Raw genomic sequence first — 138267 nt, forward strand, 5'->3', positions numbered from 1 at the left:
CAATGTCTCTTTTACAAAAGAGCAGCACATTGTACATGGTAGGTGCTACCCAAGCTTTGCTTCAACAATCAAAAAGGCCAACACAAAACATGCTTCCTTGGAGCCAACAGTGGGAAAAAGGGAAAATCAAGCAAACAAACATGAAAAATCTTCCATTTCCAAAGCAGCAAGTCATTCCAGTAATTGCTACAGTGAATAAAAAATGAAATCTAAATATTTTCTTCTTCCTTTAATGTGTGTCTGTGGGCACACACTCTGCATTTAGGTTTGTGTGTGTTACATCAGAAATCTCCATTTTAAATTAACTCTCCAAAACAATTTTGTACTGCAAAACTAAAATACAGAATACTCTCCCCCAACACTCCTACAGGGATTTTCAGTGTGAATCCCTAGATTCTCCCTAGCAGTCTAAATCACCATTCAGTTATAATTAGGTTCGGTGAAATACTACACAACAGGAAGTTTATGTGGAACCTAAAGAACAGATTGCTTACCTGAGGCAGCAAATCATCTGAATTTTTGATGTGTACTAGGTTGACAGCTTTTTTCACACACAATTCCCACTACTGATAGGCTGAGGCACAATCTCTGCATCAAACACACGGTTCAAGAAGCTGAGTTCAGGGAAAGCTGGGAATTCTCCTGTAAACATTTCTTTTGGTTTCAGAGAGGCATTTTAGAGCCACACACACTCATTCATTAGTAGATCATAACAAATGTTTGCAGAATTTTGCCTTAACTGTCAAGAAACAACAAAATAGATTTAGTAATTGCCTGTCTGGAACTGCAAGGCAGCGGAAGCTGCCATGTGGTGTTGGCTCTCATGGCAGGTTTTCCAAAGGACCAGCAGCTGCCAAAGCCAGCATCTCTGTCAGCAGAATGCTCTTCAGCATTCCTCACAGGGAACTCCGCTGCAGCTGGATGAGGGACACTGGCTCGAGATCTTCGGGGACATGCTATGCATGGCCAGCTGGCAGTCACTGACAGTGCTCCTAAACGTACAAGCCAAACATGTGGATCATGTGTAGCTAAGAGATCCATTTTCCCCTTCTCCCAGCAGTGATGCTGCATTTCAGGTCAGCTCTTAAAGAGAACTTCAGGCTTGGCCAAGAGCATGACAAGCGAGGCTACTGCTACTGGCTCCAGGATATTTTGTTCAACTTTAAGAATAAATGTGCTGTTAGGGCCCTCCCTTTAGACAACCAAATAGCTCTCCTATGAATGTCAACATTCATGAAAAGGGGAAAAGAGAAAAAACAAACATTAAAAGGACAGCTACAGATTAAAAGGTAACACTGGATAAAAATTCAAAGCAGCAATGTTCAGGAAGCAAGGAGGAAAGAGAAGGGAAAGGATCCTGTAGCAATCAAGCTCCTTATGTCACTATAAGGGCAGCTCCACCTCAGACACAGCTAAGTTTCAGCCACTACACCTTTGACACCATTTTGGCTCATCACAGTAACTGTATTTTAAAAATTCCCCTTGCTTTGGTCCATGCAAAGAAGGTGAACTCACTCCTAAAATACTGTTCACTCACAGTATCCACCACCTATTTTTCACCATCCTGTCTGCCCCAAACTTGTCCTTGGTTCACAGAAGAGAAGGCTGATGGCATCAAAATCATTGTCATGAGGTCTGGCCTGGCCCTTGGGTGTGCTGTGCAGCCATGTTCTACAAACACTTGGGAAGGAGCAAATCCTGCCTGGAAACATGCTACAGAAGCCTTCTTAATTAAGTGAAAGATCACCTCAGCAGAAGCAAAGTCTCTAGCAAGAAGAAATAGGACAGAAAATGTTTACATTTCAATTTGTGACATTCTTTTGCAGTGTGTCACATTCCTGAGGGAGCAAAATTACTTCTGGCAGGGGTCCAGGCTATAGGAGCTTTATGTGAAGCCTTGTAAACCAACCCACTTAGGGCAACAGATATGAAACAGGAGCACAGGTGCTTTGATGATTAGATGATTAACACCAGGTGAGGAACCATCAGACAACCATTCTGCAAGCCACAGAAGGAAGAGTTTCCTCAGCCCAAGCAGAGACTTCACATTATAATAACATGGGCAGATGGAGATGCACACACTCGTGTGACTGCACAGGGTGTGGGGGAAGCCTGCTCTGCTGCCAGCTCATCTTAACACAGCTAGAAAGCATGTGAGCAGCCAGCAGTAAAATCTGGATTTCACTACACAATCTAACAAGTTTGCAAATGGCTTTGGCAGTCAGGTTTTCAACCACACTGATGCTCCACGGATTTGCAGTTGTGTGGGCATTATTAACCTGATGTATTTCCCCAAGTTACAAATGCTTTTGCAACCAAGTTATGTTTCAGTTCCTGGAAGAGTTACTGAAGAAATCCTCCTGAGGGCTAACACAAGAAAAATTAAGCAGGTTTTGGAAAAATTCAGGATGGATTCACCAAGGGCAAATTGTGCTTGACAGAGCTGATCCCCTTCTGTGGCAAAGGAACTGCTCAGCCCAAGAGGGGCAGGCAGTGGACATTGTTACCTGGATTCTCCAGGGATTTTCATACTGTTTCCCACAGCCTCAGGAAAAGGACACGTTATGGTCTAGGCTAGTGATCCTGGCAGTGGGTGGGGAGCTGGCTGTCAGGAATCACCAGGAGGTGCTGGCAAACAGCTTCTCTTCAGGCTGGTGACCTGTCACAATTGGGGTCCAACAGGGATCGATATTGGGCCCAAAAATGTTTAATAACCTCACAAGTGATCTATGTGATGGGACTAAGTGCACCCTGGTGAAGTTTGCCAGGTGGGGAAACAGGCACTTCAGAAGGGAGACTTACCCTGCAGGAAGAGCTGGACAGGCTGGAAGAGTGGGTCTTATGGGTTACCTGAGCTAACATGAACCCTATGAACTTCAACAAGGACAAGTGTAGGGTCACAGAAGCTGCTTGAAAGACCAAGGTAAGAGCTAGACAGAGGATGTTTTTAAATAATCATTTCACTTTGACTAGACCCTTCATAAAGACTTTGATAGAATTATGATTGCTCGGCACAATTCCTTTTTGGATTCCTCTCCTGGATGAGCTGATTCATACACAGTGAGTGAGGCAACTTTATGTTCCAGAGAAAGGGGAACATTTTGAAATGCCCTTTGTGGAACTCACCTCTTTCCATTCACCTCTATGCTGAGCTCCTTTCAGCTTGAAGGTGAATTTTTACAAAAACTAACTGGAATGTAGCATCATCTACCTCTCCACATATATAATATGAAAAATTTCTCACGTAAGGTGCTGATTTGTGTTCTTACCTAGGGCCAAAAACACTGGCAAATCTCAACAAATTAAGTGAATGAGACAACTGGACAACATGACACAGTCAGACTGCACAATAAATAGTGCAAGGGAAGCCAGGAGGTCTTGAATTACAAGGTGTTTCCCTTGATTGCACTTGTTTTCTGCTCAGTTCCATAACCTTGTCAAGCAAAAGAAGGTTATCGTATCTCTAGGAGCCTCTGATACCATGTCCATATTCAAAAAACAAGTTCTCAAAACTGCATTATCCCTATCTGCTATAAACGATCAAGTCACTGGTCACCCAAGAGACATGTAAATAATGTCTCTCTCACAAGACAGTAATAAAAAGAGAAAGAAAAAAGATAAAGTGATTTGGGGGTGAAGAAGGTAAGTGTTCTTGAGGTAAATAAAGCAGCCCTCCCTAGTAGTACACCCTGTGTGTTGGACACATAAATCCCTTAGGCAAATGTTTCTGTTGAATCCTGTGCTGAGAAAATGCTGATTTCTAAAGCAACCATCAACATGCCAGGGCTACACATCACTAGACAAGGAGTTTATGTCCAAAGTCCTGGGACCAAAAGGCCCAAGACAAGTAGCCTGAGCTGCTGGGAGCACAAAGCAGTCATGGTAAGGACTTATCACAGCAAACAGAATTGCTGAATGCTTATAGCCATACAGGGATTTGAAACAAACAAAACAAAATTTAAACTCTGCTGGGAAAAAAATGCAGCTGTGCATGAAAAAAGCAGGTTACAGAAAGGGGATGAATGCAGAATAATTATCATATGAATGGACAACCTTGCAGGGCTCACATAATTCCTGCCTAAATCTAACCTTGTTTGCTAGTGTTATATGAATCCCTGAGAAAAGCAAAGCAGGTAGCTGTGCTTCAGGGAATTATTTCCATTATGGGACTGGGTAACATGAGCAGATTGTGCTGATGGGAAGACTGGCAGTGCTCTAGAAACACTACCATTGAGGAAATGCCTCCTGATAACCACTCACCCTCCTGCTATCTGTAGCATCAGCATGATAATCTTTTCATAGCAGAACTGGGAACACTGCCTTTGTGTCATTACACCAAAAGCCAGATTTAGGAGGAGCCAGGCAGTGTCACCTCTGTTTCAGAGTATGCAGAACCTGTTAAAGACATTGAGGGGACAAACAGACTTGACCTTACTTTATAATTTCATTTAGTGTAAATTAACATTTTTCTCCTGAATGCATCAACTTGACCCAGACAAATTATTTTAATTACCAGGTCAGAGGTCACTGTACTTTGAGACATTATTATTCCTTGCTAAGAACAAACTTTTAAAAAGCCTTGTCACATACTAGGACTGTACTGAACACTGCAGAATCTAAAGACAGATTTGAACATAGGAAACCCACAACTGTGGGGACTATGCCCTGTGACCTTTATCCAGTAGTAGGCTACACATAGGAGATACAAGGAAATACAAGGAAAGTTCTGCTGCACTCCCCACGACTCAAATCCAGGGTATTTTTAAACCCACAAATGTTTGACAAGAGAAAATTTATTTCCTTGACAAGTGCCAAAGGAGCTGTGGAGAAAGTGACTCCATTTACAGTGCATAGCCAAGAACTCTCTTGCTTTATCCTCTAACCCTGTCCAGCTTCCAAAAGGCTACTGCAGGCTTGCTCAGCACATCAAATTTGGCTTACTCACCTCAAGGAGACAGAGAATTGTTACACATCAAATGCTCAGCACACTCCAATTTCAGTGGACTTGGCCTGAAAACTCAGCAATCTTAGAGGTGGAACCAAAATCAAGTTCCTTTACTGAAGCTTTGAGTTCCACCCCTGCCAAGACTTCAAGGAAAGAACAGGAACTTTGAGGGGGTTTTAATGGGATATCCTAGTGTAGCTGTTCTTTAGGACAGTGCAGAAATATCCAATCTGGCTTTATAGAGAGTTGAGAAGGCAAAACAGACCATACAAAACTCCTTGTTACTGAATACCAGGCTGCATCTGTGACCAAGTTAACTTGTTTGGAGACAATAACTTGTTTGGGAATCTGGCTATTGTACTGAAGTTACAGTCAGAGCCCTACCTGAGAAAATTTTTGACTATGGAGGTCATCGGAGTACAACAAGGAAGATGAAATTAATTTCCTAGAACCCACTTGAGCAAATTAGCAATTAAATCTGCTCCCAGTCCAATGATTTATCCTTCAAGTCACGTTCTCATAGCCAGCAAGATCTTTCCAGCACCTCATTAAAACAAAACCAATCGCCCTTTTCCTAACATCTCATTAAGAAGCAAAGTTCCCTGCAGAGCCCACTGGGCTGGCCAACACAAAACACTAGGAATTAAGCCCAAGAAGTGATGTTCAGATTGAGGTCTGAATGTCAGCCACAGGATGTGGTGTTCTGCCTTTTTGTTTGTTTGTTTACCCAAAGCAGCAGTGGAAATTCTGTTATCATGTCCACAGCAATACAAGACTTTCCATGATGGTTATTATCAATTTTATCAGAAGCTGACATGAACTGGGTGGACCAATATGTGTATCTGCAAGAGATGTGTATAGGCCAAAATTTCAGACACAAATGGTCATTTTCATCCTCGCTCTCTCACAGGAGAGGCTGGTGTGAGGCGTCCCACTCCACCAATTATCCAATGCCCAGAAGTTGTGATAGATTCATCATTGTCAAACATAACACCTTCATCAGTCAACGCTCCACTCACTGGACAGGTCACTTGAAATTGAATGGGACTTTCCTCCAGAAGGGATTTTCCAAAAGACGGAATCCAGAAGTTTAGTTTACCTCGAATTCCAACCCAGTGGCTGTGCTCCAGTTTGCAGCAAACACTATTCAGAGCCATCTACCATGGGAGCTTATTATCATGTATGTGTAAGTCTGTTCTTCATTGTCTTTTCAGTATATCCAATAAAGCATTTATTTGTATCAGCCACTTTTTGTCAGCATTTTCTTTCCCAGCGTTGAGTTGGCCTTTTCTTCTCTGCTGGCTCATTCATTCATTTATTTGCTACTTTGCCCAGCCAGGAGAATGTTATTCTCTGAATGAATATTTGGAGAATGAACACTCTTAATATTCAGAGCCCTTGTTATGCTGCCCTCTTGAAGCTGCTTAAATGCTGAGTAACATTTCCCTGAATTTACCTCTGAAGTCAGCTGCACTGAGAAGGCAGCACAGGACAGATTCTTTCTCCACTTCAGCTGTACCAATATTCACAAGCACTCGATGTTTGCCCCAAGTAATGTCTTGTCTATCAGTGGTTGTTACAAATTCAGACTTCCATCCAGATGATGGTTCTTTTTTCCCCCCACACAGGTAGTTTTAGAAGGACTTCAGTTGTAAGGAAAGAGGCTGCTCAATAGCATTCAAGTAACAACAGAAACAAACCCTCAAAACAGTTTCCAAGGAGCAGCTGAAATTCTTCCTTTGTTGCCCTTCTCTTGCAGGCTAAGACCAGCAAGGAAAACAAAGATATGATAAACTACTAATGGCACAGGGCTGCTTATGTGGCAAAGTGTTTGTGCTTCTGTCAGCTAATTCTGGCTGGAAAAACAAAAAGATCCTTTCTCTCTTGGGTTAACAACAGCATCAGTTCTTTAATTAGAACTATAATGGATTATATATCAGTTTTTTTCCCTAGTCTGGTAAACTTCCGGCTAAAAATCCTATATAAAGGAAAACCCCTTTCAGCTGGAGCATGTCCTGGATGCTTATTCAGCAAGACATCCCAATTCTTAAAAAAAAAAAAGCCTCTCAAATATAGGCTGGAAATCATGCAGTCAGCATAGTAAGAAAGCACACAGCAATTTTCCTTTCAAGAAACTAGGCTTCTCATTTCTAAAAAGGGGGCACAAAGACTTTAAGTAATCTAGTCCTTTGAAGAAAAAGATGAGCATTGGTGCAGATTTCCAGCCAGATTTTCCACAGAAACCAAGTTTAAGCCATCCCACTGCATAAGCACATCCATTTTTTTGTAGTGAGTCTTGAGCTGTGGGGTCTGTTTGAACCAAGCTGACCACATCAGGGGTCACAGAGGGGAAGTTCCACCTGCATACCAGAAAACAGACAACCTTCCAGTGTCCTCAGCGTCAGACTATAGAGTATTCAATCTTTATTCAATATTCTATTCCTTAACATTGAGACAAAAACCCAAAGAAATTAGAGAACTTCACAAAAGAGGCCAATGCCACCTTTCACCATACATGCATGATTTCTCGGAAACACCTGAATGCTTTGTGTGTGTGCATGTGTTTCCTTTTTCTTTTGTGCTTATCTCTTTTTTTTTTTTTGTGTATGTGTGTGTATTTGTCCTTTTTCTGAGGAAGGGGAGGTTAAGTCAAGTTAGTTATCCTCTGCTTTTTTGTGTGTCCACCATGAAAATGAAATTTGGTATAACACATCATACCACAGATCATCATCGTATCTGTTGGACAAGCAGCAAAATTTGGAACCTTTTCCTGATTTGTGTTTCCCATAAACTGTAATCTAATGCAATCTGTTTGTGCTGTACTTGGCTCCATGCAGCACGTTATTCAAAATCTATTCCTGTTTCTACATTGTTTGGCATGTACCTGAAAACATTTAAAAGAAGAATTTAACTGCCTTAACCATACTGTCTGTTTACCATAACACATTTTTTTGTTTTTAAAACCCAGATATGCCCAAACCCTCTGAACTCACTCTTTCTGTTAAAGCAGCAGCAATGTATTAACTAGCTGTGTTTACTTACTTTGCCTGTATACAACTGCTGTCCTGAAAATCTTCTGTCTTCAATTTATAGCTCCTTCATATAGGTATACTGCCAACATGGCTAATCAATTTGCCTCTGCTTCTATCTACACAGAATTAATTTTCCTTCCTCAAATTATGCTGTTCTGAAAAATGCATGATTTTGCTGTTATGCTGGAGGGAATAAAATACACAGTATTACTGACAAGTGAAAAAGGCTCTTTTTAAAGTCATACTATATAGCAAGACAGTGATTGCCTCAGTTTTGGGACACTGGAATACTTTGGCCTACTATTTTGAAGAGTCAGAACCTTGAATAATAACCAGCCTCTGAACTTACTTCCACCACTTCAATGCAGAATGCTGTTAAATTAGCACTTTTACACCAGTCCTGGCAGAACAAAAGCTTCAGTTCTGGCAAGGATTGCTGGGACAGGAATATTGCCCAAGCCCTCGAATGGCCACTTAAGGCTGATGGTATTTATTCACCATCCAAGGCTCCCATAGAGCTTAAAATTAAAATTTTCTATCAGAACAGTTATGACTGTTTACAGTAGCACTAAACCACTGAGCTACTTAGAATCTGATATTGTCACTCCAACCTCAAGCCTGGTTGCCTAGTCAGAGAGCAGAGTAGCTCACATTGTTGTCAGAACATTGCTGCAGCAGGGCAAACACACCCCCCAAAAAACTGATATGGTCTCAATGTCCAGATGTGCTGAAAAACAAGGAGGCAGGGAAAAGAAACCCTTCTTTTTACCATAGTGAAAAGAAACTCTCCAGAAAGGAGCCCACAGTTCTGCCAGATTTTCCAAACAGATACTGAAGAACAGAAGGACACTGAAAACTTAAAATGTCGACAGCCCTTATGTCATAAGGGCAGCAACCACAAGGAATTATGCTGTGGGAGGCCAAGTAAAATCAGTCACATAGACACAAAAATACCCAGACCCACTGTAATCAGTGTACATTAGGTATATTTTTATTTACAGAGTAGAGATGCCTAATCAATTATAAGGTTAGACACCCAATAATTCAGCTTTTTTGTGTAAAAGTATATAAATATATACATGAAATTCTATGAAGTAAACATTATTAACTGTGATACAGTTAACATTCACTACTGTCCTTATGCTAACAGGTATCTCTTAAAGCTTAAATGCTGATTTCAAGATACCCTCTATAAAATAACTGCAATTGTACTAGAAGGGCAAAAATTCTGTGCCATGAACAAGCTTTCAAAAGAGACTAGTAAAATGTCTTTGTAATAAAGTTTGCCAGGATAAAAATACTGCCTCATCCCTCCCTCTTCCCCACCCTGTAAGAAACAAGTACCCCAAAACAGTTGCAGAATTGCAGGAAGTAGTACAGGATTACTTTTTTCTTCTTTACTTTTCTTTTTAAATTAAAATATTTTTATTTCTGTATTTTATGACATATTAAGGAAGCTGCAAAAAAATGCAGTTTTATTAAATATTGTTATACAAAAATCTCACATGTGCATCCATGGGGCTGAAGACAATAGTGGTATTGTATGAGCTATCCCTTTTCCTCAGAATTATATATACCTTATTTGGAATGATGGAGAGACTTTATAGAAAAGACACTGGACAGCAACTGAAGAAAGGGATTAGAAAACTATTGGCAGGACAAATAAAATGCTCCAGAGTCTCTCAACCTCCTTGCTTCCTTATTTTAAATGCAACTTCTGGTTCAGTATTTTATTTGTCTCTCTGTTGTTCTTCGTGCTGGAGACGGTTCAGGACATAAAGGACAACTTGATAGCAGAAAATGTACTGATCCTGTAAGGAAAAGGAAATTACAGAACATGTGAAAAATGCCTGCACCACCTAAGTGCTCTCACTTGCACTTCACAGTTGCATAGCCCTTTCAATACTAATTATACTATTAAGCAATAAAACCACCACCACCATCAAATCCCAATGAAAACAAAAGACCCCTAACAACAAAAGACCCCTAACAAACAAAAAGGCCACAGTGGAAAAATACACAACCTAAACTTAAAGCAAATACAGGCACTCCTCTGTCACTAAAGATATATTTCATATGGGACATTTATCCTTCTTTCACACCAAAATCATACCTAAAGGAGACTAGGCACTTTAGGTAAGTAGAAATGAAGACAGCAAATGAATGTCAAAGACTTGCATCAATGCCAACTAATACAGAACTCAGAGGACAGTGGAACCTCTTACCTTAATCTCAGTGATAGAGGTGTGGGGGCTGATACATGTTTTGGGGTGTGAGGTGGGGATGGGGCTAATAGTTTACTGGTTTGATTTAATGTTTATTTTTTTACTATGAATTCACAATTCTTCCCCATTCAAAGAAAAAGTGCAGATTTTAACAAGACCTTGTCATGACCATCTCTGAAGTTAATTAGCTCTAGATCCAGATTACTCCTAAAAGATTGAACCTCTGGCTGAATATCTTCCCAAAGGAGATCTCAAGACATCTTTGATAGTATCAGTTATTCACAGCAGCTAGTTAGGCCTTCTCTTCAGTTTGTAATGCAACTTTAAACCAAAAAAGCTTACCTGATCTCCTCTACAAAATCATGCTTTTGAAGATGAAAACTCACAGGTTTTTTTTAAACACAGATCAAAACAACGCAGTATGTTAAAAATGGCTTGTGTTTATAAATGTTAAATACATCCTGCAACTAATTTGATTTAATTCTTGTGACACTAATGTCACATTACAGTGCACAAAGACAATTGGTGTTGTGCATCATGAAGTTCTCTGGCACTTCAGATGGTTCAGTGAATGCCTGGGGATCCAGACTCACCTCTGTCTGAACCATTCCGTGTCTCTGCAGACGCATCGTGCGCACCAGGTCCGAGATGTCAAACTACCAAAACAAACAGCAAGTTAAAAATTCAAAAAAGACAGATATGCAGAACAAAGAAGCATCCCCAGCATCAAAACAGGGAATAGAACTAGCTACATTAGTAGTGAAACAAATAATTCACTATAGCCTATGTTTGTCTGGTAGGTAACCAGCATGTCTCTGGGCAATCTGGATGTGGCCCTACATCACACTCCCCCTTCTCTTGTTTTCTTTCTGTACACAGGCCCTCTTGCTTACTCTTACTGGGAGCTAAGCAAGCAGAAAAGAGCCCCTTGGTCCAACCTAACAAAACACCTTTTATTATATATTTATATAGGTCTATAGAGTCCTAGATATTCAGAGGGTGCTTAGAAGCTCCACTGAGCCAAGCATGATGCAGCTCCCCCTCTCTAGAAATTCACTGGAAGATTTGCTACCTGGGGCTGCTGGAGGACAAACATAAGGAAGCTAGCACCCTCCTGTGGATCACCCTAGGAATCATATCCCTGGTTGTGCTGGAAAAGTTAATTTACACACCCCTTCCACCAATTGCCAAACCCATCATGGCAACACCACTTTTCCCATGACATGTGCCAGAAGTCCACTATGGTAGAACATGTCCTTGAAACATACTTCAAGTGGCACCTGGTTGCTGAGGTTCTCTGAGCTAAACCACTGAATATTAGAGCTCTCCCCACCTGGGACCACCAGCAAAGAAACATGGTATTGCCAACAGCATGCTCTAAAAGTTTTCACGGATTCAGTGGAACACAATTCCAGCAGGTGAGAAGCACATCCCCTGGATACTGACCTCGAGGTCTCTGCTGATCAGCCCCAGGACCACATCTATGCAGATGAGGGTGCCCGACCTGCCAATGCCTGCACTGCAGTGGGTGATGATGGGCCCCGACTTGTGGACGTGCCGCATGTAGGAGATGAAGGTGAGCAGATCATCTGGCTGGGAGGGGGTGTCGTGGTCAGGCCAGGCAATGAAGTTCAGGTGGGAAATGTGCCTCACTTCACCTGTCTGAGGGTCAAAAACAGCACCACTGTTTGGCATGTGGCAAGAATAAAAAGAAGGAAATTGAGTTCCCAAAGGAAAGTCTCAGAACAGAGGGATTTGCCCAGTGAAGGTGCTCTGTAATTCAATACAACAAGGGCTAAACTGGAAATAACTAGTAAGTAATTTAAAAGTGTAAGGCTCACTGTGCAGACTGAGCTGATCACACAGAGGAGTCAACCAGCCAGGCTGAATTATTAGTGAATTTCATATCCCTACATATGTTTCTGTGGCCAATGCGAGCCAGAATGTAGAATCTCATTAATGTAATGTAATCACAGCCTGACTCAAATGCTCTCTCCTATAAAAGTCACAGAGCAGCACAAGCTGCAATGAGAAACAACTGCCCAGTAATGATCACTGGGCAAAGAGGAGAAGCTCTGGGTTGCCTCTTGATGTAATGCAAGTGAAAGCAGTCAAGCCAGAAGTATAAGGATAAATATGGCTGCACTCAGAAAAAAACTCTAAGCATGCAGAATTAGATTCACTCACCTGAATCTCTTGGAGCTCCAGCACTCTGATGATGAAGCCCTTCAGCTGCTGAAGTCTCACAAGAGCAAGGCGTAGTCTGTCATTGATCATGGTGGTTTTATTGAGCACATCTGGCCAGTAACGCTGACACTTTATCTTTTCTCCCTCGACCTCCTGAGTCATCATGGCAATCACAGTACAGTTTTGTTCCCAAACCATTTGCCAGAAATCTGCTACAGTAGTCGGAAGAGGTCCTTGGCATGCAATGTAAACAAACTCCTCATTCCCCACGGGCATGCGAATGAAGCTGGCATTGATGTATCCACCTTCAACCCCGAGGGGGACTCTGGTGGTGTCATCTGTCATCCCCACACAACAGAGAGACCTCATGTTAGGTGTGCACATCATCAGCAATAGGTGTGACATTCATGAAATACAGTGTTGAACTGTACACACTGCACTTATCTCCATAGATACTTCCACAGCTTGCTTTAAAAGAAATAAATCACTTAAATACTTAATTTAGGGCACTAATCAGTACTTTCAATAAAGGAAAGTATGTCTGCAGGAGAAATATAAATCAGCAGACAGGTGGGATAAGCGATTTGAATTGTAGGAACTCTGAAAAACAGAGGTTGAGTTTTTTTCACATAGAGCTAACCTCTGTCAGTTCTTACTTCTCAACACCTAACAAGCAGAATTTTATGGCAGGAAATTTACTGACAACAGTACACGTTTGTTTTCCTAATTCTGCATGGGTAAAGCTGAAAAAAACTTGTCTGGCTCCACTTGTATACATCATTTAAGACACAGGATCTGCTGAAACAACTGAAAGTCTGTGAACATCCATGTCTACCTACCACAGTACAGTAGTATATGGCTCTCTGATCTTAACCTGCTTTATAAATGCTTGCTTTATTTTCATCCTTACTAGGATTAGGGATCAAACCATCCCACCTCTGATCCAATCTATCTGACCATACAAATGGTGACAGAATATCAACTGTGAATTTCAAATGAGTTAGGACTTACAAGGAAGTATGTTTTTATATCTGTTCTTTCTCCTGTTCTCCTTTGCTTGTCCAATCAAACATTGATCCAGAGGTTTTAACTCCTGAAGGTTCTGTAAAGAAGAAATTACCTGTGCATTAGGAAAGCACTCATTGGTAATTAGAGTAAGAGTGGTTATGTTATCAAGTCATTAACAAACAGAATAATTACAAATCAAATCCTAATATGGATATGCAAAATAATGTGGTCACAGGAAGGAATCTTTTATACAGCCAAGAAAATGAAATGAACAAGAAATGAAATGAAAAAAGAACCCCAAACCAAACCCTACATACTATCAGTAAATATTTCATCTCATTCTCTCAAAAAAGAGATCATGTAACATGGCTGACTTAAGACTTTGAAAAGACACATTTCACATTCAGCAGCTGGATTTCACAATCTTTGTCTATGCCTGTTTACATCATATTCAATTGGTAATTTACCAGAAGCAAGAATGATGTAAAAGTACTTATGAACTGAATTCAAACTGATCTCATCTCTCAGCAGCTTGTGGGAGAAGGGAGCAAAGTCTTTGGTGTTTTTTTCACTTCTTTTGAGCTTCCAATTAAAGAGCTGTGGTATTGCAGGCAGTGATGATCCAGCCATTCTATTTTTGTTTCATACTGGGAAAAAGGACTTTAAAGGACAAATAGTTACTCACTTCAATCTCTTTAGAAGGGACTCCCTGTTCCAGCAATCCACGCAACATCCTAATCGCTGCCTTCAATTTGGCTCCTGAATATTTGCCTCCAGGGAGCACATTCACAGCAGGCAGTGCAGAGATCTCTTCATCTCTCACTAGGGGGAAATCTAGCAAAAGATATAAATATAAATAAAGAGCTAAAACCAGGGAAACATAAACTGTAGCTCACAGTTGGATTTGCATGTTGCTGTTCACCACTACACTACCTGTTTTCTCTTGCTCCTACACACCAGAGAGAACACACAGCTCTCCTCAGTTTGACAGGCAAAACCAAATTAACTAGCAAAACCAGTAAGACAAAATCAGCTCTGATGAAGCCAGTAACTAAAGGGAGTATTGTCCTGAACTTCCAATAAATACATTGAAACTAACATCAAGTACATTTAAAATGTAAGTTCTTCACACAATTACCTACAAAAATGGGTGGACACACAGAGGGATGAATTCAGAACTCTCCTCATTACAGCCTGTGACTTGTTTTTAGCACTAATACCCAACATGTAAACAGCATATCTTACAATTATCACTTGGAAGGACATTTTTTTTCCAATACAGCTTGCCTACCCATCAGGCCTTCAGTGTTTTTCTGAAGCACAACAGAATTCATAAACCAAGAATCTCTCTGGTATTGCAATTAGAAGTGTCTTAAATCTACTGACTTAGTCTGAAGTATCACATAGATTATCCTTTTTTCTTTTAATGAATGCAAAGGACTGCTGTAATATGAACTTCAGGAACTGACATTTCTAATGCTATCTCAAAAAAGTGAAGACTAAATTCTGCCAAACATATCAACATGCACAGTTCCACTCTGCCCCATTGAGCAGCACTGGAAGAATGACAGTCAAGATACAAGTAGTGCCTAATCTGAGCATGGGGTAGCTGGTATGTAAAGCACACAATATATCAACCTAATCACAGTCAAACATATATTTATTGCTACAGCTTTTGTGAGACAGATACAGAGGAAGGAAACATTTCAGCTGGTCCCAGCTCTTCTACAACTACAGACACGATGTTGCCAATACTTGTTCCTATTAGCTCTCATACACTTATGACACAAAGATGTAGAGATCCTTCCCAGTGCACTGCTGAGCTGTTAGATTCCTCCTTGTACCTGCCATGACACCCTCAAGACATATCCAGGACTTCTCAAAATTCACTTCTGTCTATTCAATATGATTCTGAAGTTTTCCACTGTTGATGTTAAATGTCCTTGCCTTTATTTACACGCTCCTGGCTGACTGATTCAATCGGCAGTTCATCGCTTCCCCACGTGATTTCCTCATCTCCCTGGCTCAAGGAAGGCTGTGGAGGGGATCTATAAGAGGACAAGGTATGGAAGTAAGAAAGAACACCTAGAACGAACACACTTGCACCCTAGTTAAAAAAAAACACCCCACCAGAAAGTAATTTATGGCTACAATTATTTCTGGACTGGACCCCCAGTGATCTCAAAAACCTAACTTTTTTATTTTTTTGCCCCCCCTTTTTTTCTTTTTTACATCCCCAAAGGGGATCTGAAAAAGGGAACATTGGGAAAAGAGCCACAAATATACAAATCCAGTAATAACTACCATGCAATTATTTTCCAAAGGCTAAGCAATTAAATAGCATCCAATAGCAGATTTGTACCATTGATACAATTCACTACACTTGAGTATCTATTTTCAATTGCAAGTTTTCTAGCTTTGTTGAAGATACTGTTGAATGTATTAAGTATTTTAGTTCATAATGTCACTGCTTGTGCCAAATCAAAACCCCAAATTTCCCACAAGCTTAACAACATAAACTCATATATATTTTCAGTGACATTTCACTTAAACTAAAATTTATTATTAAAAATTATTTCACTAAGAGAAACCACCTTGAGAATATCCAAAGTTCAAAGCGGCTCAAAGGGACATCTAGCTAGCAACTTGGTCAGGCATATGCTTTGTGCTCCATGGAAAAAATAGTAAGCCCCAGGCATCCAAATGGGAGCTGATGGAGCAGAGGAACCCTACACTAGAGCTGCAGTGGTTTAAAACCAGAAGATGCAACACTAATGAAGCTTGTAATGATTTGAGCTAAAAACAGCATTGTTTGAATGTTTTTTTCACATCCAAGTACCAAGTTGTTAGCACAATGCAAATTATTATTTGGAGACATCTGAACACAGTCCAGTTACTTGCTACAACCATGTATCAAAGGAACAAATAAATCACATAAAGCTGATTAGTATTCAGGCAAATTACAACTTTTAAAGTAAGGAATAGACAAAGAGAAATTCAACAAGACATTGCACAGATATTTTATTTGGTTTTGGCAGTGGTTTCTTGGGTTATTTTTGTTGATTTTCCCTCATTCCAGCATATACTTCAGACTTCCAGACTTTACAGGTTTGCTTTCAAGCAACACTAGAAAGAGTTGCACTCAACTAGAAAAGAATTCTTACCTTTCTGGCACAGCTTTTACTTCACAATAGTCTTCACAACCATTTACATGTGTTGGCTAGAAGAAGTATTTCAAAACACATTAAAACACATAGTTGCAACATACTGCAAATTTTAAACAATTAACAATTACAAGGACTATTTCTGAAGGGTGCTAAGTTCAAAGCAGCACATAATGGAAGACTTTCCTCTTTTAGACATCTCATTAACCCAAAATAACAGAGGACAAGAACACTGAGCACTTGGAAAGATACTCTACTGTAACAAGGCCAAAAAGCTATACTAAAATGAGTCACAGCAGCAGTAGAGTCACCTAAGCTTTCCTCAGTTGGCTTTTTTTTTGTTTTTAATACTTAGAAACCCTTTGAGGTAAGCCTGATAGTGAAAACTTCTGCCTCAGAACTGTGAAGCCACAGTTCCTGTACTGAGGATATGTAACATAACAAGGCACTACCTCTGACACACACTCTATTCACACCTTCCTCAGCACACCAGGAAGACTCAGCACAGAGGAAGGCATTTCCATCCTTCTTCCAAGAAAAACTCTACCAAAAAATTTATACTTTTTAGGTTGACTTAATTTTCCACACTGCGACGATTTTACTTGTGGCTCTCCCTAGTGTAATTGACACAGAGCCAGATTCCTGATTTGATTTTCAGCTCTATTAACTGGACAGAAAGCTGCAAGAGCCAGGATGTGCTGAAGAGACAGAGTTCTGCTGATTTGAAACAAGAGACAAGACCCAGGCATCCAGTGACAGACGTAAAAAGGGACACACAATAACATAGAGCAAATCACATATAGAAGTTATTCAAGCCAATGAACTTATCCCACCAAAATGCAGCAGGAGAAGAAATTTCAAATCCACATTTTGGACAGTAAAATCTACACAACATTCATTTTCACTGTGACTGCTTCCCTTCTTTGAGCAGGAATCACTGAAATATTTTAGATTAAAAAGCTGAAGGAGCATTAACAAGGTAGTTTATTACCACCCTTTCTGAAAAAAAAGCTGATGGACTTCATATGATGTGTAAAATAACTATATGCTCTGTTCTCTTATACAGATAATTTATGACAATAATATGCTATTTAAAAATCAATGTTTATATACCATTTAAAACTACTACCTACAGTGATGTTCTTATTTAAAGGACATGTAAGGTTATTTCCACCAGTTCTATCCCAATAAGGAAAGAAATTAAAAGAGCACATGCCATCTTCTTGCCATCCTACCTCTGAAAAATCTTCAGGTAAAGATGACCCATCGCAGTCTGTGTCCTCAGACTTATCTTCTGCCATCTTTCCATTCATCTCTACTGAACAGGAAAATCAGGGGATACAGCATAAACACACCAGAAAATGCCCAGGAGCCACCCTCTCACAGATGTGAATCCTGTTCCACCTGTCTGGCACTAGACAGGGAATACCAGAGTATCCAAGATACACTTTTTAAGGCCCTTTGCTACCAGCATGCTGGGAAAGAGCTCTTACTGTATAGATAACCAGACTTTAGGTTTCTTTATTTTATAACTGGAACAGCTGCCATGATATATGAGGTTTGCACAAAGTACCTGTGTCACAGCATAACTGGTGGACGAGCTGCAGCTACTAAGTTATCACATTCCCTATGCCAGTGGTTTTTCTGGAATTCAGTTAGATTTAGACCAGCAGTAGCTCCAAACCAGGATTCTACTCACTCTTTGTACTAATAAAATGTAATTAGGACATGCCAGATAAAACCTGACTTGTGTGTCTGCTATGAAAGCACTCTGCTGCCATGTCCTATGGATTCAAATAATCTTCAGCAAAGGACAGCCTACAAGAAACTTTAGCTGAGACCCTGGCACAGCCAGAAACTCAGTGATCCCTGACGTCTAATGCAGTGACCAATGATAATAACCCATTGACCTTGAACTCATGACCTGAAATAATTATAATTTTGGAAGGTGTATCTTGAGTTTTAGAAGCAATCTCTACAGAGGTAGCAAGCATCTTGAATTTTTGGAGCATGCATACCTAGTGTGACACCACAAAGGAACTACAAATCCTACTCATCACTACATTTGAGTTAATAACAAGTGAAACTGAGGAGACGGAATGCAGGAGAAGAAAGAAGTACAGTCAGAAGGAGACACTGAAAAAAAAGTCATTCTTTCTTAAAGAGACAAAGCAGGTTGGTAAATTGTTTGATTTTGAGAGATCGCAACACATTTCCAAGTTGTGCAATGTGAAATCAATGAAATGCTTCAGCATGCCAACATGACTGCAGCTGCAGGACCAGGTACCTAAACAATAGGAATTTCACTCAAGAGACAACTTTAGAATACGGATAATTTTCCCAGATTACTTAAAAACAAAATTCAGATTTTTCAAACCAGAACCTCTCTTATTACACTTCATCTCAAATTCATGGTAATCAGCAACTATTTGTCTGTGTTCAGCTTGGGAAACTTCCAGTTTAGACATCAAATCAATGTCAATCAACTCTCTTGTTGACAAATCAACTGCTTACTTGGCACCTTGTTTCAAAGCGTTTTGCTGTCAGTGACATTCTTCTTCAATGGCTTGCATTACCTGGCAGATGATTTTCTGATACAGCCTTCTTGAGATGTAGAAGGCTCTGAGCCTCTGAAGTTGCATTATTCTGATTTAAGAGATTCTGGGCTTCCTCATCTACAACATCCAACAGATACTGGACAACTTCATTGTGGTCATCCTCGTCATAATACTCATCATCTGGAACCTCTGCTCCTGAAGGCAAACAGTGCAAAATGACAAGTTTTCCCAGTATGGAATGGTTTGGGAGAACCAATTTAAAGGGGCAGACACATGACATTATTTCTAGATGTTACCATTTTTTCCTTTATTTCTCTCTAACACAAAATCCAATTCCTATTAATCTACTTTCAACATTAGCTAACTCCTGTAAAGCAAAGCACAAGACTTGGAAATGATCTCCTAAAAGTGACTGCCAGCCTAACATTTACTTTTTTCAGCATATTCAACCATGACATGATTCTCCTGCACTGATACAATAAAGACAGAATAATGCAGTCCCTATCTCACCTCCTCTTACCTGATTTGTCAATGTGTTTAGGAAAATCTGACATTTGATTGCTAAATCCAAGGGAAGGTGCATCTTCTGCTCCTGAGAAGTTCATTAGTGCTTTTGTGTGATGGATATTGTTTTCTGTATTTCCCTGAGAAGGTCCTAGGATGCCATTGCCATTGACCTGAGAAAACAAAGAACAGTAAAAATTACCTCTTAAAGAGCCTAGCAGTCTGTTGAGGCAGCAAACAACCACTAACAAGTTCTCATCTCTCCTCAGCAACAAATAAAAATCTCTATTCATATTTGAGATACTGGGTGATGAGTGGGAAGTTTTACATGACAAGAGCAAGTAGAAAAAAGTTAAAGCAATTATGAAATAAAAACATGCTGATGAAGCAGCAGCTTCTACAAGAGAACACATAGTAGTATTTAACATTGTTATAACCCTTATAAAATGTAATCACGCTTCAGTACTTTTGGTCCCACAACACAGGATTCCTAAGGAAAAACTAAGGGAAAAAAAGAAAGAAAGCCACTTAGCAAATATAATATTTTAGTTAAGTTTTGGTTATATCTGGAGGAAAAGTATAAAAGGGGAGAGTGATTTTTACAATAAAGAATTCTCCTTCAGATGCATAAAGGAGGTCTGTGTCTCTTTGCTCCCCATTGCTACATGAATTTATCTGCAGAAACTGTGGATGGAATGGAGGGTTCTGGATGATAGCCTTGCCTCCTTCTTATAAGACAATTTGTCTTTCAACAAAGCAGTGCCAAAAAAAAAAGCAGATCAATAAAAGAACTTGCATATTTATTATGGTCACCACTTATTCATGTCAACTGATAATAGTGGGTTTGTTTACTTTGATCAACAGATTGTTTAATTCATTTATTTAGTTTTAAAAGTGTTTGAAGTAGATTTTTTTATCTGGTTAATGATAACAGGAACAAGAGAGGAGCATTTACCTTGGGCCCATAAGCATCAGTTGACTTTTCTGTTTTATCACAGGCATCACCACAGGAACAACCTAAATAAAAATGGGGGAAAAACAACAACTTTTTCTCTGAAATTAAATTAGCCCCTATAGATTATTTTTATAACAGAAGCAAAGTATTTAATACTATGTTACAACAGGAGTAGCCTTGTTTTCTGTGCATTGCCAAACTTCATCTGAATAACTATACTTCATATAATGGCTTTTTGAATGTTTTGTTTGATGAAAGCATGAATGCTAATACAAGTAACCAACTCAAAGCAAAGAGAAATGTTGGCAGATAGTTTAACAACTTACAGTGGAAACGTGCACCTTTGAGAACGGTGCTGATTCCCTTTTCCTCAAAATGCACAGGATACAATCCCACAAACACCTCTCATTGACTACTATTTAAAAATTTTTAAGTATTATCTGACATCTGGGTCCTTCTTCAAAGCAACCCTTCTGCTCTATATTAGAGAGGATTTCTAAACTACACAAGAAATTACGTAATAAAGACACTATTGCCAAATCTCTTGTCATGGAGCTTTTAGAGGAAAGATCAAGCAAACTCCTGTTGGAGCTGGTCACAGTAAGACTAGGATAGTAACTTACAGCCCATATCAGTTCCTTTTTTTTTATAAACAGGTGCATTTCACTTGCTATGAGTAAGCACACAAATCTTACCATTAGGTTTCATTGGCCATGGACTTGAGTTCTCAGGGCTTTTGGATTTTGGGAACACTGCATGACCATCTCTGTGAAAATATATATTTACAGGAATATTTATTAAAAAAAAAATCTGACAGGCATGTAGTTCCCTGGATCCTCCTTCCAGCCCTTCTTGCAGATGGGTGTCACACTGGTCAACCTGCAGTCACCAGTGAGCCAGGACTGATGACAGATCATGGAGAGTGGCTTGGTGACCTCTCCATCCATTCTCACAGACCTGTGAGTGTCCAAGTGCCACAGCAGGATCTGACTAATTCCTCCTGGATTGCATGGGGTCTATTTGAACACTTGTAGTCCATAGCTGGACACAGCCTTGTGTTCCTAAGAAGCACAAAGCACAGCAGGTACCACACACCCTTGTGCTCCACTGTAGCACAAAAGCTGTGAATTTACTGACCCTTTCTGTGGAGTCAGTCCTCAGCAACACGTGGTGAATTTCCTGTCATACCAGGAACAGGCTTTACCCATATACTCATACAATCATGCAAGAAAAACAAAAAGTACAGGGAAGCATTTGCTTCCAGAACACACCTGGTTGCTTTGAGCACCACTGTTGGAAGGCATGTTTCCAGCATTCTTTTGGCTTCTTTCAGAGTCATTCCTTGTGTGCTTACTCCATTAATGTAATGGATAATATCTAGTACATGGAGACTCTCCTCTCTGGCAGCAACCGATTTGGGGAGGATGTCACTAATATACACAACTTGATAAAGGCTGTCATGGCCCCCTGATAACGACAAACCTTGGCAGGGAAAGAAGGGGAAAACAATAAAAAATTAAGGTTTCTTCATAATTGAAGGGGAAGATTTTTCTTTAGGGCAAAAAGCAGACTAATTCCATGTTACCTAGCTCCTCCTTATGGCACATGAGTGTAATGTCAGGCAGCAAATGAGGCAGCACTGGCATCTTTGGTAACTCCAGAACACGACCTAGCACTAATCTGACAGTCCTGGGGGCAGCTCGGAGAAAGCTGACTGCATCAGTGTGGCTCATGTTAGTGACATCGATGTCATTGACCTGCAACAACAAAAGAACACAGGCTAGGTCCCAAGTAAGGCAGCATTACTGAGGAAACACTTGCTGCTGTTCTCAACTGCTATTGAATCATGGCTTTTATAAGGTGTGTGCTTTTGTCCTTTAATCCTATTTGACTTGGCTTACAGCTCACTTTTTTTTGGGTTCAAAGTTGTCTTTTCCATGCCATCCCTGCACATGAAAACATTAATTCTCTCACTTTTATCAGCCGGTCCCCAGGCCGCAGTCTCCCGTCGCTTTTGGCAGGATCCTGAACGATGTCGTGGATGTAGCAGCCAACACTGTCATTACCTTTGGTCACTGTAAAACCCAGACTGCCCTTTTCTGACTTTGTCAGAGTCACTCGGAGCTCCACTTCCTAGGGGGACAGAACAGCACTTCACAAAACAGGCAATCAGGTGAAATACAAACATTTTACTGAATTTAAGACAGCTGGAAGCAGACAGCTGATTTACCTACTGATTTAACAAGACATATTTCTTATCAGGCTTAGCTTAGCTGCTTCTAATAAGCATCTCTAGCTGCTTCTAATAAGCATCTCTAATGAGTTCAGATGGAATCAAATAATGTTTTGCATGGAAATAACATGGGGCCAAAGTCTATGAATCAAACAAAATTTTGAAGGCTCACATCAAAACTCACACGTTACTTTACCCTTATCTAGCCGCCACATGTAAGAAAGGCTCTGTATTTTTAAATATCTCAACACATCCATAATTATTCAGAACAAAATAAGTGAATGTATTTTCCTACAGTGAGACACAATACCATAGAACTTATCTCGAAACTGAACATATGCATGTGTTTTGCTCATTTTAATTTGCATGAATTTTGATTTGAAAGATATGGATCTGCCTCATTTGCATTAAAAAAGAAACATAGTGCATCAAGAAGAATGGAGAAAAACTTCTGAAGAAGGGATAAGAAAAATACAGTTTCTTGTCAAAATGGAGTGTTGGCTACAACAGCTTTATAACCTGGAAGATCCTCACAACTGAGATGTATCAAGATTCAATTTCATTTTTTTCAATCTTTGAACAGATTATGTGAGGATATGGAAGTCTCTTCTGATATACAAGATATTTCTGTGGTATCAAGAAGCTTTTTCAGAAGAGCCTCAAAAACAGACTCCATCTTGCAGCAGAGCAGGAAGTTTTTTGGATTCATAGTTAGAAATGCACTTAAGAACAGGGTCTTCTGATGTTCTTGATGCCTCAATTTGTCTTCTGACCTCTGAACAACAACCCTCTAAAACTAAAAGAGCAGAAGCAAGATATCTGCCATTTAAGCTTCCTCTGAGAACATGGTTGAAAGGTAGGTAAATATTCCAGGATGAAATGACCCACAAAATGGACACATCCACATCCACCTGTGTACACATGGACGCCTCCACATACACAGAGGGAAATGTATCAGCTCTTCAAGAGCCCACACAGAAAATACCTGCAGATACCTGATATAAGCAGCTGCCATTAATGGATTACAAATGGCAATGTGCTATTTATAAGGCACACACCCAGATTAGTGCAAGTACAACCTACAACTATCCCACTTGTAAATTAATGTGCCTAATTTCTATCCACTCTCAAAATCACAGCTAAAACAACCACAGCAGGACATTTATGCTCCAGAAAGACAGAAATAGTGTATTACTGGCTCATATTCTTCAGCATTTTTTTCCAGCTGGGTGAGTAATGAATCTATTTCTCCCAGGTGTGAAGTCAGCTCAGAGACAGGAGTAGAATAACAGTCATTTATTAACATGGACGTGGTAACATCAGGTACAGTTCTACAGGTTGGGATCACTGGCAAATCCAAAGGCACATCACTACAGATAAAGCAGAAAAAAAAAAAAAAAAAAAAAAAAAAAAAAAGAGAATAAGTACAATGTGGCTGTCATCCATAAATTAATATATGAACCAAGGCTGACTTTATGCAGATTGAAAAAGCAAACCAAAAGAAGCATTTCTATGAATAGGTGCAAAAAACTTCTCTCATAAACATTTCTGCAGGATGATGAGGATCACTATCAGCAGCATACCTGTCCTCAAGCTCTGCCTTGCAGGGAGCCTCTTGCTCAGGATACAGGATGGTGCGAACAGCGTCCACCTGACCAGGGTGTGCCTCATACTGACTCTGTGCCCGTGCCTCAGCTTCACCTGAGCTGTGGTACAGCCCAGAACTCCAGCCAAGGCCCACTTGGGCTGCTGACTCCATCATCTCCTCATCACCACTTCTGCTGCTGTCACTGTAGCTGTCTCTTCTGGAGGGAGATTTTAGCCTTTTCTTGCTCAGATCAGTAGTTTCATTTTCATCTGAGCTGTCACCTTGCTCTCTGTTTGATGGACCAGAAACTTCTCTGCTGACCTCTGGAAAAACTTGTTGGGGCGAATGGATGGGGGTCTACAAGAGCAAAAGCATTTAATTCATCATAATCCAGTTCTGATGATAAAAGAAAATTTCAAAGACTGCATAAAATTACCTAAAACAAGGAGTCAGTGGCTACTAACTGAATAGTTTCAAAAAGTTCAATGCAACTTGGCCAAGACAAAGTGTGCAAAACTTTCAAACTTAGGGTGCTAAAAACCTTTAAATCCATCTAAGGAAAACAAAAATACTTGAGCTTCAGAAAGTCTACTGTGAGATGCTTTTAAACCATGCCCAGCAGTCCTCTATGCAACTACCAAGAAAGCCCTTGCAAACAGAAGCTGAGACTCACAGAGCTACTGAAGTCAAACCAATCTCACAGAGAAGGGAAACAGGGAAGCTGTCAAACAAAAAGCAACAATAGCAGACTACAAAAACTAGGATAATTTATGCCAAATGGTGACTGTTAACCAAGTCATTAACTCCCATGAGAATGAATAACTTTTTTTGCCAATTGTCAAATATGCCCAAGAAATATCCAGCAGACAGAAAAGGTTTAAAAGCTTCATTTATGCTTTCATGGCCAGATTCTTGTGTATATAAACACATCAATCTGTAATAGTGTAAAGAATTTTTTTTATTTTGCTCTTCCTTTTAATAAATGCACTGTTTTATTAAAGTTCCTGTTAAAGTTCTATAAAGTTCTACTAAAGTTCCTGTTATGCTACATTACAAATAGGTCTGTTACAGGAGTAGTTATTTGTATTATTAGTTTGCTCAGTAGCTTCTCTCTCACTCCAATCCTAACTTCACTTAAATTTGTATTTGTACGTTTAAACTTCTATCACCAGACTTGAATAATTTTATTGCTTGAAAATAATGTTAAAGTAACTCCAAATCACAGAATCAGAGTATCCTGAGATGGAAGAGATCCACAAGGATCATCCAAGTCCAATTCCTTGCCCTGCACAGGACAGCCTCAGGAATCACACCTTGTATCTGAGAGCCTTGTCCAAACACTTCTTGAACCCTGGCAGGCCTTAGTGCTGTGATGAATTCCCTGGGGAACTTAAATTGAAGACCTGTCTCCATTACAGTGTCCTGTATTATGGAAAGCCTAATTTTCAGGCAATTTGTCCTCTACACTCTCTTTTGCTGAAACGCATTTCGCTTCTACTTCTTCAAGTATCCTAAACAAGTATCCACAGAAGTGGCCTCTTGTTCTTTCAATTTATTTACTAGAGCATTTTGAAAATATTCTTTGGAACACCTCTGATTTCCAGGAGGCAAATATGACAACTTTTTCTCTGTTTTCTACATACATCAACACCAAATTGGTGTTTTGCAGAATACCCTTCACAAAAATACCCAATTTCTATCCAATATCAAATCCAAAGCATTGGGCTGCAAAAAAATCTCTGCCCCAGAAACACTGTATTAAATCTATTTCTCAAGTCTTAGGTCACAAAGTGGAAGGAAAAAGCTTTTGAAGCCATACATTCCTTTAAAATTCACACAAAACAGTGCACTCCTAAGGGATTCATTCCAAGAATCACATTTCTGTGAGCACTCTCCCCATTATTCCATCTACATCTTGCATTTAACCAACTCACCCATCCACCAGACTGAATAAATGAACCTTAAATAGCAAGTAATGTTTAAACAAATGCCATGCCAGACCCCTTACCAGCAATGAAGGATCGATGTCCGGCAGTATTCCAGAGGGCGGCCGGCACAGGAGAAGAGAGACCTCTGGAGACGTTCCCCTCAGAGCAGAGATGACTTCCTATGGCCACAGAGGGATTCCCTGTCAGATGCAGCCTTGCAGGACTACCCCACTATGAGTTTCACCACTATAGGTACAAACCTGCTGGGACAAACCCTTCAGTGATGCCCCATTCACTTTCAAAATGACGTCCCCGATCTCTATTTGCCCGCTCTCTGCAGCTGGCTGCCCAGGGAAGAGCTTCTTCACCCTCACAATAGTTGATCCCAGCTGCTCTGGGGTCAGGTTATCTTCACGGCAGAAACTGAACCCAAGGCCTGAGCTGTTCTTCAGGAGTTTCACTTCAAATGTGTTCTCTGTAAAAGAAACATTAACTTATTATTTTCTATGGCCATGGAAAGAGTGTGTGGTGCTCTTATTCCAGACATTACAATGTGCAATTTCCCCCTCACATGGTTCTTTCAACTGAGTTGTACAGAAGTGCTACCCAAAAGATCCCTCCAGGTTAAAGAAGACAAAAAGCTGATCATGACTTCTCAGTCTGCTTGCTTGGCCTGACGACATCAATATGCAGAAAGGCAGAGTGTCTCCAAAGGATTATTTCCTAGGAAGGCTATTAAGGAGCCTTTTAAAGCAGAGAGTGACACAACCTTTCCAGCCACTGATCAGGCACTAGTGAGAGCAGCAACTGGACCTCCTGGCAGACAGGACAGAAACCATAAAAGGAGACCCAAAGGTATCTGCAGGGGTCACCTAGGTATGCTTCCCTACACTTGCACAAGTCACCAGCAAGAGAGGCTGAATTATGTCAACCTCTAGTCAAGGCACAAATCCTTCTCTCCTCATCTAGCTCTTGATGTCTTCTCTCTTCTAAGACAGGAACTGCAGGACTAACAGAAGTACTTATTTATATAAACTATCTAAATTCCCCTTGGCACCCCTTAGCAGCATCAGCAGCACCCCCTTTACTCCAGCCTTGCTACAGCCTTGGCATCCAAGGCTGGTGAAACTGGGAAACAACAGGAAATAGTGAGAGTGAACAGTTAATAGCAGTTAAACAAAGTAACCATGATGTGAAATGAAGACTTAAAAAGAAACACAACAGCACAAAAAGAAAGACTGTGTTACCTGCAAGGGCTTGGTCTAGATTTTTACCCACTCCATTCCCAATTTAAGAAGTGAAGAAAATACTATGAAACTATGGGATGCTTTGACAGTTAAGGCAATTGTTTTGTGTGATCTGACCTGCAGTGACAAAGCTGTAATCTTTGGCATTTGAAGAATCTGTTGCTGGCTTCTCCTGTGGCTCACACTGCCCCACCTGATTTGGGAGTGTGCACTGTGGTGTCACTGGAGCATGAGCCTTGGCCCCTGAAAGCTGACCTTTTTCCAACAGCAGGTGTACCACCTGAAGAGAGGAAACATTCTCCAGTTAACTGGCAACAGTCACAGAGATAGCACAGTCTAGAGTATGTCTTTCCTTCTAACTTCTCAGGGCCCCAAGTTTTACGGCAGCAAGGGTTACAGACACTCCCCTCCCTATGTATATCCTCCAATTGTTATTTAACAGCCCTTAAAAAATAAGGAATAATCTCCAAAAAACACTAATAGACTTGCAAGATACTTGCAATAGAGTAAGAAAGGGTTTTCTTCCTAAAGCGTTCTGAGGGTGTTAAGAGATGTCAAAGAAGTATCACTTGCACTTGCATTTGTTCAGAGAATTAAGTAAAAAACTTTTATAAAATGAACACAAATAATAGTCCTCAGCAGTTCTGAATGTGTACACTCACTGGCTATTTTCAGGTGTGCCAGGAAGCCAAGGAGTCTAAGAAAGCAAACTTAAAGTAACCACGACACACTGGTGAAAATTCCAGTCTTGAGGTTCTTTTACCTCTTTTCACTCATAGAGAACTGGTTTACCACAGACAGGAGTAGAACCAGCAGCCACTCACCTGGCCTGTGTTTCTCAGTGTTTCAACAGCTTGCTTATGGGTAGCTCCTTCCAAACTAATCCCATTGACAGAGAGCACTCGGTCACCTACATTAATAATTTAAGAAAAAGTAGGCAGAGTATCACCTACAAAACACCTATGATGCACAGAAACCTTCAAGTCTGAGCTAACAAGGACAGTTGTTTAAGGAAATTCTCCCTCCCCACCGTGTTTTAAGTTAAGAAGAAAACTTTGCAAACAAACTGTATGGCTCAAATCAAAGGTATTTTCCAATCTAACGATTCTGTGGGATAATCCCATGTCAAAACTAGTGTTAACCATCAGAGTGACAGCCTGCCAGAAAGCTCAGACTCTTTATTTAAAACAAATCATAGTCCACAGGGGGAATGCTCACTTTAGTGAAGAATGTGGCCTGGCTACTAACAAGAAGAGCCATAACAATTACAGCATTTTCTGTATTGAGTTGCCAGGCATGCCAAGCAAGGCGGCCACAAATAACACAAAGCCCTCTCTCTCTGTGCCTGGAACAGAGAAGCATTCTCCATTAATATAGGCTGCTTTAGAGAACAAAAATCCCACAGGCTATCTCCTATTTTTCCCCTCCACAGCCTCAGCATTGCTACTTCTGCAGTTGTTCTACATTAGCTTTTTAATCTTCACCTGCAGAATTAGCTACCAAGGCAATATTAAAATGACAACTGCAACAGCTTGGAAAAACAACTCTTCTTCCCAGTGAAAAAGGTACAAGGACAGGAGGCAAACAGAGTGCTAGTTTCCAGGCCACAGGATATTGTCAAGTCCCCCACAGTCAGTCCTCTGCCCTTTTTTCACATAGAAGTCCCCACTGAAAGAATAGAAATCCTACCTTTTTCTATTCTGCCATCTGCTTCAGCTGCTCCCTTGGGAATAATCGCTTTCACATAAATACCACCATGCCTTATGCTAGTATTTACACCACCCTAAACAGAAAACAAAAATATGATTGTTAGTCTTTTTGCAGTTAGAATACTTAGTAATTAAACACAGTGTCACACAAGGAAAACTGTTCTTAGGAAGCATTTGGGCTACTGGCATGTAGAAAAACTAGAGAAACTATCAAAACCAAAACGTTACATCAAGCACGTTCAGTGCAGTCATGCAATTTGCTACAAATGAAGTTGGGGTGGGAAGGTTGTAAAAACACAATGCATCACAATGCAAATGCACAAAACACATATAAATGTCCTTCAGCAGAAACATGTCTGCATTTTGCTGGACTTTACATGCTTGCATGCACACCAAAGCTCAGACATGTGCAAGAGCACAGCATGCCAAAGCAGGAGATGCACAACCATGCAGTGCCCTACTCCAACACAACTCTTCTGATATAATAGGAAATTAAGGAGTGCTGCTTTCTCTCAGCTCAGACAAGTTTGAAGGTCTAAGCTGCTCAAGCTGAACAGACATTGTTTTTGGAGGGCCTTGGCCTTTCTGCTGATTGCAGCAGGGGTAGGACTAGATGATCTTTAATTGTCCCTTCCATCCTAAACCATTGTGTGATTCTGGCTCGCTGTGCTCCACAGACTTGGAGGGAAGAGAAGACCAACAGTGTGCTAATGTTCACTCCCAAAGCACCCAGCACTGCAAGTGAAAACTTAACCCACAGGTAACTGCACACCTCTCCTCATTGCCACTGTACAGCCAAACAATGCAGGGGCAGAATGGAGGCTGGAAAAGCAAAGGGCAGTGAAGACCCAACCCCTTAAGGGAAATCTCTGCATTGGCTGGCATCTTCTAACACCTCTACAAAGCCAGCAGATCTGGTGCTACTCAGTAACCAACCAGCTCTACCTTTGTTCTCCAACTTCTCAAGCACTGGAACATTACTTTGAATAGACCGGGATGCCAAAATAACAGAATTTCCTTCTGCTCCTCTTACAATCCTAGCTATATATATGGAAACGATGCTAGGCCTGCAAATCATCCCTCCACTGAAAATAGCTGAATATTAAAATGTATTTTTTAACACAAGAACAGATGCAGTGGAAAATGCATGCATGTCAGTTGTAAATTATTCTCCTCTTCCCTGAGGTGCCACTCTGCAGTATGACAGGCCCTAAAGATAAAACTACCTTCAAAATCTTACAGCCTGAAGAGAAATCAGTCTTAAAAAATATATTTTTGCCTCATATTGCAAGAAAGCAGTGTCATCCAGGTCTCATTTGGGTTTAAGTAGTTTCTTGCTTTCTGCCTTTTCTCCAGCAGAGGGAGAACAGACAAGGTGAATGTGAGTGAGCGTGCACAGATACTCTTAATTAACACTACCACTTCCACTGCCTGTTGTGCCAGTCTGGGAGGGTCTCACTTCCTTCCTTGCAAATTTGCCACAAGATTAGGTAGCAAGGGACAAAGACCATCTTGTCTTTTGTACTCACAAAGCAGCATCTGTGATAAGAGTCTATTAGGACTTTGGGGCTCCACCATAAAACAAAAAACAAGAATTACTTAAAGGGCAGATGACAAGAAAATTAATATAAATTAATAGTATTACTTTTCAGCTTTGGTAAGATTAATCACACATCAATAAATCTATATAATTAAAGTGATTCCAGAAAATATTTTGCTTCCTTGTAATTTAGCAGTTTAATGGGTTGCTGGGAGTAGAGAAAAAGAGAAAACATCTAAAAACCTTGTCAAACAGTACCGTGACACTTATTCCCAAGCCGTTATCTTTTTTTGCTAGTTCAACCTCAAAGATATCTCCAGGTTTAAGCGTTGCAGAAACCTTTTTAGAATTCACTTTGTTTGCTGTATTCGATGAGGAAGAATCCTTTATTTACAAAAAAAGAAAAAAAAAAAGAAAAAAAAAAAAAAGAAGAGGGAGAGAGACAGAAAAAGAAACAAACAAAACAAAAGAGACAATGATTTGCCTTTAGAACAGATGTTTACAGCTAAAGGTTAGGGTTTTGAGTCAGACACAGCCAGGAGGAGTCCACCTGGCAAAGTCCAAATTAGTAGGACTCAAGGCTCACTGCTTCAACTCCTCCATTCCTGCCATTGAACAGGTTTTGCACAGAAATATGCTTGGCCTTTAGCAGCCAAGTCTTTACTGCCCAACTGAGCTGGTTACAGAACACTGGAACTGCAGTACTTCAGCATTAGAGTCTGTTGGATTAATTAGCAGGAGATGCCACAATTTAATTGAATAACCTCCATCAGCTGAACAGAGGAATCACTGCAAGCTGGAAATAAATTTGTAATACTTTTGGAAAGGTGAAGCAGCAAGCTGTGTCTGCTCAAGAGCATGACTCACTGCTGAATTTTAATGCACAAGAGCAGTTTTTCAAGGATTAGATCAATCCCAGAAGACAATGAGTTCTGCTACTACCCAGTCCAGATGTATCACTCCTACTTTCCTCTGTTAAAAACTTTGTTTACCTGCCAAGTGAATAAACTTACCTCTGGGGGTGGCCACTAGATTATGAACATATTGGACACACAGAATTGAAAGGTTTCCTACAGCCTCAGCAAGTGTACTATAGGTTCATCCCAAGGCACAATCTGCCTCTAGGAAGACACATCTTGTGACATTGGAAAGCTGTTTCAAGTTACAGAAGTGATTTTTTCCATTCATTTTGAACAAAATCACCATGCTATCAGAAATCAGCTACTAGCATAGCTGCAGACTAGGCCAGGCTGCTCTTCCCTCACATCCTGACACCCAGAGACAGCTATTTCAACACCACTATCACACTGATGGGAAATATTCGTATGAAATCCACTATGCCTTTTTAGCTGGCTGCTGCTCCTGACTGCCGGAGTAAGTAGCTTCATCCATGTCAGAGTCCCCTCGGTCAGAATACTCCACAGGCTCCACCACCCCGGGCCTTTTGTTTTTGGCTCGGGTGCTGTCCAGTGAGGATCTGCTGCTGTCGATGGCTGTGGAGGCCCCAGGCTGGCCCTGGCTGTGGTGCTGGGCGTGCTGCTGGGCTCTGCCGCTCGCGCGCTTGCCCAAGGAGCCGGCCGGCTGGCCCCGGGCCAGGCTGGCGCTCTCGGTCCTGGAATCCTGGGAGCTCAGGCTGCCGTCCCGCCTGCCCCCCGACAGCCCAGAGAGGCTCCCCGAAACAGGCCTCTGGGGGCCCCGGCAGCGGCCGTGCTCCTCTGAAGAGGACTCTGCCTCGTGGTCCTGCACGGAGGAGGGCCTCCTCAAGTAACCCCTGGCTCCATTGCTGATGTGAGCAGTGTTAGACGATGCTGAAAACAAGGAGACAAGGCAGCCATCAGCAGGTGGCAACACCTTATCTGCAGCACGACACCCTTTTCTCAGCTTACAGCCCAGAAGGGTTCACTTGCCTGGGAATTCTGCAGAAAGCTCTCTGCCCATACTGTGCCTCCCCAAAGGTTACCCCAACACCTCTCCATTCTGTCTCTGAACACACAGCCAAGCCAGCTGGGGCTGCTTGCAGCACAAACTGCAATCCCTACCTTTGGACAGCTTGTCCTTGGGCTGGGAGATGACAAGTGTCACATCCTCAGGAGTGTTCTCCAGGATTTCCAAGGCTGCCTGGTGGCTGACACCTTCCAAGCTCGTGCTGTTTATGGATATGAGGCGGTGCCCTGCACACAAGGGGTTGTTCAGATACAGTCTAACACCAACGTTTTTACCCACCAGTGACAATGACCCACTGTACACAATGCATGGATTAAAAATTACTCAACTTCAAGTAATGCTGAAATGGGGAACTCTAATTAAAAAAAAAAAAAAAAAAACATACCCAAAATCACACAAACTGCTTATATTTCCCCTTTTTAAACCTGCCAAATCTTTACATATTATGATTTCTACCTTCTCTTTTGCTGTTGAAAAAAAAAAGAAAAAGCAGAAATCAGAAGTTAAATGAGCAATATGCAGTTCAGTTCAAGAGGTGAACTAAATTGAAAAGGAAATGAAAATACATTTTTTCTTCCTCCCCCACTACAGTTACAGTTATAGTATATGGTTCCATTTATTTTTTTTTTTTTCAAATTAAAGTAGGGATACTGAATTTTAAAAACTTTAAATTCAAATGCATCTGCAAGACAGACAATGGAAAATAAAGACCTTCTCTTTATATGTAACTTCAATTTTCTGCTACTTCAAGCTTTATAATTTTTACATTGATTTGTATGATTGTTGTTTTTGTATAGTTTAACAAAGAAGAATCACTAGTTTTCAGAAATTATCTGGAAGGTAACTGAAGGTCACTGTTGTAAAGAACTGTGATACCCAGAGCCATAGATGGAATTTTGCACTATTCACCTGGTTTTAGAGTTCCTTCCAAATCAGCTGGCCCTCCAGGAATAACTGAATGAATAAAAATTCCCAGATCAAGTTTCCCTGTCTTCTCTCCACCAACTATTTGAAAGCCTAGAAAAAAAAAAGGCCCAAAGCAGGAAAAATGTCAGTGATCACCATGCAACTTAACACAAGCTTATTTTAATCAATTTGTTTAGACTTTGTCTGTCTGTTCAGGACACTCCAGCGAACAAATAGGTGACATGAAATGTACATTTGCTGAGCAGATAAAATTTGTTTTCCATCACATAAAAACTTCTGGTTTTCTCCATTGTTCGATGTTTCACATAGAAGTTTGACTCTGATCTTAAGATCTGAGTTTGCAATCTCCCTGTTCTATTTGGAGGCTTCTAATCTAGTTCTGTTCATTCTGCCATGTAAACCTGGGACAAATGTTCCAGACGGAAAAAATACCAATGAAGTAGAAGATATCAGGTCTTCTCTATTCTAGCTAAAATAAAAATACCATAAATTGCATGGGGAAGAAAGAGGAGAAATAGTACATTTCTTTGTATTTCTTTTTCCTTTTGGCTCAACTTGTACTGTGCAGTGTAAACACTAAGTATTACTTACTTGTAGGCTTTTTTTTTCCTCTCAAATTTACATTACAGTCCAATTTTGAATGACAGAACAATGTTCTTAAGGACACTTTAGAGAGTTTTCCTAAAGCACAACAATGACATCTAATTCTTCATCACTCGTACAGGGAAAAAATTATGTGGGTTTATGAAAAAACTCAGTGCTAGAGGAAGGAATGTAATGCAAATATCTCATCTGCCAGGCTCTTTAAACATCAAATCAGTGCTTCATCTGATATTACAGGAGTTAGGCAAACACTCAACAATTAGCACATAATGCTTGTACTGTGACTTTTTTTTTTTTTTTTTTTTAAGCATTAATTTAAAGCATTTCCCACAGCTCAAAGCTGTGTGGTTCCACAGAGACAAAATTCTATACTGAGAAGAGAGAAACTTTAAAGGCATGATTAGTTCACAATATAAACATTATCCTACATTTACAATATGGAAAAGCTCAAAACCAGACTTGCTTAATATCCCAGAAAGCGTATTTAAAATGCCTCCAAAATTCAGCTACTGCCTGTACTTCTTTACTTAGTGCTACAATAAATGCTTAAGTACAGATCAGAAAACTTTATTTCATTTTTGGCTTCTAGAAATACATGTCAACAGCAATTTTAAAGCCACTTACCTAAGCCAAACTTGTCATCTTTTTTCAAGTTCACCAAAGTGATCTCTCTCTCTGGTGTGGCAACTCTGTTCTGTGTTGTTTGAAGAGAGTCAACTGTAAAGCCAACATTTCATGATCAAACACTATCTCAACTCTTTAGGTTTACTTTAAAGTTCTTTTCCATTAAAAGATTTTACTTCTCTGATAACTTGAAAAGCTGTTTTGATCTAGTGGGTCCAACTTTCATCTTCTAAGCCATGGCCAAAGACAGAAAAATCTCCACAAACCTTCTAACCCACTTCCATCTTCAGCAGTTAAAAATCCTTTACTCCAGCTAAGAAAAGCAGCTAGCACAGTCTTATGGAAGAACAACATAATTGAGTCCTATAATCTTCAACTTCATTAGTCTCAGTTGAGGAAAATATTTAAATCTCTGTTTGTGTGCTCTTCTCATAGGTAGGGAGGATGCAAACACATTGGTAAAATTGAAACGGAGGGTCATTATATAAAATTATGAAAGATTAGTCAATGAGTTCTCTTAATGGTGTCTCTTCATTAAAAACCAACCAAAATCAGAAACACCTACTAAAACTTCTCTTATTTAAATTTACTTCCTCATTTCCAACTCCACAGGCTGCTGACTCCACCTCTTCTAAAATTTGAGCATCCTTACAATAGAACTCTGATTCCTGAGGCTTCCCATCAGGCTGAAGTAGATCCAGGCATTTAAGAGACCCAAGGAAAATAATTCGGTGAAAAAACAAAAAAAAACAAAAAAAAACCAAACCAAAAACAAACACTAACAAAAAACCCCCACCCACAAGCAAATAAAACAAAATACAAACAAATAAGCCCAATCTCCTGAAACTTTAGGAAACATCAGCATGCTTGCAAGTCTGAACTCATGGACTTGCTGCCTAGAGAAGACATTCATTTGGTCCAGGAGCGCCTGGGATACTTTTGCCCTAAGTGGAAGAGGCAACCCACAGCTGCAGAAACCTAATGAGCTCCACACATGGTACAAGGAGAGAACAAGTGATGCAGGGGAGTGCAGCAGACTGCACATCACCCAGAAAAGGAGTTTTTTCTCCCACAAAACCACATCAAGCCTAAAGAGTGAAAGAACTAAAAAAGAAAATACAGAACCAGTAACTTCATAACTAAGGAAAATGAGCTTTCAAGAGCATGATCTGGTAGGTCATTCAAGCCCTTCAAGCACCAAGCACCCTTCAAGTCCCAAATTAAACACTATTCATATTTGAAAAATATTACACACAGATGTCTAAATCTCCCCCAAGAAGCAATCCAAAATAAATACTAGGAGTTGCATTTAGGGAAAAGTCCTATCTAGCTAACTGGTAGAGGCACTTAAGAATACCAAAGATATAGGACAAGTGGAACAGTGAAGCATTTGCAAGTGACAAACTGATTTTGAATTAATTACTTATCAACTTACCACTCTCTTTTAATGCTGCTGATGACAGAAGATTTTCTGAAGTATTCATGCTAACACCTGTGACATGCATGGAAGTATTAGACACTATTATCTATTTTTTTTGAATACAGGAGCTGCCAAGAATTACCAAACTACTTTTAAAAATGAATAAACATTAAACTAGCTTTGTATTAGCAAATCCAAATCACTCATGTACTCTAATTGTAGTTTAAGGTTCAGATAGATGATAGCTCATGCAAAGGCAATGAATTCAAGGAAGGACAGAGGTTTGGCCTTAATGACCATGGTTAACTTCAGATAAAAGTAATGGATCATAAGCAATGAAAAAGACTAAATTTTCTAACCATACTGGGTATTGAATATGCTGAACCCAAGAAATCAACACAAGAGGACTCTTGTAAGATTTTTGTAAAGGAACAAATAAACTGAACTACTTCTATTGAAAATCATTTGCATATAGAATCATATTTCCTTTGAAATTATCACAGCCAGGAAAATATGGCCCTACTTTAAAGAGGGTAAAATAATAAATGCACCAATATATGAAAGTAAATGAAGGAAGACAATTCAAGCTTTTTAAGAAAGCAGCCCTTGCCTTTTCCAAACCTAAAACCCCCAGTTTCATCTGATGTGTTTCACCATGCAAAGAACCTATGTCCCTCAGCACAGGCAGTGTGATCCAGCAGCACTTTCTGACATGTAGCTAAACTCTCACCAGAACTGCTGCCCAGAAGATTATGGGTAAGCACATGATCATATTAATTGTAAAACTAAAGGCACAGGGTAAATGGCTGCAAGCAGTCACTTCAGAACCTGCATGCCTCATCTCACTCTTCAGCATTTCTGCTCTTAGAACTGAAAATGCATTCTCAAGTCAGTCCTGGTTTCAAGTGCACTGGGGGCAGACGTGGGATATCACACTCTGCTTTGTTTGCTTTTTTTGGTTTGTTTATGATGACTCCCCCATCCCCAGAAACTTAACCATCTTCCACTTTTTCTGATATCCTGTAACTACAGTAAAGCCAACCACCAGCTAAGGCTGCAAATATTTCAGTCATTGTAGTTTCTATTGTTATTTGGAACCTTCTAGAACCAGAAACTGGTAACCTGCTGATAATAAAAATTCATGTTTAATAACCCAGTGTTAGTTTAAGTCTATTTAGCTGCTCTGAATGTTTTTGTTTTTACTGTGAATTCTCTCTTTTAGATAATAGTAAGACTACTTGTGTGTACTCCAATCTTTGCCAAGAAAATGGAGTAAGAACATCTGGCTTACCTCACTACAAAAGTGTTTTTGTGAAACACCCAGTATACTACAAAAAAAATTAACTAAATTTTATTATACCTGAACAAAAAAAACTCCAAAAAATAAAGGAAAAAAACCCCAAAGTGTGGAGTTACTACTTAGAGGTACTGGTCAATACCCAGTTCTTCAAAAAAGAACTCCCTACATCCTTTCCACAGAAAACACTAGAAAATTTCAGCCTTCACAAACAGATTATGATGACTAGCAAATTATTAAAAGATCCATACAACCAAATGGCACCCTGAAGTGACAACCTGGAAGCTGTTTTCTGCTACAGCTTTTGCTTTACCCCCCTGTGTACAGACTGGTGCTGACCAAAGGAGGATTTTTTTTGGATTCACTGCAATAATGGCCTGGATTGCTTTAACACATGATACTCTGCTCCCATGTTCAAATCAGAATATTACCATCAGTTAATAAATATATCAAAGCATTACACCCAAAGCAATTTTAGAGGTTAGTTAGTAAACACAGTAATATTATTTTTTGCATGCTGACCTACAACATAGGCTTGACCGGTATCTTCAATGGATGATGAGTCTGATTCATTTTTCTTTCTTTCAGGGCTTCTACTTAAACCTGCATGAGATTTTGAACTTAAAGGGGAGAAGGAGAGAAGGGGAACCAGACAGAGGGAAGAGGAAGTTGGGAGAGGGAAGGATCAATGTAATAAAATAATGGCATGAATAATAAATCAAAACTGATGCAAAATGTACATTGACTGTACACAAAGATACTGCAGGGTGGTCAGAGAGACTCTTACTTGCTCAGTTTTAATGCTCCCGTTGCTGATCCAGTATCAAATTTTGGCATTTGCTGAAAGACCCTTCCCATTATATCTTCAATTTTTTTGGGGGAAGAGTCCAAAGCAGTAATAACATTTTTCTTCGGGGGGTAAACAGAGATGTGACTCTGACTCAGATCATGAAACGACTTGCTCATAACTCTGGGTCTTTCCTCCCACGGACTCTTCTCGTTCTTGTCCCTTGCAGAGCCAGGAAGTGGCTGGAAGAGTGAGAGCTCAGAGCAGGACAGTCTCTTAAGGATCTCTGCTTGGACAGACAGGGGTCGAACAGCGAGTCTGTTCAGAGTGCTGCTGGCCAGGCTGCCAGTGCTGATGGCTCGGCCCATGTTGAAGCCTTTGACAGAGTCTGCATGAAGGTTCAGGCTCCTAAATGAAGCTCTTTCTGTGGAAATTAAATAAAAACAAACCAACAAAACCCAAACAACTGAAGTTATTCAGTAGAGCTAGTATGACCAGCTTGTGTAAAGCATGCTTTTTAAACAACCAACACAAAATGTATTTTCTCAAGATGCTTAGCAATATATACCATCATCAGAGATATATAAACACCCACCATGGAGTTTGCTCAGGAAGCAAAGTTTGGAGTTCATGACACTACAGTAACCCAAAGTCCAAAACCACAGAATATTTATCCTCTTAATAGCATGAAGACTCATATTGCCTGTCAGGCTGCCGTACCTTATAGACAGGCACATCATCTCCTTCTGCAAAACAAATAATATCCTCAAGCCAAGTGACCTGGAAGACTACACTTCCTTTAATCTGCTCATAAAAGCCTTTTCCAGGATTTGAACAAATAGGGCTTCCCCATCTCCACACTATCAAATGCTACCAAACTTCCATCCATGCATTGCTTTGTTTTCTTGGCATAAGCCCCTCCATATTCACAGTACAACTGCAAGGCCATGAGGGCCTGGCAGCACCTCTGCCCAGTTACAGAGCACCTGTCCACTCAGGTGCCCTTAAGGACCTCCCCTGCCACAAACACCCTAGCACAAAACAAAGTGTTGACTGGGGTTTGCCAGACTTTTTGACTCATTAGCAAGGATTCCCTTAAGCAGCAGCTTAAGAAACAGGTCTTGGACTGTAATTAAATTGCTGTCAGCTGAGTTGTGGGAACTGTCTGGGTGGATCTTCTTAGCTGAAAGCAAACTCATGATCATACATCTTAGCCTAAACCCCTCTTAACTCAGAGCAAAGCTGAGCAGGGCTCCTTTCTATTACCCTGCCTGCCTCCTAAGGCTAGCAGGTAAGTTCCTGTTGTTCCCCTCTCAGGAATTTGATAAGCTGTGGCAACTGGTTGGCTGGTTAGAGACTTTAAAGGAAATCAGGCCACCTGAACCCTTCATAAACTTCACTGATGTGTTGGAGTCAGTTCACAGGGAAGTCTCAGGAAAAGCAATCCTCAACTGCATATATATTTCTGATTTAGGGTTAACCAGTGAGTTTTCTTAACCGTACATGCATGTAGGAAACAAGCTGGCTTAGGAAGCTGCACTGTAACTCTAAGGGATAATTCTACTTTTTGGTACACATAAAATTAGGTTTAATGGTAAATACTGTGAATTTAGAAAACAGTGTATTTGACAATGCAGCCTCAGTCCTACCACTCCAAAAGACTCCACTGCCTCCAATACCTCAGGCACGAATTAACTGCTACAGTAATTCAAGCTTCCTCTGTAACAGGCATAGAGATGGTGAAGAATTACTTGTGGAAGGTAGGTTTTTCTGTCCTTCCATCAGATGAATTAGTGTACAACTACCACTTCCTTATCCACACCAGCACCTCTTCTAGCCACAGCCACCAGACTGGATAAGCTACAGAAGAATGATTTTGTCCAATCAGACCAGAAATCCACAAATCCCAATTTCCTGACTGACAGAAGGCATCAATGGCACCTGCACTTGCTGTGTTCCTATCATGGGGAAGAGGACCCTAAGAAAATATGCTGAGGTCTCTTAACATTGTGTTTATCCTCTGAGAACAAACAGAATTTCTATGGATTTCAGATGAATACTTTCAAATCATTAACTACATTATATAGGCATTAGGCTTTTCAAACCTTCTGCCAGTCTTGCAACTGAAAATTCTCATGTACTCAAAACTCATATGTAAGGTTGACTTAACCCCCATTTTATTTTTTTTGTTTTTCCACATGCCCTTTCTGGAATCCAGAATGCCCTTTTCTTTACTGTTATATATGTCCTTTTCTTTACTATGTTGCTAAGTGCTTCCAACCATCAGCTTTTACTGACATATTAAGGGTTCAATTTAGATTTAGTAAAGTTATGACAACAGCAATTTTTTGTTTTAATTGCTTTTACTTTAATAATCAGTGTGCTGGAGTTAACCATAATGCTGATTTGTTTGCTTCTGATTACAGGTGATTGGTGAAATCTGGGACCTCTGATTTCCAAGTGATCTGCACTGCACAGAAGCAAACTATTGTTTTCCAGACTCCCACAGAACACCACATACTCCATCTGTTAAGAGCAACCAAGTTTGCCTAGCCAAGAAAGCCCTCCCTGTATCGCTTTTCTCTGCAATTCAGGACAAGCAAACTCTAAATCAGAGAATGGTACAAAGCCTTTAAGTCACTTATTTCTTTGCCTGAAGTTGGCTGATCCCAACAGAACAGAAAAAAGGCTGGATAGTTGGCACATGCCTTTTCCCACTCCTACCCCTCCTCTTTTCTTTTTTTCATTTTTTTTTTTTTTTTTAATTAGAGATCACCGTATCCACAGCAATGGGTTCAAACTTCATCCCAGCTACACTAGTGGAAGTCTGGATTAACAGCAACTGGAATGCAGACAGAGAACAGGGAACAAAGAAGCATGAGCAGGCAGACTGACCAAAACAGCACTTCCAGACCATGCTGAAGGTCAGCCAGGCAAGTGAACTCTGCTCCAAACAGTGAAGAAATTCGTACAGAGGGGTTTTTCAATGATTACATTGTCCAGTTAATATCTCCTATCTATTCCACATTATCAAAGCAATCCCTTTCACATTAAGCAAAAGGTAAAAGTCCTGTTATTGAAATACCTTCAAGATCTCTGAAAGAAAAGACAAAAGCCTTTAATGAAAGAGGGAAGTACTATTAGTGACCTGTTTTTAGACTCCTTTTAGTTTAGGGGAGCTGCTGTGTGTCCGCTTTTCCCCATTCTCCCAAATCCTTTCCTAGCCCCTAAGTAAAATCTAAACAAGCTTAGCTAGTAGAGTCTCTTCATACTATAAATCCTCCAAATGTAGATCTACACACAGCCAGCACTCAGAGAATTACTGAACCTCCAGTTCAGTTTTTATATTTACAAAAATACATATAGATTGCTAATCTATAAACTAACAGAGCATCACAGTCTTTACCAATGTCCTGAGTGTCTTGGTTGCTCTGCCTGGTTCTCATCTGTAGCTGGAACTTATGCTGTGAAGAGCAGAGATGCAAAAGGTACTGGCAAGTCTTACTGTTGTCAGTCTGAAAGGCATGCTTGATGCCATCTGATGTGTTCTGCAAAGTTATTTTCTTCTTCTACAGAAAGAAAAGAAAAGAAAGAAAGAAAGAAAGAAAGTCAAAGGCAAATTATTTCTTTTAGCCTACAAAGAATTCTGTATTTGCTTGTGCACAGTTACAGCATTCAAACTTTCCTGAAGTAAAATGCATTGATGAGAGAGATTTCTATTAAAATAGGAGTCAAAGGTAATGTGAGATTTATAAAGTAGCTCTTTAAAGCTACTCCTGGGCTAGATGAGAAGGTGCTTTATTATTATTTAATCCGTCTCTGTTACTGTTAGTGCTGAGTAATGACAAACAGAACTATTACATTTTGCAGGATAGGGTTTTCAAAGGCCCCTGAGGAAGTCACAAGGGATGCTGCCATTTAAGAGAAAAATAACTAAATGCTGATCTAATTACCAAATCTCTCAATTAATGATCCAGGCCTTGAACTTATCTTTTCAGTAATTTTTAAACTTGAATTCATTCTAGTTAACACCATCTCACAGACGAAACAGGTTGTAGCTTTTCAATAAGGTATCAGACAGAATTAGAAGTGCTGTTTCCAATACCTATATAAAAGTAAGCATTTGAAGCTCAATGCCTCATTAAAAACTGACACATGATCACCAGATTATGGTGTACCCACTCAAGTTGGCTGGTGTTGTCCAGATCCAGTGTCAGCCTGTTATCTTTTATCACTTAACTTAACTACTCTTGGAAATATAACTCAAAGCAACATAGGTGCATCTCCTAATTATACTGAGTACTGGCATTTGCCTATACCCAGTCCTCTAATACAGCATTCTCAGTCTGGTACTCCGTCACTATGCTTGTCCATGCAAGCTAAGGAAAAAAAATAAAACCTTTAAAACATGAAAACTCCTATTTCAATCCCATAATACAACAGCCACACAAAACATAGTCAGGCTATGCTATAAAACAGCAGCTTAATTTGCAAAATAACCAACAAAAACTTCACAGTAACTGGAGACACAAATATAGATGTGTACACACAGAGGGAAAAAAAACCAACTTACACTAAAGGATATTTTCTTTGTCTCTCTCCATGGGAAGCGCAGTACAGGTGTACGGGCACCATTGTGAACTTCAAAAATGACAACTCCTTTGCAACACACTCCCAGAAGGATTCCTGTTTGGGATTTCTTCTCAGGCAGCACATGATGAAGGTGAACCCCATATTCTGTGAGCCTCTGACACAACTGCACAGATCAATGCAATGAAACTTCTATAAGTATGAATTTAAGTCCATTACAAGTTTTTATACCACTATATGAATATTATATATCTCTCTATAAATGCTTTCACGTGTGCATATACATGTGTGGATTTTAGTAAAAATAATCCTCACTGCCTGGTGATTCCACTTAGAGTTTACAGCTATTATGACAGACACAGCTGAGGGTTTTAAGACTTGGTAGTACCTCTTGACCTGCTAGACTACAGCAGATGAACCCAACACTTATTAAAATCAAACAGGGAAAGCACAATTAGAGAACACATGTGAGCAAATCAAACTTGCACAAAGCAGCTGTTAGCAAGGAACTGTAACTAGAGAGATGCACTTGTACTTCACACATTTTCTAAAATCAGAATTAAATTAACACTGCAATTCTGTGATAATGTTAAGGTATCGTATGCAGTTTCAGTCACCTTGCACTCCCAATTATTCACCCCTGTTGTCTTTCCTGTGCTGGTGTAAGAGACTGATGGAATGAATCAAACAGGGGAATCTAACTGCTCTCCTCACCACACCTCTACCCCAGGCTAGGTTTTAGCTAGGATCATGTCCCCTACATTGCTCTCTGTGGCTAAGTTACAAGAACACTTCTGTAAAATGAGCAACAGACTTGGAATGGACAAAGTCAGCTGAATGCCTCTTCTTCACATACTCAGAGATGGTGGAACTGCAGTGTGGCTGTGGAATTATAATGTAATGGTTATTTGGTGTTTCAACACAATCCTTAGCTCCCTGAACTCATTTTGATCAAGGGAGAACCTGATTATTATCCCACAAGCAAACACCATAGTTAGATTTCTCAATAGGTCCTTTTAGAATAATCCAAATATATCTGTGGATAATGCCTTTCCTATCATCTTACAGAGAACCTGCACAAAAATTCTCCTTGGCAGTGCTTCTGGACTGCTTCATATCAAGCAACACACACAGCATTAGCTGTAACAATTTCTTTTGTGATTTATGGGCTTTTTTCCCTCTACAGAAAGTACAAAAGACATGGGGAATACAGGGTGTGCTGCCTCATAAACACAGCTTCCTTTAGAGCAAACACAGGATCAATAGTAGCTTGAGCTAAGACTACTGATTGGAAAAAATGAGAGAATTCCATCTGTTACGATTTCTTTTGGCTTGTTATCATGTGTCTTTTGGAAAAAATCTTTTCAGCTTTCTTCCTTTCAGTGTTATTCAGAGCCTGAGTTGTTTTACTGTGCTTTCACTTGAAGTCCATGCACTCATATTCCAACAAGGGAATTCTTAAGCCACAGATGAAGGAAGCCAACTGCTGCCCACTTACCTTCAGAAATTCTAGCTCTGTCTCTTTTTCAGAGGCACCCACATAAGTGCTGTGCAGTTTTGGCAGCTCTTCCTTGATGTAGGACAGATCCAGTTTCTCCATCACTCTTGCTGGGACATAGTGTTCTAGTCTGAAATAGGACAAGCCATGCACCTGCAACACAAAACATTTTTGTGATGGCACCTCCATTTACTGCCCTATGAGCACAACCATAGTACAAACTTTCATTTATACAAAAAACTGTACATTACAACTCAGAGGATCATAAGATTCTGAGTAAGGGGAGGGAATCTAATCTCCATTTTGACCCACAGCTTAATTTCATATCAGTTTCTCCATATTCAAGCCTGACTCTACTTCCTCCACAAAAAACCAAAAGGTTTTAACACTCAGATCTTGCACTGAATTCTGCAACTAACTGTGCTAGACATTAGGAACATCTGCTGCATATCAGCTGAGCTTCCAGTCTGGAGCAGAGCTGCAGAGCACGTGTGGCAGATCACAGTCTAGTCTTTAATGAAGCAGCAAGATCACAGCTCAACAAGATCAAAGGTGAAATTGATGATGTACCTCTGCCTGGTAATCTCCATACTCAGCTTGGAGAGCTAGGGATGCTAATAACAAGGCTGTCTCATCATCACAGTGCATCCTGTCTTCTAGGATGTCCTTCCGCAACTGCAGGTAGTACTGGTGACATGTCAGTGTGTGCCTAGGACAGGAACATAAAACAAAATAATGAAAAAAATCCCACACACCACCTTTGGTACTGATTAATACTCAACTTCTGTCCATAAATTTAGGGTTTAAGGGGCTATAAAAATTTCATACACTCACTGTATGAGACTGACATCATCCACAAAAAATTTTATGCGAAAAAACAGAGTGAAGTTGACAGGAGGCTTGTTCTTCTTCTTTGGTTCTTCCTTCCATCCTTCTGGAGCTACTTTACTTAGCTTTATGTCAGGATCCACGAAGAAAAACTCATTGTCTGCCACAAACATTAAACAGAAGCCCAAAGGTAAAAAGCATGAAAACCAAATATTTGCACCAGATAGAGGATAAAGATTTATAACGCTGAAACTGGGCATTAAACAGCAAAGCTTTCCATTGACTAACAATGACTTTATAAGCACTATATCTCTTAAAGGGAATACTGAATAGGGGCAGAAGAAACAATTTAGCAGTTATTCTTACCTCTTAAAGTAGCCAATCCAAAGAAGTGATGTTCCACCAAGCCAATATGGGCAACAACCATATCAAAGACATCTTTACATATCGTTTTGGTATCACAGGTCAGCTCCAGCTTCTGCCCACTCAGAAGCATCACATTTACTTTTCTCCTGGTGTCATCACTCTTGCCTTTCTTAGTCTGCATTTTGTGAAATGAAATCTCTCAACATTCACACTTGTGATAAAAACACATGTGTTGGTTTAACATACTTCCCCTGCCACAGATGGCTGAACAGCCAATTTCTTACCAGGATAGACTTCGGTAGATCCAAGGAGATGAATGGCTCAATCGTCATTTTCACAAACTCGGGGCCAAAGAAATTCTGCAAATCACAAAAGAGTGTGAATGAACATTGTGTTGCTGGAACAACAGGCTGGGGCACAGTTAACTCCTGCCCTGCAAATGCAAAAGAGGGCCCAAAAGCTAAAATTTGGCAATTGCCTGCTACCTACTCTGTACTATATGTAGAACATCTTCACAAAAACCTCTTAAGGGCTGGGGGACAGAGAGGGGAACCAACCTGGTAGTTAAAGCCTACATGAACTAACTCATCTTAATGTGATGAACTGGAGACAGATACAGGAATTATTCCTCTGTATTAGGGCAGCAAGTTCCTGAGTCTTGTTTCAAGTTTTCCCATCCTCACTTAAAAAAAAATAAAAAATATCCAGTTCATGAAAAGTAGCAGCAGAGGGCATCAAACCATCATCTGTTCAACACATCAGACACTCTGTTTACCTATATACCTCTGTGTCTCTCTTTGTGTATAATTCTATATTTCATCCACATACCAAGACAGCTGGGAAAGCAAAGAGAATTTGCACAGGGATTTAAGTGAACTTATGAGCCAAATGAATCCTCTCTCTCTTTACCTTCCCAGCTTGTTCAATTAATAACCTCTAAAGCTGGTGGGGCACATCCACATTCCACAAAGAGGAATGCAAATGAAGTGGCAGAAAACACCACAGAACAGAGGAGAAAACCTATGCCTTACCTTTGTTAGGATGCTACACTGTTTAATTGATGCAATTGTCGAGCCTTGTTGTCTGTTTTAGCATCTCTTGATGCCACTTTAGGCTCTGTAGCTACTAATGCTACAAAACCTCAGAAGTTTTACCCTGTGAAAGTAGGCCAGGAGCACACACCTGGTATTTCATGTGCTGATGACTGTTTATTACAGGACCTAGGTTATGAATCCCACATACGAGAGTTTCAGTCAAGACACAGCTCTGTTTCAATGAAAACAAGAGTTCACCTGAGCTCAGGACATTACCCTCAGTTTTCTTTGTGTCATGGCTGTTTCCAGGGCTATTTCCCTCAGTGGGTCTCTGGTGATGTCAAGCATTGAGGATCTAATTGCATCCCCTGGGTAGAGGTTAGGCCGGGACTGCCTCAGAGCCATCCTAGCTTGCAGTTGCATCATTTCTTCTTCCTGGCGCTTCAGCATCACTTCTTGACTTATTAGCTTGCCTTCAAATGGTGCTTCGTGCTGCCTGTAGGACAGTCAGAGGGGATGACAGATTAGCAGGTATGCCCAAGACATTCTGCTGCTTTAAGCACATCCCCAAGTGGAAACACCAAGCACAAACACCCATCATCAAATACCACACTGAACACACTTGCTCAGCAGCCAGGAGGTTACCTCTGCACAGCAATCCATCACTGCAGAAAATAAGCAAACACACCAGGTTTCTGCAGCTGCCTGCAGAACTGCCTCACTTTTTCATATGAAAATAAAGGCTCAGCTGCACTCTGAAAGAAATGCTCAACACTACAAACCCAGTGAATCAGTGCAAAATTAGTAAATGCGCAATAAGAAGAAAAGTATTAACACTTTGAAAATATCTTAATTTTTGTATTCATGTGGGGGCTGTGAAAAAGGCATGTTCAGAAACATGTCATTAAAGAAAAATCTGAAATAATAGTGTACTTTCTCTTAACTAAATATTGCTCCAACACTTTCTGTTTGCGTGGCCTGATATTTATTCCCTGATTTCTCCTGAGAAGTAGTACAGCTTGAAATATTTACATAAAAATGTTTATGTAAAAACATCCTATATACTAAACTATTCTAAATATCACACACTAATGTTTCCATAATCTTATTTGGCTGAAAATAGTTCCTTCTTTTTTAATTCCCAAGAATGGCCTGGCTGATATACAGTCATGCCAATGACTAAATTAGAGTCTAAATTTATAATCTGAAGGAATAAAAAATGAGAAAAACAAACAAAAAATGCATCAGTATTTCAAAAAACCACAGTGACATATCTGCAATTTCTTTTCTGCAAGTATTGATCCCAAACATCCTATTAGTCTTATTCTTTATATAAGGAAAGAAATTCACGCCCTGCTTGGGTAAACAAAAGCCATTTTTTATTTCAAAAATAAAATAATTGGTTAGAAAATGTGAGCAACTGAGAAATCCAAGAAAAATTAAACCAACTTCCACTCCCAACTTCTCTCTGTCCCATGCTTACAGAACAACACCTTAAAATCCTAAACTAAATGAAAACCAACTGAGCCTTCTGTAGAAATCCTAAACCAAGAAAAAGCAATGTTCTCCCCTTGTTAACATAATTATACAGAGGAAATTATTAAACAAAAATGGACAGGGAAAACTAAGGTAGCTTTCATGAAAAAGCAAATGTTTAGAAGCTTGTGTATCATTGTAGTCAGCTTTAGAAATATACATAAATATGGAGTAATCCTGCACTGAGTGACATGGCCCTTTGTAGTAAGGTAATACACAGACTTTAATAAAATACTTTAATTTTATATACCTACTTCCTAGGAGAATCTAAAGATATGTTTTATGAGCAACAAATCTGTTAATAAACTAAGAGAAAAATGCACCTGTCCAAGACAGTACACTTGTCTATGCTTAACTGGTGAATGTAATTTCAAATTTTATTTTCATCTTTTCACAACATTACTAATGAATACCAATACTTTTAATACTCAAGTGGCATTGGCTAGCATACAAAATCAGCCTTAAAATAAGAAGAGTTAAATATAAGAAGATGACAGTGCTAAAGTTCCTCAAAGGGAATTTCAAGGAAGATACAGAGTAGTCATGGAACAAATGTATTAATGTAAGCCCATTATCCTTTCCCTTGTGCAGGGCTTTCACAGCAATTTTTCCCTTCTCCCTCCTCTGTTTTTTTCTACAAAAGACTGAAAAACATGCACCTAAAAGGACAAAGAAATGAGAAAAGGCTTCAGACCTGCCAACACATGCACATGCTTAGCTTTTCACCAGGAGGAAATTTGTTAGGATTGACATATATGGGAATATTGACAAAACTCTAAGTTAAATACACCCACAAGCACCCTTCAGATCAAGGTCTAAGGATGGGCTCTGAAATAAAACAAAAACAAACACTTTCTGAACATAAATATCTATGAATTATCAAAGACATTTGAAAAAGACATGTTACAGCAGGCTCTATCTAAAAACTTGCTACTGTGAAAACACCTATTGCAGAAAAATGTCTTGCCTTATTAAAAACATACAGCAACAGGAACAATGAGAAGTTTTTATTATTAGGTTGGTTTTATCATATCTATTGACTTGTACTAATTTCTCTGAAAATTGGGGTGGGTGTGGGGTGTCCATGGAGGAAGCTCAAAAACCTAAGGGTTTAAATTTTTTCCTGTCTTAGTACATAAGCACTATCACCAAACACAAATCTGCATGTTTCAGCATCTTGGGTCAGTAAAATTAACTGTGGTCAGACTGCCAGTTTTTATGGGGATTCAGTCTTTATGTTCCCAGACAAGGAATGCATCTCTCCTACAGAAAAGGAAATACTGCTGAAATGTACAGGAGAGCTTGTTTGTGAAGTTCTGAATATGCAAGTGTTATTACTGGGAAAGAAAAAAAAAATCTAAATTACATTCCTAACAGATAGCATCACAGAAATGTGTTTTGTGTGGTGCTTCATCAGACAAGTACTTGGCTGCTACTCTGTATTTTCATCAGTGTCTGACTGCAAACCAGAATCCCACAGCTGCTTATTAACCTGCAGATGGTAGGAGGGCACAAACCTGGAAGGCTGACGCTTGAAAAGAAAAAGGGAAGTGAATTCTCTCTTCACCTGGTGTACTTACCAAGAAATTAGCAGGTATTGGATCAGAGAAGGAAGTTGGAAGAAGGGAAGCAGGTAGGCAATCCCTAATGATTAGTGCAGTGGGAAGGTCAGGAATAGACTGAGAAAGATGGATGCCTTTTGGTAAGGTGGGAAGGATATGAAAATGAAATCTACTGGAAGGAAAAGGCAACAGAAGGAAGAGATCCATGTCAGCTGCTGCTCCTAGAGAGAAAAAGGAAGAAATAGTAAAGGAAGAAAAAGAAAACAAAAGAAAACTTGGAAAAAAAACCAAGGAATACCAGAAGCAGAGAGGAAACAAGACACAAGCCATTGCCACAAGGAATGCATTCCAAGAAGCATAAAGGATAACAGTCACAGTCCATGAGAAGGGTAATACTGAATATCTATGGCTTCTGCTAATTTAACATCAGGCCAGCCCACCCAAACAGCACAAGCTGCACCTTCTGATAACTCTGAACAGCTTTGCTGCTTCTTTTAAAAGAAACCTCCCTCAAAACCAAATCCTCCTATTTGATTTGCAACTCAATTTTATCAGGATAATTCTGTGGATAATTATACATATTGGGTCTTAGAATATGTCACAGGAACAACAAAATTAAGATGTATTGATGATATCTCTTGAATGCAAGAGAGACACTGAAACATGCTCCCAAGTGCTGATGGAATTTAACTAATGGATTAAGTTGCATATACTTCCCCAAACCCTGGAATCAAATGGCCAGCCAAAGCAGGTAAATAAACCCTGAGATCCTGCTCCTTGGAACAACTTGTTATCACCAGTTTTGCTTTGAGACCCGAAGTTATAAAAGTCATGGTGTGTTGCAACACAGGACATTTTAAAGCAGCAACCTGCAATGTCCTGGATAAAAATATTATTCCCTTAGAAATCCCCCATTTAACTAACTATCATCTTGGATGGAACTCCTTTCACACTTGTTAGCATTGGAATCTTTTAGGAACTGCTGTAGTAAGATAGAGAGAGCACATTGTTTTCTATTCAGCTCATATTATTAACAGAGGTATAATCTAAGTATTATTACAGGACTGAATTCTGCTTGTGGTTGCTGTCCTGTTTCTCAGCAGGTCTGCAAAAAAAGCTAGTAGAACTAGCTGGCAGCCTTATTTTTTTCATCTTGGATGAATGTACTGTCTGGTAGTTAGATTAATAAAAAACCCCAGACTTGTTCACCTATAAAAGTGGGTGAACAGTTATGAAAATCGGTAAATAACTAGCTGTGGTACCCTACCATAACATTTTTGTGCAAGTGCAGTGCTATCAGAGTGGAGGTCAAGGAAACAGGAGATTAAAGAAAAAGTAAAAAATACTATATAGCTACATACAGGTAAAATTCATCCCATTGCTAAGTACAACAGGTAAGTCTATGCTGTGCTTGCACAACATATTTTACTTCTAGATTTCACACATATACAAATTACATCCATTAAAGGTACCAGTCTTAACAGAGTAATATAAAATAATGTGAAACAAACCATGAGAAACTATGTACTGCTTTACCTCAGCATTTTCACCTGCATAATGGGCCCGATTCATTTACAACAATGACTCATTTACAATGTGACTCATTTACATACCACATACTACTTTCTGTTTCTGAAATACTTTGTAAATAGAAACAAAAGTTCTCTATCGGCATCCACAAATTACTGCTGGTTTATTTGGAAGCATAACTACAGTGCTGAATGGGCAATTTCCTGGGTTAAAGGCAAAGCACAATGAAGGTTGACTCAGCAGTTTTCACCAAAATACAAAAAAAAAAGGCAAATAAGTTAAGAAAGCTACATATTGTACATACAGTGGCAATAATATGATTTGCCATTTTCATGTGGTGCTAAGAGAGCACAAAGCACAAAGTAAAAATGTACAGTTCTTGAACAGGGTTACACAGAATATAAACCAGTAATCCTCTGGTCTGCCACCAAAGCACATACACTATGTGGGGACGAGCTGGATACCCACAGTGTCAACACCATTAACACATACAGAATTACACAGATATCATATTCCTGACAACAAAGCTTTGTAGACTCAGTTAAGCTGCACCTAAATACTTCTTCCCCGCCAGAAATGCCAACATATAGGTTATTAGATGACTCTGCATTTCTCAGCAAAGTGCAGATAGTAAGGAAACCAATGCATCAAACCAGTAGCCGAAAGCTGTATGACCTCCAAGGAGCTCTCCTTGTGCTCACCTGCACTGAGATGCAGTTCATTTGAGACCCTGCCTTAGCCAGATCCATTTTTGGCATACAATATAGTACAAGGAGCAGACACTTGTTTTCATCTCCATGTTCAAAGCAAGGCTCTAAGCCCTATTTACCAACATTACCTTTGCTTTAAGAGAACATGGAGGACACATTCACCAGCAGTGTCACATCACCCAACACAGGCCCAATCTCCACACATTTCCACATTTCTTTAATAGGATAGAGCAGGATTTCCCTCCAACATATGCCAAAACCATATAAATATCCTAGAATATTGAGCACAGAAGCAATATTTCTCTTGATCTGCAGCAGGCAAAGTAAAAAGCTGCCAAGAGACGGTTTTGAGGGGAAGAAAGATGTGCCTTTATTCTTCACTCCTTGCTACAAAAATTACCTGCATCATTTTGATAAAATGTTCCAAGGTGATTATGCAGACACCAGAACAAACTTTTAAATCAAAAATGTCAATGTCAATAAAAATTTTCAAACCTTAGAGTGCAACCATTCTCAAAATGTAATAGGTATGGTAAGATATGCTCCTGCATTTTTGTATTAAGGTGATGTTCAAAGCAGAACCTACCTTATAAAGCTGTATTGATGAATGGCATTTGAAAAAATGAAACTCACATTGGTGCAATATTTGAATACACTGCACAGCAAAGTAACTTTCAAAAAGCACAAACTGTTACTGAATTGGCCTGCTTAATAAGTGCTGAGGCATTAAAAAAATAATCCGAAAACAAAAACATGAACTAAGATTTTGCCAAAATAACCAAACTAAATGTATGGCTTTTGATTTATTTTAAGGAAATAAGCATGCTGCCATTTCCTTATTAAATGCAAAAACCTGCAAATAAATCTGTATTAATATCAGTAATTTCAAAAACTTTATTTTGGAAAAGTACAATTAAAAATAATTAAATATTTCCAAACAGAACATAGCCCTTGACCTTCTGACAGTTACAGCAATCTGATAGAGTTCAAACCAGTCTCCATTAAACATGAGAAATGAATGTGGATGCCCAACTAACCTCTAAATTACTGTGCATCATGAGACTTCTACTTCAGAATGCAAGATAGAATTCTGAAATGCTATTTTCATTCAAGTATTACATGCCTTAATCTTAACCAGAAGCAGGATGGGAGTGAAAAACTTCACCTGCAGATTTAGAATATATTCTTTGATAAAGAAAAAGTACTCCAAGATATATTGTTTTCAAAGGGTTTACCTTGTTCTCTGAGAATTAGCTTGACTTGATGTGGAGATATCATCAGCACCTGATAACACACCACTGGCATCATCTCTCTTGAAACCTTCATTTCTTCTCACTAGCAAACAAAAGACAAATTAATACCTGACTGGGCAACAAAGCACATAGAGTAATCCCATTTAAAACTAAAGGATTTATCAGTCATATGAGATTACTCAGAAGGAATCAAATTAATGTGATCTGCACAATGGCACTACAGTATCAAACAAATTAGCATTATGAAGCTGATTTCAGTTTTCAGAGTTATCTTACCCCAACAAAAATAGCTGATAGTCCTTTGAAGAAGAATACTAAGGAAGGCCTAAAAGAAATCACAATAAAACCCCACACAATTGCATAGACACCTTCCCAAGGTAATTCATTTTTGTGCTTACTTCATTTTTGTCAGCCATAAGTTGAGACAAACACATGGCAGAGACATCATACAAAACTACTCCAGACCAGAAAGAGAGCAGCTAGTTAACTATGCATCCAGTACACCAAAAAAAAAAAAAGGAGTTAAGAAAGCAGTATCTGAACTTCTAATCATTATCCCTGGAATCTGACTCCTCATTATAATTTATAGGGTTGTTTTTCCTTTTGGCAATATATCAACCTGTGATTCTGTGTAAAATTACAGCTTTTGGTGGGAGATCTTCCTGTAGCAGCACCTGAGATGCTACACTTCAAACTTGATTTTCCACAGTACTTCACTTTCCCCTCTTACTGTACCCTCAGCAAACAGAACTGGCAGGAGAGTTCTTGCAGAACACACTAAAGCCACACTGATTTAGAAATAGTTCTTTTTGACAGTCATTTCACTGAGCCCAGATATACTACTACTAAAAGGCAGCAGACAGCTCTATCTTGCCTGTACAGACTTTGGAGTTGTTGACTTTGGCCTAGAAGACATAAACAGTCTGTTCCAAACTGCAAGCAAGCAAAGGGAAATTATAGGATCCTCAATATTACTGCTCCTCAGGCTTCTGGCTCAGTAAGCACAAGGACAGACAATGACAAAGGAGGTTGAGAGAGCAGTGAGTACGTGGAGGCTGGGCTGGAATTCTGTGCATACAGAATACATATAGTGCAGCTATAATCCAGCTTCCTAACTATTGTTTCCTTTCCTAATTTTCACCACAGTGATTTGTCTCCATTTTTAATAACGCTTCTGCAAAGACAATTCTTCCTGCCATACATCAGCAATAAATCCTTTGTATCATCTCCTGCTTTTTCAAGTCATTGATTCAATAGAAACTACTTAAATTTATCTTACAAACAGCCCGTACTACGTAGTATTTTTGCATTACACTGAAATCCTTGGCATATAAATTACAAACCACTTAACCCTCATAGTAAAACCCACCAATATAATTATACCATGGAGGTTCCATATAAAGCTTTTGTAATTCACTGTTACTGTGCACAACAACTCCATCTTTTTTTGCAGCATGTTATTGAAAAAAGAACACTTCTAGTAAAAAGTTAACTATTTCCAGCTTTTCCTATCAAGTTCCCTCCCAGAGTGCTAAATGTCAAACTCATTTCTGAACAGACTGAACATTATGTTGATATGTACATGATGTTGTAATTTCATCATCTTAGAACTTTGAACTAGGATAATTATCAAGACCCCTATTAAAGACTTTTGGGGTCTGGTTTTCATCTTGAACTTTTTTCTTTAGGTTTTTTGGGTTTTTTTTGGATTTTGGTTGGTTGGTTTTTAAACATAGGTCTTACCTTGTCTGAAATCTGGTTCTGAAGAAATAACAGATGGGCTTTCACTCGAGGTACTATAAACATCACTGTGATAAGATTTGTACCTTCTCAAAGGCTCTGAAAGTTTAAATCAAGGTATCAGAAGTAGAAAGCAACAGTCAATGTAAAAATCAAACACAAGCATTTGAAATTTTCAAAAATAGTTTCAAATCATTTAAAAATGCCTGTCTGTGGCTATGGAGTCTAAAAGCAAACACCCAGAGGATTCTGTGCAGTCTCATTCTGTTCCCATGGCCTGAGGGTTCTGTGGTCAGCCTGGCCCCTCTTGGCAATCCCACTTCAGCCACCTCCTCTGAACTTCCCTCAACGTCACTTCCAAGGTAAAACTAGTATTAAAAAAACCCCATTGAGACCCAAGAAAAAAAACACAGATCCCTCCTGCAAACAAAACAGGTACAAACATTTGGTGTGCACCTCTTGCATGTACAGAGCAATTACCAGAACTCAGTCCCTGGTTCCTCTATGACATAAAAAGAAAAATATCCACAGAGATAAAGCAAGCACTGGAAAATTATAATTCAGCTCATCTTTGACATCCACAAAATATGATTAACAATCAATTAGTAAGCCCCTAGAGAATATTTAATTAACCAGAACAGCTAAATTGATGTGATGAGAAATCAATACAGCAGTCTCAGTTCCTACTCTCAGGGGATTACATAAATAACAAACTGGAGCAAAGGACTCCACAGAATGTGCTTGACATTTACAACCATCTCCCAGAACCTCCCTAAGCACAGGCCAACAACCACCCACAGAATGTGCATAAATACAGAACACACATATTTAAAAAAAAAAAAAAAAAAAAAAAAAAAATAGTCTCTACATCTTGGGAATACCAATGCTTCAATATCAAAGTGAGACAAAAAACCTCAGGTGTCCTTATTTGCAGGAGGCTTTTTCTGGTCTGACTATAGTTAATGTTCTTGAAAACAAAAGCGGAAATATAGAAAAAGCAGATGTAACTGCTGTGAAAACAAGTGCCAGTCACTACAGCAAGGAATATGCAATGCAGGGATAGCAAATGGGGAACACATGAGCAGATATTTCTGGAGGCTGCAAGAAGGAAATCAGAAGTTCCAAGTTTCCACGTCCAGAAAACAAAACCACTGGTGAAAAATTGAGGGAACAATAAGCCTGCTGCATAACTTCTATCAGGTCAGATTACAGGTTAGTCAACAACACTACTCATATAGACTTCCTACAGAAGTAGAAAAAATTCCAAATAGGAAAAAAGCATGAAAAGAAGTAAGCTAATGCAGTATTCCAAGAACTAAACACTAGTTCATATTCACTTTGGACTGTTTCCAAAACCTTCCTCTAAAAGCCAGTATTGCCCCCTTTTCTACCCAACCCACTGGGGCTGTGTAGAGAATCTTCAAGAAAACTGGGAAAGGCAAGCAGAGCAAAACAACTCATGAAACCAGCAGGTCTCACCAGCCAATTCCAGTTGTAGTTTAACAGGATAAAACCCAATTAATCCAAAGAACATTTTACACTACTCTCAGAAAGGAGCAACATGGACCTAGAACAAGATGAAAAGAACCCACTGAGGCTGTGTGGGAGCAGTGAGGTTGCTTCAATCTTTCACAATGGCTACTTTCAACGCTGTGGATTTTACAACAAAGAAATCTGCCCCCAGTCTAGCAATTACTTGCCTACCATGGGAAATAAAAACCAAATTCAGTGGGTAGCTTTTGGAGATGTGTTTTTAAAATGCTCCCAGCTCTTAAGTGAGGCATCAATCCAAACACGACACTGGAGCTACAGTATTGAAATGTTTAACTAAAACCAGACCTCTTGTTTCCCAGTAGTTTTATTAGCTGAAGGTTTTTCAAGTCTGCTGAACTGACTTTGAAGCAAGATGATGGAGAGGCAACAATAAAATATGACGTGAGATTTTAAACAGACTTATTTTTTTCCACTTAGTCAGCAGCCGGGACTTCTCAAATTGCACACAAATTATGGCTCCATTCTGGTTCTTTGAGACACTAAATTTTGAAAAAACCAAACTTGTGGTAAAACAGAAATATGCAGTTAAACCATGAGACAAGTGTTTGTAGGTGGTGGTGTGATATGGGACTCTGCAGGGTGTTTGATTTCTCCTGACTCACCCTGTTAGCAGGAGCTGGTGCCATGCTGTAGGCCAAGAAGTCAGTGAGCCAAGAAACAAAAAGCAAGATTTCCACACACTGTTTATCTCAATGTTGTCACAGACCCCCACATAAGGCCCAACAAGGCTCAAATCTATTCACAATAGAGTTGGAGACAGGACCACACTCCTGTCTTGCCACCTCCTTCTCTCTAATCAAGACCACTCAACCCAAGAACACAAGCAAAGGTATTCTCATCAGCTGGAAGCACTCAACAACCTTTCCATGCTAGGCTGCACTGAAGACTATCAGGCAAAGTTTAAAGGCAATTAAGAAGCTACATCCTGAAATTCCATGTAAATCCTCTAGATTTAAACCATTTTGCTCAGTTTAGAGAAAATATACACAGATGTGTTTGCTGCTGGGTCATCTTCCTTCCAGTCCTCTACTGGCCTACACTAATGTCTGTGTATACCCCCTGAACATCCCCCAGCACCATGTCCCTTCCTCCCTGGGGCACAGACAGAACATGTACTGCAGACCTGCAAATACTCAATTAAAATGCAAATATTGAGAATATTCTATCTCTAATGCTTGCATAGTCATCCAAATAATTTATGTTCTCTCCTCCAGCAAGTTCTCCTCAATTCTAACGTATCATATTAGGATTTAACTTCAAAGAAGGCACTTGGATCATGTCCAAGCTAAGCTTCTAATTAAGAATTGACTTCCAAAGGTCACAAAGTCCCAGTTCTGGGATCAAATTAAAGTTTAGCTTTTCATACAGAAGTTTCAAAAGTAGGCAGAAATTTCTAGTCTGTCTGGCTGGGAAGGAGCTGGAAAAGGACAACAAAAGCTAAAGACCACAATAAAACAACTTATCCCTTGTATTTACAATTTTCCCTGGGAATTCCAAATGGCCTTGGTTTGTTGTCTTAGTTGCTTGGGTTTTTTCGCTTTGTGTTAAAAAAAAAAAATTGGTGACTGAGGAGAGACTTCAGAACTGATTTAACTTCTATAAACACCAAGCACATTGTAGCAAAAATAATGGTATCAGTTACTCTCCTTAGCATTTCACTGTTTAGATTACAGCCTTTTGCCAGAACACTTTGAACCATTTCACACCTTAACAGAAAAAACTCCATGAGTTTAAACACATTTTAAGCATTTGTAACTAAAATGAATATATAAAACTTGTAGTAATAAGCAAAATAAGCATGTGGTAGCTCCATGATGCAAAGGTATGTGATGCATTACAAGTTGAAGATCTGTCTTAGCACTGCAGTGGTGCTTTTTCAAGTTCCCTATCAAAAGCAGCAGAGCACAACCTCCCAGGCACCTCACACAGCATAAAATAACAAAACACGCTATTTACACAAGGCAAGACCTGCAAGCCCAGACAAGCCACTGACAGAGAGCCTCACCTCAGCCAACTTCAACAGAAATCAGAGAACCACATTCAGCCTGGAATTTCATTATTCTCAACACGAGTCACATCAGATACACAAGTTTTCAAATACACATCATTACAGAATTATTTCTGGCGGCACAGAGAAGGCAGCAGAATTAAACCAAAGGTTTCATGACAGGGAGAAAGCTCTTGTTTGCCCTTTGAAGTTTACTGGTGGGTGTCTATTACAGGAGAGTGGTACTATAATAGCACTTAAAACACATTAACTGTCCTTCAGGAGAAGCTGGGATTCACTTCTTTCCCATGAGTTAAATCAACAGATTAGATTCACATTTGCTTTTCCTTTTCTTTTCCTCTTTTCATCTAAGAAAACTTGAACTATCTTATGCAAGCCAGTATAGGTTTAACAGGAAGGACATCAAGATCCAATTCAAATTCCTGGTAAGGATTCATATCCAAGAACTGACGAAGGAAACTAACCCATTCTGACTTCCAGGGGAGAGGCTCATTCTAACTTGCAAGATCCCCCCACTCACAGTCTACATGAAAAAGCTCTATTGCACATTCAGTCCAAGCAGCCAGCCATCCAGGCAACCCCCTAGGGAGCCCAGTCTGATGCAGTGGGCCTGGCAGGATCTAATCTACAGAGAAAAATGTAGCCTTGGAAAACTGCAGAGAACACACATTTCTAGTGCTAGGCTGGAAAGCAAAACAGAGAGATTAACAATAACAAAGCCAGGGTTTGGTAAGAACTCAAGAGTCCTGTATTCAGAAAGACACCCTTGTTTTCTGGATCTGGATCATGCCATCTGGGATAAACTATGTAAACTAACACAGGCCCAGACAGAGTTTGTCTAACAAAGTTGTTTGCCTGTTTTAATTTAAATATTTTATCCAACTAAGAATGTCAATTTTTGGTCAATACTTTACAATCTCAGATTGTGTGAGATGCTGAAAGCTTGATAGATGAGATAAAGCAGATGCCACTCTGCTGTGCAATTACACAGTTGCAAGAGCTGGTTTACTTGCTGTGTAACTCAGTACAAAGTGATAGTTGTTGATGCCATATACTTGTATTTTACAGACATCCCACAAATATTTTCTTCCTCGAAAAACCAGCATCTCTGTCTCAGAAAAATCAACAGCTGGAGTTCTCTAACTGAAAGAGTATCAGTCCTTCATGCTACCTCTCAGATTCATTAAAGTTATATAATCAATTTTTCAATTTATTCAATCACATGAAAATCTATTTTGCCACCAATTAATTAAAATCACACTACAGCACCATGAAACTGTCCCTTCCTTTGCTTTCACATGCAAACAGACGTGCCATTGTCCATGAATCAAATGGCCCACGGTGAACTCAGAAACTCAGAACATAAAATTCAAGAGAAAAAGGAAGTATGTGCACTTCAATGAATTCACAGTGCTAAGTTAGTAAAGCAACTATTTCTTTTTTCTCCCCTAAATCCAATCTCCCATTAACCCACTTCTACAGAAGCTCCCAAGTTCAAACCTCTGGGGCTTAATCTGCTGGGATAAATCTGCTACCAACAGCTGCCAGATTACTTGCAGAAATTTTCCCTTATTCAAAAATACAACTTCAAACTAAGAGAGGGTTTAAAATCCAGGTATTTACCGTTTTCCTAACTGCAACTTTCCCAGCTAGACACAGGCTGTCATAACATGGAAATTTTATAAATAGGGTCCAAATGAGTCTTTAGGTTGCCAATGAGAACAGTTTCATGAGATGAAACACATGGAAGAAGACTTACAAGGAAAAGACTCTTCTCTAGAAATACAGAATATTACTGCCTCTTCCTGCTGACTCTGTGAAGCAAGAGCAATAATTAGACAAAAAACTGAGGACTTAATAATCTGGGTTTTCTGTTGCAAAAAAAAAAAAAAAAAAAAAAAAAAAAAGATAAAAAGAGAGAGGAATAAACACAACTTGTGGGTCTGGAATTCACATGGTTCCCAACTGCAAAAACATTTAACAAAGGCTTGAGAATATTCCCAAACCACCCGCCATTTCCCCATGCCTGGATTCAGAATTCCAGAGCTTCAGCAAAATCAACTTTTTCACTATTCTTCCATCTTTTTTTTTTTTTTTCCCCTGTCTGCTATTTCAACCCACAGCCAGCTCTATTACTACTCTCCTAACTGGTTTTGTTCTCCTGTATTCCATGAGGACATGGGCAAGCTTTATGCTCCCTCATGCATCTCACAACATCCTCATAAACAATACTGCATTAAAAAAAAAATTTTAGAAAGGATACTCATTCACTCAAGTAACACATAAACCCTTTCACTTTGAATTATGCACACCCTCAAAACAAAGATTGAGGGGAGGAGCTGCCTAAGCAAAAGGAGAGGTTCAGATAAGGCTACCATTACCATCCCACAGCCTTGTGCCTTGCTACTGAGCAAGATTACCCCTTCACACTCTTGAGCTGCCTTGCAAGCTGTAAAATAATATTATTTTCTCTCTGAAAGAAATGGGACATTATCAGCAGGTGCCAGGCAACAATTTCCAAGTTTCAAAAGAACAACTTAAACAAAATCTGCTCTCCAGGTAGAGGTAAGATGTTTGGATTTAACATCTAACAACTTCATATCAGTTCTTCACTAAACCACCATAACAAGAATGAACAAAAGGGCAAAGATGAAGAACTTACTCTCTTGATAAAATTAACACATACTTTTGGAGTCTCTTACTGGTGATCAGGCTACACCTTATAGCAGACTCTTGCCCTTGCCCCCATCTGGCTAAATGGCATCTAATTATGAACAATCATCTTCAGTATAGAAGAGATAAACAACCTCAACCCTGAAACTGTACAGCAGATTAACATAAGCCAGCAAGTTCAAGAGCAAGCCAGTTGCAAGGACATGGTCCTTGGAAGCCTTGTGAGGCTAAATCTGAGATGTTCCAACAGTATGTTATAGTGCACTTCAGTGCACACATGGTCAGCAGCTCACTGCAAAGTATTACAGCACAGCTGTAATTAAAGCTCTGTCATTCTTTCCACTATAAATTCTGCTTTTCATGAGTTTATAATTTAGATTGTAAAAACCTGTTCTGAGTGAAAGCTTGGCAAACCAGAGCCTGTGCATAAGAACATTTTCTTTTTCCAAGGCAGTCAGCTCTTTAAGGTTTTATGAAATAACAAAAAAGTTTTCCAGCTTAACGCAAAGTAAGTTAAAGAAAAATAAGCCATATGTCACTTAAATTCCTTTGTAGTTTGAGGAGGGAAGTTTTATCTCGCCAAGTTCAACTCACAGAGAATCCAATGTCACTTCACAATTCAAAAATGGAAAAACAATGCATACAGCCAAAAGCAGAGGCTTAATGCAATTTACACAGGCTTAGCTGTAACCTAGACCTGGGCTCAACTGAACTGAAAATACCCCCAGACCTACCAAACAGAAAGCAGATCGTGTTTCCTCTGCTACCCAACCACAACCCTGTTTCCTGTGACTCCTTGCCCATTCTTCCCCCTCCAAACTGAACTGAACCCTCATTCCAAACTGCATGAACTTTTGAGGTAAGTTATTCTCCTTCTCTATTTTTCACTCATACCTCTCAGCTACACTGGTCAGAAGAGTAATTCCACACACACTTAACACTTGATAGTGTCGGATGTGGAAATATCTGTCTTCCCACTAAGTACTTCAAAATTACACACAACAGTAATGCACAAAAAACTCAAGACTGTATTTTTCATTTCTTTGACAGACAAAACTGGCAAAGAGACTTTCAATGAAAGATCTCAAGGGACATGTCTGGTATAAAAAAAATGTAAGATGAGGAACAGTAAAACATACGGAACAAAAAAATGAAAAGGGAAGGAAGTCTTAACAGACTAGCAGACTTTATTAAGATTTTTGTGAATCTGCTCACTAAGGCAGAATAGATAATTCCAGTCAAGTTTCTCAAGCCCTATAAGACATAACAGCAACTAACTCCTATGTGCGAAAGCATCATCCATCTTACTAGAATACTCCTTTAAACTGGCTCATTAAAAATTCACATTCACAACTCATTTCTGGTCCAAAAGATTTTCTTTCAGTAGTTAACTAAGTGAACAAATTGAACAATTGAGAACCTAAAATATAACAGTAAAGCACACATTCCCACCATCAAGAGCGAAACACACCTTCCTTGAAAATAGAAAACTCTGAAAACCAGCTACCTGCTGAGAAAGTGTCTTTTCATTTTTCCTAGCAAGTAATTCAGAAGGCTGAGCAGTGAGTCATTGGCTATTGCCTCAATCTGCCCTGTACAACTTTGTCACTCAGCCTCTGTGACTATTAAGGCCCAGTTTCCAGTTTACTTTGACTGCACTTTCACCCATTCCCCTTTTGAATTGAGTAGTTTCACACACCTGACCTATCTCAGTTTGCAAGGCATGGGCATGTTTTGTTTTCTGCCATCTCCCAATCTGCTTGAATGAGAATGATAAACCATTGCTCATCAATGGGTTTGGCCATGCTTTGGTTTTGCTCTTGTGCAACACAAACCTGCACAAAGCTGCACTCCTGAACAACAATGCTATTGAGAGCTTTCCCAATGCTGGGAGTGGCCTCCTCCTAAACTCTGTCAGCTGCCTATCTCCAAGGATCCAAATTGACTCATATACCTGAGATGGACCCTGTTGATTTCAGACTCTTAAACCAAAAGCCAACCAAGCTGTACCACATCAGATACCCTGGTAGATAATAACAGATAGTAAACTGCTATAGAGATAAACAATGGTATCTCCACAGTGCTGCTTTCATCTGTGTTCATTTCTTCACATGATAATGTAACCCTCATCAGAAGATGCTGATTTGATAACACAAGAGAACTCCAGCTGGACAGAAATCACAGCAGCTTTTTAACCTGCCTATGCCATTTCAGTAACACTCCTCCTTTCTGGAACAAAAGGCTCACATGCACAGGAAAGGATTGGCTTCCTGTGCCAATTGCAATACAAGCACTTCTCAAGAAGGCCACAAAGGGCACGAGCGGGCATTTTCAGAAATTCAACCTTGACAAAAGGCTTTATCTTAATATGGAGGTGTTTACTCCTCAGGCAGAAGAAGGAGACCAAGGTAGGCTGTGTTTTCACAGTTATTTCTGTCACACAGAAGGCAGGCTAACTCATGAGTCTGAGTGCACCTCAGTAAATGCTTGAGCTAGTTCTGTACATACAGCTCTTGTCCTACACACCTTGTATGTCGTACCATATACCTTGGATGACCAAGTCATGCTTTCTGGCCCAGCACAAGCAGGATCCAGCTCTGCTCTCAGTTTCTATCCCACTGTCTCAAACTTACAGCCCCTGAAAATCACCCCACAAAACCAAAGCAAATAAAACACGCAGTTCCACTTACAGGGTTCTACATCAAGGTCATTTTATAACTTTCCCCACAACAATGATGAAGGCTTTTTTCCCTCATGCATTTTTTTAACTGATGGAATTTGTGTGAAATATTCCCACTGAAGTGAAGATCTCAACACCAGGCCAAAAACAATCATATTTAAGGGCTTAAATCCAGAGTTATACAGCACAAAACCAGAGATCTGGAGATTAAATTCTGCCTTTCCTTGGGGGCATAAATCCATCTCTTAATAGCTAGAGATGACAATCTTCCTTCGAGGAAAATTACTTGACAATTGGCTGTTACCAGCTTTATTTTTTCTAATTATAATTGATGAGCTTGATACTGGTTAGAGATCAACTATTCTGAGCAAGCAATCTGGACAACCACATTTATCTTCATTGGCAACAGATGCTCTAATAACTTCACTTTATGTAAAAAAGATGAAGGGAAGACCTCAGCTGTTTCAAGAGCTGCTACAAGAGAACTCGAATTTATTATAACGAGAAATCTTTGTTTGATGACTGGAATACTCAGAAAACCAAAAAGCTTCACTAACCTTCTACATTCATAGCTTCCCTCAGAAGCTGCAGCTTCTTCTGTCTCTCTCTTATCCTGTCAAAGGCACTTGATATTGCTGCAGAAGTTGATGTCTCAGGCACGTGGCGCGTTTGGTCCAGTTTTTGTGGCCCAAAGACGTCCAGCGCTATGCTCCCATCAGAGTATCTTGCTTCTTTGTTTCTGGCAGCAGTAGAAGTCCGTACAGTAAATGTTTCACACTGATGGCTGTGCCTGTGAGAGCCTCCAGCATGGTCCCTCTCAGCTGCCTTGTCAGTAGTGCAAAGCAAATCTGTGGAAGAAGCCCATATTTTCCGTTTGGGAGGGACATCGGTGTGAAGGTGACCTTTTTTCTCAAGCTCGCTGGTTTTACACCTATGAGGACAGAAAACATCTTCCTGACCCGAATTGTAATCTGCAGAAATGCCCTGGAAAAACTCTTCCTCGTCTCGTGTTCCTCTAATGGACAGGAATCCCATAGACTTGCTAAGTCCTTTGTTAAGGGTGGTCTGTTGAGAGGAGTGAGCTCTGTGTCCATCAGGTGCATCAACCGCCACTGTTTTTCCTGGAATAAGGAGACATTTCATACATGTAATTTTCTACCTAACACACAGGAGTGCAACACAAATTAGTTAAAGTGTATGATGAACACACACTTGGGCATTGGTTTTACCACACAAAGCATTGAGAAGGCTACTCCAAGGGCTCCCTCAGTCAAAGATAGACCCCCAACTACCTCATACATATGATGACCATTTTATTTCTTTTATTTCTAAAATGCTCAAGAAAAAAATAAGACTTACTATAATTCAGTATTAACATTAAAAACCCCCAAACTGTCATATAATTGCTGAAAGTTGTTTTCTCATTAGTCTCATTTTCAAAATAGCCTGGACTATCACCAAAAATACTACTTAATAATCAATCTGAAATCATTCATTCCACTCACACCCAAATACACTGCCTACAGGTTTTAATAACAAGTCTAGGTTTGTTCTACAGATTTACAGATGCCCTGCAATAGAGTCAGCAGTAAGAAAAGAATGACTGTGTACTTAGGAATTATAAAAATCCTGGTTCTTCCTCTAATGACTAATTTTGTGACTACAGTCTCTCCTGATAAAGAATACTCTGAAACAAAACCAACAAAGCTTCCAAGGTAAAAATGAGTCTGCACCCTCTGAATTTCACTAATACATGGATCTGCCAATACTTAGGAAATCTCTCTTCTCCCTCTCCCTTCTCATGAAATTACTTCCAGAATAAAAGGAACTGCCAGAGGTGGAACCATATCAATGAAATATGTGGTTTCTAAAGAATATCATATCATGGTGACCAAGAGGTTTTGATCCAGGTGGAGTCAGCACGGCATGTGACTGATGCCTTCCTTAGACCTAGCTCCCTCTTTATGGTGATATTCCCATGTACATTCTTCAAGAAGGAGCAGCCTTGAAGATTTCACTGCAAAAGCAAGCAGTCATGAGTTCAAAGTAATCTACTACTCTTAAAGAATGCTGCATAGTCCTGCCTGCATCGATTGAAATTAACTGCCCCACTTGCACAGCAGGCTCCTGATGATCTTTATCTACAGTGCTATCCTTCCAAACAGAATTTCACAGAATGCTTTAGGGATGTTTGGAAATGTAGTCACTAATGCTTTAAAAGCTTAGGGCTTTTAAAGGTATAAACACCTTTCAACTCTGATATTCCTCAAGAGGAGCTGTGCTTTTAGTCTGTAGTTTTTATTTCTGTGATATTTAACTAACAATCAAAACCAGCAAGACTCAAGCCAAATGCAACCAAGTAGCCTCTTGCTTCCTATCACCATTCAAATACATTATGGTAAAATGTTAGGGTTTGGTTTGTCTAAAAGTTGCCTTGTAAGAAATCACACACAATTCCCACATGGTCTAGCCAAGAAAATAAACACTTTTGCCAATGAGAACGAACTAATCTTCTAAAAGGATCTGATGCCTCATTTCATATTTTACAAAGATAGCTTTAATACTAAACTAAACATAATTATCTTCGTGGTCAAGTAAATATTACATTATTACCTTATTCTCAGACTATGCATCATCCTAAGGCTGGTGAACTATGTATAATATTCACACACAAAAAAGCCTTTTAAAAATAAATGTTCATTGTGAAGTTCCCAGCTATCCATCTAAAACAGCAGGATAATATCTACTCTGCAAACACATACTTCACATTCATGTACATGCACTGAGGACAAACATTCCTGGACAAGATTTTAACTCAGTCATTTGTGAGATAAAAAGCTAAACACTGCAGTTTGCTTTTTAAGATGGCCAGCAGAAATGCAAATCAAAAGGAGCTCCGAGAATCCTCCCCAGTAATGAGAGTTCCAAGATAATTTTAGGCTGTAAAAACACCAAAACAACCTCCTCTATACACTGTAAAAAAACCCCAAACACCCACTTCTTTAACACTGAAAGTATTTACATGCAGGGATCTTACTGAACAAAACAAGGGCAAACAAAGCAGAAAAACACCCAAGAGAAGCAGACAGCTGCAACTCCAATACACTACCACAGCTATGCACACAGGATTACATGGTACAGCATTGGTCATGACTCAGAAGAACATTCCTGGTTCAAAAGATCATTTAGGTCTCTGCACACTGAAGCATGATCATGTTGCAGGATCACATGCAATGGAAAGAGTCACAAGGTACTTTTAGAATCTGTGGGTATACACACCACAGCACCCCAGAGACACAGCCCTGTCTTGCTTTGTGCTGGTGAGAGCTGCAGAGAAAGAGCCCACCTGTCACTGAAAAAGAGTGGTGGGTGGAAGGAGCATCCTCCTCTCCAAAGCTATGGTTCCTGTGGACTTGGATATACCAGAATATACTTGGATATACCAGAAGCTATTTCCTGTTTGCACAGAGGCACTGAAGCCACAGGCTCCTTTGCCTCAGCACACAAGAGATGCTCTCTATTCCCCACATCATTCCCCACTGGGCCTCCTCTCACAAGTAAAAGTGAAGGCCATGAGCACTATCTCATGGGCATTGACAAGGGAAGTACTCATGGCTACAGCTTTGCCACTCAACCAGCCAACTGCACCATGAGACAGGAGGTGAGCTGTCCCATCAGGAAGCAGTGCAGGAGGTGTTCCACTTCCATGCTGCTCTTCCACGCTACAGGTCTAACTCAGATCCACATTAAGCAGTCAGCATGAGATTTTTACATAGCACCAAAATGAGTCTACAGCTGGCCTCGGTATTCAGGCTTGAGACTGCAAAATTCTCTTGGAAGTCTTTAATATGTCCTTTATTACTCTTCCCATTCCCACTTCTACTTTTCATCAGCTTTGTCAATTCTTCCCACCTCTGCAAAACCCATCCCTCTCTACATTACATTATTTTAACAAGCTCTGCCCAAACTGACTGACAGTGCCAACCTGAGCTGTTTAAAAATCATCCTCAGAGAAGGGTACAGAAGAGACCTTGGGGCAAGGAGTGCACAGCCTGGCTATCTTGAGAGGGCAAACTTAAACAAAGCAGCAATAGAGAACTTTCAGACCTGTACTTTATCCCAGCCAAAACTGCATGCTGCTTTTAGAACCAGAGCACAGAGGCCAAGGATCAAGGGCAAGACTTCTCAATACAGAAGTAACTCAAGTGCAGATACCAGTAGTAAAATTGGATCAGGCAACCAGCAATCAGTCCAAGCTAATATTTCTGTTTTTAATAATGTAAATCTGTCCTCATCTCTTCTTCCTTTTTTGAAGTACTATTATAGACTTTGTAAGTCACACCATCAGCTGTTAAAGTATTTTCACTTTTTTAATCCTGAACTTCCTCCATTACCTCAGTATTACTTGGATCAAGTCTTAAATGACTGCAGGAAGTATCTTTCAGCATAAGGCTCATGTATCCAGGTTCCAGAAAACAGTACATCTCCAAAACAGAGCAGACTGAGATAATATTCCTTGTTTAACACAGGGATTTTCAGTTGGATGGCATACTCAAGCCCAAATTCATTAAGCCAATATGTGGTTTATTCTTCAGCTTTCACTGCCCTCCCCCACTTCAATCCCCCCAGCTTTTATAATGAAATGTGTGGAAAAATGAAGGAAATAACCACCAGCAAAAACCTATGTATAAGGAATAAATATCTAACCAATGATCAAAAGGAACTTGCATAAGAGAACTGGAACATCTTTATAATGCAAGAACTCATGTTATGACCTTCCTTTAAAAAAAAAAAAATAAAAAAATTGTGTTTGTAATGGAAACTCTGGAGACCTATCCCAAGTATCTTGGCTTGACTAAAGACATTAATTATATCACCTGAGACCACACAGAGCTACCCCAGGCTTCAGTTACCCAGGTGTGTAACAGGACAGAGAAGTGCCTCCCTGTCTGTCAGTGAAGGTGATAGAACAAGCCATTGGCAATTAAGATGCTGCAACATGTAAGCAACTTCAAAAGGAATACTTTCCCCTTCCCCAGTTACTTCTCTGTTGCCCTAAACTCTCCTCCTTGCTCATCTGAAGAGTCTATGGGTTCTTGATTCCTCATATCGCCCTTGGGTGTTTATCCTCTACTTGATGTTACATTAGTGCAATTATTTATAATTACTGTAAATAATTCAAATGCAATTACAGTAACTGTATGATTCCAATGTGTACTATATAGTGAGAGAATATATGCAACAAAAATAGCAATTAATCACCAGGAGTTCATGATTAAATTCCCTTGTGGTGCTAAAATGAAACTAGTTTTCCACACACACCTTCAACTGCCAGTTGTTACGTTTGCTAAATAACCATAGATCTGCTTCCTTCTTCCTTTGGTGTTTTCAGCAATGCATGCAACTACACCCTCCTTTACACCAGTGTCATTCACAGACCATCTTTCACTCATGCTGACAGTAATCTGGTTGATTTTCCTTTGAGAAAGAGTTGTTATCTAACTAAATCCAGTCTGTCTGTGATTACTTGGGTGCCAACTTGATCATACAAGCAATTAATCCGATATTAAGTAAGTGCAAACACAATTGGCACCATCACATACGGTATTTGTTTTTTGCTGCCCAAACTCAACTCAGTTTTCTTTAAAGACTTTCTGCCTGCCCATTCTTTTAGTTTGCACAAAGCAGAACAGTTTCCAACTCTATTACGGATTTTGACTCGTGGATATACACGAACACATATTGGAGTGGGGGGTGGTTAGGAAGAGAGAGGGGTCAGGGGGAGCAGGGAAAGACTGCTCACATGTGCATGAGAACACACCATCACTGTTAGACTGGATGGTCTCAAGAGAGGAAATTATCGTACAGGAGTTTAAAAAACATCTCCCACGCCATCTTTGTGCAGAAAACAAAGCAACAGAAAAAACTCTTTCTCCCCAGACAATGCGGTTAGTTTCTAAAATATGAGTGGGTAGCTGATGGAGGAGTTGGGTTTGCAATCCCTTTGGGGCAGGCTAAAAGCCAAACAGAAGACAACAGAGCCAGATGTGGCCTGTTGGTTGACTGCTAGCAATGGCAACCCCTCTTTTCCTTTCTAAATCATTGAGAAAAATCCAAGTTCCAGACGGAAGTGCTCCTAAACAATGCATTCTCTGTGAAGGAAGAATTGAACTGGACACAAGGACTGTTGAAAGCACTATATGCAATGGCCAAGCTATAAATTCTCTATAGTGATTTGCATTCTGCTTTGGACTGACAGCTCTTCTATCAAAAAACACCAAACAGCTCCAAAACCCAGGCATCTTGTTCAGAACAGTGGTAGTGAGCCTTGCCAAGCAGCACTTCATCATCCATAATTGCAACTTTTACCTCTTCCCTTCCTCAGCACCTCTGCAAGAAAAGGCAACCATTGCTCTTTTCCACTCAGCTTTTTGGGTCAGACTTTTTTGGTACATTTCTCAAGCAAGCAGGCAAAAGATCCACCTAGCTAGTCCCTTCCTGGATTTTTGTGTATCCCAGGAGAAGCTCAGTGATACAGCTGCTTTTCTGCACAGAGACAGCCTTTGGCATCTCTGGATTGGTTTCCTCACGGATCTTTGTGTCTGGTCTTGTTTTATCCTCAGAGTTCTGAGTTTGTCCTCAGTACTGCTCTGGCAGCATTTCCAATAGTGCCAAGCTGGAAGCTCCCTATAGCTAGTGAAACTATACCTAAATTTAAAAGGTCTCTACCAATGCCAACAACCACTACTGCCAGATGCAAACAGAAACACTTATTGGAAGAAAACAGGCATGAGTTTTGGAGTGAAAAAGGATAAAATAATTTTTTTTTTCCCCCAACAAGAAATCTTCATCTGGCTTTCATTTGGTTTTGCTGAACTCTGGAAGTTATTCTCCACCTACTCAGTTCTTTTGTTTCTGGAACTGAGGAGCCAGAGAAAAGAACAAAAAATAAAAGAGTATATTTAGTATATTTACAGATTACAAATTTTCAAGTAAATAGAAATGAGTTGGTGCTGCAGTTTTTGATAATTTAAGTCTGTGTGCTTGGATTTATCAAGATGTTTAAGCTACTTCAGTTCACATATGGAGGTCATCACTATAAACCATTTCTTTATAGATTAAAAGTTGTGTTTTCACCCAGATCAGGAACTAAAACAATTCACAGTCAACTTCCCTGGATCAAAAGAAAAAAAGGTATGTTTTCACTTATTTGAGAGGTTTTTTTGGTTGATATATAGAATATTGTTAAAATTAAAAGCAGCTCCACTTAGCATTTTTCATTCAGTTTGCAACACCTATCATTTTTGTTACACAATAGTGCATACAATCTAATTAAACAGGGAGTTGATCAACATCCACAATTTTTACCACTATTTCCAAATATTTCCTATTGTGTGCAGTTAAGGTGAATCTAAATTATCTTTTAAATTAATTTCAAGCCTTCATTGACATGGCACATATTTTTGGCAGAGAAAAAGATCAGAATACAACTGTAATATGATAATATACAAGTTGGACTTGTGACAGGCTACCACATTGTAAAAGTCAAGTTAAAATCAGGGATCCTCATGGCAGGAAAGCCAATACACCTGTTAGCTGCATCTCTTTAGAAGATGGAAAATCTCTGGCAAAGGTCTGTCCTTGGTGTTCGTGGATCACCAAATTAAATTGGAATTTTGCAAATAAACACACAAGGTGCAGGATTTCAGGTATTAGATGGCTGGGAAGCAGGTTTACAGGCAAGTACAAGATTTCAACTGAGCATTAAATACTCTACACATCTTTGTCAAGGATGTGGCAGAGAATAACACAGTGAATAAATTCTTGCTTCATATTTGGAAGAGTTTGACAGTTACTTCATCTTTTGTCACACCAAAAAAATTTTATGAAGCCAATTAAGTAACTTCCACATATAGTTCTTGATGTAAGAACTCTTTTAAGGTCTAAAGCATTTTTAAGTACAAAAATTAAGTAATTCATTGGTTCAGATGACTCATGACAGGTCTTGCTGCTATTATTTCTGCTGGCTAAGTCAGTTCCTAAACACTGTGTTCTGAATATGACTTGACTAAGAGCAAACATTCTGTAATATTAATTTACAATAAATTACTTCTGCAGCCAACCCTGCTGTAAAACTCATTCACCAAGATAGCCACAGAAAATGAGTCATGAAAGAGACAAAAAATAAATTTAACTGGGGAGAATATTAACATAAAGCTGTTTATTAATTTAATAATTATCTTCAAGAGAAGGATGGAAATGAATAGCTGAAAATATCAAAGCTGGTGACATAACAAGCAAAATATTTTATTTAAACATGTGAGTTGGAAACATTTCAAAACATTAATCCTAAGTCAACAATAAAGCCCTGGCAATTATAATTGTGAATTAACATGGTATGGAAAACTGATCCTAATAATAATAAAATTCAAATAAAAGAAACATCATAGCATTTTTCAAAGACTGCAAATATCTAAGGTATTAGTTGGCTGCTCTCCAGTTAGAAGCACATCTCTCTTACTGAACCATCTCTTACATTCATGAACTTAGCATGATTTATCAGCATGATTTAAGTTACATGCTCCAAGTAACTTTACAATACTCTAAAGTTTACAATAAATGCCATGCCCCTTATGCTGCTTTTTTCTCCATATGACAGCTATTCTATTCATTATGAATTCTAAGATTTTCACAACAACTCATCAGTGCACATCAGATGGATGAGTCTTCTGCTCTTACCAGCAGTGAGATTTCTGCTCACTGTATTTACTTTACATGTAATACACTAGGGAAGTGACTAGTTAAGCTATACACATCCTTATATGCACCTACCTCACCCCCTCCAATCATCCCAGTGCTAAACTTGACCCAAAATGAGTTCTCAAGAGGCAGTTAAACCCCAGAAAAGGGTAAAAGATGACTCACAGAACTTCTAACTCATTAGAAAAATGCACTCAAAATCATAATCCTCTCTTAGTAGCTTACTGACTTTCTAAATGTCTGCCAATTTGCAACTGGACTAAGAGACATTTATTTCAGCTACACACAGCACAGAATAGCACAGTAACAAATCAGGGAAAAAACACTTTTTACCTTCCTGAGTTGTTTTGATTTTGTTGGCTTTCTTTTTTTTTTTTTTAACCCTAACATCTTTCTTAAACCTTAATCTGGCTTTCTAGTTGTGGCTCCTCAAACTAAGAGATTATCAACCTATATAATCAGCACTACATTCTATAGCTCACTTTCCCTGAAATTTACAGCTGTGCCCCCAGGGCAGCTGATCTGTGCTGCTATTGACTGGATCTGCACTGGCAAACCAGCACACCACTGCAGAAAAAGAAATAACAAGCACTGAATTGCCCTGAGTCAAATGCAAGCTGTCACCCATTAATATCAGACACCCATTTCACTGGGTCCTCACTAACTTCCAAATACATGACTCAGTGTACTTAGTGTAAAAACAGAACTGAAAACAGCTAGAACTGGCTTGGTTAATTGAAGGGTTCTGTTTTGTATTTTACAATTCTCTGAGGTCTCAGGAACACAGATCAAGCAACATATCTAAGATCAACATAAAGGGAAGACAGTGCTATTAAGGCATACTAGGAAAAGTGACTGATAACAGAAGCAGAATTGGGAAAGGTTTTGGTTGTAAGCTAAGGTTGTAAGGCTTCTAAAGAAAAGGAGAAAAATGAATTCCACAGGTAAATAATGTGATACAGAGAAACTGGAAATCGTTCAGTGGAAGCAGGTCAGGCAACACATAAAGCAAAGGAATAAGTGATTTCAATTTAATTAAAAAAAAAAAAAAAATTAGGAAAATAAAGACTCAAATACCAGAAAACATGAAAAATTATTTCTGTTTCTTGGGATGGGAGGAAGAGAGAACTACAATACCAAAATGTCAAACTCTACAGGGTAACTGAAAAGCAGTTTTGCTCATTGACAGTTCATCTTGAAAAGAATAGAAAAAAATCAAGTATTTAAGAGTATCTCATTAATAACTTGTACCTTTCAGACCAGGCCTGGAATTATGCAGACAATATAATGTTTGCACTGGAAGAGTGAAGCACAAACATTTATTCCTTGCCACACATTATCTGTAACACTCTACACATGAAAGCACTTTCAGTGAGCTTCACAGGAACAGGTGCTAACAGCAACTTTGTAGTCTGGGGGTTATTATGTTCTGTCACTTCACTAATATTATGTGAGTAAAGATTCTAATAAATTAGAACTCTTCAGATAGTACAAAGTCCCATAAAAAGACAATTTTACTTTCAGAAAGTAATTTTGACTAAGGTTGCTTAAAACTCTCTCTTAAACTTACTGGTTGATAGCAGCTGAGCCAAGTGGACTCAGTATCCAGGAATAAGAGGAAAAAACATTCTACCCATGACATTTTTTTCAAGTTAGAGAATACAGTAAAAACAGCAATTGGATCATCTAGTCTACTTCCTCTGAGTTAAAGACAGAGTCCTCAGAGAAAGTTTCAGACATTACATGTTATTCACCCTAGTGCTGACCCAGAAAGCCATGAAGATATTGGCTAGAGCTACTACAGCAATCTCCAAAATTTGGTAGAACCTAAAACAAAAGGTTTTTTGTTAAGATATAATGAAGACACCAGGGACAAGCATTACTTCAGGAAAAGAAAAGCTGGTAAAAAGTTTAAACGAAGCTGTGGATTGGAAAACAAATGGACAGAGAAACAAAACCCCTCAAACCACAAACATTTAAAAAAAGTTGAAGATTCTCTAAGAAAATGAATAACAAAACAGCAAAAGACTGGTTAGTTGTATTAGAGAATAGAAAACTAGAAACAACAAAGAAAAGAATAATCAGAATTTGTTAATGCAGTGAGAAGAGACTTTAAAGACAATTCTGCTTTGTCTCCAAAACTTTACAAATACCAAAACACAGTTAATTATTGTTAGGGAATAAAAAGCAGAATAGGTAATGGAAAGAGGGTATAGAAATGAAAAACTTGAGGTAATAAGGCATTGTGCTTAAATAAAGCTCTTGAAAAAAAGTATGGAATAGGGTAGTAATGGCAAAAAAACCAAAGGTGTGTAAAGAAACTGTTTATTGGACAACACTGGAGACTGGGAAGAATAGGGTTAAAGAATAAACAAATAACCAGAAAAATAAGGTTCTAGTTCATACCTTTACATTAGTGGGAGCCAGGGAAAGAATTTATTTTAAGAAAGCTCTTAAAAAAATTCAGAAAAGAAAAGAAACGGTTTATGAATCCAGTCAACTAGATTGATCCAGTCCCAAACCCTTTATTTCTAAAAGATTTCCCTATTGCTACAGAAATATTCTGAAAAAAAAAAAAGAACCAGTAAGAAAACAAAGCCCCAGAAAAAGCAGACAGAACAGTGCATTTGTGCCAAAAAATGAAGAAACAGCTTGTACCAGAAACTGTTCCTGAACACATAGTGCTGTAGTGGGAGGGCTGACAACCACTGCCATAAGTGTTTTATATCAAACAGTAGCCTACTCTAGCATAATCTTAAAAAGGGAGATAACCAATCCCTTGCCAGACTTGTGTCTTAATTTCTGCAGCTCATATTGTCACTAACAACTCCATGGGTTATTTCAGTTTTTGCTTTTCACTGCATTGTTGCTTGACACAAAACCAAAGAAGGAGCAACTCGAGCACATCAGCAACCTATCTTTGTTTCAATCAGTTAGACTGGTCCAAGCTATGCCTTATAAAATGTTCCTGCTCAGCTCCACAATTCTTCAAGATTAGAAATCAGCCTTTAGGAAGAATATATCCTCTTGTCTGAAAAGCCTAGCGCAAAGCTGATGCTGCCAACAAACAACATCATCTATGATCCTAAACAACAAAAAATGATGGCAAACACCAGCATTCAACCGACATCACTTTATCCTTTTACCTCCACAGTGGCAACAGCAACAGTCTGTCTCCTCCCTGGTCTCCCAGTTTCCTCTTTTCTTACTTCCCTGAAGTAAAGTACAACCTTACCTGGCCTCCATATCTACCTCACACTGTCAAAGCATAGCAGAACTGTGATGGAGCATACATCACTTTTCTTCAGGGAAAAAAAAAATAAATAAAAGGCAGCAAAAGAGCTTTGTGTGCAGGGAAAAGAGTCCAGGGCTCCCCAGGACACAGGATGAAATGTTTTGTGCAATTAGAGCTATGATGAGAGAGCAGAGTCCACAGGAAAGAGAGAACAAGGAAAAGCTTCCTGTTCCTCTAGTTGATGAGCCTTCAGCTGAAAACCTCCTTTCTCCAGAAACAAAACACTTGGCCAAGAACCTTTAGAACCTGTTTCTACCATAAGGACTGAACTGAAGAAAGACAAATATTTTCTCGAAACCATCACCACCTGTCACCATCACCAACATTTTGCTATGCACTGAACCATCAGGGTTCTGTGAATGCAAGCAAGTCCTCCTCTACTTGATTTCTTTACTTACAATATCTACCCAAACTTGGACTTCCCCAGGGCTGCAATGAAGCACTTACCTGTGGGAAGCCCTTTTCCCCTCAGCCTCTCCCGAATAGCCTGGCTCCTGTCTGGCTGCAATTTTCTATCTCCATTACAAGACAGCTGATCCATCTGCAAAAAAAGGCAGTAACATCAAGTCAAAATGTTGGAAGAGCTTATATTAGAACAAATCAAGCATTGTTTTTATGTAAATGCAGAATATTAGTGTCAAATGGTTAAATGCAGAATGGGAGTTTCAATAAAAAACTGATTAATTGGTGAGCATATCCCCTAGAATTGTCCATATTTAAATAGTGTGTGCATTATTTAACTACACATTTGGTGTACCTTTTTTCCACTAAGAATAAGCAAAGCTCACAAGGATATAACTTAAACACATTCCACTCCTACAGCAAACTGAAGGGATAGCAACCCTCAAAAACCACCTTCCATGATTACAGCATGGCTAGAATTTGCCTAGTTCTACCCAAGAGTTTTCTGCATAACAGGAAGAACTGTCTTGTACCCTCACACGACTTATGTCAAATCACATGCACCCATTTGTGAGGAGTCTCTTCAGCCCCTCAGGCACATTCCTTTCATGTGTCAGGCTTAACTACTCCCACTAACTTTTCACTTAACCTTTTTTTTTAAATCACTACTTCCCTAGGAAAAACTTTCACACATATAGTCATTCAAAGAAGAGTTTATTTCCTACAACAAAACATTCTTAGTGAGATCTTTTCATATAGTGGGAGTGTAACCTGGACAGCAGGAGGGAAGGAGAAATCAAGCAGACTTCACAGTTACAATACAACTCAGTTGACATTAAACAGACTGAATCAGCCTGGGGCTATATTGTCCTTGACAAACATACTAACATGGCAAATGAAAACATCCAAATAGGACCTCTCAGCTGTGCTTCAGACACCACCAAATGACCAGTTACAGAGATAAGACCTTTGATAAGGCCTATCAAGATTAGAGGCATGCCAACCTTGGGATAATAAGTTGTACTCTGCCTCTGAAAAAACAAAATTTATACACTTTTCTTGTCAATTTAAGAAATTCCAGCACACATACAGAGCACTGAACATTAAAACCAGCAGGGCTGGCTGGCTGTACACCTGTACAAAAACCTAGCAGCACAGCTGTGCTGTCATTGCTCTGTTAATTCTTGGTGTTATTTAGCTGGTTTTTTTTCTTGTCCTCATGCAAAATGATGCATTCAGAATCAGAAAGGTTACTGGAGGAAGAAATGGCAAAGCTTCAGCACAGGATAACTTTAGTCCCACTCCTTCATTAACAATATGGACAGGAGATTGGGAGATCTCACCCTGGAATTCACATTTGCTGGATTCAGCACTCCATTGGATTTCACAAGCATTTGGGAGCCCTGTTACTGTCTTTGGCAGGCTGGTCTAGATCAGTACAAGAGGAGGGAGAGCAGAAAACTTGCTAAGCTGAAATGGCCATCAACAACTTGGAGAATAATGACTCACTTTCCAGAGTGGCTGTTTCTATAGCTTGTGGCCTGATTTAAAATTTGGACCTTTATTTCATTAGCACCACTGATGATGGCCCTGTAGCCTTTTATTTCACTAAACTACAGACTAGTTCCACATGGCAACTGCACAAGACTTCAGGCACTACAGTGAGGAGCACTGGACTGACAGACATAGCTCACAGACTAGACAATCCTTTGTGGAGCTCAGGCTCAGCACTGTTTCTGGGGGCCTGGCATAATCAGCTGCTGTCAAATATTAGACAAATGAAGGGACCTCTTGCTTTCTGCAAGCATTTCCAAAGCAGATATATGAAGAAATTATCTAACAATTAGACCATACCTTCTTATTAAAAGAAAAAAAAAAAAGGCAGCATCAGCAAATTAAATATTTTTAAATGTTTTTCATTCAATTTCTCTTGTGCTGTCTCTCTAGACCCCAGTTTTTACACAGACTTCCTGGAGCAAGTCCAGAGAAAGGACACCAAGCTGATTAGAGGGGTGGAGCACTCTCCTATGAGGAAAGGCTGAGAGAATTGGGGTTGTTCAGGCTGGAGAAGAAAAATTGTGAACTTCCAGTACCTGAAGGGAGCCTACAAGAAAGAGAGAAAGGAACTATTTACAAGAGCATGTAGTGACAGGACAAAGGAAAATGGCTTCAAACTGAGAGTAGATTTAGATTAGTTATTAGGGAGAAGTTCTTTACTGGGAGGGTGGTGGGGCACTGGCACAGGTTGCCAGTGAAGTTGTGGATTCCCTTTCCCTGGAAGTGTTCAAGGCCAGGATGGATGGAGCTCTGAACAATCTGGTCTTGCAAAAGGTATCCCTGACCATGGCAGGGAGGTTGGATCTGAGCTTTAAGGTCCCTTTTAACCCAGACCATTTGACAATCTATGACAATTTATGGTCTTCCTTTATTTACTTAAAATTATTTAACTATTCTGAAGTTATGCTGTAATGGTGAAGACAGAAGTTGCCCATCAGGAATAGTAACTTTGCAAGACGAGTTAATGTAATTTCTTTCACTTCTAAAAACAGTTTAGTCATTATTAGACAATAAAATCCTCCACAATATCTTCTCATATTCAAGAGCTGAGCAGAAGTGCAAGAGAATTGGCACATTGCCTAAACAGTCCTTTCTGTTAATAAGCAACTCTCCAAAAGTCAAGCATAACCTCAAGTTAAAGTAAACTCACAGCAATAATTTCTGAAGCATTTCAAGTGGCAACAAGTCTAAGCCTTGCCCTACAGTTCATCATCTTGTTCTCCTGCTTCTCCCTACCTTTTTTTTCAATGAAGACAGTTTGTGAAATGACCTCTTCAGAAACTCATGAATGCATGTTTCAGGAGGAACTGTCAAGTGCACACACTGCTACATGGGGAGAGAAGCTGTTCCCTCCTTTCAACACTCACCCTTGTCAAAATTGCAACATACCAAAACAAGAGGAAGAATGATTAGCACTTTTGCTCTTCCTGCTCACCTCTATTATTTCCTCAAACGCTGACACAGACTTACCCCAGACAGGCTTCCCAGAACCAGTCTGACCAACTGCTTCACATACGAGAAAGAAGGGGCACAGTTGCTGTTCCTGATGTGGGCACTGCAGGCATCCAGAACAGTCCGGACAGACACACGGGCATAGATGACATCTTCACACATCCCCAGCAGAATGCTGTTGAGATGGTCTCCAAGCTTGATAGGCTAGTCAAACAAGAACAGGGGAGAATCAGTTTTGATAGTGACTTGGGGAGCACTCAGAAACAAAAGACACTCAGCAACATACTCATGAGAGTTGTTGCCTTCATTGTCTGAGCGCCAGTTTGAAAATTCGCCATCTAGAAGGTGAAAAAAATAGTGTCTGCAGAACAGGAGAGGCATCCAGCCTCTGATTTCAACTCCTACTCTATTCCTACACTGGCCTAAACAAGCTGCCTGATCTGCAAACTCAGGACACCAATCACTTTCTCAAACATTTAATGAATAAGTGAAAACAAAGTAAAAGGGAAAAGGTTCAAAGGAAGATTTAATCCTTAATTTTGAACATTCTTCCACTCACAAGTATAAAATTCAAACCTCACCACAATAATTTTGTACAACCTTCTGTACTCATTTTCTGCAGTTCCTCACCTCACCAATATTTTGCAGCAGATGTGTTAGCATTCCCAAATTCCAGTGGTATCACAGTATCAACAAAAAAGTAAGGAATAAAAGAACCAAACCGCTGGTTAACAAAGCGGAGCTCCATAACTGCAGGACAACACCCATACAGTCTAAAAAAAAAATAAAACCCTAGATATCTTTGTGCTCTCCCCATCCACTGAATGCAGCACACTGTAGGGGATATTCCTCCCCAGGGCATGCAGCAGTCAGTGATAACACTTGTTCTCAGGGGCCACAGGCACTTGGGACCTGAGCTTTCTGATCTGCAACTCTCCCAAAGTGGGTGGCTACCCACAAAGTACAAACACTGTCAAGCTTTTTGCATCACAGAGTGCTTCAAACAATTGCAATCTTTCAATCTTCCCTGTTTGAGCACTCTTAAGGTGAGCCATAAAAAAGGCACTCTGGACCACCCTGATTTAATTAATATAGGCTTTCCCCATCTATCTGTTTATCACTTCTAACTAATCATAAAAATTATGTATGTGAATAAGATATGAATCTCATGTTCAGCCACACTCCCAGCAGAGAAGCAGCTCATTAATGAACAGAGACAGACAAATACAGAAAACTTATTTTAAAAAAGGGAAAACCTGCACATGCAAATTAAGGCACAAAAGGAATGCCGTACACAAGACTGTCCTGCCAACACTAGCTCCACAGGACAGAGGATCCACGTGACAACATCCCAAAGGCAATTCCTTCCAGGCAAACCTCACCACGTTATCTTTGGGGAAATACTGTTTTATTAGTAGGTACAATATGCTTTCCCACTAAATTAGAGAAACTGTTGCTACACTTAACACCAAAGGAAGAAACAAAGAAAACAGGGACTAAAATTCATGCCTACATTCCTCTCAACACCTACCTACTTTAGGTACTACTATTGAATACTGCTCCTTTCATACAGGAGGGATAGTAAGAGAAAAGCCTTAATATCTAAAAACTTTAGGGATTTTGGGACAGGCACAGTAGGCATTATGAATAGGTACCTCTAAAGAGTCAGAGCTTCAAAGTTTTTTACTTCACTTAGCTGCATTCAGGCAGCTGCTTCCAAATAAGTACAACTGAGATCCCAACTACCACTCTGTTAAAGAAAATATTAGGAACTGAATGTCTAAAATGCTGAAGTCTTTCAAATTTTCTTCCTTAGTCTCATGTATAACATCGACTAGTAGGAACAAACCTAAACCTGAATCATAAATTGCTTCTCCCATAACTGCAAGTCCATTTTTCAGAAGCATTTCATCTTATTTTCACTCTTCTAGGTATTTACTTCTAAAAGTTTAATTGGGGGCAGGGAAGGAGCACTGAGGAAGATAATGAATCCCATTTATCTTCAGTCAGTTTTGGCAGGACAGTCTAAGAGCTATGCTGGGTGTGTAAAATAACCACATTGAGCAATAATATTCAGCTCTAAGCAGTCTGCAACCGTGTCTGCATTGACTGACAAGTCACTAGCAAGAGTCTACTCCCTGCTCCAAACAATTCATACCCTTTCTTGGCCATTGTGAAAGGTATCTATATGTGCCAAATCCAGACTCACAGAAGCTATGGCAGCATAGAGAACAAGCTGCTTTATTATGTGTAAAACAACCATGTAACTTCAAATATTTATTTTTATATAAGCCTAAACCAAAACATTATTTTCTCCTTTATCAGCAGCTTAAACTGCTTTCAGCCTGTGCCATTACAGGATAGACTGGCCCAGATGTATCTTCATGGAAACTAACAGAAACTTGCTATCAGCACCTTCCCTCTGAAAGACAACACCACACTTCACAAGAAATAGCTGCAAGCATGGGAAAGAAAACTTCTGTGCAGTGACTGGAACAGACTGCCCAGAGAAGCTGAAGTCTCCCTCACTGAGCCATCTGGATGCAATCTTGTGCCATGTGCTCTGGGATGACTCTGCTTGGGCAGGAAGGTTGGATCAACTGTGGTCCTTTCCCACCTGAACCATTCTGTAAAATTTTGGGAAAAGCATCTTACCACTCAGTGTTTCAGTATGACACCCTGCCATGCAAACTCTAATGCAGAGTCACTCAAATGATATCAAGTCTGAAGTTGCAATATTAAACAAAACCAAATCTAAACTTACCTGACTTTGAGGAACTTCATGGTCAGCTCCCCAAAAGAGTGCCATACCAAGAGAATAAATATGGACCTGCCATAAGACACAAGATATCTGTCAACTCATTGAACAAGACTGGAAATTGAAAGCAGGTTTTTAAAGGAGAGCAACTAACTTAACACCATTTTGCTAAGAAACACATTTCTGGTATTTAAACTCAGTTGTCTTTCAAATCCTACCTCTCCTTTACATGAGGTTCAGGGAAGCAAATCCTAGTGCTACAAAACATATGGCTTCTAACCAGTGCCCCCAGCTTCTCTGCTCAATTTTAACCTTTCATCTCACAGCAAAGCCAGAAACTCATGTAATCCATACAATCAGCCTAGTGTGGGGTAAAGACTGCATGGTTGTGTCCAAGGATCCTTAAAACTTGTGTCTGAAGGCAAGGCAGACCTTAGCACAACCCAAGCAGGGGGCTATCCTAACGAGATCACAAAGGTTGGGATCAAAGGAAAAAGAAGGAATGAACAAAAGAATATAAGCATTTAAACCAGTAATCCAACTTAATTTATACTTGATATTTTAAGGTACAAATACATTAACCATTACACATATAATTAACAATTAATGTATCTTCAATGTAATAAACCCATCAGTACAGGGAATAAAACCTTTAAATACTGCAGAATTAAGAGTAGAAGCACATGCTGGCTCTCTAGGTGACTCTCCAAACAAAACAGGTAAGTGTAGAAAGAAAGCACAGTTTTTCTGGACTGTATAAGTAATATACACTAGTGATGGCTCCTTATACCATGTTATCAGTAATACTTATGGTACTTAAAGCAACAAATTTATTGAATAATTCTGAAGGCAATGAACAACAATTACAAGGACAGCAATAAAATAAAAGCTCACATAAGTCGGGCTCTTCAACTAAAACATCTTACTTAAATTCTAGATACATAAATTGACAAAAATATGAACAGATTAGGATAGAAGTCAGAAAAATGCATTAAGAGTTCTAAGATAATACCAGTGCCCCACCCAATCAGAAACATTCTTTTTTCAAATACTTGAGAAAATCGCTCACTGCATTTATTCAAAAATTCTAATTAATTTTTATACTGTGATACTTAAAATATGTTCCACAGTATATAAATCAACATGAAGTTAATTTCCCAAATCAATCTCCATTCTAATTTTGAATGGTTTGGTTACTTTATTTCCAATAAGCTTGCAGCTACCTCTGACATATTTTGGATTCAAACTGACTGTGCCTCTTGGAATCACAGGGATATTAGTTTATTGACTGTAAATTTTTTTTTAAATTCAAGTATTTCTCCTTGAATACACTGTTAATTTGTATTAGCAAGTACAATCAGAACTGAAAAGACAAAGGCAACCCTGTCACTGTCTGATACAAGGCCTTAAAAAACAAGGTGCTTTTCTGCCTTCAGCAGGTTTTAGTGAAACAATCAAAAAGGAAAACATTGACAATTTCCAGTAAACTAATTCAGTGAACTACAGCCAGTTGTGATGGAAGAAAAAGAAGTTTTAATGTGTCAAAAGTTACCACAGCCAGCAAAGCAGGATCTGATTCTGTGATCTAAGAAACACAAAGTCAACATATTCCCTACAAAGAACCAATGTACCACCTGATACAGAGTTTAATAGGAATGCAAAGGGAAAAAAAAAAAAAAAAAAAAGGATGCACATATAAACTATTTATCAGCCATATAAACTTCAACTAATACAGTCATAGAAGGACATCAGTTTTTGTACTAAGCTATGTTTGAGGGAGCTTCCTTCTTCCACATAAGTCACTAAGTGGATCACCTTCCATGCAGCAAGCAAGGTTGTGCTGACACCAGGAAAGAAAGTCACACAGCCCTAATCAGCACTGGAGGACTAATCAGCACTGTACATGTGCCAGCATTTGGTCATCCCCCATTGATCTGCTCTGTGTTGGCATTTACAGGCCACAAAGATTCCTCTGAGTGTTTCCTTCCTAAAGATTAAGAAACATCACAGCATGGTTTTTCATAGTAACAGTCCTTCATTTATTTAAAGAAGAAAAAAAGTGGCATATTGAATTCTGGCACGGAACAAAGAGTGCAATCAGCTCTGACAAAGGTCACAAATTTGTCACTTCAGAGCTATTTTTTCTGCCATTTTAAAGGCTGGTCTTGTACATTAACTTCAGAGCTGGCACTAGAGGTAACATTACTGTCTGTCTTCAAAAGTGTTGTTCCCCTTGAAAGAAAATAAACAATTCCAACAGTATGACTACAGGACTTGGCAGCTGCATCCTACATAACTGAACCTGAGTTTTCATTGATGTCGGTGTTATTTTTACTTCTATTCTAAAACTTTCAGTCTAGATTTCTAATTGTTTATAGCTTTGCCACAGACAAAACTGTAAACATATTTTATTTTACCATTAATTTTGACAATATACAGAGCAGAAGGATGTCTAAAGGGCTTGGGAGTAACTCTGGATTTTCAGTATGCATTTGGTGCTATACCCCTGAAAAACTGACTATATACAAAAAGCTGCTAAAACAAAATATCCAGCACAGAAACAAATGTTTTAATAGTCCTTGTGTACAGAACAGCAATCGATGCCAATACCACTTTCCTCTGGAGTAAGAGCTGTTCTTCCTGGAGGAACACTGCCAAATATCATAATTATTCCCAGATTACAACACTGGCTGTGGCTAGCTTCCCTCCAAGGATTATCAATCCAGGGAAGCCAAGGAGATAGAAATAGCTCAGCTTCCTTTTCACTCCCACTGCTAAATATCTTTGATTTAGCCAAGGGAATGGTTTTCTGGGGAAAGTGTTACCATTCACAACAAATTCTTGTCAAGAATAAAGCTGAGAAGAGAATCATTTTGAATGTACCTGGAGGAGACCACATATACAAACCTTATCTGTCTGAATATTTACCCTTGTGAAAGAGTTAAAAAGGAGAAGTGGGAAAAAAATCTGTGCATCCATTGCCCACGTATGTATGTACATGGTCAGGGCTTTAGAGACTCTTCCTCACAACTGCATACAACTATAATCACTATTCCACTATAAGCAGCAAAAACAAAGTAGGATCATCCCTTCCCCTCCCCCACAAAAAAAATTATATTAGTCACAAACTATGGGGAGACAAAAAGAACAGTTTAAAGAGACCAACAGCAAAACACCAGAGCTGTCTGGCAAGGAAGAGGCACTGTACCTTTTCAACATCTGACAGGGATGAGAGCGAGTGGTTCTGCAGAACCTCTGGTGCTGTGAACGCTCGCAGGTCTTGTTGGGACACATTTTCATCAGTAAATGACACACTGCCAGATGGAAGCAACAGGAGAGACCATGGAGAAACGATGAATCCCAGAGCACTAGGATCAGCTGTAATTGAAAAGGGAAAAAAAAACCAAAACCATCCTGAAAATGAAGCAATGTTGTTTGCCCTTGCTGGATGTTAGTTTATTATCAGCCTACATACTATTAGTGGAATAGATTCATGCTTCCTTTTCCACCTGTGGTGTTTCATAACCACAACAACAACCTCAATTTTAATCACACTGGGGAGTAACACCTATCTTTTATGACTATTCTTTGCTATTATTCATACGAGCAAGCTCGGGAAGAGCTTGCTAAAACATTCACAATTTCCTGTTCTGAAGTTATTTCATTTATGTTACAGCTGACAGTTAAAATGTTCCCTTTCTGCAGTGCACATGTCATTAATGCTAATTCCTACAATAGGAATGGAGTTTGCTTCTATCCTAACATATCACTACTGCAGCACAAATGTTTGGAAGATAGACAAAGTTAGTGGAGAAGGAAAATACTGGAGTGGCTAATAGAAAGAGACAAAACAGAACAGTTTTGGGGCACAGAAGTCCTTATTAATCTAAAGTGAAAAAAATACTACAAATACCTGAAAATTTCAAAACAAGCACTGAAACTGCAAAACCAAAAGCAACCAAGATATGCAATTTGCCAGCTAGGTTTTTGATGTCTGATAATACTGCTGTCGAACTAACTCTAATTTTAAAAAGACCATTTCCTTAAGTCAGAATGTTTTTTCTACACCTCAGACATGAATCAACTCAGTATCACTGAAGGAGGCATGAAGTTTTACTAAGCAAAAATAAAAGTTAATTTCTATTTTTACATAGGCAAAAAGGCAATAGCTCTGTCTTCTGCTACACAATATATCAAAGATCTGAGGAAATACACATTTAAATGATATATCCTTTTCCCTTGACAGAGTAAGCAAAAACAGCAGAATAATAATTTCCTCCATTAACACCACCACTAACATTTTCCACTCTCCAGCTCAGGATATTCCTACAGTCCTGGTTCCTAGACTGCTGAACTATCTTGTAATCTAGAATATTTCTAATCTCCTAGGAAATGTATTAAATTACTGCTTGCGGGTATCAGGTGTAAAAGGATCTCCCAAGTTAAGTCCTTCAATTTTCTAACCCCATTTCCTCTGAAACAAACAGAACAAATGCTGTTCAGTGTTGTGGCAGCAAGTTCAGATGTCGAAAAAAGAAACAAAGATGGACAGGCCATTCCTGTTATATGTAACAGGAAAATACTACATTATATAGCAAAGCTTCCAAAAACATTTTTAGGAAGACTACCTTAGTTGGCCTTTGGATTCTGCACCACTTCTGTGTGTATTCATCACTGATATAAAAACCCTAAACAAGCAACATTCTATAATATTTTAAGATTTCACCTTATGAGTCCCAGCTCAGGAACCTTAAGAAATGTAGAAGCTTTAATCTTAATTTAACATTTTGTGTAACAAATACATAAAATACATAAAAACCCCTCATATTCTGAAATAGACAAAAAATTGACTTAATTTTAAAAACCCCCAATTAGTCGGAAGTGTTCACAAAATTAATTTCAACAAACTTTAGAGCATTTGTTGCCTACAGATGTCTGAATTTATTGATCCATCTCCACTCGAGAATCTTCATGACCTCAAGCAATGTAAAATTAATGTGATAAACATAAATTTAGAAAAAAAAGACTGATTTTGCCAGGCTCCTTTCACTGACATTTTCTCAGCTTCCTTTTTCAGCAGCTCATAACTAATACAGCAGATCACAGTGCCTACATCACAACTCCAGGGAATCTAATCTCATGTTATGAAGGATGAAGATAAAACAATTAATTCTCCAGTTCCTTTCTTAAGGCATGCAACATAAACCAAAATAAGTAATCTCAAAGCTCCAACCAGGGAGATATACTTAAGGAAATACTTTTTTGTAACACTAATGTGTTTATACCATGGATAAAAAAGTAGCAAAGATGCAATGTATCAAATAGCCAGCAACTATAGGAAAGCAAAAGAAACTATTTTCCAGTGATAATATTCATGTCATCATCTGTTTAGGCTCTCAGAATAATTTACAAGAGCATTATTCTGAAAATAATGAGGAAAATTACCAAAAAAAAAAAAAAAAAAAAGTTTCAAACCACTTTTTCTAAAGGCACTGGAATTCAGGATATGGCTGCTGGTCAATTTTCTATCCAATGGGCTTTCAACTGTGCTAGAGCTGCCAGCCTTCTGAGTTAACTCCAGAACTATGCAACTCAGTAACAAAACACTTGTGAGAGCACAGCATTTCAAGAAGTGCCAAGACAGAGATAAATTGCATGGCCTTACTTAAAGTGAGAGAGTGAATTGGCTTTAAACACAATAAAAACAGAAATAATCTTCAGCTACAGAGCCTCTGCCAAACAAATGAGAGAGGAAAAAAAAAACCTTTATGTGCTTTAACATCATACAAATAGCCTGAGATAAAAAAAGACCCACCACATTCCAAGAGACATGAAGATAAATATTTGAAATGGATCTACTTTACAATATTGATGGCAGGTAATTTTGAATTCCCTAGCTACAGTCATAATTCAAGTCAGTCCTTCAGGATCTTTTTCTCCCCACTTCTCTCTTAGGCCACAGCCATTAGCAAAGAACACACACATACACAAATCTCTAAAAAGCACAGAACAGCCCAAAAATATACACAAGATTTTCAACACACATCTTTGCTTTCCTCCATAGCCCTCACTGAGGCAAGTAAGATTTCTCTTAGAGCAAAGAAAACTGAAAATGTGTATGCTCAGGCCAGCACATGGGACCACTTCTGCTGTAAATCCTCTCTCTCCTCCTTGGGCTGGGCAGCATGTCCCTGCATGCCTGGTGTGCAGGGCAAGCAGCACTGCAGTGTCTCTGCTCCCTCTGCCTTCGGCACAAAGGGACAGGAGAGCTCTGATGGGATACTGAGCCCCTTGGAAAACTGAGATGCACTCTTTCCTGAGGATACTGGAGCAAAAAACAGAGTGAACAATTGGTTTCTGAGATCAATTTCTGTTCCTGAGGTGCCCCACAATCAAACACCACACTTCACTGTTGTGCTGACTAAATTCAGCAGAGCTCTGCATGGAGTGCAAGTAGTCACTGAGCCTCTCTGGTGTGAGTAGGGTGGGTAGAGGAGGAGGAAAGGATGAGGAATAGAAACTAAAAAATGTTTAAAACTCCAGTAAAATTATAAAAGCCCAATCTCTCTCCTGCTCAGCAACCAAAAGATCAAACCTTATGATGAAAAAAGAAAATCATTCCCTAACAGTTACTGGCAAAGGGTAAAAGCAATCATTTATCACCTGCCCACAAGGACAAGCTAGGAAATGAGGATGTGGGGTTTTACCCCTCCTATTGCATTTTTTCTCTTGTCAACCAAACCAATCCATTGCATCCCAACTAGGTCTATGACTGCTTTTGACTCGCCACTAGTTCCCATCAAAGCATTTCACACTTTGCCTTCCCTCTTTTCATGACACTTACTCAAGCAAAGCAACCACAGTAGATTGACTGTCAACAAGATTTACAGGTCCCTGAAAACCATAATCTTCCTTCTTCACATCCGCTTTCAGATGATATTACTTTTCTTTACATAAATCATTTCCCATATGTAAATTTGCAAGACATTCAACTTGCAAAGACTCCCTTTATTTGCTCAACCTGTCTTTTTAATATCAGACTCACTTTCCTCCTTCTCTCCCCACTTCATTTAGATCTATGTCTCCAAACTTAAGGTCCAATTATTTCCAGAATCCTGAACACTTTAGAACAGGAGTGGCCTAAGTGACAGATGAAGGCTTTCCCACTTTCAAGTTTAGATAAATCTTTTCCAGTCAAACCTAGTAAATTAGAGGGACGCCTGTTTTATAATTCTCAGCAGCAACGAGCACAGCATTCTCCTTATGCTTATACACTCACATTTGAGATTACTTCAAAGACTTGTTCCTTTGACCTCATGGAGTTCTGAGTGCAAGATACAGCATGTCTGAAACAGCTGATACACCCTTTCAACAACAAAATAGTTATTGCAGATAATTAAACAGATGTAAGAGAAGGGCAGGTCTGGTATCGGCCTTTTCAAATCTCCAGATTAATCTCAACATCACCAGTGCAACTGATGTCAGATCTGCAACTGAGTCCTAGATTGTCTTTCTCCTACATTTAACAGCTTATAATGTGCTGACAAGACAGCTACCAGGGTCTGATCTTCTAAATTAGTGATTAGCAACTGGGCAATTCAATCTAAGCTTTCATTTTTTATAACGATAGAAATAAATTTGGGAAGTATTTTTAAGGAGCTCAACATCTATTAGAACCATAAATACAAAGAGGGATAAAAATATGCACATTTCTGTATCTGTTGCTGAATCAGGTATGATGTGATATGCAATTAACCATAAAGGCAATGGATTTTCATGCTGTGCTTCTTTTATTCAGTGCTCTGATGGATAAGAAGATAGACTCACTAAAAGACATGCACAACTTTTATATATCAAGAAGTCATCAAATTTGTAACAAAACCTTGTTTTGGACATTTTTTCTAATTTCCAGAAACTAGCTTAAGTAAGAAACTAATTGAAGAACAGGTTCTCAGCTGACAGAGTGATAGCAAGATTCCTAACTTTGAACAAACTACCAAAACTCTACCAGGATCTCATACATAAACAATTACTTGGGATGGCAATTCCTTTAAGCGTCTGTGGCACCTGGGCTGGTGTGAGGAGGCTGCCAACAGATGGCAATTTAAGAGCTGGCTATTTCCAAGGCCTTTTTTATACCCCTCATTTCAAAACAGCTGGAGCACAGACTGTTGAACAGTATGCCTAATTTAATTTTTTTGAAGAAACAATGTACAAAACACTCAGCAAAGCTTATATTTTGTTGAAGAACAGCATGTTCAGGGACTCCAGGACTCTGTACAGGGAGGAAGAGCACTTTTGAGAACTGGTCAAAGCTGAACATGCTGTGATCTTGTAGAAGCTAAAAGTTTATGCTATCACCCTCTGCCCAGGAGCGATCAGTCAGTTCAGAAAAATTTTGGAAACTCACCCTCTGCCTTAAAATAGCTCTTCCATGCCATATGCATGGAAGAAATGGGCCTGAAATTTGACCAAGGAAAACAAGATTTCTTTAGGATCTCTTGTTTGCTACAAATCTTCCACAAATAAAGAACAATATTGAGTCAGACAAGCCTACAGGAACCTCCACATTTTCTGTTCCTGCATGTCAACACCACCTTCATAAGCCAGCACAGAAACTGATATTCAAGATGACAAAAAGGGTTTCTAGATTGCTTCCTTAGTGAAGACAACCTTCATTAAAGACTGTCTAGTTATCCAACTTGCTGGGAGGAATTAGATTACGTTTATCAACCTTAGCTACACAGAAAAGCTCTTTCATTTGAGTGTCTCTTGAAGTGTGTTTTACCAAAGGCTATATCCAGGTTAATTAATAGCATGCAACTGAAAACAGTCTGCTGAACTAGCAGAAAAACAACTCAATAAAACAGCTTCATCTCCAAAAAAGAGACAGATTCTTCTGGCACTGATTTTATCTGAATTTATGTTTTAGTCTTCATGGATAGGAAGTAAGATCAGAAGCTCCTGCCACCTTAGCCAGTCTTGGCTGGCAAGCATATCCCTGCCTTAAAAACATATATCACAAGTCCTGGGGCAGATTTCTGTTTTGTGCTCTAATCTTTCAGTACTTGTTCTTCTGAAGGTGGACTGACTGTGTGTGATGCTCCCATGCAGTCTTCACAGAGAGATTATGATAACTTTTCTGCTCTACTCTCAGGACAAAAAGGGTGAGCTCTTATTTTCTGTGGAGACTCCCTTTGGAAAAAAAATTTAGACCCAGGATAAAGCTTTAAGTGATTTCACTATGTAGTCATACAATTGTGATCTTGCAGGTGGATTAGAAGATGGAGCTCCATGTGTCAATCCCTGTAAAGTCTACAAGAGTAAGCCTCTAATCATTCAAGATCCTTCCTAAGTGAAGGTCTTAACAATCTCTTGAATGTCTACAAGAGACAACAAAGAGTGAAAGAGTGGAAAACAGATGCCAGCTTTCCTTTTCTTGCAATATGAGAAGCAGCAGGACAGGTCACTTGGTCAAACTGCAAGAAACTCAGCATCCCTAACAGGGAAAGCTCACATGGGCTGTGAGAGCACTGGTAAAGGGAAGGAGGTAAATTTGAATGGTATGCCAAAAATATCTATAATTCACCTGGCAAAAAATATGTCAGAGAAGTTAATAAAAGTCATATTTGTAAAGCTAAAACAAGCATGATCAGAAATCAGGCACCATATAGCAGTTTCTGCCCACATCTGCCTTCTCTGGAGCCTGTGAGGAGACCACTCTCAGAGGCTGTGCAATGAACAAGACAGAGCCAGTGTCTGACTCAATAGATTGTCTAAACCAACTCTTTAAAAAAACAGCCCAAAACAACTTAAATGTTGAATTTTGATAAAATTCTAAATCAAATACTTGCAAAAAATACGAAATACTTTGCCCCAAATAGGAAGATGTGCCCCTTGCATAGTAATGTGGCAAAACAATGACTATTTTCTAAGTGTGAGCCTTTGATTTTTCATTAATAAAACTGAGTAAGCCTAGGTATGCATACTTAGATATAAGGGAATGACCCCCCACTAAGGTGTTGAAATACTAGGATGCATCATGGGAACATTAATTTATTTTCAGATAAAGTATAAGATGGTAAAGAAGTTCAATATGTGGGTTAAGCATTTATTGCTATTAAAAAAAGCAAGAAAGGGAAGGAAGATCCTTAAGGATTTGCAGATTTTCAATGAAAAGGAAGGAAAACATAAGGAGGGGGGAAAGTTCCATATTCAGACCTAGTGCTAAAAGGTCTATTATTATCAGTACTGCAGATACTGAGCTTGGAACCTACTGAGGTGGGAGGGAGAAGAAATACTTCTACTCCTTTGAAGTACAAGACAACACCACATTCCTCTCAGTACCTGTGTGGGTGTTGCCACTTGCATTTTGGGGAATCATATCTAGCCCTCTGGTGAAGTTTTCTGGTTTTCACCTTTGAGACAAAATCTCTTCAGAGCACACTGGTCATGACTGCACAGTACTGTACCCATTTCTATGTCCCCTTCTGTACCAAAGTGTTCCAAGGGTCTTGTTCATCACTTTTTTCCTATGTTTCCATCTCACATCAATGGGTCTAAAACAACTGAAGTTATCACCACAACAATGGGATGTACCAGAAGTTCTGGCAGAACATGAAGTGATGGTTGAAAGAAACCTTTGGGCTGGGGTGCAGAGAGGCATTTACCCAGAGACAACCTAGGAGCAAGGTATTGTTTGGGTTTAGAGCCTAGGAAGGATAATTTACTTATACGGCAAGTTAATATAACCAAGATGTTTCCAGTTCTGTATTTATCAGTCTTAAAAAATGCTTACCTTTTCTGAATAGTTCTTGAAGGCTCTCTGCACTTTGATTCAATATAGCCCATATTTCTTCTTCTTGCAGTGGTCCCCCCCGAACCTCCAGAGCCTCTGCTAGTGACACATGCATGTTACCTGGGAAATAAACAGACTGATGTAAGACCAAATAACATCTTTTCTTCATGCATGCAGTATTCTAGTGGTAATAGCCCATGTCCAGCCCTTGGCCACAAAAATCTCCAGCATTAACAGAACCCATCAAATATAAATAACACAAAATGTTCCCTATGACGATAAAGAATTTTGAGCACCTACTCCAGAAAAACTCAGGTTAAGAAAATAATGATTCATATTAGTATTGAAGGCTCTACTTCCTTAAATTCAACAAGCTGGCATTAATCCATATGCTATGGGCAAGAGATTGCTGTGTGTATAAAGTTGACATATTGATCATTAGTTACAGGTTTATTAAAATAAATCAGCTATTAACAAATCCCCAGAAAACAAAGATTTCTTTCTCCAGATAAACAAGATTATGCTTCAGTATTTTTTGAAAGAGTGAAATCATTTTCATCACACTGCAATATACTATTCTGTTGTCCAAAACCATTAGAAAAGTGAAGAATGCATCCCTAAATATTCTGGCAAAGCAAAGCTTCATCATTTCAATAAACTCAGAAACAAATAAACCATGTGTCTGCTTAATTACTCCAGCTTTTTATGGAATGCTCTCAGATTGAGCACTCATGCCAATTTATATTTCTGACTAGGATGCAGCTGCAGTGGCCTCTCTGTGCTTCTCTCCAAAGCCCAGAGAAAAAAATCTTGAGCAGTGAGCTGTAGTAAGAGGCTAGGGAGTCCTGTCAGTCATCACTGGTAAGTTTGTTATGTCTCAAAGGCTGCAAAGCTGCTGCTGGGAACAGAAAATACAGTTCCACAAGCACTGCTTATGGTCTGGAGACTGATGTCCCCAGTTTCAGGTGACCCAATGGCACTGCTGGAAGCTCCTCCCCCTTCCTTTCAATCACCTACCCAGAGCCTCCCCATCACACCATACAATCCTGGCTCAGGTGTAGGGATACTAACATAACAAATTTAAAGAGGGACAGGCTATATGTAGCTTCCCAACTGTCTAGGCAGCTTTATGCCTTCCATGTGTTAATTACAGATAATCAGGCTTATGCACATACAATGTCAAAATAAAAGGTTGTTTCTAACTGAAAACACAGGGTTTGACAACACTCAATAAAATACTAGCCTTTCCACCTAGAATTCCATACTCCTACTGAAAAATTACATATTGCTGGCTGCCTTTCAGCACAGCTTATTTTTCCTTATTTTACAACTTGCCAGTTTGTAGCAGTCAATCACTGTGCATGTTTACTAAGCCAGATATATTTTCAGCAATTAATGTCCAAAAGTCATAATCAAAAGACAATGGAAGGGAAAGCAGACTCAGATCACATTTAAAAGAAAGATGAAATCTGAATTCCCAAAGAGAAAAATAAATAAACCATGAAAAATGGAAAGGTAGGGACCAATGCAGACTTGCAATAAATGGATGGAAAACCAGAGAAAATTATGCTTTCAGTCAGCATGAGATTCACATACACGAGGCAAAGAGTGAGTGTCTGGTCTCACTGTTCCAGGAAATTTTGTGATTTCATGCCACTGTTTCAAATTTCAGTAGGTAAATCTAGAATCAAGCTGTCTGGATTATTCAGATTAAAAGATCTCATCTTCTCTGAGGGACTAAAAATACATGAACTGCAAATGACAACTTTCTCTGACAAATATTCTAAAGGAGAATGCCAAGCATAAGAACAGCAATCGCCTCTCCCCCACCCCAAATCCTTCTCTGCCACTCCCCTTTTCCCCATTCTGTAAAATGCTGCATCTTTTCAGCTGTGATTAAATAGTGTGGACTGTTCTGTAGCAGATTTAAGCCAATTCCCTATTTAACAACACAACAGAGGCCATGAGCAGGTCTGCTGAAACTTCCAAACACATTACATCCACAGTAAAAGAATCCTACAGCAAATTTCTTGATCACAGTAAGCAGCAGTATGAATATACACACCCAGCCCTCAGCTGTAGCAGTGCAAGCAACAAGATCTGCTTGCATTTTACAGATAGCAGGAGCTTGACAAATAAAAATCAAACACACAACAAAACCAAACTATTTCAAAGTGATTTTGAAAGCCCAAGCAAAATGCATCACATAACCAGTCATTACAAGCACAGTCACATGCAAAATGCCAAAAGCTGGGATTTGAGTGGAATTCTCATTGAACTAGATCTGTTTCAGTAACTTTTTTCCCTCAAATTACAGTGCTTGTCTGTTTCAGCAATGGGCAGACCAACACACTGGTTATGAGGATTAAAGAACCTCCCAGAAAATGATTCTCTAGCACCAAGGAACTGACTGAGGGAAGCTGGGGTGAAGCTGTTGGCAGGAAAATGCAGTGCCAGGTTTCTCCATCTGTACAGCCCACCTGTCATCAGCCAGGCACCAATTTGGAACTGACATTGGAAGTGCCTGGTTCAATACATATTTCTCCTCCATCAGTTAGTTTGTCTCAGGTGTTTTTCACAAGAAGATATTTGTAGGAATGCTGAAGTTTGCAATGCACAATTCCTCCAAATTCTGTCTCCTTAGGTTCTGGGAACCCTCAATAGTGTGTGGTCCTTTGTGAGTACAGAAACCTAAATGCTCAATACATACAACAGCTCTTGGTTCTATGCAATACCTGAACATTATGATAAATTGCAACGTAAGGACTATATTGAGTAATTTTTCTAGGACAAAAATATTAAAAATTTTTGTAGGACACCTTATCAAAACCATGCTCCTGGAAGTCCCTGAGTTTTTCAGTGCTCCAGGCTGACCAGCAAAGAAATCTAGATGCACTGGTAAAGTTATCTATGGACTCTTAGTTCATGCCAAGCTATTTTTCTTGCAACAAGTCCTCTCCCTGTCTCCTCTTTATCTAAGAAAAGCAAGATCTGGAATCTGTGCCCTGCTCCTTTCACTCCTTGTAATAAGAATGGACAGAACATTGAAAGGTGTACCTTCCAAGGAAGAGTTCACTTCCCCCTTCCTTGGGACAGAGTTATGATGGCATCTTAATATGATGCCACACAGAGATGGAATTGGGGTAGGTAAGTCTCAGGGTTAGGTGGTATGAACCCCACAAGAGCTGCTAAGACATGGATTACCCATACACCCAAAATTCACATGAGATCACAGCCACAGCATGTCCACACAGGGAGATTTACACAGCAGAGAGCACAACACAGTGTAGGAAGGCAGAAAAATTAAAATAGTTAGCATTGGAGGTGCATTGACATGAGCCTGACAGACTGCTTGTTCTGGGGCAGAATTTACTCCTAGACCACACAGGAATACCATTTCCACAGGAAGGGAGTTGCATGCTATGAAGGCAGCTTTTATGCTCCAGGACAAGAGAGTAAATTCAGGTGTAAATCATTTGTATTAACAAGCTCTGAGTGCAATTTCTCGGCACCATTCGGCCCTAAGCCATGCAGGCAGCACAGTCACGGGGTGAGATGTTGCCTAAGCCAGAAGCCTCTCCCATATTTCAGACACTTTTTGAAAAGAGCCTGTCTATCTCATGAGGACCAGCTGCCAGCTCCTCCCTCCAGACAGACAGCTCACACACTCCCCAGTGAGTGGGATGGGGCTCTGCCTCTTGCCTGAAAACAAGCTCAGTGACCTCCTGGCTTTAAAAAGTCTCATTTAAAGTCCCAGCAACACACGTTAAAAGCACACCACCTATGGAACATCCAGACAGTGCCAACCCCATGAGGCAGCCTTCCACTTGCTCTGGCCCAGGTAAGATGGAAAGCACAACAGGAGCAGCCCATCACACTCAGTAATTCTGTCAACATGACTGTTTGTAAGATATACACTTCTTCCCTACCACTTACAAAGTCTTCACACCACCCCACTTTTTAATTGCTCATGTATGCAGAAATTAAATGCTCTGAATTCTCATTTCCCCCAACCACCACCATTTTTCCTCATACATTTTAAATTTTAAACTTGAAATCAAAGGACTCCAACAGCAAAGAAGAATTCGGAAAATTTTAAAGGCTATCCTTTCCAAATTTTATTGGCCTGCTGCCAGCCAAAATAACTTGTTATTCAACTCAGTTCAAAATAGGCTATTGCCATAATGTGATTATTAAAGACTGTAATACAGTCATTTTTGTCAAAAAGTTCCTAAAAACAGACAGAAAGTCAAAAAGCTAAATTGCTCCCACTTAACTGATGCTTGACAACTTGGTGTTTTGGTTTTTGTAACATATCCCTTGCTTTTTTCCTTACCTTGTGCATCAACATTTTTCCCCAATGTTTTAACTTCAGAACAAAAAATTTTGGTCAAAAGCTGTGCTTTAACATCAGCTAACTGAAATGCCTGCACCACCTCACACTTGGTATTTCATAAGAATATGATGCCAAGAAATATGAAAAGCAGCTGCTCCAGGCATACACTCTGCAGGTGTTTTTAGATGTGCAAGAAACAACAAAAAAATCTACAACACTGTTAGAATTTCTTGAAAATCACATAAAATATTCTCATATTAATTTTTATCCTTTGACAAAATTTAAAATAAAGAAGAGACAGCAAGAAAGCTCTTTATATATACAAAATACTTTCAGTGGAAAAAAACCCCATCTTATTTGTCCTATACAAAACACTGTTAGCTGACCTTAACTGCCCTGAATATGAGCAGTATTGCCCTCTTGCTCCACAGGGACACTTAGGCAAAAGGTGGCAGGTTCTAAGGAGACTTTTCTCTTAGCAGATGAGCCAAGAGCCCCTTCTTGGCCCCTCCCCTGGAGATACAAATGCCTGGAGGCAAGAATACATTTAACAGGACAGTTCTCAGAACCTCTTAAAATTCACCTTTCTTATGGCATGATTAGCTGCCTGAAAATAAACACTGACACTTTCATTCAGCACTCCCTGAGCATGAAGTGCTTTCTAAGAGCACTCGACAGGCACAAATCTCAGAGACACTGAATGGGGCTGGACCTGAACAGTTTTGAAAGTCTGGTTTTTCCCATTTCAGAACCCGAGCACCTTAAACCATTACCATGCCCTGTAATTTCAGAATCCTGGCATCTATCCTATTTATTTACATTGGCCCACATCTTACACCCCCAAACAAGATATGGACTATATATACCAATTAGTTTATCCCCAATACACTGCTGCTGAAACTGGGCTGAAGTGCAGAACCCTGGAGCCAAGTTAGAAAGCTTGTACTTCAGTAGCTTTTGAAACCTTATTTTCAAATCCACACATAAAATGTGGTTTTCCTATAGCTGCAGGTCCAATTTGCATAAACTATCCAGAAAATAAGGCATTATTTGCAAATAGTTAAGCCAAGCATGCAATCAAGTCAAGTACACAAGCTAATCAACTGTGCTTAAAGAATTGTTTTTTCTTTTAGAGTCCTGCTCTTAAGTAAATTACTGCACATTATTCTCAATTATTGTCCTGAAAGACAAGGAAACAAAACCTTGTGTCACATCCACTTTTTTCATTTCTCCTATAGATACAAAGAGGGGAGATACAGCTCAACAAGACCGAAATTCCATTTCCTCCCTCTTTTTCAAAGTATTTAAAGAGCTGCCAGAAATCAGATTAGCCCAAATTTTTGTGAAAAACCCCACACTCTCAGTGCTTTGCATTCAACCCACAACCTGATAATATTATTATCTTAGCGCTATTCCTTCTCTTTCATTTTAGAGGTCAGCAGAGATTAGAATTACCACCCAAGTATTTCTCTCCTCCTCCTGTTATGGAATAGATTAGCTTCTTCCACTCACATATTTTCTTTCCATGTTCTCTTTCTCCCCCACAGGCAGACAGGATGAAATGTCAGCAAAACAAAAATCTCATGCTGCTGGGCAAATCCTCAACCTATACCAAGAATATTTCTTTGAAACTGCATTTCCTCTTGAAACTGATAACTTGCTGCTTGAACTCAGACCTTCTAAGTAAGGAACAGAAACTAGCTCAAATTTGTGAGAAAATACAACATGAAAACACTCCCAGAAGTATAAATCTTGGCCTTTTATTTGAGCATACATAGATGAACAGATGAGATGTTAGCATTTCTCCTCCCCAAGCCTTAAATCAGTATTATATTCCCATATCTGGAAGACAGAAGAATGTGACATACTGAGAATCCTGGCCCGCACCTCCAGGACAAGCAGTGTTTATTTTACTCAAAAAGTGAAAAAAAAGTTTCTTTCCTGGAAGGTGGAAGAAAACAGCTTTTGGCATTGGCCTGAACACACAATGGAAGACAAGCAAAGGTTAGTGTTGACTCCCTCCTTTGCTCTTCTGTCTCCATCACCAGAACCAGATAAACTTGTTTATCTGAAGCTTTGTATTAAGCAAACTAGTAAAGCCAGTCCAAATTGTATATAATGATCATGAAAGTCATGTTTTCTAGGCAACTGCAGAATGCTTTTTTATACATGAGGTAGCTGATGTTTCACATTTGATATTAAAATTTTATTCAGAAGAGTATATAATTATCACTACAAAGTAAGCTTAATCCACATAAATCGTAGCATGACTCTTGAATCCCTCTCTTTGTCTAATTGTCAGTGTAAGATTCTTGGGCAACTCCCTTATTTTGCTGTTGATCTGCTCCACCTCGGAGAGGGCACGTCTCCTTGATGCATTTCTCATACTTGCAACTTTCATTTTAATTGCTAAGTAGGAGCAGAAGACCTGTGACTAAGGCAAGTTTCAAGAAAAAAAAAAAGAAATTTCAGGACTACAAAGCAGCTTGGCAATAGTGACACTTTTTAAACAGCACAGGAGCCAGTAACACCCTCATTCACACATAACAAATTAAACCCTTCTAATGACCTGAAATAACCAGAAGCAAGAAGGCATCTTACTACAGGATGGAGGATGATGTGCTGTCTGTCAGACAAAAGGCACTAAGAATGGCACCTCCAGCTTTAGTCCAGCAGTTATTCCATTGTTGCATGCCAGAGCCATGCATTCCTCACATACTGTGAAAAGGTCATGACTGAAGTCTGTCCTTACTCACTCACAGCTCTCAGCACAGCTGAAGAGGGAATGAAAGCTTTTGTCAGGGGAGCAGAAATAGTAGCAGGCACCTGATTTAAATGTCATAGAGCCACTAGAAAGCATTATTCTAAGTCAGTAAGTACTGCTTCCCACCATCTGTGACATTCTAAAGCTAACTACAAATGAAACACTGGGGCTCTGGTGAGCAAGTGAAGGAAGCAGTGATAATTAATTACTTAGTACAGTAACTGCTTTTTCATTCAGTACATTATTTTATAATTATATTGTAATGCTATTCATAATCAGTTCCCAATGTTTGAGAAGGGTAATGCTCAAATATTTAACACCAAGATATAAAATGCCACCGATCAGCAGTTTGGTGACTCTACCTATAAGTTTCACTAATGGATCAACTTAGAGTAGGTTTTTAAAAGCTTAGCTTAAGGCCTCTCTATGGTAATGAAGTGATAGCTTTTACTGCATCAGAGAAATTCTTAATACCAAGGGGCTCGGATTCTGTCAGAATCCTTTCAGTCTCAGTAACAGAGAATGTATCTTCCTTTAAAAATGCCTCTTCTTGGTAAGGCAGTCCCCTTGCAGTAATGCAATAATCAGTGTCATTAAGGCAGCACAACTGGATCAGCAAAAAATTAAGCCAAGTGACTGAGTTCTCTGTTTTCTTAGATGTGGCACTCAAAAGTCCTTCAGATAGGTACAAAAATAATAAGTTAATGTGCTACAATACTGAGGGGGAGAAGGGAATTATTAGCACCCACCCACCTTAGTCATAAAGAAGGGTACTGGGTTTGCAGCATATTTGTAAATAATGTAGAAGTCAACATACTCTTAAGAAGTATAAAGACTGACCCTACCATATGTTCTTTCAAAGCCTGACTTTAATCCTACATATTTACTTCCAATCCTTCCACAAATGGCTTTTTATGCTGTTAAGGTGAGTAAATTCCACAGTTCACTTGGGTTTTGAGATTTCTTTCTTTCATGGGAGAAAGGTGGATGTGAGCAAAACAATCTGTGAGCCTCATATATTTGACTATCAGACATTTTGGAAAAATAAATTAGTGTAAAAGATATACTACTATGACATATCGAAGCAGCTTTTCCACAGCTAAAAATGACCTATTGTATGGTACCTGTGAAAAACACATTGGATTCAGAAATAAGGTTTGTGTTCTTCATTGGAAAGCAGCACCCTACATACCCACGAGAAGAAAGAGAGCTGCTGACTTGTGTACTCAACCAGAAAAAAATCCTGGTATTCAGAGGACAGTTCATGCTAACAGCTAACTCATGTCCTGCCTGGAAGGGAAATAATACTCGATAATGGACATAATAACAGAATCAAGCTTGAATTACATCTACCTGCATCTGATTCCTCCAGCAGGGCTTTACCTCAGGTGTATAGAGGTAAAGAACCTGCACTGCTACACCACCAAGATTTTTTTGGTTTACCACACATTTAATTTGAGAGCTAACAAACTTCCATATGGATCACTCACCATATTTCTATGAAACTGCACTTGCATGTTTCTGTGGGTTTGCTATGAAAATTGGAAAAAAAAAAAAAAAATCTGATCAATTTAAAAGTTACTACCCAGACAGCATCCTCTGCAGCTACTCAGTTCTTAAAAATACTCCAATGGTTTTCTTCCCAATGCCCTAAACTGAACGACATCCTCACACACATTTTTCTCTGCCTTAGTGAAAATAGTTGATGAGTTGATGAGTCCAAATTATTACTGATGGAGATAGATCATCTGGAGGGTCTATTATGCATCAAGTCTTCAGTCCTTGATACTCAAAAAAGTAATATTCCCAGCTCCTGGAAAATTTAGATTTCCTAGAGCAGTTACATATGCTCTGCAATACAGGCAACATCACAGACACCCAGGAGTTGCAGAAGGAAAAAAAAAAAAAAAAAAAAAAAAAAGTGTTGCCTTCTCAGACAGTTGTGATTTCTAGGGTTCATTTGTGAGAGAGAGAGGAAAAAAAAACAAAAAAAGAGAGAGAGATGGCATAAAGAACAAAACATTACAAGGTCTGCAGATAGATGACACCATGGATATCTTATCTGTGAACTCACCTGTCTGGGAGTAAAGCTATTATTCACACAAGTGATGACTAATTATTATTGTGAAAGTCTGAATTTTTCTAGTCTGAAAAACAGACAAGATGGAACAGAGGCCCATATTTCAGCTGTCAAGAACCGTACACACAAGAAAATCTATGTCTCTAGGACCAAAGCATAAGGTGAGAGATTCGTGATCTGCTTTCCTCTAAGTTGAAATAAATGCTAATTCAAGCACAATAGTAAATACCAAGTCTTATTCAAATAGTACTGCATTTTCTTCACTCTTCTGTAACAGAAGAAAAAAAGAAATTTTGCTCTCAGACAGAGAGCCTCTCAGACATGGTAGTACAATGAGTGAGATTTATACTTTTATATGCACGCATATACAATTTAAAATGCTGTGATATATTATCCTCCTATTAGGTGTGCAAACCTTTACAAAGATTTATGCAGGGGGAACAGTGACTAATCTTATAAAGCAACTTCATCCACTTGCAATTGAGAATCATAACTGGCAATAACCTGATGCCTCATCAGGAAACATGAACACTCCAAGGGAATGGCAGAACAGGCAGCTGCCTGGATTTGACTTGTCCATGCTGCCTCAAATGAAGGCAAGCTGATCCTAAGGAAATGAGAAGCACTGGCAAGTGCCATTACATACCTGTCTCTCTGCACTTTATGTCTGTCAGCCTTCAGGAAGGATGTGCTTCTTACAGTGCCCACTCATGTTGAAAAAGAGTGTGCGTGTCCCCACATATGCATGTTTTACCCACTAACTACATAAAATCTGTGGATGCATGCATATACTCCACATAGACCAAATATTTCACTTTCTTTTTAAGTTTCTGCTGAAGGACAAAGAGAGATACAAACGGGCAGGAACACTGATCTATTTTGAGAAGTAAACATGAACTACCTGAAAGCCTTGTTAGAGGGTCCCTAAAGCCTATTAAAGGTTTTGGCCAAGGCAGATTTAAATAAGATTCTGTAAGCATTTGGGAAAACAGATTTGATGCCAGCAGATGGGCTGCAACTCTAATAAGAGACCTCCATCTGTCCAGAAACCAGTTCTTCACTCTACACACACACACAGGGTATTGCAAGGTAGCACCAGCAAGTCTTACAGGGTAGAACCATTTCCTACAAAGAAATTCAAAAGTAGCCATCATCTTTAAAATCCCTGTCTTCATAAGAGACCTCACAGCACTTCCTTTTTTTTCCATAAGCAACTAATTTTCCAGATAAAACATAACCTATTTGACTGCAATTTCTTGGAAGCGCTTAATCGCTGCTCAAGTGATAGGAAAGATATTTCCATTCCTGAAGTGATGCTGAGCTGAAGAGCAGACTGTTGGAAATAGTCCTTGAACAGGATATATCTCATTTTTTCCCCCAGTAACTGAGAATCTGTCTATGTAATGTGTAATTGGTGACCTACCAATAAGGTCCAACAGTATCAAACAGTATTTGGTTAAACCATAATACAGAGGATACCATACCTCTGAGTTAAATGTACACACTGCAAATATGGAGCTCTCTTCTTCTGCCTAACACCTGCTTCTCCCACAGAAACTGTTTTCACATCACAAGGGGATCATTTCTCCTCTCAGACTGCAGATCCCTGCTTTCTCCACTTCCTTCCATACTCAAGCATACAGAAATGAATTTAAGACTAAAGCTGTGTTTATTCTCTGCATATACACTCCCAACCAGTAACCAATTTGCAGGACACTCAGAAATCTGAGAGCAAGCAGAAAATATGCTGTGTACTCTTCCATGCTGGGCAACAGACCCACTGCCCAGAAAACGGAAGCCAAGCTTTACATGAAGGATATTATTCCCTATGGGCTCATTATAGGATTTCCATAAATTCTGAATTATCTGCTGTGGGTGTTTTCATATTTCAGTATTTCCCAGGTTTTTCGACTTCTCTGTCAAATCTATTATTAGCAGGGTCTTTAAGCACATTACCCACCATCATCTTGCAAATACTGAAAAAACCTAGATTTTAAAGGCAGATTCTCTTTATCCAACCATTCAAAGCTGATCCATTTCCTGCAACTGATAGTGTACATCAAAATTTACCTATTTTTTGCCCACTCAACTCTTTAGATGTGGTATACACCAAGCATTGAGAACAGTATGGTCTGTGTGACAGCTATTTAGCAGCATGTCTAGAGACAGCCATTAATTCAAAGACTCCACATAAAACACGAAGCTTTTTGGTCATGGAAGCTTGCTTTTTAAATGAGCTCTTTATGGAGGCCAAAACCTTCCCGAGCAGCTTATACCGTCTAGTTTAAATCCTGCAATTAGGAGGTTTTAGCTCCAGATTAATTAGCAGACATAGCCACTTGAAGACTTGGAATGCCTATGGTTAGGAAATCATGATCTTCCTTCAAAACATGAGTTGACACAGCACATATGGCTTTGTGCCAAAATCACACCAGTTAATCAGAACCTGACCAGTTAACTTAAGTCCCTCAGCCTGCCATTCTGCTCCCCACACTTCAGAAAAATATATAATTATATCCTGCATGATTCAGTATGTGTTTACAACGGAACAATTGTTAAATTGACTATACTGCCCCTTGAACAAATTTCTAACACACACCCCATTTATGATTCATCTTAAATTCAGCGGTTATGCATGATTTATTCAGTCCTACAGCCACGATATTCTCCATTGTTTAACTGCCCTCAAAGATGCTTTTCCTGTTAGGTGGGAAAACTTGGAATTCCTCCTTCACAAGAGATTCATCTGCTTGTTATTTCTGCCCAGCTTTGCTTACCAAGCTTATGGTTTCTGAGCCAAGAAAGTGAATGGGATTTGCAGTGTGAAGAAAGACCCTCACCACAAAGAACATAAGCTTCAGTATCATTTGACAGCAGCATGAAAAACCTGCAAGATTGATTCTACAATTCCTCAGCACACCTTCCACATAAAACAGACTGCCTGATCTATAGCAAAGACAAATAGATAGTTAGTGATGTAACAGATTTCATTTAGCTTCACACACCAGAATGAACAAAAAACTCCATCTGAACATTCATTATCTGCACTCCATAATGTTTTGGTACTTGGAGAGGTTACAGGACAGAACAAGCTACAGAACATGGCACTGCCAAAAAAACAGGAAAAACAAGACAGCAACACCTCCTCCCATGACATAATACCAAGCCTGCTATCACCTAAAAAACTCCAGAGTTCTGGGAAGTTTTGCTTTGTCTGGATGATAAACATTCATATTAGAAGACCATATTGCAAAAGCCATATTACACCCTTGGGCTGCATAACAAAGGCAAACTAGCAGAAACTTTTCCTCTACAGGCCTGGAAACTGAGAGGGAAGTGATTCACAGCATCATCCTTCTTTCCTTTTCTTTGAAGAACATTCCTACAAATAGTAATGGAAGGCTAGTCAGACTGAGGACTTACACAGGTACAGCCCATGTACAAATTATATTTGCTGTACTGGAACAGAACCAAAGCAGAAGGTCACATTAATCTCTGAAGCCACTGCCCAGTGAGGGATTAAGTGAAAGGAGAAAAAACAACTGCACCAAGGAGAGTTAGACCAGTTAAAGAATGCACCAAATTTTGTTGCCTTCACAATCAATTTGATGATACTGTGTATGACACCTTAACTCTGTAACTGTTACTGCATGGAGACCCAAGAAAACAGTAACTCAAAAGCCTAAAATAAACAGAAACATCTAACTGACACTAAAAAAAATTTAAATCCTCCTTTCAAAACATTAGAGCTCAAGTCTTATATAATCTAGTCTGCATACAATATACCAATTTTCATCCTTTCCATGTATGTCTAGAACTTTGACAACAATCCAAATTTTCTTCCAGTCCCGAATTTATTATTTCATTTTTGCCTTTGCAAACTTAAGAAAATAGGCATGTTATTTTAAAAAGTGTTATTTACATTTTCAGTATACAAATGGCATTAACTCCTAGGAGAAAATTCAGCTTTTACAAAAAGATTTCGTGAACATGTGGAAAAAAACCATGGGCTGAACCTCTTCATCTCCCATCTTTCATTGCTAACTAAACACTCTGGAGTTTATTCATTAATACATCACATAGAAAATTCATAAATCTAACAGTTAAAAAACACCACTTGGAGAGTAGTCTGAAACAGATTTCAAAACATTCAAATGTTTTGCCAATAGTTTTAAAGCATCCTCCCATAAACTTTGCTTACAAAATAGTGAATTTGAATGAGAGTTTATCAAACTGGACCAGTTGTGCTGGTTTACCTCAAGTTGCATACACACTTAACCTGAGAAAAAGTAGTAGCAGCAATCAATGAGAAACATCAAGTTTTCACTTGGAAATCTCAGAGACAGGAAAATGTATTATCTTCTTAGTCCACAGTTATACATAGTTATACATAGATTCCTCACTATGCACAAAAGTTGGAACCAAGGCTTCATCAGAGTTGAGAGAGCAGCACAGAGAGTGTTGTGTGCACTAATGCACACACAGGCTGTTTTAGGCAAGGAAGAAAAATTCAGCTTACAGACAAAGGAGCAGTCAGGAACATTAGAAACTTTCACACAAGAAAAATAAATTAAAATATCATTACAGATACCAAGCCTTGCTGGCAAAATTAAGGGATTCAGTGGATCATTACTAATCAATTCCAGAAGAAAATACTTTTTCCTCAAAGAATTGTTTTGCCACATTTTTTACACTACTGACCCTTTTTCATCCATGTACCTAGATGCTGAATATTAACCCAGTTATTAAGGGGGAAATAAATGTATAGAACCATTCACAGCTTGGATTTAAAAGGTATAGATCAAAATTTTGATCTTTTGAAAAAAATTTACCTGAATACAGCTGACATTAATCTAGATTTTGCTTCCTACCATGCTGATGAGTGACTTTTCTCATTTTCTAGGGATCTTTTACAATAATTACTTGTATAGAAGTTGCTGTAAGACTTCACCCCTGATTTTACACCATCAGTCTTCAAACAGGTAACAAAATCTCCCAATTTCTCCCATTGGCAGATGGGAGTAGAGAAAAAAAGAAGGTGAAGGAAACCCAAACTTTCCTGACCCAGAAGTCACACACAATTTACAGTTGCTCTATATACCCAGGCACCAGCTGGTGATTAAGTAGATCTTTTTTCACACAGCAAAATCTGAATTCCACAAATTCTTTGAAAAGAATTGGAAGACTTTATACCTTGAGCTTCCAAAACTATTGTAAAAAGCAATCACTTCTTTTTAGATGCATATTACTTCTTGGCACAAACTTTGTGCTGTTTGTTGCTAGTATTTTTTAACTGGCATTTATAGCCTATCACTGAAAATACATCATAAGCCTTGAAATTAATGTTGTCTACATAAAAAGTAAATATATATATATTATATAAAACCTATTAAAGTCTAGACAGGCAACAGTTTCTCTTCCATTTCTCCAAAACCACTGAAGAGGGAAGCAGAACAAACAGATTTTGCATCTGCAGCAGACTTCCCAACCAGCAGTTCATATTACGGTGAAAAGTTAAATTCTGTGATCTTCAGCTTTTAATATCCTCAAAGCAAAGCCAATGGGTGGGACAGAATCAGTGATAATTAATGTGAATATCAAAGAGTTCAGTTAATGTCAAGCACAAAAGTATTTTCTGTAACACAGCAGGTATTTTCTGCACTGTGCAGGCACCAGGGAAATTTCCACATACCAAACTAAATTCAATTTGCTGATTCTATTCTGCTCACTAATACTGAGTAGTTGAAGACACAAATTCCTTCAGTGTCTGACAATACCACAAACCTAAGGGCTTTGTATTGAAAAATGCTCTTTTCAACTATTCTGTGCAAGGCCAAAGAGCACACAGAGCACACATGGTAATATCAACAGAGCACAAGAATCTGATGTTGAGGGACGCAAGAGCAAAAAGAATGCCTCTTACAGAACGTCCTTCCCTTCTTAAGTAATATGTTTCTCATCTGTAAAAGGAATCCAATTATTTGTCTCCACAAGTTGGTTTTTGTTGTACTTTTCATGCAATGCCATTTAAAATGACAGTTTACTTACATATTTTACCATTTTATCTAGTAGCATATTTTCACTTTCCTATTCAACAACTAAAACTACAAGCTAAATTGTGATATCACCAAAGTGTTCCTATCTTTTTCTCCTCTCTTCCTGAGCAGCTATTTTTACTCTAGACTCACATGCATAAAAACTAATTCCCCTGATAACTTGACCATCCATCATTGAATCCTTCCTTAAGCAATCTGAACAAATGGGAATACAGATTCCATGACACAAATGATGAAAAAAAACCAGGAATTGCAGCTGGAACCAGACAGCTGTTCTTCTCTGAACATCAGATCAAGCCTATGTGGACACACATGAGCTTCAGAGGCAGATCATAAAATATTTCTTATTAAGCTTCTGGGCTTTTTTTTTTTTTTTTAAGGGTTTAAAGAAGTTCTCAGTTTGGAAGAGCTTCCCATTTCTGTGGGTTCAGAAACCTAAGCAACATTTAATAAAAGAAGTACTAAACTGGATCAGGCCAGCTCTCCCATCCCCTTTCCTGGCAATCACCAGTTTATTGAGTTCCTGAGCTCAAGCTGCACAGTCAAATCTAATAGTCACTAATGGTCTCTGTTCTGTTAACTTCTCTAATCCCCTTCTGAGCACATTTACACTTTCACTCCACATGACATTTTGTTCCAGTAACACAGCTGCAATTAAGCAGTTCCCAAAGAGCATTTTCTTTTGTTTGCTGTAAGAAAGCAACTTACTTCTCAAATTTCACTAGAAAAGAATATGCTAAAGGTCTTGAAGGACCCAGTCATGCCTCAAAGTTGCCTGATTTTTACTAAACACCAGTAAATGTTTGCAGCTACCAAAATTAAGAGAAAATGGTTTCTTCCAACAAAACCAATCATTTTTCCAGCATACTAAATAGTTTCTCTTCTTAATACAATGCATGGATATAACATTTCAAAATTATTATAAAACCATTTTTAGGATTTTCCTTAGTATTTTGTGACAAAATAACAAAAACTCAGCTTACAGTTTTCCTCCTTTACACACCATATTCCTCATACATAGAGGATAGACCTGGATCAGAGATCAAGGAAAAACAGAAAAATTATTCTCACCAAAACTGTTTGCCAATAGATTGAAACAAACTAACATGATACTATTGTATCAAAAAACCTCTAAAAACAAGAGTAATTTTACAAAAAGACAATTTTGATAATGCATCACACTTCTGAAATGCCCAAGTCTTGTGTCAATCATGGTGAGCACACACATTTTAAATTGACATAAAGGAGCTTTACACAGCTATTTCAGTAATTCTGTTCTACGTGTTAGCCCATGTGCTTAAAGCTCCAGGCTGATTTGGCCACACATGTGATAACCTAACTGCAAAGCCACTCAATAAATGAGTCTATATTTCTGATGAAACAAACTTTCAGCACTGCCAGCCAGCAAATCTTTTATAATCAGATAATCTTTAAATTCTTTATTAAGGTCATTCAAGGGATTCAAAGACAGGGCACCCTGAAAAAATAAGCTGTTCAAAATTTAAAGTTCTTGACTATCAGCTTGTTTTGCTAAGCATTGTCAGATTATAGCATCAGAAGAAACCTCTTTCAGGAAATCTAAGTATAAAGTTTTGGAATTCCTCAAAAATTTATAGCATATATTTCTTGCAAATCTTATTAAATAGATCACTGTAATGAGATAAACTTCTGATTTTCAGAGTCTGAACAACCTTACAAATAAAAAGGGGTAAGAAGATAAATAGTTCTAAAAAGCCTACAAAAACCCAAGAAAACAGATAAAAAAACACAAGATAGAAATCAGATAATTATTACCCCTTGAAGACCTTAAACATAACCACTAAGCTGGGAACACCAAAAGTACTTGCAGCTGTGAAGGTCTGAAAACTCATCCCAATCTTTATGAGGAAGAAACCTCAGCTCATAGAAGCCACCAGCAGATGACATAAGGACATTCTTGCAAAGTCCATAAACCTGTACTAGAGGGAACTGAAGGTATCCCAGCACATCTTGAATGAGCTCAACCCTTTCTTTCTCTTCCCCCACCTTCTTTATCTCACTTTTCTTTTGTTCCAGACTGTATGCTCCTCTGAAAAATAATGGTTTTCTAACAGTTTTCACAAGCTAGACCTTTTAGGTCAAAATTTTTCAGGTGCTGTACAGGTATTCTTGCTACCTTGTAAAATAATTTCTTTCTTTTTCAGATACAAGCCATTTAACAGCCCACAACTGCTATTCTTGCATAAAGCACTGTTAATTTACAGACATACAGACACACGTTGCATTGTCTACTGCAATGTTATGTATCAATAAGGATGTCAATAGCATTTACATTCCACTTTCATCCCACTCAAATTTCCAGTGAAGTCAGAAATGAGGTCCTCATCTCAGGGGTTCTTCAGGGTGTATCAATTCAGATGCCAACCATAAACGTCAAAGTTATTTTTATGGAAAATTATCACCAAAATGTAAGTTTTCCCTAGACTGCAGCATTTTTTGAAATTATTTCAGTGGATTCATTAGATGTGCTATTACTTTTTCCTTCCACAATTTTCCACCACTAATTAATAAGCCAAATGTTTGTGCAAGTGTTTCTGAAGTTCTGTCTCTAATGGTTAAGAGGAAAGTCCTTCAGGTGCAAGGCACTGGTCTAAGAACAGAAAAGATGATTGAAGATACATGAAAACGCAAAAATACAGAGTCTATGAAGGCTGGACAGAATCTCTTTCCTCTTAGAAACTTACCCAAGACAAATACTTTACCAAAAAGTGCACAGGTAGCTTATTAACAAACAAATTTCTGCATAATGTATGCATAGAGGCATCTCTTATTTCCTAAATGTCAAATTAATGTGAAGAAGTTCAATTTCCAGACTTAGAGAAGTTGAAAGCAAACTGGCTTCAAAAGAACAAACAGAAAATGCACCTCAATCACTGAAAAATAGTTAAAACACACTAAGGCACTTGAAAGACATATCATAACAAATCCTCTGAAGGAGAAACCAGTACTTATCACCTGTTGAAGCATCCCATTAAAGGAAGTTTCACAGAGTCTTTAATTAGGCTGCTGGAAGGATAGCTCCACATAAACCTAACCACACAATTGTCCAGTCAGTGACACATACTACAGAGATGTCTCTCAAAGCAGCATGTGTGCAGTTCCTCACAGACATTAAAAAGCAAAGCACAAAAGCAGCACTTGGACCATCATATAGACCATTTGCTTGCCAGGGATTCAAACTCCCAAGTTAATTCATTTAAGGTCAATGCAGCTTTTGCACTGACTAGAGAAAAAAGAGCTGTTATTCCACTGGTCATAATCCTAAGCATTAGGAGGGGATTTTCCACCTACTGATTTTACAGTAAAGGTACTAAAAGGCAAAACTTCTGCTGCATTTCCCTTCTCTAACTTTTCTCTATTGAAACACTATATTCTGTGAAGAGAGAAATTGGTAAAATCAGTAACAACATAATGCTGGCCCTTGATGGAATTGTGGTGAGAGAAGAAAAATCAGCAAGATATTTTACAGCACTGATGTCTTGGTGAGCAAACTAGGTAGAAAAGTTAGACTATCTGTGTATGACATGGTTAAATAGCCACATGCTTCCTTTTTTCACTCCTCTATTAGTTAAGGCAACATCCAAGTCCAAATATATCATCATTTAAACCAGGCATGACTTTATCAGGAAGCACAACTATTTCTAACAGCTGAAGTTTCAGACTAGACTTTAGCTCTCTCTTTAGTCCATTTCATCTTTTAAAATAATAATATGTAGAAGTGGTAAGCAGGAAAAGTCAACAGTCCCATCAAGAAAGATGGAAAACATCACATTCAACATCAAATAAGGTTGTTCACGAGTTTGACATTCTGTAGTTAATATTTCAACAGCAATGTTCTACAGGGTAAAACAGACATGGTTTTATGAGTCAAGTCCCATTATCTTTCCCTGGTGACCCTAAGAAAGCCCTGGAACCACATGTCACAGGTTTATTGGGGTGGGGGTTTTTTGTCCCTCATGTAGCCATTCATGTCTATCTGAGAACTGGAAAAATAGTGCAATACGCACATTCCATTGAGATGCTGAAGAAATTAATATTAAAAAGGGAAAAATCTTCGTCTGAAACATAAAATTAATCACTGGGAACCAATTCCCCTGTGCAAACAAGGAGCTGCAAATGAGAGTGTCCATACCCCAGAGATTATGAGATAAAACATGTTCTGTCTGTACTCAGCAATAACTTAGAAAACCTTTGCACCCAGTTGCTTGGGTTTTTTCTCTAACAGGTTTTGAGGCCCTGCCTAGTACACAGCAGAACACAGGCTGTTACATGAATAAAAGTAAAGACAGACTATAGAATGGACACAAGACTCAGAGGAGCTTCCGTCTCCAAGCATGCAATTCTACCACAAAAATTATTTACAGTAACAAATCTCTATGCCTTTCAATGCCAATTCTGAAACAGTACTTAAGTCAACAAAAAATGCAACAATTTCAACAACACTGGCATAACTACCTACTGCAATGAACTAGTATTTACTGTCAGTTTCATACAGCACAGAGCATGGTGCTACGATTCCAACACACAAGGATATCCTGGAGTGTGCCTGGAAGATTACTGACATCTGCCTGCTAGAGAACATCAGCTGTACATACAGATGTAGCCAATAAAGCTTTAACAGCTGTTGTGAAACTGGATATGAAACACATGAAAATCTGGTATTTCCATTGATTTATCCAGCTGTCATTGTGATGAAAAGCACATCAAAAAAATAGGAATTTGTATGCTCTAACAGCCTTCTCCCCTCAACAAACAAAACTGGTTTTCAAGGAAAAGTCTGAAAGGAAAAAGCCTCTTCTTAAGTCCTTTTACTTGAGAAATAAACAGGAGTGTTTCCTAACAAGCTCAGCATCAATTTCAAGCTCCAAGCTTCAAATATAAGTCACCTGCAACAGCAAGAAAAGTTACCCATAGAGACTTCCAGCTCCAGATCTACTTTTCTAAATAAACCAGACTTCAGATACACCATTTCCAATGTACTTCTTTGCACATGCCTAAAGCCAAGTAGCCACGCTACACACAAATACTGAGAGATGATGTCAACACCACAGGAAAGCCATTTTCAGATTCACTTTCAAAAATTTCAGCCAGCTCTATAGAATGTTCCTGCCCATATTTCTCCCACAGATACAGACAATTGCTCTTTAGGAAGACAGTCTTCAAGAAACACACGCACAAAAAATTTTCAGCCAGAGTGAAACCCCAGAAAACCACGTCCTTCCTCTGACAAGGCTGAAGCATAGAGAAATTAAAAAGCCTCAAAGTCTACTAAAAAAGCATGATGTTTTTGACAGCATCAAATTAGTTCATGAAGAGGTTTGTGTTCCATTCCAAACCTGTACATTTAAATTTTCATCATTTTTAGGTCAGTTCTTCTCCCTGAGCTTCAATTTTAGCTGCAAAACAGGAGATAAAGCTTTCCTCTCTTTTCCAAGTGTCCCATCTCACTTAATTTAATGACCAATTGTTTGAAGCAGGAACAAGGAGCTAACACAGCACTTAGTCCTAAATCTGACATTAATTACCCTACCACCTGCAAATCCTTTGTAGTACTGAACATCCTGCAAAACTACAGTATTCCCTACAAACACCAGCAATCAAAAATCAGCAGTTTTAATACCAGGTCTCCTTTAATTCTTGACATATTACTTGCAGACATTTCTGTGGCATATTAATTTACACATAAAGGACAAATGAAACCCTGAGAACAAAGCCTTCCCACGTCTGTTATTCTTTCTACAGAGTGTCACAACTGGAGCAGATCTCCATCTTAACCAATTGGATTTCAAATTCCCAGGGCATATCATTGTCCCAAGGCAACCTACTCAATTAATTGCCTTTTATGAAAGTATTTTAATAGATAATGATGTACAAAGAATATCCCTGGTTCCTCACCAGGTATTTAAGTGGCACAGGAGAAAGAGAAGCCCAGATGAAATAAAAACGGCACCAAAGAGTCGTCTTGTGCCCTTCCCATCTGTAAATCCCAGCTTCCTTCTCTGTACTTCAGGAGGAGGTGGGGCTGGGAAACACTTCTTTCAGAAGTTCCACCCTTCTTTACAGATGCACAGATTTCATTAATAGTTAACTGGCGACATACAACATTAACTTACCCTGGTATTCACAGCTTTCCATCCACGCTTGTCCCATGGTAAGCAACAGCTTGGGGCAACCACTTACAAATATTTTCTGCACCATGACACCCTACACAAGACTTACTTTTCAATCATTTAGTCTCTCTGACTAGCTCACTTTGAAACAGTAAAATTCCAGTCAATTTTTTCTGTGAGCAAAGGAAAAAGAAGTGACAGACAGTTGAACTGATAGCCAACGCTCCTTCCAAAAATGCAGTAATACTTAATGTTCATAGGTTTAATGAACTACTGGCAAAATCACTTTGAGTTTTGCCATTAGTGGACTAAGGTTCTAGGCTTGTCACACAAGTAAACTGAAAAGCTCTTCTGAAGAAAATCATTCCCCTTAAAGAGCTGACCTTACTCTTGTTCAGGTTAATAAATCCTCACAGGTACTCTGGAACAACAACTACAGAGGCTCTTGAGTGCAAGGTTTCCTTCACTGTGGAGAACTTTGAACAAGAGAATGTCAATATTAACAAGGCACTCTGGGCCATAGTGTCGTGTATTTCAACATATACATATTTGAAGCCATTTAAGTATGGAAGCATTCAGAGACCTCAGTGATAAAGAAGAGCTTTGTGAAACTGACAGGCACTTCAACAATAAACTCCATTTAAGAGTCTGCCCAGTCTCATTTTATCTAATTACTTACCTTCCTTGCAGGAATAGCATGCTATTAAGGTTTGCTGATTAAGATTTGAAGGCACTTTGAAGATTTATTGTACCATACAACCACTAATTATTATTGTTCATACCTGCATTTGGTTGGGAGAAAAAAAACCGATGTGCCAAATAATTTCTGTTCCACATGTAAAAATAAAAAATATTTGCCCTGCTGTGCTCTTTAAAGTGAACAGCTAAAAGACTGCATTTTTACTTTCAGGCTTTCTCTGTGATAGTCAGTCTGTGCAAACCATGTGGCTGAAAAAATCCCAGCATAAAGGAAGAAAAAAGCACTACTACAGAAAGACACTACAATTTCCTGCCACCAGAACAGGTAACATTTGGACCCTTGTAGCTTCCCAGTCTCAGGAATGTAATCTCCCTTTCCTAGGCTTCTTCACTACTTCCCTTCAAGGCATTGAAAATGACAATGCTATCCACAAGTTACAATCTATGCACAAGTTATCACAGGCTCACGATGACCAGCCACAGTGGTTATTTACCACTCATTCACACAGTCCATTTTTACTTTCAAAGGCCTGTGAAGCTGTAAATAGACTATTGGGCCACATCCTTTCACCAGGCTCTGTTATCCTGGTGAAAATAAATGCAGTGTACTCACTTGTGCTTTAACATTCTGTCCAACCTTTTCACACAGATATTTCCTTGCTCTTCCATCCACTCAAATGTCCTTGAGCCTGTGGTTCTCAATTCCACTCAACAACAGTCTTGGTATAAAGAGGGCTGTTTTTTTTGGTTTTTTAAATTAAACTGTTAGAACACACCCTGTGATACAGCCTGTCTCCTTTCATATCTGGCATATTCAAAAGTGTTTATTTTTACTGCACCTTTAACTTACAAAAAAAACCCAAAAAACAAAAAAACAACAGCCAACCACTCTCAGATTAGGAAAAAAACAATATGAAAACCCTAATCTAAATAAGGTTCATTTTTTTTATCATGCGCAGCAAAAAGAAAAAAAGAAAAAGAAGTCCCATTATGGAAGTAATTCATTATGTGTCTTTCCATGCACCAAAAAGGTTTGTTAGGTTAAAAAAGAGAAACAAAGTATTGTTAAAAGTTAGATGGTATATTTCTCTTTCTCTTGCTGTGTTCTCTTCTTTCCTTAAACTACTGCTTAAATTCTAGAACTGTTCATGGAAAGACATAGTTGTTGGCAGATAAAAAAAGACACTCCAAGTGAAACACATCTGCTGTGTATGAAAGCTGAACAGATATGTCCGATTGATAGCACTAGGAGTGGTAGCAAAAACTCTGTTGTAACTGCACTACCAAAAGATCCTCTGACTAGATTTACTCTTTCCTCATCAGTATTTCTTGCACAACACCCAAACTGTTTGTTTTCTCGTTTGCACCTCTACTGTGGCTGATTCTAACTCTTGCAGAAATGTCTTCAGAACCTGTTTCTGGCCATCCAAAGACAGACTTGCACGGGTGATGTTCAGTCAGAGGCCTGATGCTTAATGTGAACACCGGCAGCAGTCCTGCTCTGGAATGGGCACTAAATGTCATCATTTCACCCACCTGAGCCCAAACAAATGACCTTGGAGTGTGACACCTCGGAACACACATATTCAATGACAGCTTTCTCACATGAGGTTCAAGCCTCAGGAAAATGCCTGTGTATTCTGACCCAGTTTCGCTGCAATTTCACAGAACACGTCCTCTTTCCTGAAAAGGTTTCGGGAACTGATCACGGTTACTGCCCCAGCTAGTTCCACATGCAAAGACTTTCATATTCCCTTCTCCAAAACTCACACCTTAATAAGATGGCTAGACACAGATTACCTGCAACCAACCTTACAGTTTCCATGTCCTACATTCACTTCTGATCCTACCTACAAAACCAAACCGGTTCCCAAATGTTTCCCCAGTAAACAGGAGGGGTACAGAACAGCTCCTGGCGGTTCCCTATGAAGTCACTGCCTTTGTTGTTTTAAACATGCAATTTAAAGAGAATGACACAATCTAGAATATGAGAGAGATTATCCTGCGGTCTGCGGAGGTGTCGATTGCTAGGAGATAAAAAGCCAGTGAAACCTACGCTATTTCTCATCACCGGCCAACAGATTTATCCTTCATTTCTGCTCCTCCAGAAACGTTAATGAGGAAAAAGTTTCCTCTCTGTTAACAAGTCCGAGAGCTGCGGGGGCTGCTTTGTTCGGCTGGCGCAGGCAAACCCGAGCCCTTCCCGGCCGGCGGAGCGTGTCCCGCTGCTGCCGAGCGGGCTGGAACACGGGTGGGAGCTCCGGCATCCCCCGCCGCTGCGTGCGGCCTTTCTCCTCCTCTCCACCGCCCGCCGAGAAGCGGAGCCGGGCGCTCACACGCCCACCCTCCGAGAAGCCCCCATCCCTCCGGGAAAGCCCCGCTCGGCGGGATCGCTGCCGCGCACCTACGGCCGCTCCAGAGCCGCGGGCAGAGCGGAGCGGCGCGGAGCTCGGCCCCGAGCGCGGAGCAGCATCTGCTCACCGCCGGCCGCCAGACCCGGCGCGCAGAGGGCGGGAGCGGCGGCGCTCCCCGCCCCGCGGCTCCCTCCTGCCCTCCGCATTCCCTCCCTCCTTCCCTCCCGCTGCGCACGGCGAGTGCCCCGGTACCTGCGGGTGCGCACCGCGGCCGCCCGGCCCCGCCGGCCCGGCGCTCCCGCTGCCCGCTCCGCTGCGCTCCGCTCCGCGCCGCCGCTGCCCCCGGGGCCGCCAGCAGCGCGGGGAGGCGGGGCAGGCCGCACCGCCCACCGCCCCCGACCGCCGCGCCTTCCTGCCCTCCTCCCGCTCCCTCTGTTTCTCCCTTCTCCTCTCTCGCTCTCCCTCCCGCCCCCGGGGCGGCGGGGAAGATGCTGACACACGCCCGGCCCCGCCCGCTCCCTCAGCGCCCCGACCGGCCCCGGCCCGGCCCGGCCCCTTCCCGCCCTCAGGGAGCCCGAGCTCCGCAGGACTGACTCGGGAGCCGGCTCTCCTGGGGGCGAGCTTCAGCCCTGCTCTTGGCCCCAAAGGCCTCCTTTTGGTTTGGTTTGGTTTGGTTTGGTTTTTTCTTGGGGATGATCTGGCTGCTCCCAGACCTCGGCTCTTCAGCTGGAAGCCTTGGTCCGCAAACATGAGCAAACGCCTTAATGGCAAAGCTTTCAAACACGGCCGATTGTTCGTAGCCGTCAGAAAAACTTTGGGGGAAAGGTCCACTTGATGAGGTGAAAAGTTGGGGGGTTGCCTTTTTTTAATTTTTCGGGTTTTTTTGAAATTAAGGCTTCCTTTTCCACTTGGAATGTGAAATCCACCGTGGGAACCCACTGCCCGCTTGTGGAGTGGGGTTGGAGCTTCCCTGGTGGTTCCTCTGGAGTTTCTCTGGGCTGTGCAAAAATGAACTTTCAGAATGATAGTCTGGACGAGTAATTTCTTTGTAAAAAATTCAAAAAATTGTGGAAGCAGTTGTTTAGAGTAAATAAAAATGTTTGACTGTAACTGTTTCCTAGCGAAATACCAATTGTTTTGTATTAACTAAAGTATTAAGGACTCAGCATAAAATTCAGTCTGCCATAACTAATAGTGTCAGGGACTTTGTGTAAGTCATAACAAAAATAAAGATGAGTAGTAAAACTAATTTACATAGTAAGAGGCTACAGTAATCTGAGAGGTTGTTAGTTATGTAATTTAAATATAATTTTCTTGTAATACAAGTTCTTTAAGTTGATAACTATCTACTTACATTTTAAGGTGAACTGACTATAAATGTATCCACATTTACAAAAGGAGCTCATTTTGGTCCCTGTACATTTGTACATTCTATGGCACATCCTATTTCTGCAGGTTACTGCCTCACTGAAAAGAGAATTTTTATAGGTGTTAATGATCTGTAATAGACTTCATCCTAAAACTCTGTTTCCACACTTTAGTTCATGGTGGCCCTAATACATGCCACTAGATATTCTGTCTTCACTGTCTTTGAAGCTAGGCCACAGAAAGAATTCTTTATAGGACTATGATTTTTTGGAAAAAAAAATGGCAAATTATTAATTCAAGGAAAAAAAATGAGTGAAGCAGGACTTGGGGATGTGTTAAAACCCAGCCTACGTAACCAGGCAATATTGTATACTTGTACTAGAATTTGCCTCTGAATATAGAAGTCTCCTCCCCAAAGAGCCACCTCTCTTAAAAGACTGTAAATTTGATTGTAATTTACTTTCCTCAAAAGAAGATTTAGTTCCTTGTTCTTCATTCTCCTAATGAGCATCTGTTTGGGACAGCATTTTCCTTGGCCTTGTAAATGTATGTGAATGCCTTAACAATTATCTCATTAGACTATTTGATTATATTTTTAATTAAACAACTTCAACAAGGAAACTTGGAGCTTAGGATCAATGAAAAATTTAATTACCATCTTCACCTACTGTGCATTTTACAGGGATGCAAATACATGGAAAACATTGCCATACTTTAGAAACTTCTTGCATCACTGACTAAAAGAAAGACACAGCATGTTGTACTCAAAGACTGATGCCTTGGAATGCCTCCACTGTGGAAAAATGAAATGGCTTTTGTCAGTGCAGTGCTTCTGGATTTGTTGTAAGCACAACACATTTTCTGCAAAGATTGATATTCCAGCACTTAAGAGATTCTGAGTATGACTTTTTCTTACCTATTCGGAGAAAGTTTCCACTTTAACCAGAGTTGCAAACATTATATTTTCCTCTGAAGAGATTGTCTGGCAAATAAGTATTCTCCAATTAATCTACCATCAAAATCTTGCATCATTTACTTACAGCTTATGTTTAATGTAATGCAACTTTGCTTAAGGAAGAACAAAAAAAAAGCCAATTAATATTATCTACAGTTCATGTTGAAACTTCCTTAATAAAAAGTTGGGTCTCTATCTATGGCTAAACTGCGAGATTTGGGAGCACCTCCAAGTTCCTGGTTTGGGATGCATGTAGGACAAAACCTGGACATAAACTGGACAGAACCATCCCTTAAGCTCAAGAGTTGGCAACTGAGAAGCAAAAATTGTGTGGCCTGCTGCAGTGTACATGTAAAGGTCAGTTTAGAGGGAGATAAGTCCGATAATTCACACTTTATGATTAAGGAAAACTATTAAAAAAAAAAAAAAAAAGATAAAGGAAAAAAGGCCAGCATAGGTGCATCTTACCATAATTCACTCACTTGGCCCACAAAGCACCTTCTGTTTGTCTGTATTAGGTGTTGTCCTTATATTATCTAAAAGATCCTAAGAAAATTACATGAGTGGCTCAGAAAGAAGCAGCAAAGGGAAATAGCTACCACAAAGATTAAATCTCTGGGAAATACTAAGACAGTGACTGTCTGGGATTTTTAAAAGTGTGAATTAACTTTGGGTGTTTCCTGGTTTTGATGCACAAATGGGGACCTTATTTCCAAAAAGTACAGAACAAGTGGTATCTGAACTTTGGCAGATTGACTCACAGATCCCTTTAGAACTAGTGGCCATTTTATGGTTTTTTGGCTAAATGACAATCAAGGGATAGGGAAACACTGCCTACAAACATTTGATGAGGCTCAATGCCAATGAGAGGAAGTATTTTCAGTCCTCATCTGCAATGAAATCCATTTTTAGGCCAATGTCAGTGAAGTCTGTAGTGCTCTTTTTGGCTCCATATCGGTACAGTTGCAAAAAAGAGGCCTGAAATATATTTGGCAGTATTGGTACTTTGTAAAAAAAAAAAAAAACAAAAAGGACGTTTACCAGGAAAGTAGTTCTTACATCAAGACTTTCAGCTCTTGAGGATAATCTTCAAGAAAATCTAATTTACAGGAGCTAATTAGCTCTAGATACTTAAAACCAGACTGGTTGAAATAGTAGTAAATATACAGTGGAGAACAATCTTGCCCAGACAGAAACTACTTGTTCAAACTGGTCCTTTCTGCATTTAACTTTGGAGTCTATCTTAATGAAGGTTTTGTTTAGGGATATTACAGTGAAGAGTTAAATCAGAGCAGCGGAAGAGAGACATTAAAATGTGTAGGGAGAGTTGGAGAAAAGGACTTGTTTTTATTTGAGATTTGAAATGAGATGAAGGGTCACCAAGGCTGAGAAATACACAAAGGCTGTCCCAGACTGCAGCCTGTTTGGAAGAAAAGGCTCTCACATCAACAGTAGCTAGATTGTATGGAGGGACAGACCAAAGTCTAGACAAAGTTGCCAGGGGGACAGGGGGGCACAGAGAAAAAAGATTTCCCCCCCCCCCCCCAGAATTGCTGTGTTTCTATAATTTCTATAATACTGTAATTGATGGCTCTCTGCTGACCAAACTGTAAAGGCCAGGCATTGAGGATTTTGAATATTCTTTTGTTGTAGCTCTCCAGCATCTACAAGCATTGTGTTTATCTTCAATCAAATAATTCCTCTTGCTGCAATGCAACTTAGCATCATCCTGTGTGCAGGTGATAGCACAACTTCTGCTGAACACAGAGAGGGCTTCATAGTTCCCTCAAATAGAGAGGGAGCTGACTAGTACAAATGATAGCTTTATATTTGGCTGTGATCTTCAGTACTCACAGGCCAACAAGAAATGCTGCTTATCTAGTGGTGAATTCTGTGATTTGGAGGTCATCCATTAATTTTGGTTCTGGTTCCATGCAAGGAAAGTGTCAGTCAGTGGGTGTCTGCAGGCAAACAATCCAACACATGTTCCAGCATTTACTGTGTGTGCACTGCTTTATTACACTTCCCAAGCTGTTGAAATTCTTCAGGCTACTCACGAGAATTTTTTCTGCTTGATAAAATCCCACTTTGCTAAGGTGATAGAAATGACTGGAAACTAAATTGTTCATATTCATATTTAAGCATTGCATGATTTTGCTGTTTTCGACTAGCAAATATGTGCATATTCAGATGGGTGATCTTAAATCTAACTGGAAGGGATGGGAACTGAATGTAGTAATTGCAGTGCTCTTCTTTAAAAGGTAGTAAACCCAGTAAAAGTTAGCAAACCAAATTAACATAACCCAACCTTCTTTTTTCCTAACTTTTTTACCACTGATTGTTGACATCTGTAAGATTTTTTTTTACAGTTTCTCTCATGGATAGCATTCACCCAGGGACACCAATTGTAGCAACAGTGTAACAAGCTCTTGGGCCCTGAAAATTGTGCTAAATATTTTCTTTATGCTTTTTTTTAATGTTCCAGTTCCATTTTTACAGAGGAAATACCGAGGTCCTTAAATTTCCTAGTAGCAGCCAAAGGTATGTAATCAAGTGTCTGGCATTACAGGTGATGAAATATTTCAGTAAAGGTTGAAATAACTATGGATGAAGAGATGATAATAAGATACACTGATGCAAACATGTTGAGTCCTTAAATGCTTTGGAAAACCAGCACAAAAAAAGTTTGAAGATAGACTCCAGGAGAACATAGTGAGAGAAACATATAATTTAAGAAGTAGAATCCCTGTGTTAACTACTAAAGGAGCTGCCCAAGAGTTAGAAGAAAACAAAAATAAAGAATGTATCTAATGACACAGAAATATTGTACTCATTGTAACAGTGTTCGAATTTATTTTCATATTCATAAAAATCTCTTCTGCCTGTCTGTAAATCACTCAAGGGTATCATTCTCCACAAGAGTCCCACCAGAATTGTTCCAGAGTAATTATATTGAAATCTGTGGAATTATTCCAGTTTTACATTGAAGTTACAGTGACCATAATCTGACTGTAGGTGACTATTACTGTGACACCTACTTACCCTAAAAACCATTGTAATCTACATTTCTATTCATATTTGCCATAAAAAGCAGTGAACTAATGTGACCAAAAAGCTGTCTTGTGTCCTATGTAATAATAGGGATTATTTTAATATACTTCTTTAATGTTACTGTAAAAAACAGTGCTTTAAAAAGATATGTGCTGGGATGTTTGATGAGAAATTTGGTTTGAGTAGGTAAAAAACTATTTTGTCATACTGAAGGGACTGAAGTTAACCTTTTCAAACAGTTGCACCCACTGAAGTGGATTGTTTTTCATTTTGTTGGAATAATAAGCAATAATAAGTATGTGCTTTTGCATTTGTTGCAAGAATTTTTTCTTGATTTTACCTTGCTTTCTTAATTGCTTATTAATACCAAAGTTTTATGCTAATTTAACCCTTTTTTTGCAATTCCTTATCAATTAGTTTTGCTCTCATGGATTTTAAATCAAATGCCTTTTAAAAAGAGATACTTAATTTTGAAGAAAAGAACTCACAGGGTGAGTGGCATCCCTTCACCCTGGTAAATTTTATCTCCAGTAATACACAGGCCAGCTGCTCTAGCTGACTTCTGTGAGAATTGCATGTGAACATCTTGTGAAAGTTACACACTTTGGTGATTAAAAAAAAATTATATTGATTAACATAATGATGGAATAATTTTTGGACAATTCTTCCCAACTTCCATTTAGTCGTGTCAGGCTTCTTCTCTTAGTAATGTTTTACTGCTTTGTTAACTGGAAAGTACTTTTGAAGTGTGAAGCAGATGGAGCAGTGTGATGGACAGTCTTCCTCATGCTGCTTTTGTGCTATGTATTTCCACAACTTGAAACATAAAAAGATTTTCTATAAGTAATTAGCCCCAAAGAGAAATTTCTTTAGTATCCCCTGGCCATAAATTACTTTTAGAACAAGCAGAGACAGGAAACAATTTGTAACAGAAACACGCCCTTGGAAAAGTTTCTTGTTTCTCAGAGACAGGTCATCCTTTAATCCCTGTGAAGGAAACCCTTCACAATTGGGGTGAAGTGTTAAGGAATTGCTCAATTTTCAATTCTGCCTTTATAATCCTAATTATACATTTTTATGTATATCTGATAATATTTTGGCATCTGTAACGCCTGCCTCTTGAAGCTTTCAAAGCAGGTGTCTATATGGGATTTTCTAAGTCTCACAAGACATGAAAGGGTAAAATTATCCACGTTTCAAAGAAGGAAAAGCTGAGGCATGACTTGATATATTTAGGGTTATGCAGGAAACTTGGTGCAAAGTACTGGCTTGGTGTAAAATTTTGAGTCCCAGTCCCACACTCTTCCTCCAGAAGAGCTGGTAGTCAGAAGGAATCAGACTCTTGCTCTTCTGGAAGGTTTTCCTCTGGCTACATATAGCAGTAGTTAATAATCTATTTTCACTTTACTACCTTCCATAGTGAGTCCTGTATTTTTTTTTTTTTTTAATTCAAAACATGCCCTTTTCTCCCTGCAACTGTGGAAATTGTTCAATAGTAGACTATCTTATTTAAATTTCAAAGGGCTTCTTTGTAAAATACTTCCTTATAGTGGAACCACTAGTTTATGCTTTTAAATAAAATCTTTACTCAGCATGTTTAAAAATTACAGGGCATTGCACACAAGGAGCATTTCAGGCTACATTTGCAAGCAAATTTAGTGTGTACAAATGCAGTCAGAGCAGAAGAATGTTGTGATCTTTTGAGTAACTTCCATTGTTCTGAGGTTGCCACTCTTGGGCTCAACACTAATGTACACGAGCCACCTAAAAATCAAAGAAACTGTATCTCATTCTTTTTGCTTGGCAGCTTGTATTTTTAAGAACCCAAGCACAAAATGTACCATGTATCCTTACTTATCACATGACTAATTACAGCCCAGCTACTGTACACTCAGGGAATGCATCTTATTATGTCAATTACAATCAGGCATCATCAGATCCACACAGCTCTGACTGAATCCATTAAAAGGAGAAATGCAGGGTGAACTGAAGCAACAGCATGTGGTACCTGTCTCTTCATAGCATCATTAAACTCACATAAAAGCACTTCAAACACCTTATTTTCAAAGTCAGCTCCAGCACTCCACGTCATCAGTGAACAGCAACAGAAGTGAGGAAAGTTTGCTAATTCCTGTGCTTGCTCTGTGTCTGGACAGGACAATCTGTGGTGTGGTATCTGGAGTGATGAGAAAACACAGCCACCTGTGAGACATTCTCTGTCTTTATCACCACTGGTATTAAGAATAATCTAACTCTAAAATAAAAGAAGCTTTTTAAAGTGTTTAATTTCCATTTAAGTGGGAAATATGGATTTTTTTTTTCTGTTTCTTGAGCTAGGATTTGACTGTATTGTCCACATCTCAATGTAATTTATCCCATTGCATGGAAAGAGAAAATAATAGTGCTCTAGGGAAGGCACACTTACCATGAATGCAAAATATGTTGAAGGGATATGTCCAAATCATACAGCATGCCATGACGGCAAATCATAACCACATTACCAATTTAAAATGGAGAAAAAACCCCAAGAGTTGCCATTTAACAGAGTGCTTTAATTACTTGGATTATACTATTGCACAACTACAATAACACTTAGTCCCCTGAAATACATATCATAGTTGGTCTACCTGAGGTCAGAATTGGGAAACTGCCATTATTTACAGAGAAAAATGTAGGCATATGTTTGCCCACAGCATGTTTTCTGACCCTCTCAAACCAAAAGTCCACAGAGATGGACCCTGACAACTTCAAAAACAGCAGACTAATAGAAAAAATACAAAATTCAGGGAAATGTACACAAATGCAGTGTGATCAAATCTATCTCTAATTTATCTGGTTTATGTGTGAATTTAAAAGGAAACTTAAGATAAGAGGGCTAGCCTGTACTGTTGAATCAAACCCTCAGCTGAATGTGACAGGGAAGAAGTCTCTCTTCTATTACAGGAAACTGTCTGGTGTCAATTGTTTCCTTTACAACTTTTAAATAGACCCATTGTCTCTAAGGCTTATCAGGCAGAGATTTAAACAAGCAAACTTAGTCATATGTTCTGCACATTCAGGAAACAAAATATGAAAAAATTGATTTTTCGTTTCTTATTTTATTCTTAGTGAAATTATCATTGCTAGATAACTGCGGGAATACGTTAGGTATGAAATCACCAGAGGAAAAAAAATCATATTTTTAAAGCTATATAATAGTGGGAGTAAAAATATAACTTACTGAAAATTATTTTCTCTGAAGACCACTGAAAATTTGCAGAACTTATCTGTTCCTGGAGAAAAATATTAGTATTTTTAAAAATAGTCTTTAGGATTTATACTCCCTACTGGTATGGCTGCCTTATTCCAACATGAGCAGTATATTTTTTCTCAGAAAGCCTAACAGGTTCCAATACTGTCATTTTTCTTTATTCTAAAGAGAAGCTGACATGACATTGCTCAATTTGGATGTGAATCAAAGGTCTTCTTTTTTGACAGTGTGCTGGTCAGTGTCACAATATTCAGCAAACTTACCTGGGTAGTGGAACAAGGCTGAGAATTGGAGTTAGCTCAAAAGTTTCTGAAGTGTTTAGCCAGAGAAGTCTGCCCTCTGACTTAAAACTTCTCTGCACATAAACTGTGAAATTATTTTTTAAGGGGTCCGATCAGCAGTTGTGTAAATAAACATGAGCCTGTGTACTTTGGTTATTCAGTCCTTGACATTATTCCAGCAAACCCAAGACAAATGCAGTGGTTGCTCTTCCTTGAGGGGACAACCCACATTTGGAAGTTAAAAGTACATATAGATGAGAAGTAAGAAAGACCAAGTTGGGCTTGGTTGTTGGTTGTTGGGCTCTAAATTGGAATCCTTTGAGTGTCACTTATGCATAAAATGTTACTGAGAGGTACTTACCAAAAGAAAACCAGGGAGCAACAGAGCAGTTTATGATGTAGTTTGGAAAAGGCAAAAAAAAAGGGAATCACTTTCAAAATTCTACTCTGTGGACCGGTATTATTTAATTCTCAAATCGTTTGTGGTTGTTATCCTTTCTCTTTCTTGAGCAAAAACTAAGAAACAAAGCAACCTGTATGGGGATCTTCAACACTAAATGTATGAGCCATCAGCAAATCAGCATGAGCATCAGCAAATCAGCAGTCATTTGAATTGAACACATTAACTTCCTCTCAACCCCCTCCATCCTGCAGCAGGGGTTTCCTGTTACAGCCTGCTCCTCAGTCTCCTTCCCTGGTGTAAATCGATATGGTGCAGGAGACTCCTCTGGAGATAAAGGACTCTTACTGGTGCCCCACATGCAACGTCCATGTGGTCTGCTCTTGGAACCTAAACATTCCCAGATCCAGGGAGGCTGGAATTCTGTGGCTTGTCCACACTCCTTCTCCAGGGTGCAGATGAGATGACTTCACTCTTGGTTGCCTTCTTAGCCATTTCTTTGCACAAATAATGCTAGCTGCTCATGGGTTTGCAATTCTCTGCAGACTTGTTTCATTTTTTTGACTTGAAACATTCTGTATATTTCCATGCACTGGCTCATCTCTTTCCATAACTTTTCTGTCCTGCTGGGACTGGGAGTTGCTTTCACCAATGGTGCAGCATCCACTTTATTTTATACGGAGAAAATGTAATTTCAAAGCAGTTTTATTTTTTTTTAAAGTGCATTAGTCCAATGCCAGTGTTATTTGTCTTTCTATCTAATACTTCTGAAGTTCAAATATGGTATGAGGCATAGGAAACATAATAAGAATTATTCTGTTTTAGAAGGTGGAATTCAATGTGGATTTTCTCTGAAAGGAGATATTCCAAGTAAGTTAATTTACTGCTACTGCCACAAATACACTGAAGGCAATGGAGCTGCACTGATTAGCTATGCCTGCTAAAACTCAGATTGACGTCCTTGTTACCTTTGGTTGTGTAATTATTACCCAAGAAGGGGCTCAGAGGATATTTTTTATGACACTGCTGGAAAGCTTTCTATTATGGAATGCTAGCAAAACAGTAATCCAAAAACAGGTGTCTTAATGTACTTGCCCTCTTGTAACTGGCTTAACACTGCAGATACTCTTTTCTGCTTCAGAAAAGCCCTTTACTGCAAACCGGTTCCACAGACACGTCAAGTCAACTAGCTAAATGTTCAGAAAAAGAAATTTGAAACTCTGCTGATTTTGTTCATCTTGGGAATGCTGCAGACTGCAATGTATTTCTTTACACAAAGGACTGCAGCATCTGATGTGCATCTGTTCTGGTCAGAAGGAAACAAAGCAGCTCCTCTTTCACCCTGTTCATCTTTTTCATTGTTAAAGCAAAAAATGAACAAAAACAGATAATCTCACAAATGCATTTGAAATTAGCATGCTATTTAATCTTTCAGTCTAATATTTTGCTGTCTGCATGGGTGAGTGTTAAGCCTGTTTTAAATTCTATAAAATGTGCTTCAAGTACCTGCAGTGAAGCTGCACTTTCTTGGCACAGGTAGCACACCATTAACATGGATGCTGTGACCAAAACCTCAGTCTCCTTCCAACTCCAGAACAGGCAGCTTTCTGCAATGACCCTGTGCTCCTGTAATGATGTTTAAATAAACGGAAGGGTGTGGCTGAAATTCCAGTACTATTCATACAAAATATTTTCATGGATGTATTTCCCCTGTATCTTCTTTTACTTTTTTTTGTAGTTAAATTTACCTGCAGTCTCTTGCTAGCTCCTGCATGCTTTAGCATCCATAAATGAGTTAATAGCAAATCCCTTACCTCTGCTTCTCCATTCCGTAGGCATGCAAACTAACTTTTTATAATTTATAATGAGTTGATATCTGACTTTACAGATTCTTAAATGCAGAGAGGTCCAGGCAAAGTTATTTTAGACTATGTGCAGGATAATAAAAAAAATTATTTGCATCATCAGCACAACAAAAGTATTTTAATGTACATCTTAGTGTAGTTATTTGCAACCCCTTTCACAATCTCTTGTTTCTGATAAAAATGGGTAGGGAAGAGGGAGGTGACTGATTTCCTGCACATGATTTAAGTGGAGTTGTAGCCATCTTGGGAAGTTTAGCTCCAAATGTCAGAGACTGAATTTGCAACTTGTTTAAGATAACACTCACAGACAGCCTGTTCTGATTTGCAGCACTTCTAACTAAGAGAAGTGGGGAATCACAGGGTACTGCAGATAAGAGAGCCATTATGCAAATGCACAACCTTAAAGTTGTGCTGTTTGCACCAATAATTTTGTAAAAATCTAATGCTGATACAGAGTGAGTTCCAGATTTCCCTCAACACAACCTGGTTTAATATCCTGGTGCTGTTGAGACTTCAGCCAACTGAAATGCTAGGCATTTAATTTATATCTAGTTTCCTAACCAATATTACAAGAAAACAAATGACCAAGATAAAATATGGAAATAACTTTTTTTTTTTTTTAACTGAGAGTACCTTCTATTTTCATTCTAATCAAATCTCTCATTGAAAGTCACAGCTTTGTATAAAAAGCATTTATGAAGAATGTCAGGAAGAAAAACAAAGTGAGTTGTTGTAAATGGATTTCAGTAGTTAAAAATCCCAGTTGTAATCAGAGTGCTGGAGTAGGTAAAGGCAATAATTTTATAGCATTCCTCAATATTAAAGTATTTGAAAAAAAACAAAATAGAGTTAATCCTGGCAGTTAATTGTTTTCTCCTTCAGTATATTATTCAACCTTCAATTATCTTGTAAAGGAAGTGGCTGAAAATATGCTCTCATGTCAAATGTTTGCCACAAGCCAGAGTACTCCCACAGCACAGAAACTGACAATAACCAGTATATCTGCTTTGGAAGACAAAGTATTATTTATTTGCTGCTCTGTTTTCCAGAGGGCAATTGCCAAACATGGCTCCACTTCTTTTGATTATAATGATACTCTTGAAAAGCAGGGCTTGAGAGGTGAAAGTGCATGAGGGTCCACACTATGACTCTGATTTCAAAGACTTGCTTTTAAGTCACATACAGAGTTATTCATACAGAGAAATTTTAAAATCTCAAGCCTCTTTTCAGTTCTTACTTCTAAAAAAAATATAATTAGTTCAGGATGGAAGACACATGTAAGTAATTTCCTGAAATCATTATATTTTTCTGAAATCTGGGGGTGGTTAGATCACAGGGAGCAGAGAAAAAGATGGAGCTCCCAGACTCTTGCAGCATACTACTGCATTTAACTCCTCACACCAGAAAAATATTAGTCACTATCAGTAAAAAGTATCACCAGATAAAGGGTTTCTCAGCCTTTATCTCTGTATAAGGCTTAACCTTGATTCTGACCTCCTTCAGCCAAATCTCCTCTTAGACAATGAAGGAGGAGTTTTGTTTGAAGAGGGGATCCTGTGTGAGTGGTGTTAGTGACGGGGGATGTACACATGAGGTCTGAGGTGCAGGAAAGGCTACAGCAGTACCTGCATTTCCCTTTCTCACTGAGGTTTTAGCTCTATTCTGCTGTGCCATCCATGGCTGAGATCAGGAGGAGACTGTAATGCATCTCACTAGTGCATGCTGCTCCTACAACATTTTGTCCTGAAAGGGCAAGACAAAATTTTATTGTGGCAAGAACATGGAGGGAAAGAGTTAAACTTTAAAGGGTACTTTATAGGATACACCTCCCATACTTTTTCACTGTCACATTAGTCCTTTTAATTGCTATTTTAAGTACTGCTCAGTTAAGAATAGTAATTTGCATTCCCAGCCTTAAGAGCTGCCTGCCTTAGACTTTTAATTTTCAAACTCTCTGAGTGGGCAGGTCAGAAACATGTGAGTTTGTCAGAGGAGGACTCCCACAGGCAAACCATGGACTAGATCTTAGCCTACTTCAGTTCCCACTACTGAACCTCAGGGAAAATATTATCTGCCAACTGAAACAAAACCTACAACTTGAATTATTTGGCATCAAAGACCACAACCCCAAAACTAGCAATTGTTCTCAGAGCACCATGCAGAATCAGAGAACTCCTCCTGGCATGGGGAGGAATGATGGGGAATCCACTGCCTCTCTGCAGTGCAAAGCTATCACACCTGCATTCACACAGTGGGACAATGGGAAAATGGCCACTCCCAGCTCTTCCTTTTCACTACCCTGATGTGCATTCCTGTGTGTAGGTGTTTTAGGGGTTATTTTACACATGGTTACAAAAGCCTAAAGCTCCAAAAACACGTGGTATTTATCCAAGTTTTGACCTGGGCTGAAGATGAAGTTCTGATTTGGTGTTATTAACAACCATTTGCCTACAGGGAGACTGTTTCCCATTAGCAGGTGTTGTTTTTTTCCATTATGCTCATTAAACTTGGTATTTCCTAAAAGAGTGATGACTGAAACCAGCATGGCTGTCAGGTATTTACTCATCAGTTCAAAATGCTGAACACAGCATCAACAACCAAATTGCCTGCAGTGTCAGAGCTGTTTCAACCAGCTGCTCATCATTCCAGTCAGTATCAGTTCATTGGCTTGATTATTGCAAAAAATGCCACTGTGGTAGATTAATTTGTTAATACTACTGAGAAAATTGTGCTCCTCAGCAGTTAAAAAGACTGGAAGAAAGAGAACATAAAATATCCTCTGCATTGCAGTGACTTGGAGCAAGTCTACACCCTTATTTCAGTGCTGTGTTGTAAGGAAAAAAAAAAAAAAAAAAAAAAAAAAAGCAAAAGCTATTGTGCCAAAATGTTTCCAGGGATATTTTCTCCAAACACCACACTAATTGTAATGAACTTCTGCCCACATACAATGTCATTTACTTTCCTAACTTGCCTTTGAACATACTAAGCACTGTGATACAACTAACTCACACACACATAGCACAGATAGGAGGTAATTCCTGCTTAAAGAAACACCTGACAGAAACTTGCTGCCTGAGACAGGCCTTGCTGGATCCTATTTTACAAAAAAAAATTGGTAAGGAAATATTTTTCATTTGGCTTGTCAAATGAATTACACTTTTTCAGTTAGTGGCTATGTCATTATTACTCTCACTGTTCTTAATGCTCTTCTGTGAAGAAAAAAAGAGAGTGCTCTCATGTGCATTTACTGTGTTATGTACCTGTTCCCTGCATATTAACTCAAGACCACCTCAAACATCAAATCATTGACAATAGAATTTCTTGCATGGACTTCACTAGTTAGTGCAAATCATTAGCTCCTCACAGCAAAATTGCAGTGTTGATGCTGTAACTTTTTTTTTTTTTTTTTTTTTTTTAATTTGTAATATACTTCTTACAGGCAATGTAGCAGGAATTTGCATGTGATCATCATTTCAAATGACTTCTCTGACATGGTGAAATGAGAGATGTGGTAATTGCTGAATTCTATTACCTTTAAGAGACCTCATTTCCTGAGCTGATGGAGTAGCCTCTAATAAATAAATGCACTAAAGCATAAAACAGAAGATAAAAAGCTGTATCACTTTGCAAAATATGTGATTTTTAAAATGTCACAATGTTTGCTCTGTGTGGGAGCAGGTTCAATTGTACAGATCTAAATGAAAGTTTAGCCTATTACTAGTAGAAGAGAAGGCTCTAGGGACACCTTAGAGCCCCTTCCCGTACCTAAAGAAGCCAACAAAAGACTTGGAGAGGGACTTTTTACAAGGTAGTACAAGATAGGACAAGGAGGAGTGGCTTTAAATGAAAATGGGCAGGTTTAGGTCAGATATTGGGAAGAAATTCTTTACTGTGGGGGTGATGAGGCACTGGCACAAATTACCCAGAGATTGCCTTCGTGTTAAACTGGACTTAAAAACAAAAAAGAAAACAAATAGAATGTAGATTTGAAAAGGACTCAACACAAAGGAATTTCTCAAAATGGTGGTGTTGTCCAACTCTCCTGCTGTCTGATGGCTGAGCTATCTAAAGGGAACAGGAATATGCTAATCTAAATTGTCTATTTGGATGTAGCTTTGCATGCTCTGTTGGAAGAAGTTTTCACTACTTAATTTCTAGTTGCTCACAGACTAGAGAGTTAAAAATGCATAAAATTTGTCTGAATTCTTTTTGGTGTCTTACTTTCAGGACTCCAGATAGTTTTGAAGAGACTGAGGGTGGCTAAATCTACCCACACCCCCAACTTGTTTAGCACCACTCTCTTCTACCCCTCAGTTCTGCTCCCTTGACCATCTTTCTTGTTATCCCCTGTGCTACAGGGAGCCCTTTACATTCAACCATACAGAAAAGCTACTGAAAAGGGAATAAAAAAATAACAAAAACTTACTGAAAATGTAGAATTATGCATTGCCCCTTAATCTGGAGCATTTAGGAAGTGCTCCAGACCATTAAGTACACTATGAACTGTTAGGAGTCCTTCTGGCAAAGAAATCCAACAAGCAGACGATTTACAGGCTGAAGGGTTTGCTGAAGTTTGCCCTTGCTGGAGCCTTGAGCACATTTGTGCCTTTAGGTGTCACTGTTCACCTGTACCGTGTATCCTCACTGAAAGGAGCTGTGTCTGTGTCTCACCAGCCGAGTGAAGAGAAATTCCAAGGCTGCCCTGCTGCTGCAGCTCTGCAATATCACATTCAGAGGAGCAAGACGAGTGCAACATTAACCTGAGATGAGAGGTCTGATCTAACACAGAGCAGAAGTTGGGACAATCAAGCTGGTTGTCTTCCATCAGTAACATTGCACATTCTGATTTTTAAATTTTTTTCCCCCTCCCCTGTTGCTGGATGTTCCTGTGAATTGGTTGCAACACAGTGCAAACTTGATGTACAGTCATAGTCCTGCTGGATTTACTGTCATACAACAGTGGTAGTAAATTTTTTGCAGCACGTGTGTGTGTGATAACTGCTTAGAAATTCAACACTAAAAGTGATGGATGGCTTGGTGCCATCCTGTCAGTTCGTTCATGCTCATAATTATAGCCAAGAAGGAAAATTAAAGCAGCCTCCATGAATTTCAGAAATCACATGACAATGTTGGCAGATTAATTCTTTTAGCAATGCATGCTGTAATTTGTTGTGTCCACTAACCCTCTCTTGGGCTTGTGACAAAATGTCAGAAAGATAAAACTGATGAGTACAACTGTGCTGAAACTGGACCAGCATCATCCCACTGACCCACCAGCAGCCAGCAGCATGGTCTTGTGTTGCAGTGTGTTCAAGATGTTACTTTTCTCCTTTCAGATGAAAAACATGGGAGTTCTGCGCTTTGCCAAAAATTAGTGTTTTCCTTTGTGAAGAGAATCATAATCCTTCAAATAACTGGCATTGCAGAAAGCCATGCATTAAAACCCTCAGAGCACTCCTGCTTTGAGAACACAGCTGTACTTTCTGTTATGTGGCATTAGGCTTTTGAAAATTAATTTGGACAATGTTCTGACTGCTTGGAACCCTGAAATCACTGGTATTCAGACATTAGGTTTAATTCCTGGACTATTTCTCATAATGCTTTTTGATTTTAAAACCAGAGCTTAATCCTTTAGCCCCCTCAACGACATGCTGGACCCTACAGTACTTCCAATTTTACTGAAGAAAACTTTTGCCCATACTCTGAATTTATCTGTGTTCAAACCCTGTTAAGTCTAAATTGAGGCTGACATTAAGAAAGTCTCCATTCCCTCTGAACACCCATGTCCACAAATTTTCCCTGATAGACAAACTGCTCCCTGGAAAACAGATGTGAGGTAGGCAGATTTAACAGCACCCTGTGCTGAAATATCTCCAGGATTTTCACTATTAGGGCACCTTGGATAGCTATTCATATTAATATAAATAAGAAAAAAAATGAACATTTATTCTAGCTATGATTTAGCATTCTGATAATACACTTAAAAGATATCCTTTTCCTACTAAGATGATGGAACTGAACTGAAAATACAAGATTATTCCGAGAGCAGGGATATCATCTAGACAATGCTGAGGACAAACCCATCAAAGTATAGGCATAAAAGTATCTTTCAAGGCAAAAAATTCCAGAGGTAATCTTTCTGAACATTTGTTGATGGCAAATCAAGACTCAAAGACATTTTTATCAATTTGTTAATTACTATCAGCTTAATCTTATAACATCAGACATGTCTTTACCTAGTTGTCATTAACAGCAGAAAGGGTCTTTGTACAGCTGTTTTACCTCATCTACACCTTAAGCCATTAACTGTTCTGGAAAATAGAAAGGGTGTTTTGTTGCATTGGCTACTTCTTTGTAATTTCTTCCTAGTGGGTTTGTAAGCATCAAAAATAATTTCCCTTATTTTCCACTGGTAGATGTGGAGTAGAGCAGGGAGTAACTTCACACATTTTAAATTTAGCCTGGAGGGACATTAAATGCCCCCATTGGTCGTACCAGGCTTATGATGCAAGAGGGGCTAAAATCTTCCAGACAGCAACAATCAACCATTCCCCATAATGGGACTTAACAAAATCTCCAGTCCATCCATTAAATAGACATATTCAGAAAGAGAGCTGTTTTATCCAGGACCCTAATTCCTATTTCATACATAAGTGCTCCTGGAATGGGGCAGAACATCATGTGGAAACAGGAGGAGACAAACAACAATTCTTCCCAGCAGTCAATTTCAAAATAAGACAAATACATTAGGAAATGGGAATTAATTTGTCAGCTAAACATTCTCCCTGGCTTCTTGCATTTTACAGGAAACCACGTTTTCCTGGAGGCAGAGCAGTTTTGCAATTCAGGCTCCAAGCTATGCCATTAACAGAGGGTCTGAGAGAGCATGCTGAAAAGCAACACAAGTCTCTGTGTGAGAAGAGAAGCAGTGGATGGAGAATCATTGCTTTCTGAGCATCAGCACATGGAAACCACACAAAACTGAGCAGCCTTCAGCAGAGGGGTCCACAGGAGAAGCAGAACTCCACCTCTGCCATCAAGCCATGAAGCCAAGTGCCCGTGCAGGTGGCACACCCAGTCCCACTCACCCTGATGGCACCATCACCCACATCAGGGCTGGTCACTGACCTTCATCCCCCTGCTTTGCCTCAAGCACAGTGCTGGGGGTAGCAGAGGCACTCTGATCTCCTTCCACACCGGTGATTCCATGGATCTGCCTCGCACCGCACACGGGGTGTCCAGCCAGCACACGAGCTAAATCACAGCTCCACATCTGGGTTTGGTGGTGCACAAATCACTGAATTGTGGCTGTAAAAGTTGTGACTCCTGAAAAGTGCAAAACTCTCAAAAAAAAAAAAAAAAGATCCTTCAGTTGTGTCAAAGGGTACCCAGTAAAACAGAAAAGCTGGTCCCTGTATGAAATGGGTGTCATGCCCCCCATCCCCAACTTTGCAGCAAGAATCACAGAGCCAAAATCCCCCAGTCACTGCAAACCAGAGGTTTCTATTAGATGGTGTAGCTTGGCCAATCTCTGCACATGTGAACTGGGAGAAGAATAGCAAGTCAGAACAAGAGTACTACTGTGCATGGTGGGCTTGAAACAACATTCAAGTACCAACAGCTGTAAGAATTTCTTTCCTTACACTTCTTACAAGGTGCTTTAATTCATCCTTTAATTTGTCCAGCTCTCACCTTCAAATTGCTTTGGCAGAAAGCTGTTTGGGATTTTAATTTTTATCTCCATATGTGATAAATCCAAATCCAAAAATCTCCTTTGTGTATTATGGTTTGACTTGCTTGGAAATGTAATGGCCATAGCTAGCTTGTGCAAGAATTAAAAAATCAGCAGTGTTTTCCAAATGATATCATCTTTCCCCAATTCATTATTTTTGTTGTCTAGAGTGGTGTGTGTTCAAATTCTCCAAATAGTAATTCTGCAACTGGTATGGAGGTTTAGGGATTGTTTTTGGTTTTTTTGCTTATTTTTCTTCTGGGTTTATTGTTGTTGGCTTGATTTTGGTTTACATTGTTTAATGGGGGAAGAGCTGGGAGAGGGGCTTTACTTGGCAGATTTTCTTCATTCTGACCAGTTGTGTCAGAATGACATTTCCCCCACTCCCTCCAATATTGTTAGGCAGTCAGTCAAAGGAATAGACTTCAAAGCTACTCAAAGACAAAATGTCTGAGTCTCATATGTCATAAGATACTTCTATATTTCTGTAGTGCTGTAGATGCTTCTTAGGTAAAGCCCATCCACAGCAGCACTGAATTCAGTAACCCTGGGAATGTCCATGTGTTTACTGCTTTATCTGTGTCCCCTAGAAAGGGCTGAAGGAAAAGAAACAAGAAGCCAGGAGAGCTGTAGGAACATTCTTTCCACCTTCTTCATAAATACCCTTCATGCCATTCAAATAGACTCCGGAATACACTACTTTAATTAGCAAAGCTTGTTTTAAAGTAAACAACACAAACACTCCTTATAGGACAGTCACAGTCTCCCCTGCTAGACATACAGGCTTTTTGGCAAGATCACATTCAAACAGCATGAAATTCACCCATGGGCACAGTCCCAAGAAGGCCCTTGCACCTCTTTAACTTCCATTTAGCTGCTCTGGATAGGAGCGAGTGGTTTGTGGGATAAGGACAGTTTTCCTCCCCCAAAAACAAAAAACCAAACAGATGGTCCAAATCCACGTCTGTAAAGATCACCATTTTTACCATTATAAGGTCATAAAGGTGTAATATAGGCGTCATGCATAGAGTACATACCATAATTCTATGGAGTCCTGCCCCTGAGTGACTCTGAGCCCCGCGGAAGCACAGCCCTGCGGAGGAACCTCGCCGGGAGCACTGCAAAGTCACTCAGCAGGCAGGAGTCACGACAGCAGTGAGAAGAGTATCCTCATGAGGAAGCTCTGACAGGATTCCCTTTGACACATGGGAGAACATGAGAGTCCCATCTTGGTTCAGTAATTGCTAAACAAACAGAAATCGGAAATCATTGATGCGACATTGACCCATAAAACACTGATCACCGAGGCCCTGCTCTCCCCCGTGCCACGCACAGGGAACAACAGATGCTCAAAGTAAACAGGGTAAGAACAAAACAGTGTGGGAATAATGTTGGTTCCTTAACAAATGTCTTACTGTAGTCCATTTATGCTGACTGACACCGGTTGTTCTTTTCAGTTATAACTGTGCAACAAAATCAGACATGTCTCATCTTCCAGTCTTGATACTGAGCTGTTGCTGTTGTTGAATTTCTTTTGTTGGTCAAGTTATTTAATTTTTCTTTTATTTTTCTTTTTTTCCTTTTTTTTTTTTTTTTTTTTTTTTTTCTTGTTTACATCTACGTTTATCAACACTGATACATTACAGATCTTGTTAGTTATACTTTGAAGTCTGATCATGCAGAACTACAGGCAGGTGCAACTTAAGATCTTATTACAGGATGGACATGGCAAGGTGAACAGTTGTTTTTGCTAGTTAAGATCTGGAGCTTTGTTACTGCTGTGGCTTAATGTATACTGGCCATAAGTCCCACTTACCCAATTTACTAAATATACATGATTCTATATGTACACTGAAACTTCCAGCACCCTCCTTTATCAGCACATGACTGACTCAGGAGAAGGTCAGAGGTCAACCAT

General features: G+C 39.3%; 1 protein-coding gene across 1 annotated transcript; it reads right to left on the minus strand.

Annotated features, from left to right (window-relative positions):
- Nucleotides 1-8946: 8946 nt before the first annotated feature.
- On the minus strand, nucleotides 8947-117776 carry PTPN13 (protein tyrosine phosphatase non-receptor type 13). The gene is made up of 48 exons (XM_056490408.1): nucleotides 117700-117776; nucleotides 93010-93129; nucleotides 85420-85589; nucleotides 82218-82283; nucleotides 79472-79657; nucleotides 76490-76583; nucleotides 64545-65108; nucleotides 55076-55171; nucleotides 53315-53414; nucleotides 47018-47237; nucleotides 45992-46066; nucleotides 45708-45882; nucleotides 45348-45501; nucleotides 45084-45222; nucleotides 44514-44666; nucleotides 42999-43181; nucleotides 41832-41994; nucleotides 38426-38849; nucleotides 38161-38258; nucleotides 36357-36413; nucleotides 34922-35014; nucleotides 33677-33784; nucleotides 32863-32994; nucleotides 32165-32631; nucleotides 31082-31207; nucleotides 29264-29357; nucleotides 28399-28484; nucleotides 27692-27854; nucleotides 26588-26802; nucleotides 26408-26506; nucleotides 24395-24756; nucleotides 24007-24181; nucleotides 22553-22711; nucleotides 22164-22335; nucleotides 21850-22060; nucleotides 21274-21344; nucleotides 20579-20640; nucleotides 19640-19796; nucleotides 19138-19314; nucleotides 17797-17879; nucleotides 16562-16617; nucleotides 15345-15445; nucleotides 14083-14231; nucleotides 13401-13491; nucleotides 12390-12727; nucleotides 11649-11864; nucleotides 10796-10858; nucleotides 8947-9788 (listed from the first exon to the last, which is right to left on the minus strand). Exons 2-48 carry the CDS (start codon nucleotides 93122-93124, stop codon nucleotides 9708-9710), a joined length of 7539 nt encoding a protein of 2512 aa, XP_056346383.1. The 5' UTR covers nucleotides 93125-93129; nucleotides 117700-117776; the 3' UTR covers nucleotides 8947-9707.
- Nucleotides 117777-138267: the final 20491 nt, after the last annotated feature.

This window comes from Oenanthe melanoleuca, chromosome 4 (assembly GCF_029582105.1).
Source record: "Oenanthe melanoleuca isolate GR-GAL-2019-014 chromosome 4, OMel1.0, whole genome shotgun sequence".
Taxonomy (NCBI): Eukaryota; Metazoa; Chordata; class Aves; order Passeriformes; family Muscicapidae; genus Oenanthe; species Oenanthe melanoleuca.

Bases quoted from the DNA above. Each gene is read 5' to 3' on its own strand.
- PTPN13 (XM_056490408.1), bottom strand. From the start codon at position 93,124: ATGCATGTGTCACTAGCAGAGGCTCTGGAGGTTCGGGGGGGACCACTG. The intron at 45,883-45,991 runs GTAAGAAATTGG...CACAAAATGCAG, and splicing joins ATCTACCGAAGTCTATCCTG to ACTAAGAAAGGCAAGAGTGA. The intron at 9,789-10,795 runs GTGAGTCTGGAT...TTTTCCTTACAG, and splicing joins ACGGAATGGTTCAGACAGAG to GATCAGTACATTTTCTGCTA.